Source organism: Malaclemys terrapin, chromosome 1 (assembly GCF_027887155.1).
Source record: "Malaclemys terrapin pileata isolate rMalTer1 chromosome 1, rMalTer1.hap1, whole genome shotgun sequence".
Taxonomy (NCBI): Eukaryota; Metazoa; Chordata; order Testudines; family Emydidae; genus Malaclemys; species Malaclemys terrapin.
The window spans coordinates 98,535,657-98,679,835 of record NC_071505.1 but is presented as its reverse complement, the minus strand read 5'-3'; the positions used below and the strand labels follow the sequence as shown (position 1 = coordinate 98,679,835).

General features: G+C 43.3%; 1 protein-coding gene across 1 annotated transcript; it reads right to left on the bottom strand.

The window, feature by feature from the left end:
- Positions 1 to 82,511: 82,511 nt before the first annotated feature.
- NUAK1 (NUAK family kinase 1) lies at positions 82,512 to 143,309 on the bottom strand. The gene is made up of 7 exons (XM_054032899.1): positions 142,836 to 143,309; positions 111,679 to 111,799; positions 98,606 to 98,757; positions 96,926 to 96,991; positions 88,202 to 88,321; positions 87,734 to 87,866; positions 82,512 to 86,595 (listed from the first exon to the last, which is right to left on the bottom strand). The coding sequence occupies exons 1-7, from the start codon at positions 143,190 to 143,192 to the stop codon at positions 85,442 to 85,444; spliced, it is 2,103 nt and encodes a 700-aa protein (XP_053888874.1). The 5' UTR covers positions 143,193 to 143,309; the 3' UTR covers positions 82,512 to 85,441.
- Between the last annotated feature and the right edge of the window lie 870 nt (positions 143,310 to 144,179).

The following is a 144,179-nucleotide window of genomic DNA, read 5'->3' as shown; positions in this document are numbered from 1 at the left end:
TCCAAGTTGCACAGAGAGATCTGGCAGGCAGGGCTGGCATCTAAGTATTCTTTCATTTAGTCCTGTCTCCAGTTTGATGATTAAAATTATAAAGGACTTCAAATGCTATTTTGAATGCTGTATCTACAGTACGTACCTCCCTGACAAGCAATTGCAGATTACTTTCCAAGGGAGGTAGTTCTGGCATCTGCAGATCACCAGTGTGGAAGAGGAAGTGGTTAGGTCACTAGCCTAGGTCTAGGGAAACTTGGGATCAAGTCCCTGCTCCGCACACAGGCTTCCTGTGTGACCATGGGCAAGTCAATTAGCCTCCCTGTGCCTCAGTTTCCCATCTGAAAGTGGGGATATTCACACATCTGCCCAGGGGTGTTGTGATGATAAATACACTAAAAGATTGTGAGGTGTTCAGCTGTTATGGTAATGAGAGCCATATAAGTGCCTACGATAGAGATGTGCTTATTGTATACATCTTGTTTGATAATTTCTTTGCAGTCATAACATTTGAAGACTATGTCCAGAAGGAAGACATGGTTGAAGGTCCAAGACACCTAAAACCCCTTTAGATCATTCTTAATATTTTACCACAAAACATGAGATATGCATCACATTTTACTGCTTGGTAAAGGAAATTCAGTCACCTCAATTAAGTATAAAAATATTGATCATACCACTGCATGAACATCGTCAGAGTCTTTTCATCCAGTGAACTGCTAATGCAATGGGGACCATATAATAAATGGATTGCTTTCTGCCTCTATCTTGAACAGCTTACATTTTTCTGTAAAGTCACCATCAACTACATACTGTAAGTAATAGTTGAATAACTTATAAGTTGTATTTATCTATGTAATTAAACTTAGAAGTAAACCTATTCAAGCCCTAGGTGTACACTTCCAAGTACTGTATATGTTCAAGCTAAGTGTTTTCCGTTTGTTTCACATCAGATTCCATGTGCCAACCCCTTCTCTGCTCTATTGTTTATATATTTTAGAAACAAATGCTTTTACTATCCCTGAGCAAACAGACTCATCACCTCTCGTTGGTAAGTTGTAATGGCCATTCTTGTCTCATTCATTAGCCTGTTCGTTTATAAGCCGACCCCCCAAGTTGGTTAGGTAAAAATAGCAAAAAGTGTATGACCCTTTCATAAGCCGACCCTATATTTCAGGGATGGGCAAACTTTGGCTCCTGGCCCGTTAGGGTAAGCCTCTAGCAGGCCTGGACGTTTTGTTTACCTGGAGCGTTCACAGGCACAGAGCCCCTCAGCTCCCAGTGTCCGCGGTTTGCCATTCCCAGCTGGGAACAGCGAAATGCGGCCACAGGGAGCACAGGGGCTCCATGCCTGCAGATGCTCCAGGTAAACAAAACGACAATGCATTATATATTCAATTCAATGATTCCATAGAGTTTAAAATCATCAAATTTTGGTGTTGACCCGTTTATAAGCCGACCCCTGCTCTTTGATGCGTAACTTTTTAACCAAAAATATTTGGCTAATGAATGAGTATATACGGTATGTGTATGATGGCTAGTATGAATCATCTCCATTTTAGATTAATTTCCAAACTAGATATTTTTTTTAATTGTTTTCTTTGGATTTATACAAACTACTGATATAACATGTGCTCTAAGACCCCTTGACATATCTTAAAAATACAACAGTACGGATACCCAAACATAATGAAAGTACAGCAGTGCTACACAATAAATCCCGAACACTGCCAGCAAACCAGGCAACTCAACAGCTTAAATCCCTCCCCTCTAATGGCTGTCCATCATATCTGACAATGATGTCATGGCATCACGTGTGTTCTCATGGGGCTGTATAGTTCAATGCACGCAGAGCAAGATTGCCAACAGATAGCACAAAGGGATGTGCAGGCTGCCACTGAAGACTTGGCATGACGCTTGGCCCTTTTTTGATCAGTGTTTTGTATCTTACAACCTTTATTGATAATTGCTCTTTGTTAAAATCTGCCCTTGGCTAGGTCTTCAAGGTGAACAACACCTGCATGAGGTGAGATTCTGCTTAAGGGTGTCTTTGAAGCATTTTCATTGACCATCCCTCCTACACGTTTCCAGTTTCAGTTCACCACAGAAAACTATTTTTTGGGAGTCTATCATTGCCTGTTCTGATAATATGACCTGTCAACCTAACCAGAGCTTTGAGGGTAATTGACTCGATGCTGGTTGTTTTTGCTTTTAAGGATGGTAATGTTTGAGACTTTGTCTCTCTAGTGGACATTCAGAATAGAGCAGAGACAGGTGCATGTGGATTTTTTCAAGTTGCTTAATGTGTCCATGGCAAAAGGTCCATGTTTCACACCCCCACTGTTTCAAATGCCTGGGAAAAAAGGATGAGCTTTGCAACATGCTCTGTAGTTCCCCATATTTGGGGTATTACAGATCAAAGGAGGTGCCCACAGAAAACACTTAACACAAACTTTCCTTTGTATAGATATATAGCTGATAAAGTAGCCTCTGCAGGAATCACTATACTTTTCTACTCTCATAGAGTTCACCTGTGCACAGCTCCTGATTTGTCTCATTTGGGTATTTTTCGAGGTCAAATTTAAACTTGTTCCATTTATTCTAGGTTGTTTAAACCATTTAAAATGAAATCCTCCCATTCAATATCTGGAAATTTGTACTACCTGAGGTAAGAAAACAAGCCCTTGCAAATCACATAGGGAGAGTAATTCCTCTTAAATCCTTAAGTAATCTTTAGTGTTTACTGTGCTGAAGCCTTGGAAACTTTCCTTTAATAGAGGATAAATCTCTGTTTTTATTTGGGCTTGTCCTGATCTAAATTGTCAGTTGATGAGAGCATTGTAAGATAGTGAGAACAGGTATGTCAATTTCCTGGTTAAATAATCTTTTAGAGTTTCCTGACCTAGCAAAATGGAAGTACTTGTTGCAGAGAAAATATACTTTGGGGATGACAGATAAAGCAATCTCCATACCTGCCCCAGACTCCTTTGTTACCAGGTTAATGTTGTTGTTGTCTGTGAATTTCAATCAACGTGAGTAGGTGATTATGGTCTTGATTCCAGAAAGTGCTGAGGTGCTCTCCTGAGTAGGGCTGCTTCCCTGAACTTGGGCCTATGTCATCTAGGACAGTAGTTCTCAACTGGGGGTCCATGGCTCCCTGGAGGGCCGCAAGCTGGTTTCAGGGGGTCCATCAAGCATGGCCGACATTAGACTGGCTGGGGCCCCACTGCCCCTTTGGGCAGAAGCCCCACCGCCCCACAGGGCTGACGCCTGGAGCCCTGAGTCCCCCCGCCCAGGGTTGAAGCCGAAGGCTGAGGAACTGAGCTGGGCTGTGGAGTTTTTATAGCATGTTTGGGGGGCCTCAGAAAGAAAAAGATTGAGAACCCTTGATCTAGGGCCTGATCCAGCTGCCATGGAAATTATGGAAAGCCTCACACTGACTTCATTGGATCAGATCTCTATTTAACAGGACTATAGAATCACTGTATAATACAACTGGTCCTTTGTCAACTGCATTCAGGGGCCAGATTCTGCTCTCTCTTTCATTTGGGATATATCCAAAGTAAATCCATTGACATCAGTGGAGTAATTTCATATTTTTTCCTGTGTAATTGAGAGGAATCTTTCCAACGAACTGGGTAGTAGAAATCAGTCAGCATTCCAGCTAGGAATACTCTACTTATTTGCCATGGTCAACATTGTGAGGTTTAAGAGCCAAAACATGACTGAAAATCTTTCTCCAGGTTTGAGGTATGAGATATTTAAATCTTAGAGATTATATTATTAAAGTCTTTTCAAAAATATACAGTATTCAGATGTGTGTCTTGGATAACAAGAGTGCAAGTGTGTCATGTCTCTGTATATTTCACATTTTGGGGATAACAATCTTTATCGCTCATATACAAAGGTATGTGTAATACATTGGCTAAGTGAGTCGTGCTCTTCTAGGGACTGGTTTACATAGAGGATATGAGTCTACTACTGCTGCCAATTGATGGAGTTACTCCTTAAGGTCAAGCTCATGAGGTCTGTGCTTTAGATGATGAAGGTTCTGGGCTGTAGTCTCATGACATGTAATCATAATTCTTACATATAAAAATATTTTTTAAATTATGTGCAAGAACAGAGCCACACACAATGCCAGAGGTGAATTCCCCCCTGGGCTTCTCAGCTCTGAGGAGTCTCTGAGAGACAGCCAATTATCTCAGGATAACTAGAATTTTGACTGTAGATCTTGCAGAAGGTATGGGAAGGAGAAGGGAGCTGGAAACTCAAGAAAAGTTTGTAGGAGAAAGAGGGACTGCTGGGACAAAAATGTTTTAGAACCTGACATAAAGGCTCCAAAATAGACCTGCAAATACTATAAAAGTATTATATCACATTAGAGCTATTTGGAGCCTTTCAAAGTATTATTTAAAAAACAGATATGGCTTGGAAGTAAGTCCTGCCCTGAGATACTATGTCAAGTACATAAAAGAACTCCAGACATAACACAGAGGTTTGATTGTCCAGTTATTTTAATCTAAGTATAAGAAAACAAGAGGTGGGACAAGAAAATGCATGTTTGCTGTTAAAGAAAAAATGCGTTGCAACCTAATGTATCAGGACGATATTGCTCAAGAACAAAATACTCTTATGTCCGGTAACATTGCCATCAAGAGTGAGACTGTGGCTTACCCAGTCTTCTGCTTAAGCAGTCAGTGGGACAGGGAAAACAGGGATAATTCCCAGAACCTGGGCAAAACAGCGTGTAGGTGTGAATGAGAGAGAATTGCATGAAACACTAGGCAAGGGACCCTTTAGATGATGTATTCTTTGGAGTGGGCATTAAGAATTCCCACTTCATAGTTTGTCCATGAGACCCTGGAGAAACAGTAGTTCTCACAGACATTGCCAGGTGTGGCATCGCAGCAGGGAGTAGAAGGTTGCTCCAAACCATTGCTAAAAGTGACTCCGGCACTCTTATCAGCCCCAATGAAGAACTAAAGAAGTAGAACCTCTTTCACATCTGACACCCTGTGAGGAGCTCCATGTCCCAGATTTACATGCAAGAAGCCATTTGCATGGCACAACAACATGCTTTATTGGTCCGATAAAACACCAGGGACTGTGCAGAACCAAGGGCACTGTTATGACTGGATTGCGCCCATGTTTTACTCAGGGGACATAAGGCCCCATCTCCCAACCCTTTGTTCACACCACCTGTATCTTGGGACAGAGCCTGGTGTGGAGCACTGCCCCATGCTCCAAATACTCCTCTATAGTGAGCAAAGGGGCAGGGAGGGAGGTGGAAAAAAGCAGAGGTGGGAGGAGTTTTGGCTCCTCCTCCCCACTCATTGACCAGAGTAGCTGGTCGTGGAGAAGGGGAGGAGTAAACAACACTCTTTCAAGATTGTAATAACATTGTCCCTTTGGCCTGGCGGGGTTGTTTTTGTTGGGAAGAGACATCACGACACCAGTCATGTATATTGGGGTAATATTGTTGATTTACAAGCACTGTACACAAAGTCCTGTTTCCCTGATCACAGTCAAAACAAACAGGAACAGGCAGTTTCCTTGCTCAGAAATCCTCAAGTCTACCACTCCAGTTGGCTTTGTGCCCAAGAAGCCCTGTCCTCTGCTTCCTCTCAGAGTCAGACTCACAACTCCTCCTCCTTTCTCTCTCCAACATACTGCCTGCTATCAATACCCTATCCCCTGCATGGGCAACCAGGAAACTCCTATTAATCTACTTGGCCTGCCGCATGGCCTATGGCTTTGGTTAGGCTCCCCCATTGTCTATAGTTGTTTTTACTACATGAAGGGGCTTGATTGAGCCTGATAGTGATTGACACACCCATTGTGTCTAATGAGGTCTGTGATTTTTTTTGGATCCAAGACCCATCCAGTAATAGCCATTAGCACTTTTACCCTTTTTTCCATGTTTCTCTCTGCCTCATTTTGTCTGTGTATATTCCCCCAAAGCAGTTCAGTATCTAGATGTAAGTCCTAAATTCCAGGTAGCTAAGGATACCAGTTGTGCATAAATTACACAGAGGAGTCATGTTCCTGCATATCTTATCTGTAGTTCATGGAAATCAGCTATGTAGAGAGTCCAAGAGAGCACCATTTCCATAATCCCATCAAACAGCTCCATTTCACCTAAAAGAGAAGTCCATGAATTTCTTACTTAGATTTATTAGTGTTTACACTAGTTACTAAAAAGTCATGGTCAGCAGTTCTAGCCAAACAGTTTTCTGGTATTTCTGGGGCCAATGTTTCTCGCTAGTAAGTGCTGTTTTGCTTCAATGCCAAGTGTTTCTTCAAGTCTCATAGTTTGTTCATAGCCCCTCTTAAAACAATTTGAGGAAGTCACACTTTGGTATATGCTGATAATTCTTTGGCTTATTGTTGAATGTATCAAAACTGTCAGCAATAGTGCTCTACAGTTTAACGTAACTTGTTTGTATGGGGGAGAAAGAAGCGCACAGTCACCAATGGGATGAGAAGACTGGAGTTTATTATATAATATACTTTATATCCAAGGATGGCGAGAGATGAATTGATTAAGCCTTGCAACATCTCTGTGATGTGCAATAGTGGAGTATTTAATGTCTTCTCATTTTGGGTAACCAAAGACACATTGGACTTGATTTTCAGAGGTGCTGATCACCTACCGATTTCATTGACTTCCTCTGGAGTTGAGGGTCCTCAGCACTTGTGAAAATCATGCCCGAGGTGTTTCAAGCTAAGGCCAAAAACTGAGGTAACCCAACTACGGAGGCCACTATTTAAAATTTTGGAATAATTTAATTGCCCAAGATCCTATGGCAAGTCAATGATGGAGCTGGAATTGAACCCAGCTTAACTCACTTCCAGTCCCCAGATAATGCTTCCTCTCTAGGGGTATTGAAGCATATTGTCAATGTGTTTCTCTTCCAGTACATTCTCTTCCTGCCTAAATGCCTGTTCTTTCTTATTGAAACTTCAGTGACACATTGTTCATATTATAGCCAAGCATCAAGAAGTCAACCCTACTTTTATTTTAAAAGTACAAGGCTTGATTGTCCACTCTTACATCAGTCTGATGCTGGTGCAACTTCATCCACTTGCTTAAAACTGATGTCACCGAGTAGGGAATCAAGCCCCAGTTTCCAGTTCTCTTTGTCTTCTTTCCTTTGCATTACCTACAGGTTCTATCTTGAGGGTCAGTAGATTCCAGGAGTACATGTGCTGTTTCCATCCTTTCCTTGTGATACTGGCATTTTTCTCTGGAATGTAATTGCCCATTTCAATAATGGAAGGATTCACAAATGGCTTGGGAAGGGAGGGGAGATGCTCTTTGTTTAATCTCTGACTAATATCAAACCATGCATAATAGATGTAGAACATACTGTACTGCCTGGCTTTACTCTGCACAGTGTCAGTAGAGGTACTAGAGCAAATATCTACAACACTGCATCCTGGTAAATTTGAGATTTAACCTCTAAACAGAAAGTTACATAACCTCCCACTTCCAAATCCAATCAAAACAGGCTCTCTGAAAGACTGTAACTGTCAATTTATCCACTGTGGTATCCTCTGGGGTTTTGGTTAAGTATATCACAGTTACCATGATAAATGTGTACAGAGGTTTTCAGTGGGGACCTGTATTCTCCTATTTATCTAATGAGAGGATTTATTTTCACACTTTGGGTAGAAACAGGCACACATTTTGTGTGTGCCGGAATTGTGCACTGTGTTTATGTGATAGAAGGGGCCAGTTGCTCTCCCTCGGAAGTGTTGTGCTGCAGCAAGACTGTTTTTTCTTGCCAGTGACACCACCATTTGACGTCCTGACCTTGTTTTCTAAACTCTGAGTTAATTCAGTGCTCTATTAGCACAATCACAGAAAACACCCAGCCCCCCAAACCTTGTGGGCTTAGTTTGTCTTCCCTCATCCAAGAAGAGTTATCAAAAACCTGATTTCCAAGTAACAGGTCTCCTACCCATTCCCATGCTTCCTCCACTAGCACACCCCTGCTCGGCCCCACCCAGAATTCCATCCAAGTGCAGTCATGCTCTCCCTTTAAGCAATAAGCACTCAGCTGCTATATTCACAACTGCCTAGTCTACATGCAGAAGCTGACCCAGTTTAACTGAACATGCAACATGACACAGGGTTGGTGACATTGAGTTGGTGAAACTTTGTGGGTGGACACTCTTACATTAGTTTAGCTTGTCCAAATAAGGGCAACCCTCAACAATGAAAGCCAGGCTTAAGGCCAGTGTACCCAGAAAGTTGCACCAGTTTAACTGAATTGGTTCAACATCATAACTGTCTGGCAATTTCTGTGTGTAGACCGGTGCAGCAATGCTCAGGCTGACATGCTGGAGAAAAAGTAAAAAAACCAAAACAAAAAACCACCAAACCAGAGTGACAGTAAAACATATGACAATTGGACTAAATTATCTGCTCGTCAGTGGAGATGTTGATTTAAAGCAGCAGAACCCAGGGTGCTTTAGTTCTATAGAGGAGGAGGAGAGGGGAGAAAGACTGTGGCATAGAGGACAGAGCACAGGACTGGGACTCAGGAATGTGTGTGTAGCAACTAACGCTTTGGTTCATTATAATGTACTCACTGTGGGTGTATTGTCATATCAGCCAGTAGCAAGTTAGCTTGTAGAGGTGTGGCCTAGTGGGTATAGTACAGCCAGGGACTCAAGAGACTTGAGATCTCTTCCTGGCTTTGCCCCTAGCATGCTGGGTATCCATCGGTAAGTCATGTGGTTGCTCTGTGCCTCAGTTTCCCCACCTGTAAAGTGAGGATAGTGACATTGATCTCCTTTGCAACGCATTTTGAGATCTGCTCATGAAAAAGTGCCATGTAACAGCTATGTCTGATTATTATTGTCAGTCTCTCCACTTAAACAAGAGTTTCTTTAAGAAGTATGGGAGCAGCTTGGGTTTTTGGAGCAAAAGGACGAGAGTTCTAATCTCACCGGTGTAAGGGGGAAGTGTGCGCACTCGTGAGCACATGCCTTCATGTAGTAAATGGGCCAGAGGCTCAGTCCCTCCAGCAGCACCCAGGGGACTTCAAGCAGCAGCTGAGGATTTGCCTGGCATGGGGGAACACTCAGCTGCTGTAGGACTAGCGTAGGGTGGGCTGGGGGCTGGGCAGGGGTGGAAGGCTGATACAGCACCCCATGATGAGGGAACCAGAAGCTATCTAAGCTCCTCCTCGCCCCTGGGTTCACCGCACACAGCTGTAGTTCAGTGTGTCTATTGTCTGCAACATGTGGATTTATAACACTAAGTGCACCAGATAGTGGCATCCTCGTTAGAGCTGTGTGAAATTTGGTAACGAAACCTGAAACCAGGTTTCACCTGCCTTCAGGTCCTGTTACAAAACTGCATGGTGGCCAGGTTCACTAAAAGTAGCTGGCCTTTGGGCATGTCTTCACTGCATACTAAGCCCAGGCTCTGACTCAGGGTCGAGCCCAAGCCCTGCTTCTGTCCACACCCAAATCAGTCTGACTTGAGTCAGCAAGCACTCAGTACTGGGTCCTAAGACACGGCTGGAGAGTGAGTCAGAGCCCAAGTCTGCTGGGACTTGGGTCCAAACTCTGTCATTTTCCAGTGTGGACACAGGTCAAGCCACAGATCCAAGTTGGAAGATCTGCATAGTATGGTATGATGGTAGCCCAGCTGTGAAACCCAGGTTTACAATGCAGTGTGGCCACTCAGTTACTGTGGGCTTGGAAACTCCACGCCCACAAACCTAGGTCCCAAAGACCTGAGCTTAGTGTGCTGTGTAGGCATTCCCTGGGAGAGCCTGCGCCAAATGTCCAGCAGACCTGAGTCCATGTATCATATTATGTGGAATCCAAGTTTTTCATCAGTGATTTTTCAGTTTCTACCTGAAAGCAGGCAAAACTCTGCAGCTCTGGCTGAATTTCATTTTGAAATTTTGGTTTGTTCCATTCCAAGACTCGAAGCAAAACTCAGGGGGTCTAACAAACAATAAGAGAGTGGATTTGTGTGATCTTGGCTTAATGTGTGTTTTTGGACTTAAATGTGGATGTTTTTTAATAGTGTAACTACTACTCACCCAGCCAGACCTTAAAGGGGTTTTGCTTGTGATATAAGGCCTTGTCTAGCTTATAAAATTAATATAATAAGCCTGGATTCTCTCTTACACTTAGGCCCCTTTACAATGATCTGGGGCTTTAAGAACATAAGAATGGCTGTACTGGGTCAGACCAAAGGTCCGTCTAGCCCAGTATCCTGTCTACCGACAGTGGCCAATGCCAGGTGCCCCAGAGGGAATGAACCCAACAGGCAATGATCAAGTGATCTCTCTCCTGCCATCCATCTCCACCCTCTGACAAACAGAGGCTAGGGACACCCTTCCTTACCCATCCTGGTTAATATCCATTAACGGACTTAACCTCCATGAATTTATCCAGTTCTCTTTTAAACGCTGTTATAGTCCTAGCCTTCACAACCTCCTCAGGCAAGGAGTTCCACAAGTTGACTGTGTGCTGTGTGAAAAAGAACTTCCTTTTATTTGTTTTAAACCTGCTGCCCAATAATTTCATTTGGTGGCCCCTAGTTCTTGTATTATGGGAACAAGTAAATAAATTTTCCTTATTTACTTTCTCTACATCACTCATGATTTTATATACCTCTATCATATCCCCCCCTAGTCTCCTCTTTTCCAAGCTGAAAAGTCCTAGCCTCTTTAATCTCTCCTCATATGGGACCCGTTCCAAATCCCTAATCATTTTAGTTGCCCTTCTCTGAACCTTTTCTAATGCCAGTATATCAGGATGTAAATGTAACTCACTCCCACTTTGAGACCCTTTTATGCTGTTAGAGCAGCATAAAGTGGCCTAAGTATCAATGAGACTCAGGTTCAATGTCTTTTGTTGGGCACACATCACCAAAACGAATTATAGCTGATTTTCCTATTAAAAAAAACTACTGATAAATGCTGAAAAACTGTCCTCCTCTCTCAGAACATTTCTTACCAGGATGTGGTTAGAGCTAACCAATACCTAATCTGTAAAGTGCCAGATCTTGTGTGCTACACTGTCAAGGGATCAGTTTACTGGGCCAGTCATCATGCTAGTTTGGGAAGAATTACACATGCTTTCAATGATTAATTTCTCTTTCTGATTGGTATTCAGTTGCACTTAGAGGATTAAGTTCCTTCCGTGACTGTTCTCCCACCTACGCACATCATTCTAATGCAGCACTTATTGTATTGACGGTTGTGCATTTATTTCATGGTGATATCCTATGTTTCTGAATTAAACAGAATGGGGCAAATTTATCTCTGAGGTAAGTTAATTGAAGACAGTGAATTTACACCAGGAGGAAATTTGCTCTGTGGTATTAAAGAAATAGTGAGACAAAATCCACAAGATGAACCAGCGGTGTATGTGTATGCTAAGCAGTATGCATGCCTCAAAGAGCATTCTTTAATCTTTGGAGGAATTAAATAGTCTACCCTTTTTTAACTGTGCCAAGAATCAGGGCTCAGGTTAGCATGGATCAAATCCTTCTTTGTTACCCCAGCACTACTGTAATAAACCCACTACTTTATTAGCCTTTATTAACAAGCCTGCCAGCCTGACATTGCTGTTTGTTTGAATATAAGTATCAAAACACTCCTTATTATAATATACGTGATCTGAAATAGAAGAGTCTTAGTATATGTTTGCCTTTACACTTCAGTGAGGAAAGAATAGAAGTATGTTACTCTGCAGATGCATGTGTGTATATATACATTCTATGTAACATATGCAATGTGTAAATGCACATGCAGAGTGATACATTAATTGCAGATGGCGTACAATATGCCCCAGTCTCCTGGGAATTAGTCAGTAATATGCAACAACAACAACAACAACAACACAATCTCTGGGCTCTGCACACACCACACACACTCAACAAAACTAAAGGCTTCTTAAATCGTTATGCCAAATTGTAATGCAAACAGTGTACAGAAGGATGAACAAAGAAAATAATTGACATTTCCATCCTGAGGCTTCTCTCCAGATTAGAGAGGCCCCAGGGCTGGAATGTTATTTTCTTTGTTCTTCATCCTTTTGCTGGTTGTTTGCATTACATTTTGGCATAAGATGATTTAAGGCGCCCTTAATTTTGATGGATGCAGGTGGCGTGTGCACAGCTCTTCAGTAAATAATGTTACCAATATGGATTGCTTTAAATGGCTCTGCTACGGCTTTAAAGAACGCTATAGCTTAATTTGAAAATGCATTTAGGAGATTAAATAATGTCTCGGTGCTGGATTATTATGTCTTCTCTGATTTGAATATTGTTCTAATTAAGACCCAGAACTCATAATTATTTAAAACATAACTGTAAGTAACCGGTTCTTTTTATTGTTAGCAATTAATACATGGTGAGGGAATTAACCCAAAACACACATACACAAAGGGAAAGAGTAACCTGGCAAGCAGTAATACTGGAACAGCCCTTGGGATAATAGACAGCAAATCAGATGTGACATTGTAATATTATATGACTGCAGAAGAAGCCAGTGCAGTTTTGGGGATACATACACAAAGGGGTCCCAGGGAAGGGAGGTAATAATCTCTTGCAGTACAGCTCTGGCACAAAAGCAGCTGGAATACTGTATCAGTGCTAGATGTTGTGTACTAGAAAGATATTGGCAAACTGTTGAGGGGGGTTCAGAGAAGAGAAACACAAATTATCAGGGGGCTTGGGGTTTAAGAGGAAAGATTCAAAGAATTGGCTGAGTGACAACTGGATATATTTGCAGCCTGGGGCCTAACATCCAGCAGAGAGAGGGTAGAACAATCTTCTTCTAGCCGTAGTCCCATATATATGGGTTCGGCTTTTCAAGTCCTTCTTCTCCATTCCATTCTGTCTTGAAGGAGTTCCTCAGAAATTCCTCAGTTAAATCTTTTTGTATGACATCCATCCATTGAGTTTTGGGTCTTCCAACTCTTCTCTTACCCTCATTTCTAAATTTAACATATTGTTTCCTATATATTCTTCAGATCTTCTTGACACATGCCCAAAGCATCTAAGCCTGGACTCTCTCAACTGTTCTATGATTGGTACCACTTTCACACATCCCCTAATTCATTCATTCCAAGCCTGTTCCATCCTTGTAACTCCAAGCATCCATCTTAATATTTTCATTTCCACTGTATTCAAGATCTACTCCTATCTCTTCCTCAGTGCCCATACAAAAGTGCAAGCCTGATTACTGTCTTGTAGACCTTACTTTTCAGTTTGATAGTCATTCTCCTATCACAGGTCACTGCGCTCACTTCTCTCTATTTAGCACGTGTCTCTCAGGTTCTGCTTATAAATTCGTTGCTGAGTACACTATTTTCCTGTACTAATGAATCTACATACTTGAACTTCTGTACCTTTGGTAGTGGCTGGCCCTCCAAACTTCATCTTGTTGTTTTCCTGCAGAGTTCTACAGAATCTACAGACCATCTACAGTTTGTTTTATTCCTGCTGATTTTCATGTCATTTCTTTCAAGTACACACCTCCATCTCTCTAAATCTTCTTCCACTTCCTCTCCGCTCTCCTCCGCAAGCTCTATATTACTTGCAAAAAGCCACTCTGAATGTTTTCTGTAAGTGCGTCTGTGACAGACAGACAATTTCCTGCAATATCCTGAATGAACTTTATTGAGTTAAGTTAAACCTTATTGAATTAGGGGATACATATACAAAGGGGTCACAGGGAAGGGAGGTAACAATCTCTTGTAGTACAGCTCTGGGGCAACGGCATCTGGAATACTGTGCCCAGTACTCTGGGGACCCCTTTGGGGTCTATTGTATTAAAAATGCAGTTGTGTTTGTGTTATTGAGGAATTACATGTATTTCCCTGGGAAGGGTAAATAGGAGAACAGCAGGGGCTGATTAGGCAAATTCACTCTGATTGTAACATCCCCAGAGAAGCCATCCCCTGGTGACTCATATAAACTAGTTCAATCTGGATTCTCCAGGGACCGACAAACAAAGAAAGGGTTTTTGGATAAATAGCCTGGTTTTAAAGTGACTCAGGGTCACCTTCCTGATCCAGCAAACAGACAAGGCCCCAATCCTTATGGAAGAGTTGAAAGAACTGGGCCTACTGAGGCTTCATAAGACTGGGTACTTGTTCTGAGCCGAAGATGGGCTGAACTTGTAACCACAAGGCATTCCCCCTTGCTAAAGCCCATGTTAGGGACAGAGTTAACTCTGGTAAGCTTATTAGTATGTATGTCGGTTCTTTTATTGTTTTTAATGTTTTCTCGGTAGTGTTTGTTACCATAAGAATAAAGTAGCCTTGCATAGAAAGTGCTGTGTGGTACCTTCTAACTGTAACAATTACACCTGTTAACCATCTCTGAATGAAGAGAAAGCAAGCAGGTGTCTTTGGGCAGCCTGTCTGTGCTGGGAATCACACAGTGAAGACAGGGAGCTGTGCAGCCTGGAAATACCCCAGTCAGAAGGGAGGGAAACCTAGTTCTCTACCCAAGTCAGGTTACAGCTGGGGAGCTGGGAGCCTGTGAGTGGATGCCCTGGCTGGACCACTGAGAGGCAATACTGGCACAATTGCCCTGAGCTGTGAGAGATTCAGTCACCAGGGTGAACAGAAAAGGGCTTAGTGCTGACTCTTGATGTACTCCGATGGACTAGAAACTGTTCAGTTTCGCCACCTGGCCTTCTGACTGTGGTAGCAGCATCCTCGTACATGTCCTGGACAAGTCTGATACAGTCTTCAGGGATCTGTTTTTCGTTCTCACACATCACCAGATGACCAGCAAAGAGAGGAATTACTAAGCTATACCTAGGAGTTATAGGAAGAAACTAAGACAGGGAAAAATGTTCAGTTAATGAGATATATTCAGCTATGGAACAGTATCCCAGGGCAGGCGGTGGAAGCAGGAGCCGTGCTGGTAGGCAGAGGAGGGTTAGCAGAGACAGCCCCTATCCCTGCAGGATGGTCCCTGGCTCTGTAAGGAAGGGGGTTCTCTCCCCAGTCGTCTGCAATATTGGGAGAAGGTGTGAACTTGCATGTTCTAGTGCCCCCTAGCACCTCTCATCAGAGAGAAAGCATAGGGAGAACTCTGCAGGGGGAAATCTTACTGAGTTTTCTTCACTCCTGCAGGTTTTTCCGCATTAAATGGGCGATCTGGTCCTATATCACACAGCCCTTTAAAATACAGCTACCTCAGGGGTGGATGGTAGCAACCAATCAGAGCAGATCACAGTACACACCAGGGAGTGGAAAAGGAAAATTCTGGCCAAGGATGTCGGGGAAAACTTTCTTTTACAGGAAGTACATTTGGGTCTTTAAAAACAACAACGAGGAGTCTGGTGGCACCTTAAAGACTAACAGATTTATTTGGGCTTAAGCTTTTGTGGGTAAAAAAACCCACTTCTTCAGCTGCATGGAGACAGGCTTAGATGCTTCAGAATCAAGGTCTTTGTCCTTCAGAGCAGACAGGACTTTGGCTTTAAATGTCTCAGCGAGGAGTGAGTGTGAGAGAGAGAGATGCACATAGATGTACACATACACACACACGGTACATTGCTTGGAACTACAGCTTATTTAAGTGAAAGTCTGGCACATTCTGAAAACATAGCCCCTAGAAAGTGCAGGTGTGTTAGATGTTTTTTCTCATACCACTAACCTGTCCTTTCCAGACAGTATGTTAAAAAATCTATCAAGTTGCGTAAAAGGGAATCATACCGATTACAAGCAAAAGACTTGGTTCTCCCAGTCGACTAGTTTTACACTAGTGTAATTCCATGGGTTTTGCTGGAAAATACTTCCAATTTACACCCAACCATAAATGAAAGAAGAATTGGACCCAAAATGTTTACACAAAAACAAATATTTCAAGGCATCAGAATCAAATAGAGAAAAGAAATGAGAGGCTGTGAACAAGGGTGCAGTGCCTTCTGATGAGCCCTTGGTTACTTTTCACAAGCATCAGGAACAGTATCTTGGGGCATTGTCCAAATCCTGCCATTGTGGGACCCAGACACAGTTTCAGGATCTAAAGGCAGATGATTGACATGAACATTATTGATCAGTCAATAGGGTGATGGTTAAAATGGAAAATCCACTGATTTCTAAAGGAACAGTCTAAGTTCGGGAAATTGCAAAGACATTTATATATTATTCAAAATCTGCTTTGCTTTTTAAGTTCTAGCTTAAAAGGGCAAGATTTGTTTTTAAAAGCATTGTTTCATGAGAAACTGTTGAACACATACCATCATGATCTCTGTCGTTCAGGTCCCTAACCAGGGTGCCATCTTTGACTCCTCCCTCTCCATCACCTCTCACTTCCAAGCCAAGTCCAAATGCTGCTGTTTCTAGCTAATCTGTATCTTTGTATATTGGTGCCCATCACCATAGTAGCTAAGAGCCTTGTAAGAGTAAAAACATCCACAAATCTCTACCTTTCTTCATTCCCTCCCACAGAGAGGCCAGTTTAAGATTTTCTCCTGTGTGTATTTAAAGGGACACCGTCTAACTTTCGGGACAAATTTGACAAAGTTGTGATGTGGGCAATCATGAATTTTAAATGGCCGTTTTGCATAGTGACTTAGGCTTTATCCAGGCAGTAGCTGCACATTTACTCATTGACTCATAGACTCATAGACTTTGATGTCAGAAGGGACCATTATGATCATCTGGTCTGACCCCCTGCATGATGCAGGCCATAAAACCGTCCCTACCCCTTCCCTGGACTCTGCTGTTGAAGTCCCCAATCCTGTTTTTAGTGACTTCAATCGGCAGAGACCCTCCTGCTAGAGATCCCTGCCCCATGCTGCGGAGGAAGGCGAAAAACCTCCAGAGGCTCAGCCAATCTGCCCTGGAGGAAAATTCCTTCCCGACCCCAAATATGGCGATCAGTAAGACCCCGAGCATATAGGCAAGAGTCTCCAGCCTGACCCCTGTCAGCCATTATACTATTTACCTACCATTGCTTGGTTTTCCTTGACTACTATGTTTTACCATTAAACCATTCCCTCCATAAACTTATCTAACTTAATCTTAAAACCAGACAGGTCCGTCGCCCCCACCGTTTCCCTCGGAAGGCCGTTCCAATATTTCACCCCTCTGACGGTCAGAAACCTACGTCTAATTTCAAGCCTGAACTTCCCCACGGCCAGTTTATATCCATTCGTTCTCGTGTCCACATTAGTACTAAGCTGGAATAATTCATCCCATGTTTCCTTTTAGGAAAAGCATTTCTGCCTTTAGATCTTCATGCCCCTCTGCTGAGCAGCAGCAGATTGTTGGAGGTTCATGGGATTTGGAGCAGGAATTGGTGACACAAAGTCAGGATATTTTCTTTGTCTAATTCGTTTATTTACAAACCACAGGAGTCCTCTTCTCGGAAGCAAGGGTGGTAAGGAGAAGCACACGGACAGCAGACAGAAACACCAGGCCTAGCATCTCTGCTCTCTCTCAAGAAATGTCTCTGTCTCTCTCACACAGATCCACAAGCCCAAACCATCTGCTTCTGTTTCTCTACAACTTCTACTATTCACTTCAGCTGCTTACGCACACATGGAGTCAGCCTCAACTTCTGTTGTGGCTGCATGGCTGGGAGTACCTGAGCCAAAGCCTCTCAGTACTCTCTTAGCATCCCTCTGGCTACCATTCTATAGAGCAGCAGTTTTCAAACTGGGGGTACACGTATCACTAGGGGTACACGAGCTCTTGTCAGGGGGCACGCGAGCAAAATCCGTAATGGCAAACAACACATTTTATTTAGTCAGACTTGGCAATCTAATCACAGGTATGTTATGACCCTATCTCAGATGGGGATATGCGGTAGACTACATTATTTGGAAAAGGGTACGCAGCCTAAAAAGTTTGAAAACCACTGCTCTAGGGAATTCCTCCTACCTCAGTGACTTAATGGTGGGCCATGACAACACATTATATTTTATAATGATGTCATGCACTGGTGCAGAAAGAAGGCTAGTGGTCAGTCTTAGATCATCTAGCAGTGTGGTCTTCCTCCACATCTGTAAGAACAATAAATTTAGAGCCAAATTCTCTGCTGGTGTAAATCGGTATAATTCATGACGCTTCTCATCCATAAATCTTAACTATTTCTGTCTATCCAGATTTCTTTTTGTCTTGATTCCTCTTCTCTGACAACCACATCATCCCTTCAGACCATTCAACATGGCGTTGATAAAATCATTTTCCTTGTTCATTAATCAATCTGATCATGTCAGCATCCCCTCCTTTGAATCGCTTCACTGCCTCCCTTTCTCCAATACACCAAGGTCAAACTACATGTCCTCGCCTTCCGTGCCCTCCATAAATACACCCCTCCACTTACCTGAGCTTGTAAGCGGAGGGTGGAAAAGGGTGTCTTAACTCCCACCCACTGTGACTAAGCAGCAGCTACTAGTTGACTGCAGAGCTGTGTGAACCATTTATAACCGCACCCCAAACCATCGAGAAATCACCTACCAACTGCAGCCCAAGTTTGCCAAAAGAATCTTTATGGTCTGTGAATCTGGGCACATTTTCACAAAAACTCTGGCAAACTTTCTCTAGGAGAAGGCAGTGTCCTGGAGAGATGGATGGGTTCTGGTGAAAAACATAGCAAACTGTGGTCTGGTCTACACTACGGGGTTAGGTTGAATTTAGCCATGTTAGGTCGATTTAAAAATGACTGCATCCACACAACCAACCCCGTTCCGTCGACCTAAAGAGCTCTTAAAATCGACTTCTGTACTCCTTCCCGGTGAGGGGAGTAGCACTAAAATCGACCTTGCTGGGTCAAATTTAGGTAGTGCTGATGCAAATCAACGGTATTGGCCTCCAGGAGCTATCCCAGAGTGCTCCATTGTGACTGCTCTGGACAGCATTTTGAACTCCGATGACTAGCCACGTACACAGGAAAAGCCCCGGGAACTTTTGAATTTCATTTCCTGTTTAGTCAGCATGGCGAACTCAGCAGCACAGGAGACCATGCAGTCCCCCCAGAATCGTAGAGCGTAGAATGTTTCTATGCTCCTCCTATCATCTCCGTCCCTGAGGTTATCGCAGATTAAAAGGCGAAAAAAAAGCACTCGCAATTACATGTTTTCCGAGCTCCTGGAGTCCTCCCACACTGATAGGGCACAGCTTAATGCATGGAGGCATTCAGTGGCAGAGGCCAAGAAAGAATTAAGTGAGCGTGAAGAGCGGAGGCAGGACACAATGCTGAGGCTAATGGGGGAGCAAACGGACATGATGAAGCATCTGTTGTAGCTGCAGGAAAGCCAACAAGAGCACAGACCCCCGCTGCATCCACTGTATAACTGCCTACCCTCCTCCCCATGTTCCATAGCCTCCTCACCCAGACGCCCAAGAACGCAGGCGGGGAGGCTCCGGGCACCCAGACACTCCACTGCAGAGGATGGCCCAAACAACAGAAGGCTGTCATTCAAACAGTTTGATTTTTACTGTGGCTACAATAAGCAATGTGGCCTTGTCCTTCCCTCCTCCCCCACCCCACATGGGCTACCTTGTCTGTTATCTCATTTTTGTTTAATTAATAAAGAAAGAATGCATGGTTTCAAAACAATAGTTACTCTATTTCGAAGGGGGGAGGGAATTAAAATCAACAAAGGAGGTGGGTTTGCATCAAGGAGAAACACACACAACTGTCACACCAAAGCCTGGCCAGTCATGAAACTGGTTTTCAAAGCCTCTCTGATGCTCCTTGCTGTGCTCTTCTAATCGCCCTGGTATCTGGCTGCTCAAAACCGGACGCCAGGCAATTTGTCTCAACCTCCCACCCCGCCATAAACATCTCCCCCTTACTCTCACAGATATTATGGAGCACACAGCAAGCTCAATAACAATGGGAATGTTGGTTGCGCTGAGATCTGACCAACAGTGCCAGCGAGCTTTTAAATGTCCAAAGGCATATTCTCCCACCATTCTGCATTTGCTCAGCCTATAGTTGAATTGCTCCTTACTACCATCCAGGCTTCATGAATGGATCCCCCGAGCAGGAGAGCACAATTGCAGCGGAAGTGGTGGACGAGGACGGTTAGCAGTTCTACTGCACCGTCTGCTGCCAGCAGCACCCAGGAGGACCAGAACGGATCCCCTGAGCTCGTCACTGGGGAGCAGGAGAGCAGAGTTGCAGGAGAGCAGAGTTGCAGAGGAAGCGTGGGAGCCATACACCATGCCCTGGAGGTTGCTAGGAGCTGGGCAGGGAAGATGTTCCCAGAACCCCCGGCCAAGCTACATGTCCGACAAGGACGGGTACCAGTCCTACTGTACTGTCTGCTGCGAAGGCAAGGAGCTGCTGCTGTGTAGCAATGCCAGCGGCTGCAGGTGCTTCTGTGTCGAATGCTTGGAGGCCCAGGTGGGGCAAGGTACCTCGGCCAAGGCAAAAGAGCAAGAGCCCGGGAGCTGTTACATGTGTCAACCACAGAAGTGCTATGGTGTGTTACAGCACCGACCAGATTGGAATGTACGGCTGCAAGACTTCTTCATCAGAGACAAAGGACAGGAATATGATGCACCTAAAATCTAAAAAGGCCCGCACATTTCCCAGAGTTACTACCCTTGATAACAGAACGTCAATGACTGCATTGGCTACTTGGATCACAGCAGCCCCCACAGTAGACTTGCCCACAACAACAGCAGTGATGGTGAGCTGAGCGGGCTCCTTGCTTGCCGTGGTATAGCGTCTGCACGGTAACCCAGGAAAAAAGACGCAAACAATTGTCTGCCATTGCTTTCACAGAGGGAGGGGCGACTGACGACATGTACCCAAAACCACCCGCGACAATGTTTTTGCCCCATCAGGCATTGGGAGCTTAACCCAGAATTCCAATGGGCGGTGAAGACTGCGGGAACTGTGGGATAGCTACCCACAGTGCACCGCTCCGTAAGTCGATGCTAGCCATGGTAGTGAGGACGCACTCCTCTGACTTAATGTGCTTAGGGTGGACATACGCAATCGACTGCATAAAATCGATTTCTAAAAATCGACTTCTATAAATTTGACCTAATTTTATAGTGTAGACATACCCTGTGTGTTTTCAGTTGCATTTCCCTTTTGAACGTAAAACTCACTAGATCTGAATTAACATATACTAAAAACAAGAAACGGGTTTTACCATAACCTCAGTGAACCCAAACTGCTATGTGCATTTAGGCATTAGGTGCTCTGCGGCTCCTAACTCTCATTGGGGGTTCAACGGGTGTTAAGCACCTAAATATCTTTGAGGCTCTGGGGTCAGATGACTTGCCCAAGCTCACACAGGAAGTCTGTGGCAGAGCAGGGTCTCCCAAGTCTGAGGCGAATACCTTAACCACTGGACCATCCTTCCTCTCAAGACAAAGGACATGTGCTCATTGACATCAGCTGATGATCTGATGCAGCATTTTGCTAAGGTGCCACCAAATGAGGTAGATCTAGGGCCATGCACTCTGCTGTCTTTGCTATTCACAACCCAGCGCTTCTTGCAAAACCACTGCTAAATGATGTGACCCTATTCGTGCCATGGAAAAAGGTTCTCACTGGATTAATAGTTGTTGGGGAAAATATGAACTGATTATACTTTAGACACCTAACCTAGATGAGTTTTAGCATTTTAAAAAAGAAATTTAATCTGAAGAGTGACAGCATATGCAAAGAATAAAACCAAAAGCTTACTAGCTAAATACTGAACTCATGAAGCACTACACTGCCCTGTGTGATTAGCAAGGTGCCAAAACTGATAGCAAACTGGATTATCTTCTTCACAACGTGGCCTGGTTAGCACAAAGATAAATGACAACTTTTAACAATGCAGGTTGCAATTGCAGTGAATCATAGAATCATAGGACTGGAAGGGACCTCAAGAGGTCATCTAGTCCAGTCCCCTGCACTCATGGCAGGACTAAGTATTATCTAGACCATCCCTGACAAGTGTTAGTCTAACCTGCTCTTAAAAATCTCCAATGACGGAGATTCCACCACCTCCCTAGACAATTTATTCTGGTGCTTAACCACCCTGACAGTTAGGAAGTTTACAGTGAAGCAATATAGAGATCACAGGCAGTTATTAATGGAATTACTTTGGGATATGAAGCTACAGTTAACATTCTCCAGCTGGACGTGTTACCTCTGGTTCTTCTTATCCAAATGGTCTATTAATAAATCGTTATGAAAAACACAAAGGCCTGATTCAGCAGTGCATTACTCCCGGTTGACAGCACTGTAACTCCCCGTTGACGTCAATGGAATAACACTCGGGAGGAACTGGAGTAACCCAGCAATGAATCAGGAGCATAGTCTCTAGCTATGCTCATCACCATGGCTTCTCACTGCAGTGGTATTTCTATCAGACTTCCTACCCAAATCCTCCAGCAGAATATCACTGAAGTCAAAAATCTGATGCTTTCATATTGGACTGCAGGCAGCTTACAGCTCCGATACACACACACAAGTATTGTTACAGCTGATGACTTATCTTGAATTGGCTGCTATGTATTGTTTTGCAAAGCCACTGCTTCATGTCTGATTTGACAGCTTTGATGTGACATTTCTCGGATTTAGTCTGGTTTGTGTGTGTGTGACAGCCTACTTTAACCTCATGTGTCTGCCAGATCTTATACTGTAACTATAATTATACAGCTTTACCCATATTAGGCTAACTAAGCCTATCCCACCTTATGCACTATATTCCAAACAGTGACAAGTTTACTGAAAGGAGATTAAAGGCCTGGCATACTCACCAGAGACGCTGGGATCCATAGCAAAGGAATCAGCTGGATACTGTAGCAAGTAGTGTTTTTAAAAAGTGTGTGTTGGGGGTGGGGTGAGTTGAAATGGTTTTTATATATCTTAAGTCTGATCCTCTGAGGTTACATCACGCAAGGTCCTGAGTGCCTTCAGCTCCTATTGGGGCAGATTCATCCCTGTACCAGTAGTGATGGACAGAGATGAGGTGGTCTGCGTCTCCCCTATTCAGAGGCTGCAAGGGACCAGTTCATTCACCCAAGCACCCTTGTTGCAATAGCTCCTCTGGGCCATTGCAGAAGTGCAGAATCACCACTGTGAGTGAAGGACTCCTCTGGCCACGTCCCTTCCTTTCTCCCACCCTGCCTGCTCCCTCCCCAGAATTGCTCCAGGACTACTGTGGAGATGATGCAGAGGTGGCAGAGTTGACTCTGCATCTGGGGTAGGGCTCCCATGCACAAGAGATGTTCCTCATGGCCAGGCTTAAACCTGCTTTGTTGGTGCTAAGGGACCCTAGGGCAACAATGGACCTTGCCCAGTGGCTTGAGTGATTGTTGAGAACTTTAAGGCACAAGGGTTTTGCTTTGTTCTTGCAGCTTGGCACTTAATTACTCCTTGAGTGACACTGTCGGGTCATGAATCCTTATCCATGAATAAGGGCTGACGGTAGTGACTAAACCAACGCTGTGTTAGAGAAGAGCCTCATGATGCAATAGCACACATACAGTGGCTGTGCAGCTAAAATTGCTCTATCCACTAGGCGCTGTCAGTGGTACAACACAGGCCCACGCAGTAACTAAAGAGGTGAGGAATTCAGTGTTGTTTTTCTTCCCAAGGGAAACCCTTTCCAGTAAATAACCAGCTTTCTGTGAAGACCATAAACGATGCCGGTGGATTTACACTTTTAGGGAAACCAAATCTATGTTTTTCCCCGTGCACTTTGTGGGAAAGGCCAGACAGGCCTGTGCATGTAGGGCGGGCCATATGTTTGACTAACTTTTTGGCCTTTCAGCGGAGACAAAGTTCGCACGTAGGTGCTGTTTGTGTCAAGGAATCAGACTTTACATAGCATTGTACAGCTTTCTCTGGTGTAAGTGCTGATGGTGGCCTTGCCAAACACCCTCCATGGTGACAAGGCCGGCTTGGCGTGTGTGTGTGTGTGTGTGTGTGTGAATTTTGCGCATGCACACGCAAAGGAGTTATTGCTGCACGTTCGAGTTTAGCCAAATGGCTATGGAGTATGTTCTAGTCACAAAAGAGCATTTGCCCACCAGGTTGGCGGTGTTCTGTTATTTACACAGCTGAGGTAAAAGTTGTTCAAGAGGAAGGGTGGTGTCATGGGTAAGGATTTAGAGTGGGACTCCAGCTTCAATTCCTGGCTCAGCCACAGATTCCTATATGATTTTGGGCAAGTCACTTAATCTCTCTGTGCCTCAGCTCACCATTTGTTACACAGGGATGATAATAATACTTCCTGCCCCCTCCCCCTTTGTCTGTCTTGCTGATTTAAATTGTAAGCTCTCCAGAGCAGGCCCTCAAGCAATGGGGCCTGAGCTGGGTTGGGCCTTCTGGGCGCTACCTTAATACAAATAAATAATCCACAAAGCTACTTAGGCATCTAAACCCAGCTGTAGGTACCTAAGTCCTCCACTGTGATCCACAAAAATCCCATCGAACCCAGGAGGCACCTAAACTCACTTGGCCACCTATGTTTTTCGAAGTAAGAGTTCCCTAGGTATCCGCCTCTGAGCATGTGCACTATTGCCTCACTCTAGCCATCCAGATGCCTGTCTCCCATGTAGGCCTCAGAGCAATCCACAAACCGGGGGAAGACAGGCGTTCAGCCGCCTAACTTGCCCACAGGACCTGATCCAGTAGGCACCTGCTGAGCATGCTGACTGGGTTGGGCCCCATTTGAAAGCACAGTGATGACGCCACTCTTATTTCTTCTCCTACAGTGGTTAAAGTGCTTAGCTGGGTGGTGGGCAACACAGGTTCAGTTCCCTCCCTTTTCAGCCTGAGGGGGAGAAAGGATGTGAACAAGGGTCTCCTACCTCTCAGGAAAGTGCGCTAACCACTGAGCTGTTCTACTGTAGGGCTCCTGCCATCTCACCTGTGGAAGCTGTTCCCCTGTGATTGGAGTAGGGGGATGGGCCCAGGGTCACCCACCTCCCAAGTGGGTGCCCTAACCACTGGACTACAGAGTCATTCCCATGCCCTTTTTTTCTGGCCCCATTGATTAAGTGTTGAGCCACAGTGGAACAGCTTCAACAGGAGAGACTGAGGGAGCCCACCTCAGAATAGCCCAGAGCTCAGTGGTTACAGCGCTCTGCTGGGAGGTGTGAAACTCCTGTTCAAATCCTTCTGGCAGAGAGGGGAGAACTGAACCTGGGTCACTGACATCCCAGGTGAGTGCTCTAACCACTGGGCTAAAAGCTATGAGGTGGGCAGTAACACCACTTCCTCCTCTGGCCATTTTGTGTGGAGTGAGGCAGGTGCTTAACTCACACCAACCAGAAATGATGTAGGCGCCTAAGCCAGATGAGAGGTTCCTGTCCATGGATCACTAGTGGAGCTAGGTGCCTCCCTGCTGCCTGAACTTAGGTGCCTATCTCTGAGAAAGGGGCAGGGCTTAGCACATTGGCATCTCCCCTGGGCTAGCTTAGGTGGCTCCCTGCCTAGCACTCTGGCTTTTGTGGATCATGTTTTAGGGCACCTATCTCTTCCCATTCATTGTATAGGGAGACTAGGCACTTTACTCAAGCTTTGTAGATCACAGTGTTTCTATGCAGAGCCGTTGGCCATTATCTTTGAAAACTCATGGTGATTGGGGGAGGTCCCGGATGACTGGAAAAAGGCTAATGTAGTGCCCATCTTTTAAAAAGGGAAGGAGAAGGATCCGGAGAACTGCAGGCCAGTCAGCCTCACCTCAGTCCCTGGAAAAATCATGGAGTGGGTCCTCAAGGAATCAATTTTGAAGCACTTTAAGCAGAGGAAAGTGATCAGGAACAGTCAGCATAGATTCACCAAGGGCAAGTCATGCCTGACTAACCTAATTGCCTTCTATGAGGAGATAACTGGCTCTGTGGATGAGGGGAAAGCAGTGGATGTGTTATTCCTTGACTTTAGCAAAGCTTTTGATACAGTCTCCCACAGTATTCTTGCCAGCGAGTTAAAGAAGTATGGGCTGGATGAATGGACTATAAGGTGGATAGAAAGCTGGCTAGATCATCGGGCTCAACGGGTAGTGATCAATGGCTCCATGTCTAGCTGGCAGCCGGTATCAAGCGGAGTGCCCCAAGGGTCGGTCCTGGAGCCAATTTTGTTCAATATCTTCATTAATGATCTGGACGATAGCGTGGATTGCACTCTCAGCAAGTTTGAAGATGACACTAAACTGGGAGGAGTGGTAGATACGCTGGAGGGTAAGGATAGGATACTGAGGGACCCAGACAAATTAGAGAATTGGGCCAAAAGAAATCTGATGAGGTTCAACAAGGACAAGTGCAGAGTCCTGCACTTAGGACGGAAGAATCCCATGCACTGCTACAGACTAGGGACTGAGTGGCTAGGCAGCAGTTCTGTAGAAAAGGACCTTGGGGTTACAGTGCACGAGAAGCTGGATATGAGTCAACAGTTTGCCCTTGTTGCAAAGAAGGCTAACGGCATTTTGGGCTGTATAAATAGGAACATTGCTAGCAGATCAAAGGACGTGATCATTCCCTTCTATTCGGCATTGGTGAGGCCTCATCTGGAGTACTGTGTCCAGTTTTGGGCCCCACACTACAAGAAGGATGTGGAAAAATTGGAAAGAATCCAGCAGAGGGCAACAAAAATGATTAGGGGGCTGGAGCACATGACTTATGAGGCGAGGCTGAGGGAACTGGGATTATTTAGTCTGCAGAAGAGAAGAATGAGGCGGGATTTGATAGCTGCTTTCAACTACCTAAAAGGGGGTTCCAAAGAGGATGGATCTAGATTGTTCTCAGTGGTAGCAGATGACAAAACAAGGAGTAATGGTCTCAAGTTGCAGTGGGGGAGGTTTAGGTTGGATATTAGGAAAAACTTTTTCACTAGGAGGATGGTGAAGCACTGGAATGGGTTACCTAGGGAGGTGGTGGAATCTCCTTCCTTAGAGGTTTTTAAGGTCAGGCTTGACAAAGCCCTGGCTGGGATGATTTAGTTGGGATTAGGTCCTGCTTTGAGCAGGGGGTTGGACTAGATGACCTCCTGAGGTCCCTTCCAACCCTGATATTCTATGATTCTATGATTTTTCTAGGCACCTAGAAGTTAGGCGTTGCAATGCTGAGCATCACAGTGCCTAAGTCTCTTAATAGATTCCACCATAAGTGACCATCTGGGGTCATATCTGGACTTTCTCTGCCTTGTGCTGATTGGCTGTTTGCTCCAACCCTTCCCATCACCTCCCTTGCAGTCTTGACGTCTCAGATTCACTCTACTACTGCTCCTCTTCTCCCCAGCCCTGCCCTCCACACTTTCATTGCCTTCCCTTTTCTTTCCATGAGCTGATGCCTTCCTAAACAAAACCCACCCACCCTCCAAAAAATCATGAAACTAACAAGACATTTACTGCCATCACACTGTTCACTCTGTCTGTGTGTTCTACCCTCCCCCTCTCTCCCCGCATCTGTCTCACCAGTTTAGACAGTAGCTCTTCAAGGCAGGGACTGTCTACTACTCTGTGTTTGTACAGTACCTAGCACAGTGGGGTCCCATTTTTTGGTTGGCCCTCAGGCACTACTGTAATAAACATGATTGTTGTTAATAATAATGTAATTATTTTGGGTGGGATCAAAAATTGTTTTAGCAAAGGGATTCTCTGCTTTGCCTCTGGTAGAATTTCACTGGAGCAGAAATACCTTTAATAAAGTATTGCCAAAATAGGAAGCATTGCAATACATCAATTGGCCCCATTAAGGCATCAGCATTCACCCCTAGGTTATTACACAATGGTTTCCAAGTTATGGCAGTATCTCCCTAGATTTGGTATAGGGAATAACCATGGTGTCGCAGATGGCTGTTCAGGTAAATACTGACTTTTTAATAGAGACCACTTAACAAATTTGGCATATTTAATATATAAGAGATCCAATGCAGTTTTGTGTTTATAATGCCTCCTACTCACTTGTCCTGTGCACCAGCTAAATTCCATTTAAGACCTACATGTTGCTGTACCCAGAGGAATTTCACCTTAAGATGTGGTATCTGTATACTGATTTGGCTGGAAGCTTTCCAATTTGAGGCCTTAATTCAGTAAGGTACTAAGCATGTGTCTAAATTTAAGCACTTGACTAGTCTTGTTGAAGTCTGAAAATGCTGAATGAGGGCCTGACTTCACAGAGGTTTATTTGCCCCTTTTCAGTTGTTTTCCTCCTCCTCCTTCAATACAGTCTTATCCATATGGATAACTAAGGCTTCTATTTATTTTTGTCAAGCCTGTCCGCAGTTTGCTATCACAAAACGAACACCCCTGTCCTTATGGCACATACACATGACAGTTTAGCTAAAGAGATGCTGTCCTGCTGTGCCCCCACTCCCAGAAGGAAGAATTACTGCAGTAGCTCACAAATGTAAAGAGCTGAAACATGGAGCTAAATAACAAGAGAGTACAGTTAGATTCGGATTCACTTCCAAGCTATTATACAGCACTGTAGCGTGCTTTACTACTAGACAATTTCCCCCTGGGACATTAACAGTGTTACATACTAGAGTGGAGGCCTGTAGATTTTTAATGTCAGATGCTAATAGTATGATGGCTGCCATCTTGGCTGAGACACTGGGCATTAAACCAGGGACCTCGAGCTAAAAGCAGTGAGGTAAAGCTCTCTAGGTAGTACTGTAATGCATTCAGATCCTCTGCAGATCAGCACAGGGCCTGGAGGAGCTGCGCCGTTTTGGATGGCGCATAAAAAAACCTGCACCCCAAACAGTATCCGCTTATAAGTTCATAACTAATGTGTTGAATGGATGTTAATTCTCTGTTGACACCAGCAGGGAGGATCATTGCACAAAGGGGGCACCGAGAAAAGTTTCTAAAGAGGGAGTGAGTCAAAGTTTTGTATTTTGTAGTGCAGAGCTGACTTGTGTTTTCTGCTACATAGACTGGGGAGAGGGAAATTAAGGATTTACCCGACATATTTGAGCTGGAGGAATCGCAGCCAGGAGCTGAAGCAAATGCCTCGATTGTGACATCCTGGCAAGAAACTTGTTCTAACAAGTATCTATTTTGAGAAGAGAAAAAAGACAAATGTTGGCAAGAGTCACTCACAGCTCTGCACTTTACACAGCTATTTCCTTATGCTCTCCAGGCCACAGGGACCTTACCATGCTTCTCTGACTACAGTTTTGTGTGCTCCACTGGAGCCTCCCTCTTGATCTTCAAGGCCCTCCTGAACACCCATAGCCCTCTCTCTAGCTTTGTGCCTTTGCCTTTCAACATTCTTTTGTGCTCAGTTTTCCTCCAGCCTTTGGCACTCCCCTATTCTGCTTTTTGTGGTATGGTTACGTTTGACTCTACTTCTCCAGTTGCAGCTGCCTCAAATCTCCTCTGAACTGTCTTTTCAACTCACATTATTGCCAAAGTGTGTTTCCTCAGGTATCTGAGCTGTCAGGTAATACTGACTTTCAGTCACTACTAACCAGATTCACCCTAGGGCCTGATTCTCATCTGCCTGGGCCCTTGTGGTCATTGAGACCTGGGCAAAGTGAATGCAACGTGTCTGTAATATGCTACCAAACTAAAACTGTGGCATTTAACACTCACCATGGACCACTGTAAATCGCAACATAAGGCCCATTTGTCACCATTATCAGTCCCTTGAATAATATTGCCTCCAAATATTTGCAAATATTTCATGCATTTCAGTTATTTCTATTTTCTCATGAATAAAGGCTCTGGCCTAATTCTGCTCTTACTTACATCACTCCTGAATTGAGCTATTGCCAAACACCGTTATTCCTGACTCCCCCAGTAGGAGAAGGAAATCATGTCATGTGTTTGCATTTATATAGTTATCCTAAATATCTGCTATTCTAAGGGTAGGTCTACACTTACCTCCGGGTCCGGCGGTAAGCAATCGATCTTCTGGGATTGATTTATCGCGTCTTGTCTAGATGCGATAAATCAATCCCGGATCGATCCCGGAAGTGCTCGCCGTCGACGCCGGTACTCCAGCTCGGCGAGAGGAGTACGCGGCATCGACGGGGGAGCCTGCCTGCCGCATCTGGACCCGCGGTAAGTTCGAACTAAGGTACTTCAAATTCAGCTATGTTATTAACGTAGCTGAATTTGCGTACCTTAGTTCGAAGTGGGGGGTTAGTATGGACCAGGCCTAGATGTACTAAATAGCATCCTAATCTAATCTGGTATTAATGACATTTTATAAACCAGCCTAGAAAACAGACCATGTTTAATCTTGAATTTTTCAGGAAGATTATACTCAATGTGACGATGTTTTTCACTTAATCTCTTAATGCTATCTAACATCAATGGAAATACTTGATGGCATTATCCCGAATCAAGGCTACGTGACTGGGGGAACTGAGGAAAATGCAAAGCAATTTAGCCTGCAGGAGTCGTGGTGCCTCTTGTCACTAGTTGCAGGTTTACTAAGGATTTGTCTTCACTACCGGGGAGATGGATGCTGCTGCAATTGATGCAGTGGGTGTCGATTTAGCGGGCCTAGTGAAGACCCACTAAATCGACGGCACGGCACTCTCCGGTCACCCCGGTGCTCCCCGAGAGGAGTAAGGGAAGTCGACTGGAGAGTGTCTCCTATCAACGCAGCGCAGTGGGGTAAGTCGACCTAAACTACGTCGACTCCAGCTGCGTTATTCATGTAGCTGGAGTAGCGTAACTTAGGTCGATTTACCCCGGTAGTGAAGACGAGCGTCACATTCTGGTTCGACCTGGCAACACATTTCCAAATGAAATAACTAATATGGGTGGTTTAGCACTGATAAATTGACATTGATAATGTTTATACAGAAGACTTTTGACAGGCAAGAATCAGTTAGCACTGTTACAAATCCCTGGTTTGTTGGTGGGATCATGCAGAAAAAAGTGACCTTCTCTCCCAAGGTCATATAGCATACATTTAAAGTAGAACTGGATCTGGCCTAATTAAAATTCCCTCAGAGATCCCTAGACAACAGAATATAAATGGGAGGAGGGAGAAAAAGTAGGTAATTGTTTCCTCAGATAAAGGGCTTCAGACTGAGGAAGCCAGACAAACACTGAATTGCAGTGACCCAGAGCCAGCTATGTAGCGACACAGAGAACATCAAGTTCTAACAATGCAGCGCAGCCACATCTATGAAAGGAATCAGAAACTCAAACATCAGGCACTTGGCAAAACAGTATTAAGGAAGCTGCCAGAATATGTCCTAGTAGGTGCCACCAAAAATGCTAACTCACAAAACTGGATACCAGCCCATCAATACTGATGGACATTGACGTAAACAAGGGCAAGTTATAGTCCTGTGGAAAAACACATAGCCAGAGAGTTAGGCTCACCAGCTAAACAGATAAGTGATTCTGATTTTCCTCATGTAGTGGCAACTGGCCAATTATTCACAATAGGAAAAAAAACAAAATAAACCAGGTTAACTTCAATCAAATGTTATGCCCATCACAATAAGGGGGATCCGGATGTGCTGAGGAGAACTCCCTGATGAGCCCAGACAGGAAAGAAACAAAATAATCACTCAGTGCTGTAGATCCGCTGTGGAAAGAGGCTCCTGGAGCCTTGCTAAATAAAGAACAGCAAAGTTCAGTCCGACAGGTCTGGAGTTATTAGATGGATGACCACTGATTCTGATTCTTGTAATTATAATGATTCCTTTTCCCACTGGAAGGGGTTAACAGGTCATTAGAGCTTTGCAACTGGTAGAAGATGATGACTTTACAGAACAGGGATGATTCTAGCAAAATATTTTTCTGGTTCACCACTCAAAGTGTACTCTAGAAATTCAAGAATATCCAAATATCCTATCCAATCCTGGCTCTTTGGTATGCCTCTACCCCTGTTTTGCTATAAATAATGGCAGCAATCATAGGGCCTGTGTCAAATAATATTCCCAAGTAATTCACTCAGACATTCAGCCCAGAAATTGCCTCTACCTTCTTCCCTATAGGCACCCTGAAATTTTGGTCTGGTCCACACTAACAAGTTAAGTCGATCCAGCTACTTCACTCAGGAGTGTGAAAAATCCACACCCTTGAGCAACATAGTTAAGCTGACCAAACCCCCAGCATAGACAAAGCTAGGTTGATAGAAGAATTCTTCTGTCTCTCGGAGAGGTGGATTACTTATGCTGACGGGAGAACCCCTCCAGTGGGGGAAAGTAGTGTCTAGACTGAAGCGCTACAGCAGGGCAGCTGTGCTGCTGTCGCGTTACAAGCATGTCGCGTTACAAGCCATGCATAGATTAGATAGACTGTGGCACTTATGCCACTGCCCTCATGAGGAATGAGGAGCATTGGGGAAGTTATGCCTCAGGCAGACACAATCTCTTTTGGGCCTCTGCTTGGTGCAGTGAGGTGAGCAGTTCCATAGAGCACCAGCCTTCCTCCAGCCACTGCAGAAGGGGCAGGGGCTGTGCTATATGATCTCCTCTCCTCTCCTCCTCATCCTTCCCTGCCCCTCTCGCCTCTCTCCCAGTGTCTTGCATCCCAGGGGGAGCAGAAGTGAGCAGTGCCTGTGCTCCCTAGTGTACAGAGGTGGCTGTTGTGCAGAGCTTCCTGCACCTTCTGAGCACCCTCAGAAAGGCCACTTGGAATGTGGACTATAAGGTGTCAGATTTTGATCTCACTCAGACCTGTGTAAAACCAGAATAAGTCCATGGATGACAATAGACCCTAGACCAGGTGTCGGCAATGTTTGGCACACGGCTTGACAGGGTAAACACCCTAGCGGGCCGGCCCAGTTTATTTACCTGCTGACAGGGCAGGTTCGGCCAATCGCGGCCCCCACTGGCCGCGGTTCACCATCCCGGGCCAATGGGGGCGGCGGGAAGTGGCGCGGGCGAGGGATGTGCTGGCTGCGGCTTCCCGCCGCCCCCATTGGCCCGGGATGGCAAACCGCGGTGAGTGGGGGCCGTGATTGGCTGAACATGCCCCGTCAGCAGGTAAATAAACTGGCCCGGCCCACTAGGGTGCTTACCCTGGCGAGCCGCATGCTGAACGTTGCCGACCCCTGCCCTAGACAGTTACCCTAGAATCAGCTTGGCCTTAAACTCAATGAATCTATTACACCTGTGTGATACAGAGCACAATCTGGCCCAAAGAAACCCCACTGTCAGATGCAGCTAACTTTCCATTCCTATAAATACGGATTCCCAACTGCTCATAGATTCAGAGAGTTGAAAGCCAGAAAGGGACCTTAGATCATCTAGTCTGACCTGTTGTAGATCACAGGCCATAGAATTTCACCCAGTTTCCCTTGTGCCCAATAATTTGTGTTGGGCTAAAGTCTATCTTCCAGAAGGGCATCCAATCTTGATCAGGAGACATCAAGAGATGGAGAATCTATCTTTTCTCTCAGTAATTTGTTCCAATGGTTACTGTTAAAAATGTGTGCCATGTTTTCCATTTGACTTTGTCTGACTGTAATTTCCAGCTATTGATTCTTATTATGCCTGTCCCCACTAGATTAAAGAGCCATTTAGTACCTGCTGTTTTCTCCCCATGAAGGTCCTTACACACTGTAATCAAGTCACCTATTGCTATTCTTTCTGATAAACTAAGCAGATTGAGCGTCTTCAGTCTCTCCCCATAAGGCATATGTTCCACCCTTAAATCATGTTTGTGGCTCTTTTATGCACTCGCTCCGATTTTTTTCAATATCCTTTTTAAAATATGAACACCAGAAACTGGACACAATGGTTCAGCATCCTGCTCTCAGGAAAGGTGAAGACTGGAGAAGATGAAGTGTCATCTGGAGGGGCCATGGCTCCTTTGCTGAATTTGGTTGGCTCTTGGCATAACAAGGATCCAAGAGCAGAATTTGGACCATAAAGAGTAACTAAATACTCCTAGTGCAACTGCATCATAATTACATGCTTCTGCTGAATACAGTGCTTAGTAATTACACACAGCAGGCCCAAAAATATCATTTAACACGTATGCAGGTTTTTAAGGCAAAAATAATGATGAATTTACTTGGTGATTATATAGTACTTACCACATACATATTATGCCAATGCATGATACTCATCATGTCATTAAATGGTCAATAGTTGCTCTGGAAGTAAAGAATACTTGTAAAATTGTTTCCTGTAAAAGAAAGCATCGTTAAAAAATCATTAACATCTTCCCCATGACATTTTTCCTAGGGATAAATATGCAAGTCTTCTAGTTTGACTTTAGGCAGCCAACCGTCCGCTGGAGACATGTTTTGTTTTTATTGTGGAAGCGTATCAAGATGTTGCTTTCAAACTCTCTATCTTAGCTTTCTGTGATGCTTCCTTCCATTCCTTCCCCTCTCTTGGCCTCTTATTCCCCTGACCCTAAAAATATAAAATAGAGACTGATTGTAAATTTTAGCCAAACCTAGAAAAAAATGACTCTGCTCCAGTTGCAGGCAATGGACATGGCAAAGTTTCCATTGACTTCAGTGGGCAAATTCTGCCAAGTTACACCTGTGAAAATGTGGTGTAACTCCACTGAAGTGACTAGCGTGGGTGGATATGGGTGGGTGTAAATGACAGCTGAATATGGTCATAGTGGCAGCAGGATCTACTCCTCTTTTTTTAAGCCAAGGCACATACCAAAAAAGACTGGGGTTCATAATCTATTAGGTTTCTCTTTAGCTTTGCTGACAGGTTATGTGAGCTGATTGGACTGCGGTGTTATTAAGATACAAGGGGGCGAGGGGGTTACAATGAGGGGACACTAGGAACAATACAAATTCTTCAGATGATGTGGCTCTTCCAGTGCTTAATCTGTGCCAGGGCTTGCCAGGGTTGAGCCCTGCCATCTTTAGGCTTGGCAGTTCATAGCCCTGGCTTGGCTTGCTGCATCAGTTCTGAATGTAAAATAATTGCTTGAACCCCAGCACCTCTTTCATGACAAATTAAGCACTGGACTCTTCTCGTGATTTCTCAGATGGCCAAATTCAGCTCTCACTTACATTGATGTCCATCTAGATTAATTCCACTGAAGTCAGTGGACCATAAGAATTAAGGAGAAAGCTCCATCAGTCGCCATTGCTAGAAATGACAATCAGGGCTTGTGGTGTGATATAGAGACATTTAATTGGAAGTACAGGAAATTTGGAGTTCTAAATGTTTAGCTCTTCTTTTGTTTTGTTTTGCAGTTTGTTTGTTTGGGTTGTTTGGCATTTTGGAAGTAGACTGACAAGGAAAACTGGGAAAAAAAAGATGTATGCTCATGTGGCACAAGTTAAGCTACAAGAGTGGAAATGACCCATCTGCAGAGGAGCAGCAGAAGGCGCATGCATCACTTAAGTCCTCAAAATAGGGCTTTGTGCTGGTCTCCTGCACAGGGTTGTATTTCACTCTAATTCTTTTATATATCAAGGCCCCATCATGGGAATATCGAGGACAAAAAATAACCAACATTAAACTATTAATGGTCTGATCCAACATCCATTGTAGTCAGTGGAAAGACACTGACTTCAATGGGGCTTGGATCAGGTCCAAGAGTATAAATGAAACCTGTCAGTTTGAGATGGCTCCTTCTGTATCATATTCTGAGGTCAGAGTAAGAAGATGAATGACCTTTGAGAAGTGCAGAGAGCTCAGTGAACAGTATGGGAGGAAAAAGAAGATGCAAACACAGCACCTTCAACCACAGGATTACTTGCTGACTGGCAGGTGCAACAAGTATTTTAATAGCTACAGGGCTGAACCACATGAAATATTTCAAGTAACAAATGCCAGACCTCAAAATATTGTGTGGATTGCATTCTTTCTTTAATAATAATAAGGTTTGCCTCCTTTGAAAGCCACACATTTTCATTAGCCATGGCTCTGAGGAAAACCACCCTTTTTCAGATGTTTCTCAGCTGATGGATTGCTTTGGGGGCGTGTCTTCTGAGGATCCTAGGGACATGGCTTCATCTTCCTTGCATGTCTCATTAGGCTATGCATACCTGTGTCTGAAGATGAATTAAAGAAATGGAGTCATTTAAAGTAGCCATGTCTGTAAAAAATACATCTCAATTGTAAGACAATGCATATAGTTCAGGGATTTGAATACAATCATTCTTCACGGGATTTTTTTTGTTCCGGTGGATGTAATACATTAAACTAGCTTCCTTGGAACCTCTATTTTTATATCTACATGACACATGCAGTTTTTCTGGAGCCAAATAAGGCTGCAGAATTATGCTTACTTGTATTCTGTTATCCAGCTGAGGAAAACCTAGTCTTTCTGGCCTGCTATACTTTTAATAGAACTAGTACCTAAAAATATTCTGCTGACCTGTTGGTTTAAGATGATTTCCCTATCATAACATCCTGGTCCTTTCTGCTCTCCTGAAGAGATCAAAGGCTATCTATTTTAAAATGGTAAAAAGGCCAAAAAAGAACCACTCCGATCTAGGTGCAAGCAAAGGAGGTAGGTCTGCTCTAAAAACAGGAGCAGCAAGAGAGATGGATGGTGACTCAAGGCTTGATTCTGCTCTCAATTATACTGTGTAAATCAAGAGTAATTCCCTTGAGCCAGTGACATTGCCACCAGTTTTAAATGGTGCTCCTTCTTGATCAGTTCGAGGCTTGTCTGCCTTCCATCCAGAAGGATGGAAATTCTAGTGTGCTCTAGAGAGTCGCACACTAACTGGCCTGTGTGGACTGTGCCAGTGTGCGCTAGAAGTTCCCTAATGCACTGTAGAGGGGTTTTGTTAGGGTCGCCCCCCTCTGGGGCAGCTGGGAGCCAGGCCGCCTCACTACTGAGGTCCGCTGAGTCAGGGAACTAGCCGGGTGAGACAGGAAATAGTCAAGGGCTCAGGCCCTTAGGCAGGGGCTGAGCAAATAGTTCAATATCAGACCCCAGGCCAGGGCGGGGCAATACACAATCTGGAGCTCAGGCCCTCAGGCAGGGGCTGAGCAAAATAGTTCAATATCAGGCCCAGGCCCTGGGTCAGGGCGGGGCAGCAAACAAACAGGGGCTCAGACCCTCAGGCAGGGGCTGAGCAAATAGTTCAGGAATAAGCCCAGGCCCTGGGTCAGGGCGGGGCAACACACAGTCTGGAGCTCAGGCCCTCATGCAGGGGCTGAGCAAACTAGTTCAGTATCAAAAACCCAGACTCTTGGTTCTAAGCATCTGGGGCGAGGGGGGGACTGCTACCCGTAAGTGGGGTGGCAGGGGGGATGCAGGCCCGCCCACTCCACTGCATCCCAGCCCAGGGCCCTAACAGCAGCAGGCAGCCTGCTGCTATGTCAGTGGGGATCCTGGCCACAACACACTGACATCGGCTCTGGGTGTGCCGCAGCCAGACTAGGGTCGGCTGCCCCCGGGCTGCTTCCTACCTCCCCCTCTAGCGGTACATGCATCTGGTCAGTGTCCTCCAGGGAATCAAGAACCATGGGCTCCTCAGGGTACTCGGCGAGCAGTAGGCTTGGCAGCTCCTCTGGGTCACTTCTCTCCGTAGGGTGGACAGCTTCTCCGGGGTCTGGTCATCATCAGGCCTTGACTGGTATGGCCAGTCCTTGAGTCGGTCACAGGCTGCAGGAGTCTCCCCAGCGGGAGCTAGGCCCCCAGCATCTGGCTTCTCCGGCAGCCAGGCAGCTTCTGAGACCTGGGATGCGGCTTTTATACTTCCGGTTCTGTGCTTTGACCTTTGAGGGGTGGGCGCAGGCTCCAGTGGCTCCGCCCACTTTGGCAACCAGAGGGGCTCGTCCCTCTCTGGGGCGGCTGGGAGCCAGGCCACCTCACTACATGCACATTAATGTAGTCCTGTATGAAATGGGACTGCATTAATGCACATTAGGGAACTTTTAGTGTGCACCACAGGTCAGTTACTGCATAACTCCTAGTACCCACCTGAATTTACACCACTCTAGTGTGGACTAATGCACATTGTAGATTAGCCCTAGACTAGCCTATGTGGGATCAATATGATTCAGTCATGACAATGGATTAGTTTTTCATCTGGTGTGAATCAGATTTAAAACAGGTGGGGATCTGGCTCAGTATATAGAAAGAGAATTGATAGAGACCAACAATATAAACAAGTTTGGATTTAGTTTGGGGATAAATCAAGAGTAATGAATTATATTTCTGTGGCACACAGTACATGCTGTATATTGGCTACAAAAATTAAGAAACACTGAGCACTAGAGTTGGTTGACTCTAGTAAAAATGGGGGTGGGGAGTTGTTGTCAACAATTTTTTTGTGGAAAATCTTTGATGAAAATGAGCATTTTTTCCATTTACACCAAACATTTTCAATGAGGGAAAAAGTTGTTTCCCAACCAGTTCTCCTGAGTTCTCTCAGTTCCCAGTGCACAGGCGCTGACTCACCAGAGCCTTTAGGGTCTTCCAGGAGTAAACCCTGGAAAAGAGAGATATTGCTTGAAAATCACACAAGGAGCCTTGGCAACAGAACTCTCCCTAGTGGAAATCTTTAAAAGGGTCTAAACAATGTGCAAATTGTTGGGATCTATGCTGTAGTTAAAACAGTATAAAGCCATAGGAGATATTCTGCTGACTCTGTACTGTACTTTGTTCTGGCTAGACCCCCCACTTAGAATACTGGGCCACCTCATTGCAAAGCAGAGGTGTGATCAGACATCACTTATTGTCCACCGAGGAGTGGAAATGAAAACAGTTTAACATCTGCTACTCCTCACAGCAACAGAACAACTCAAGTGTGCAACTCAACTATCTAGCTTTTATACAAACAATATATCACATCAGCATTTACAATATTATAAATCAAGGTTACAACCCCGAATGATGTTAGTCACACTATAAATAAAGATAGGTAAATCAGAAAAAACATCTAAGCTAAAAAAAACCCATGTCTATTGAAATTTATGCTGCTGCTAAAACAAAAGGGATGGGATTCAATGGGAACAGATGTTCCTTGCATGCTGTTGCCTCCACCCATGCATTTTAAACAATATTCAGATTAAATTGAGCATTCATAATGATATTTTTTTTCCTAATGCTTTTGTAAGGTCTGGCTCTTTCCCCCACGCCCCCATTCCCTGACATTTTTATCTCCCAGCTGCTAATTTCATAGATACTTCAGACTGTATCACTCACAGGCGGTCTAAAGTCTTGACTCCTCTTTTGGATTCTGTAGACATTAAAGCTGATACGGCCGACGCTTAGCTGGTTGGTTGTACTATGTCTTGAAAATTAAATCTTTAAACAGGCCGAGTTGGACTGTGCCTTTGAGAACAGAGCTAAGCAATAGCTGAGTCCAGAAGTTTCAATACACCCTCCTCTTCCCCCCCACCCACACACATACAAAGAGTGGCCCAGGAAGGCACTGTGGCTCAGACACACAATTCAATGATTCTCAGGAATAATTCTCTCTCTGCTTCTGTCTTGCTCCTTGGTGTATGTGTGCAGTAATTTGCTGCCAGCGGAAAATTAGGACACACACCCAACAGCTGCATTGGCTAGTGCATTGGGGGGCCAGAGCCAATGTTCCACCCACCCCCTGTGCTTTGGGGTTGGGAGTAGCATTCCCCCACTTACTCCTACAGTCCTGGACCAGAGGCATGGTAGCCCATGCAGGGATACAAGGGATGGCCCTACTACTGCTGACTCCACTGTTTGGCTGTGCAGTCCAAGTCACAGTACAGCCCTTAGAGAATATCATTCAACAAGTAAGAAGGAGGACACATAAGGTTTCATGGGCCAAAGCAGCGTAAAGAGGCCTTGGGATAAATGACAATCAGGTCCTCATTTGCATAATAACTTTCATTACTACTATTCTATTATACACAGGTTCTTCTTATACTACCCTCATCACTGTAATAGCTAAACACCTTCCAACAGGGTATTCAGCAACATACTGACAAAGTGGGGATTTAAGGTAATAGGAACACCCTATTCTATACAGGTTCTTTTGCTGCACTCGACACCATAGTGCAGAGGCCCCAGACTGTGGAAGTGCCCCCTGGGAAGGCGCAGAGGAACATTCCGGGGGGGCACAGTGGGGCCCAGGCCAGCCCCCACAGGGGGCGAGGAGGGAGCAGCACCAAGCCCCGCTCTGCTCTGCTATGGCCATGTCCCCAGCTCCAAGCCCCATGCCCAGTCCTACCCCCAGCCTCAGTCCTCGACCAGGGCCCGGCCACGGCTCCACACCCAGCCCTCTCCTGGCACTGGCCCCGCCCCCAGCCTCAGCACCTGGCCACAGCTCCGTTCCCAGACCTGCCCCCAGCCTCAGTCCCATTACCCCTGTCTGCAGGGGGTGAGGGGCGCAGAGCTGAACAGTTTGGGGACCACTGCCATAGTGTCTGACAACCTTCCAGTAATTCATCAAGTAACATGACTAACATCTGCCACGAGTTTGTCCAAGGAAAAAATACTTTGACTTTTTAAAATGTGTTTTAAAATAAAAATGCAGATGTTTTCGAAGGTGTAGAATCAAAAGGAAATGTGTGACTATATCTGGTTAGATGGCATAGTTACCAAGGGACCACATTTTCTATGGCATTTATATCCTGACAATCCCGTTACCTGCAATGCAGATGCATGTGTGAAACTGGGTGCAGAATTTGGGGGTGCCTGGGTGTAACTGTGGGGAGAATTTGCCCCAGTGATTTCCTCTGAACTTCATTGTTCACTGCTAAACTGCAATTGCCACTGAGTTCTCCTTCATTTTGAACTACCCCAAACAGTTACAGACATCGGCATGGGACTAGGCACCTGACAAGGGGTATTTTTTAAACTCCCTTTTTAAGAAGACAAAAGAATGTAGCAAGGGTTTGAATTGGGTTGGGTTTTCTGGATCTAATTATGCACCAAAGTCTGTAAAGTGCTTAGTATCTCCTGGGTTGTGCTGTGCAGCCTCCACTCCCATTCACTTCCGTGGGATTGAGGCCTCTCTTTGCTCCTTGTAGGATGTGGTCAGAACCTAGAGGCTAAGGGCCTATGGTTCTGATTCAGGAAAGCATTTAAGCATATACTTAACTGTAAGCATATCAAGTAATCCCATCCCTAGTCAGCAAAGCTTTTAAATCCTTGCTTAACTTGAAGGATGTGCTTAAGTCCTATTGATTTCAATGAGATGTAAGCATATACGTAAGCCCTTTGTTTAATCAAAGCCTATATGGTTAAACAATCCTAAATGTAAAAGATTTTTTCTTTATTTTACATTTCCAGTATCCCGTTCTAGTAACACAATTTGCCAGATATTTGTTTGGATTTGTTATTTTCAAGGCACAATTTTGTGCACTTTTCCCTTTGTCATTAAAGCAACAAGCCAAGCAAATAAATAAACAGCAATAGTTCTAGTGTTCTATACAGATTAGTGGTGCAGCTGGAGTGAAATTCTTTTTTGTTGTTCACCATGTCAGTGAATTGTTCTTCTCCAGATGTTTTTTCTGATAATTAGTGCTCCACAAAATTCATTGTGGCATTTAAAGCTGGAGCAGGGAGAGGATCCAGTTTTGTTGTGTGTAACAGAAGGAGTTTTGTGAACTAAGTTCATTTTCAGTTTTCCCAGATAAACACAAATCTTACGATTTAACTGTGGTCCTCATCCTGCAGTGCTGTATTCCTTCTTCACTCAAATATCCCACTGAAGTCTATGGGACTAATTGACTAAGAAAAGATTGCACAGTTGGACTCTATATATGTAACCTGCATTAAAAAATCAGTTTATGAAAATCCAAGCAAAAATCAAAACTTGCACCCAATCCTGCACCTTTTAAGTCAATAGAAGTTTTGCCACATAGTTTTGCCTCATACTGGGTCAGACCAATGGTCCATCTAGCCAATATCTTATTTTCTGACACTGGCCAGTACCAGATGTTCCAGAAGGAAAGAACAGAACAGGGCAATGTTGAGTGCTCCATCCTGTGTCGTGCAGTCCCAGTTTCTGACAGTTGGAGGCTTAAGGACACCTGGAGCACGGGATTGCATCCCTGACCATCTTGACTAATAGCCGTTCATGTACCTGTCCTCCATGAATTTATCTAATTCTTTTGTTTTTAACCTAGTTACACTTCCGCCATCACAACATCACCTGGCAACAACTGTCATGGGTTGACTGTGCACTGTGTAAAGTATTTCCTGTTGTTTGTTTTAAACCTGCTGGCTATTAATTTCATCAGGTGACCCCTGGTTCTTGTGTTCTGTGAAGGAGTAAATAACACTTCCCTATTCACTTTCTCCACACCAGTCATGATTTTATAGACTTCTATTATAACCTTCCCTTAAGTCATCTTTTTTCCAAGCTGAACAGTCCCAGTCTTTTCCAAGCTGAACAGTCCCAGTCTTCTCATATGGAAGCTGTTCCATACCACTAATCATTTTCATTGCCTTTCTCTGTACCTTTTCCAATTCCAATATATCATTTTTGAGGTGGGGCAACCAGAATTGCACACATTATTCAAGGTGTGGGCATACCATGGATTTTTCAAAGTGGTATTCTGATATTTTCGGTTTTATTATCTATCCCTTTCTATTAGCGTTTTTGACTGCCACTGCACACTGAGGGTATGTTTTCAGAAAACTATCCACAATGACTCGATCATCTCTTTCTTGAGTGATAACAGCTAATTTGGACCCCATCTTTTTGTATGTATAGTTAGGATTATTTTTCCATTGTGCATTATTATTTCATCTGCCATTTTGTCACCCAGTTTTGTCCGATCCCTGTGTAATTCTTCAGTCATTTTTGAATTTAACTATGTAGAGTAATTTTGTATCATCTGCAAATTTTGCCACCTTACTCTTCACACCCTTTTCCATATCATTTATGGATGTGTTGAACAGCACAGGACTCAGTACAGATCCTTGTGAGGAGAGCTATTTAACTCTCTATTGTGAAAACTGACCATTTATTCCTACCCTTTGCTTCCTATCTTTTAACCAGTTACTGATGCATGAGAAGTCCTTCCCTCTTATCCCACAACTACGTAGTTTGCTTAAGAGCCTTTGATGAAGGACCTTGTCAAAGGCTTTCCGAAAGTCCGAGTACACTATATTGACTGCTTATTGACTCGCTCAAAGAATTCTAATAGATTGGTGAGGCTTGATTTCCCTTTACAAAAACCATGTTGTCTCTTCCTCAACAGACTGTGTTCATCTATGTATTTGATAAGTTTGTTGTTTACTATAGTTTCAACCAATTTGCCTGGTTCTGAAGTTAGGCTTGCTGGCCTATAATTGCCAGGATCGCCTCTAGGGCCTTTAAAAAAAATAGGCATTACATCAGCTACCCTCCAGTCATCTGAAACTGAGGCTGATTGAAGCAATAGGTTACATTGCACAGTTAGTAGTTCTACAATTTCATATATGAGTCCCTTCAGAACTCTTGGGTGAATACCATCTGGTCCTGGTGACTTATTACTGTTTAATTGATCAGTTAGTTCCAAAGTTTTCTACTGACACCTCAATCTGGGACAGTTCCTCAGATTTGTCACCTAAAAATAATGCCTCAGGTGTGGGGCTCTCCACCATATCCTTGAAGACCAATACAAAACATTCATTTAGCTTCTCCACAACTGCCTTGTTTTCCTTGACTACTGCTTTAGCACCTTGATTATCCAGTGGCTCCACTGACAGTTTGCCAGGCTTCCTGTTTCTGATGTACTTAAGAAAAATTGCTTTTAGTTTTTGTGTCCTTAGCTAGATGTTCTTCAAATTTTTTCTTGGCCTGTCTTATTATTTGTTTACCCTTGACTTGCCAGAGTTTATGCTCCTTTCTATTTTCCTCACTAGGATTTGATTTCCAATTTTCAAATCATGCTTTTTTTTTTTTTTACCTCTAGCCACCTCTTTTACTAGGCTTTTTAGCCAGGCTTGCATTCTTTGGTTCTCTTGCTGACTTTTTATTATTATTTGGGTTATACATTTAATTTGAACCTTTATGGTGGTGTTTTTAAATAGTTTCTGTGAAGTTTGTAGGCATTTAAGCCCTGTGACTGTTCCTTTTAATTTCTGTTTAACTCATTTCCTCATCGTTGTGTAGTTCCCCTTTTTGAAGTTAAATGCTATTGTGGTGGGTTTCTCTGGCATTTCCCTCCACACAAATACACACCCCACATGGATGCAAAATGTCATTGCATTATGATCACTATTACCAAGCGATTCAGCTATATTCACCTCTTGGACCAGATCCTGTGCTCCACTTAGGACTGAATCAAGAATTGCCTCTCCTCTTGTGGGTTCCAGGACCAGCTGCTCCAAGAAGCGGTCATTAATGGTGTCTAAAAATGTTATCTCTGCATCCTGTCCTGAAGTGACATGTACCCAGTCAAATATGAAGATAGTGAAAGAAAGCATAGTCAAATAAAGCAAAAATCTTAAATCAAACTGTACCACGGATGGATGATATGGAAAGAAATTCCATGCTTGAACAATAAAAATATAGCAGTAGGAATATACTGCTGACCACGTGACCAGGATGGTGACAGTGATTGTGAAATGCTCAGGCAGATTAGAGAGGCTACAAAGGCAAGAAATACAATAATAATGGGGGATAGTGCCACTCCTCCACCAGTGCAATCTACTCTATCATTCCTATATACACTTCTACCTCGATATAACGCTGTCCTCGAGAGCCAAAAAATCTTACCGCGTTATAGGTGAAACCGCGTTATATCGAACTTGCTTTGATCCGCCGGAGTGTGCAGCCCCGCCCTCCCCTCCCCCCCCCGAGCACTGCTTTACCACATTATATTTGAATTCGTGTTATATTGGGTCGCGTTATATCGCGGTAGAGGTGTATTATGTACCCAGGTATCATCATGACCCATTGATTATCTTCATTCCATCAAGTTTCAGCAATGCCTATGATATCAATGTCTTCAGGCACTCTAGTTAACCCATCTTAGTATTTAGACTTCTAACATTTGGATATAAGCACTTGTATATATTGTCAATATTCCATTGTTTGCCTTCATGTGTGTGATGGGTGTGATCACAGAAACCCCCTTGGGCTGCCAACTGATGTGCCAAGACTGCCCCTGCTTTCCTTGCCAGCTTGGGACTCCAGAATTCATCCCTAAGGGATGTCTCCACTTGAACTGAGAGCTCCTCCACACCTGTCGGTTCCCCAAGCCCTAAGTTTAAAAACTCCTCTCCAACCTTTTTAATTATAAGTGCCAGCAAGCTGGTTCCATTTTGGTTTAGGGGGAGCCCATCCTTATAGGCTCCTCCTTTCCCAAAAGGTTCCCCAGTTCCCAATAAGTCTATATGTCTCCTCCCTACACAATTGTCTCATCCATGCCTTGATACCCAGCAGTTCTGCCTGTCTAACTGGCCCTTCATGTGGAACTGGAAGCATTTCAGAGAATGCCTCTATGGAGGTCCTGGACTTTAATCTCTCACCTAACAGCATACATTTGGCCACCAGGACCTCTCTCTTACTTTCCCTATGTCATTGGTACCTACATGTATCATAATCACTGGCTCTTCCCAGATCTGCAACCATCTGGCAGGCAATTTACCATGTAGTTCTCCTGGCCATCACAAACCCAGTTGTCTATATTTCTGTTAATCAGATCCCCCATTACTATTATCTGGCTTTTCCTAGTAATTGGGGTTCCCTCCCGAGAAGGGTTGTCCTCAATGCGAGGACATCATCTGGAAGGAAGATCCCGAGTATGCGATTCTTTCCCTGTGCTCCAGCTTGATGCTCTCTTTCCCTGAGACTTTCGGCCTCCTTAACAGCATAGAGGCTGTCAGACAGGGAGTGGGATCTGCTCTATTGTGTCCCTGAAAGTCTCCTCTGTGTACCTCTCTGTCTCCCTTAGCTCCTCCAGTTCAGTCACTCTGGCCTCAACAGCCTGAACCATATCTCTCAGGGCCAAGAGCTGCTTGCACTGAATGCATACATACGGCACCTGCCCGCAAGGCAGGTAATTGTACACGCTGCATTGAGTGTGCTAAACTGGATAGCCCCTACTCTGCTGCAGGACTTTTGTCTGCATTATTTTTACTCTTGAAGGTTTGTTTGCTTGTTTTGGGGGGATGGATTTATTGGCCTAAGTTTACAGTGTGTATGTTCGGTGTATCTGCCTCTCACACTCCCTCTCTAAAGTCCCTTGCAAAACTCCCCTGTTGGCTAGATCCTCTGGTCGTTTAGGAGCTGACTTTTTAAACCACTGTTCAACCTGAGTTAGCCCTGCCCCCTTGTCAATATAAGCAGAATCAGGGCCTAAATCAGATGGCAAAATGCTTGACTGCTGTGCTGTCCATTGTGTGCAGCATATAACTTCAACAAACAGTAAGACTGCTTCATAATCATAATCATAAAATTTCAATTGGCCCAAATAAAATGAAATGAAAGCTAGAGAAGGCTGTTATTGCCTAGTTTTGAAGAAATTAGTAGACTAGCACCTGAAAAACACAGGGAAGAACTTTAGGTTCAACTCATAAAACAAGTTTTGGGCTGCAGAATTCTTGCACAGCGGAAAGCATACAGATGTCCAGCTTATGCACCAGTTCTGTATGTAAGTGTTTCATTACTTACATATTGGGGAGGGATAGCTCAGTGGTTTGAGCACTGGCCTGCTAAACCCAGGGTTGTGAGTTCAATCCTTGAGGGGGCCACTCAGGGATCTGGGGCAAAATCAGTACTTGGTCCTGCTAGTGAAGGCAGGGGGCTGGACTTGATGACCTTTCAAGGTCCCTTCCAGTTCTAGGAGATGGGATATCTCCATTAATTTAATTTAATTTAATTTAATTTAATTAGCCCTGCCCTTATTAATCCTCTGTTGTCTGTGCCCCTTTAGTAGAAACAACCTTATATTGAGAATTAGCCACATGAAAAAGGTGGGAAATGCATCCTAATTTCTCATTCATAAAAATGAATGGCTCCATTTATAAAAACGTAGGATGATGTTGAAATTACAGGGAAACCAGAGTACCATGACAAGCTCAGTGAGTTCAGCACTTACGGTGCTTACTCCATTGTCTTTTGTGAGCAGAGCAATCATAGAATCATAGAATCATAGAATATCAGAGTTGGAAGGGACCTCAAGAGGTCATCTAGTCCAACCCCCTGCTCAAAGCAGGACCAATTCCCAGCTAAATCATCCCAGCCAGGGCTTTGTCAAGCCGGGCCTTAAAAACCTCCAAGGAAGGAGACTCCACCACCTCCCTAGGTAACGCATTCCAGTGTTTCACCACCCTCCTAGTGAAATAGTTTTTCCTGATATCCAACCTGGACCTCCCCCACCGCAACTTGAGACCATTGCTCCTTGTTCTGTCATCTGCCACCACTGAGAACAGCCGAGCTCCATCCTCTTTGGAACCCCCCTTCAGGTAGTTGAAGGCTGCTATCAAATCCCCCCTCATTCTTCTCTTCTGGAGACTAAACAATCCCAGTTCTCTCAGCCTCTCCTCGTAAGTCATGTGCTCCAGACCCCTAATCATTTTTGTTGCCCTCCGCTGGACTCTTTCCAATTTTTCCACATCCTTCTTGTAGTGTGGGGCCCAAAACTGGACACAGTATTCCAGATGAGGCCTCACCAATGTCGAATAAAGGGGAACGATCACGTTCCTCGATCTGCTGGCAATGCCCCTACTTATACAGCCCAAAATGCCGTTAGCCTTCTTGGCAACAAGAGCACACTGTTGACTCATATCCAGCTTCTCGTCCACTGTGACCCCTAGGTCCTTTTCAGCAGAACTGCTACCTAGCCATTCGGTCCCTAGTCTGTAGCAGTGCATGGGATTCTTCCGTCCTAAGTGCAGGACTCTGCACTTGTCCTTGTTGAACCTCATCAGGTTTTTTTCTGCCCAATCCTCTAATTTGTCTAGGTCCCTCTGTATCCGATCCCTACCCTCTAGTGTATCTACCACGCCTCCTAGTTTAGTGTCATCTGCAAACTTGCTGAGAGTGCAGTCCACACCATCCTCCAGATCATTAATAAAGATATTAAACAAAACCGGCCCCAGGACCGACCCTTGGGGCACTCCACTTGAAACCGGCTGCCAACTAGACATGGAGCCATTGATCACTACCCGTTGAGCCCGACGATCTAGCCAGCTTTCTATCCACCTTACAGTCCATTCATCCAGCCCATACTTCTTTAACTTGGTGGCAAGAATACTGTGGGAGACAGTATCAAAAGCTTTGCTAAAGTCAAGAAATAACACATCCACTGCTTTCCCCTCATCCACAGAGCCAGTTATCTCATCATAGAAGGCAATTAGGTTAGTCAGGCACGACTTCCCCTTCGTGAATCCATGCTGACTGTTCCTGATCACTTTCCTTTCCTCTAAATGTTTCATAATTGATTCCTTGAGGACCTGCTCCATAATTTTTCCAGGGACTGAGGTGAGGCTGACTGGCCTGTAGTTCCCCGGATCCTCCTTCTTCCCTTTTTTAAAGATGGGCACTACATTAGCCTTTTTCCAGTCATCTGGGACCTCCCCCGATCGCCATGAGTTTTCAAAAATAATGGCTAATGGCTCTGCAATCTCACCCGCCAACTCCTTTAGCACCCTCGGATGCAGCGCATCCGGCCCCATGGACTTGTGCACGTCCAGTTTTTCTAAATAGTCCCGAACCACTTTTTTTCCACAGAGGGCTGGTCACCTTCTCCCCATGCTGTACTGCCCAGTGCAGCAATCTGGGAGCTGACCTTGTGTGTGAAGACAGAGGCAAAAAAATCATTGAGTACATTAGCTTTTTCCACATCCTCGGTCACTAGGTTGCCTCCCTCGTTCAGTAAGGGGCCCACACTTTCCTTGATTTTCTTCTTGTTGCTAACATACCTGAAGAAACCCTTCTTGTTACTCTTAACATCTCTTGCTAACTGCAACTCCAAGTGTGATTTGGCCTTCCTGATTTCACTCCTGCATGCCTGAGCAATATTTTTATACTCCTCCCTGGTCATTTGTCCAATCTTCCACTTCTTATAAGCCTCTTTTTTGCGTTTAAGATCAGCAAGGATTTCACTGTTTAGCCAAGCTGGTCGCCTGCCATATTTACTATTCTTTCTACACATCGGGATGGTTTGTTCCTGCAACCTCAATAAGGATTCTTTAAAATACAGCCAGCTCTCCTGGACCCCTTTGCCCTTCATGTTATTCTCCCAGGGGATCCTGCCCATCTGTTCCCTGAGGGAGTCAAAGTCTGCTTTTCTGAAGTCCAGGGTCCATATTCTGCTGCTCTCCTTTCTTCCTTGTGTCAGGATCCTGAACTCGACCATCTCATGGTCACTGCCTCCCAGGTTCCCATCCACTTTTGCTTCCCCTACTAGTTCTTCTCTGTTTGTGAGCAGCAGGTCAAGAAAAGCTTTGCCCCTAGTTGGTTCCTCCAGCACTTGCATCAGGAAATTGTCCCCTACGCTTTCCAAAACTTTCCTGGATTGCCTGTGCACCGCTGTATTGCTCTCCCAGCAGATATCAGGGTGATTAAAGTCTCCCATGAGAACCAGGGCCTGCGATCTAGCAACTTCTGCTAGTTGCCAGAAGAAAGCCTCGTCCACCTCATCCCCCTGGTCTGGTGGTCTATAGCTGACTCCAACCACGACATCACCCTTGTTGCTCCCACTTCTCAACTTTATCCAGAGACTCTCAGGTTTTTCTGCAGTATCATACCGGAGCTCTGAGCAGTCATACTCCTCTCTTACATACAACGCAACTCCCCCACCTTTTCTGCCCTGCCTGTCCTTCCTGAACAGTTTATATCCATCCATGACAGTACTCCAGTCATGTGAGTTATCCCACCAAGTCTCTGTTATTCCAATCACATCATAGTTCCCTGACTGTGCCAGGACTTCCAGTTCTCCCTGCTTGTTTCCCAGGCTTCTTGCATTTGTGTATAGGCACTTAAGATAACTCAATGATCGTCCCTCTTTCTCAGCATGAGACAGGAGTCCTCCCCTCTTGCGCTCTCCTGCTTGTGCTTCCTCCCAGGATCCCATTTCCCCACTTACCTCAGGGCTTTGGTCTCCTTCCCCCGGTGAACCTAGTTTAAAGCCCTCCTCACTAGGTTAGCCAGCCTGCTGGCGAAGATGCTCTTCCCTCTCTTCGTTAGGTGGAGCCCGTCTCTGCCTAGCACTCCTCCTTCTTGGAACACCATCCCATGGTCGAAGAATCCAAAGCCTTCTCTCCGACACCACCTGCGTAGCCATTCGTTGACTTCCACGATTCGACGGTCTCTACCCCGGCCTTTTCCTTGCACAGGGAGGATGGACGAGAACACCACTTGCGCCTCAAACTCCTTTATCCTTCTTCCCAGAGCCACGTAGTCTGCAGTGATCTGCTCAAGGTCATTCTTGGCAGTATCATTGGTGCCCACGTGGAGAAGCAGGAAGGGGTAGCGATCCGAGGGCTTGATGAGTCTCGGCAGTCTCTCCGTCACATCGTGTATCCTAGCTCCTGGCAAGCAGCAGACCTCTCGGTTTTCCCGGTCAGGGCGGCAGATAGATGACTCAGTCCCCCTGAGGAGGGAGTCCCCAACCACCACCACCCTCCTCCTCCTCTTGGGAGTGGTGGTCGTGGAACCCCCATCCCTAGGACAGTGCATCTTTTGCCTTCCAATCGGTGGAGTCTCCTTCTGCTCCCTTCCCTCAGATGGGCCATCTAGTCCACTCTCCGCATTAGCACCTGTAGAGAGAACATGGAAACGATTGCTCACCTGTATCTCCATTGCTGGTGCATGGACGCTCCTCTTTCTTCTTCTGGAGGTCACATGCTGCCAAACCTCCTCACAATCCTTCTGTCCCTGCTGCGCCTGCTCTGAATCTTCAGAACATTGTGGCCGTAGAAGCATCTCCTGACGTCTGTCCAGGAAATCTTCATTTTCCCTTATGCAACGCAGAGTCGATACTTGTTTCTCCAGCCCTCGAACCTTCTCCTCCAATATGGAGACCAGCTTGCACTTTGTACAGACAAAGTCACTTCTGTCCTGCGGAAGAAAGACAAACATGGCACAACCTGTGCAGGTTACAACAGCTGATCGCTCACCTTCCATATCACCGTCCTCTTAGGAGCTTCCTCAACTGTTGCAGGAACTACTCGGAGAAACCTGCAGATGAAAGCCTTAGTGCGCTCTCCCCACGCGAACTCCCAGGCAAACTCCTGCTGTTAGCCTCTGCTGTTTGTTCGCCGCTCAGCTGGTTCGCTGCTGACTGCCCTTATATACCAGTCAGGCCCACTCAAGGCCCACCTGGAACAAAGCACTCCCAATTCACACTTTTCAAACAAACAAGCAAGCAATCAAGCACACGGTCAAACTGACCAACTGTCCCAGCAGCAGGCACTCAGATACTCACCAACACAGCCCCCCTAATGCAGCACTTAGCGTACCTCCTCTTGGACAGCTCCCAGGCAAACTCCTGCTGTTAGCCTCTGCTGTTTGTTCGCCGCTCAGCTGGTTCGCTGCTGACTGCCCTTATATACCAGTCAGGCCCACTCAAGGCCCACCTGGAACAAAGCACTCCCAATTCACACTTTTCAAACAAACAAGCAAGCAATCAAGCACACGGTCAAACTGACCAACTGTCCCAGCAGCAGGCACTCAGATACTCACCAACACAGCCCCCCTAATGCAGCACTTAGCGTACCTCCTCTTGGACAGCTCCCAGGCAAACTCCTGCTGTTAGCCAATGTCATGAATTAAGTCCTGGTACTGAGAGTTTTAAAGGGGAAGGGTGTGCCTCATCAGAAGTGCAAGTTTAAGAGGAGATGAGAGCATTCTGAAGAATAAAGCCAAGAGAAGAGAGAAAGATGCACCAGGAACAAGAAACATTAAACCAGATTTGGACTAGAGAAATTTAGTCCACCACAAGAGTGAAAATGAGATGGATTTAGGCTTGGTGATCTTGAGGCAGTGGGATCAATTTGTACAGAAGAATAGAGGAAAACACACATAACTTACCACCAGGTGCTTCTTCCGGGAGTGCCTCTTGGAAGAGAGCACTCAGATACTTTAGAAATCAGCACATTATAAATGGATGGATGTGGATAGAAAGAGAGATCAGGCAGAAGAGAAGAGAAAAGTTTCCTTTTGGCTTGAGAGGATTTCTCTCTCTCTCTCTCTCCATGTAGTTGGTCAGCAACACAAAGCAACCTCTACAAGAGGAAGGATAGACTTGAGGTTAGGCTCTGGGTTTGGACTCAGGAGATCTGAATTCCATTCCTGGCTTGGCCACAGACTTTCTGTGTGACCTTAGATAAAACAATCTCACTGTGCCTCAGATCCCTATCTATGTAACGGGATAGTTCTTTTTTCTCCTCTCTGTCTTGTCTATTTTGACTGTGAACTCTCCAGAGTACAAGCAGGGGCAGCTCCAGACACCAGTGCAGCAAGCGCGTGCCTGGAGTGGCAAGCCGCGGGGGGCAGCCTGCTGGTCCCTGTGAGGGTGGTAGTCAGGCTGCCTTTGGCGGCATGCCTGCGGGAGATTCGCCGGGCCCGTGGATTCGGTGGCAATTCGGCAGCAGGTACGCCAAAGCCGCGGGACCAACAGACCTCCCGCAGAAACGCCGCTGAATCGGCGTGACCAGCGGACTGCCCGCAGGCACGCTGCCGAAAGCCGCCTGACTGCTGTGCTTGGGGCGGCAAAAGACATAGAGCAGCCCCTGGGTGCAAGCACTGTCCCTCTATATATATGGACAGCACCTCCCTGATCTCAGGTAGGGGATCTCTAGCTGTGTCTGCTCCTGCAATATAAATAACAATACTGTCTCTGAAATCATTGAGAGTTTTCCTTTTGGCTTGGATGGGAATAGGACCAGACACCAGTTATATTTATGATAATACAAGTGATATCATTTAGAGCAAAATTTTCAAAGGGCCTCTAGAATTTGCTTGCAGTATTTGAAAACTCATCTGTTGCCACAAAAATACTCACACTTGCCCACCTTGCACAACGGATTATTATGCAGGACAGGTATTACGTTTGCAAACAAGAGCAGCTGCAAAAATTGAGGACACATTACCAGACACCCCAACCAACCTGTGTTTGTTTAGAGGCACTTTGAAAATATGGAACTTGAAATACCTTTAGCGATGCCTCACTGTGTAATCCACATTAGTTATTAGGAGTGTGCTACTATTTTTGAACATACTAAAATCTGACATCATGTCCATGAGGAGTCCATGAAATTCATTTTAAACAATAGCAAAAAAAAAAGAGCTGAAAACTTCAAATCGTGAGTGAAAGTGGATGCCAGGTTTTTTGCGTGCCAAACGTACAGAAAATGCAATTCACTATTTTCATAGGCATGGGTTTTCCTGAGTGGAATTTCCATGAAAACAGTTATTCCAAATTATACTCCGGGCATTTTTTACAGAAAGATCCACTTTCCTTGCAGTCATCTTTTTTTTAATACCAAACTCAACCACAAAGCAAACCATCCATCCCCACAGCCTAAACTACCTGAGTTTAATATTTATTTAAGATGCTGAAATCTGCTAAGCCACTTCCCCCTGTCAACCTCACCTGCTACAGGTGTGTTTCGTTCCTCTCATCTGCTGAAGTAACAATGTCACCCAAACGCTGGGTTTTGTTGGGTGGCGGGTTTGGCTTTTAAAACAAGAACAAAAATGCAGCTTCTAAAATCAACTAGCATGTATATGGAAAAGCTTAAGAATGAGATTTTAATATTTCTGAACAGTTAACACAGATATGTTAACCAGTTTTTCCCCTCCCTAAACACGAAGATCCAGCATTTTTTATATTCACTCCTTTGTGGGGGGGAACGGGGGAATCCTTCAGCTCCATGTGTTTTCACAAATGAGACATATTATCCTCTCCCTGCCTTCCAGGAAGAGGAGGGAGTGACTGGTGTGAGAACAGCTCACTTTTCAAGTGTACTGTAGTGTTAACACATATACAGCAGTGTTGTCTAGTGATCTGATCACACACCTGGGAACCAAGCACTCCTGCATATTAACCCCAGCTCTGCCACTTACTTCCTTTGTTACCTTGAATGAGTCACTTGCAGGGCCTAATTTTCAGAAATGCTGAACACCCTCAAATCCTGTTGAAGTATGTGGGAGCACCTCCAAAAATCAGGCACCTTAACTTTTCTGTCATATCTGTAAAATGTGGCTGATGACACTTCCCTTCTTCACAGAATTGTTGTGACTGGATTATGTAGTGCTCATGAAGTGTGAGGTAAAGCCCTAAGTAGTAGTATTACTATTAACAGAGGACAGTTTTTACGCAATTTCCCAAGGCAGAACACATTAATGTCTGCAAATGAGTCACTCAAACACGTGTGGCCATGAAATATACTGATGGTTTACACAGGACTGTGCTGGCACTTGATGACGGAACTTCAGTGTGCATCAGAGACACAACTATAAATAAACCTCCATACCATACTGCAGAACCAGCTTTCATTCTCACCTGGGTCCTTCCGAGGACCCAGGAGTAACAAGCTTTTGGGATTGTACTTCTACGTCCGAGTCACTTTCTACTGCAGTTGGCGGTTCCATTTCACCTCTGGTGAGCTGAGAACATCCTTAACTGTGCACCAAACCTTGCAGCGGTCGTTAGCACGTCTCCTGTTTTAATAATCCACATTCAATAGCCTGACATTCTGCACAGCTTACAGCATGTCTCAGAAGCAGCTGACTTCCTTAAGTACTGAAGCAGGGTACCTTACATAACCTTGGTGAAGGAAACACCAACATTTCCCCCTCACCGCCTTTGTTTTCGGTTGCTAATCTAGGAAACACACGTCCTTTCTATTTACTGAGAAAATAATTAATACGAACCTCGTTGTGCCTGGATCCCACTGCTCCTCGCTATTAAAATGGAAACCCTTGTGCTGCAGACATGGCTAGGCTGCTAGAGCACTTAAGCAACACACCGTGAGTTGCAACCATTTACTACGTGCAATTGTTTCTATGAGACCTAATAGTTCTACCATTGTTATTATAACACTGTGCACTAATATAAATGAGCCTGTAAATGGGGAGGCAGATAAACTAAAACCATTATAATCACAGCCTGGGTTGTAAATCACAGGCCAGCGTGTTGTGCTGTGGTTTGACTGAGAGCCAGGCAATAGTCAAATAATCAAACTGCAGATGTCGGGATAGCAAATTTAAACAGTGGCAAAGAGCCAAGCAAGGGTGGGGGGTGGCGGGGGGAGGCAGGGCTTTGCAAAATGCAGGAATTTCCCCTTCCCCCTTTGTTGTTAACTGGGGTCTATGAAATAACCAGACATGTTAACCAATAATAGCATTGTTCCTTGGAAGCGTGTGTGCCAGCAGGGGCTCATGGGCTCAGCCAACCTCATTCAGCGCAGCACTAAATATCTGCAATAGTACTAATAATTAGCAGGAGTTTCCTGGCTTCTGAAGTTCCCCCCTCCCTCCCTCTGCAAATGGTGAGTTAGAGCTTCGGCCCTGAGTGAGAGGAATCCAGGTGTTTCAAAGAGTTTGAAAATGCCGGCCGAATTCCGATGTCCTTAACATGGGCGTAAATCCAAAGGAACTTCACGGATTTCGGTGCAGTCACCCCCAAATGTATGCTCGTGTCACTGACATCAGAATCAGGCCCTCGACTTTGAACAAAACACCCTCCTGTGTTGTTCTAACCTTCTTGCTCTGATTTTCCCTTTGCCCCATTGCTTATTTCTGTCTCTGTGCTCTTATTAATGACCACAACAATCCTGAGTAATCTAAAGTCTCTAACCACACAGCCCGGAACACAGCTACAATTCAGCGCCTAAGGCTACCCACTAATAGCCTTGTGACAATTAATTAGTGCCTTATGCTGAGGGTGGTGCCAAGCTGCACGGTCCCGCTCCCCTCCCCTCTCTGCACCCTGCCCCCAACAAGCATCAGGGGGTACTGTGCCTCAGAGAGCCCTGAGTCCTACTGGCTCTTTTTGGGATGGCAATTAGCAGGGAGAAGGCCCTGTCTGTGAGTGCTCAGAGGCTGCACTTGTATTTGGTCCCTGAGCAGTTGACACCAAGGAGGGAAGGTTCCTTGCACCCACATTCTCACAGCTGGCACATTTCTGTGCAGAAGCCAGCTAGAATCTGGCCTGAATTGTGTTGTCCATTGAGAGAATAGTGATTGTTGTTGCATTGGTGTGGAGTTAGGCAGTGAGAACCCTGAGAGAAAGGAAGTGAAGGACCAGAAGTGGCACTGCAGGAATTATAAGCTGCATGTTCAGACAGTAAATGTGTTTAGCTGAGGACATGAGGGGGAAATTCACCCTGTGCAAAGGACCAGCACAAGGCCTATGCAAAATTTAAGCCCAATAGGGCTTTGTGCTGGATACAATAAATATCACTTTAACTTTTTTCATCACCTGGCAAACCTGAGAACTCACGCGCTACGTGAACCTAGCCGTTACCCTCGATAACGGTCTCAGAATGTAAACGGGGATGAGGAGTCCAAAAAAACAAACAAATGGAGGCTGAGATGACCAGAAGTATGAATGAAATCCATAACAAGGGGGGGACCAGACTGGAAAAGTAGGCTTGAAAGGCAGGGCAGGGGAGCTACCTCCTTAGCAGGTGTCGATCGTCTTAGCACCACTAAAAGTCAGTGCATTTGAGCTGAGAATTCTTGCAATGATTGTGACTGTGGTAACAATGACAGGACACTCCTGAATGCTCGGTCTGTGTTCACTGTTTCCACAGTTGTGAGAGATGCAATGTGGTTGCTTTTCACTTCCAGTCAGAAGCCAGACTCTGTATCAGTAGTATATAAACAAAGGAAGTATGTTTTCATTTGGCGAATATACAAGCCCAAGCCACTGCCCCATGACATTTGAAGTGATATTATAAGCTTCTTTTAGGAAAGTACATTTCCATTTGTTTCTCTGACAACCCAAGGCAAACAAAATGGCTGGATTTCAGTTTTCTATTTAATACACATCAGCACGCTGTCATGGGAGGTGACAGGAGGGCAGTAAAATATGAGAGCCTCCTTCATGTTATTTTAAAATGACCATGGAGGAATTTTTGTAACTGTTTTGTTTTTTTCCAAATGTAACATTTTTAAGGCTGTTCAGCGAGTGGTAAGAGCAGTCGCTCATCAGGCACCATGGAAATGTTTTGCTGAAGCAAGTAGCAGGTACTATCGTGCAGGAGATAAAAGAGTGGCCTGGCTGGAGATAGTCATGACCTGAGTTTGCCAGCTGTAGATGAAGAGTTGATGGATAACAAATTGGTTTATAATTATACTCTAGAACTCTCTCCTTCCCCAGACCGTGACGCTGACACAGCAGCAGTGAATGGTACTGTCATTTCCCTGAAATTCAGAGATTCATGCCACCAGCAGGACAGTTTCCCCTTCCTGCTCTGGAAGTGTTTGCAGCTGAAGTGTCCTGAAGGTTATGTGAACTCTCCCTCCTCCAGCTCCAAGCACAAGGACCATAGGCATTGGGTGGCTAGGGCCAGACGGGGGCACTGCTCCCCCCACCCCACATTTATGTCTGCTGCAAAAGTGCAGTGCTCCCGGAGTGGTCCGGAGCATTGCTCCTGCATCTGCAATACAGGACAGAGCTACACTCCAGCACTTCATAAATACCCACAGCGAGTTTCTTGCCTGCCAGCTCTGCTCTGCTCCCAGCCTCCCCTCCGCCCCCCACACACAAACACCTGACAACTCTGTCTGGGACTTGTAGTCCAGCTGGGGGGCTGGGCTCCCTGTCTCTGTGCCACTGGCTCTGGGCTCTGCACACTACAGCTCCCACAAGGCCAGGAGGGAGGCTAGGGCAATGCACTGGAGAAGCAGCGATGTGTGCAAGCCAGGCCTGCTGTGTCAATATCAACAGCAGCTGCCGGAGTTTCAAGGGTATCGGCTTGGCCCAGTTGGTATCAATACCTTTGCAAATTGCTCCCTCCTTCCAACAGGCTCCTTCTGGACACCCAGGACTACCCCTGCCCCTCCCACGCTCTGCTAAATCACAGGGAATTATTTATCCCATCCCACTCCTCAAAATAAATGCCTTATCTGCCACTCCTTTTATATGCACAATGTACTTCGTTTGGTTTGGCACTAAATGAACTACCTAGCCCTAACCTTGGCTCTAAGAAAGAAGAATGGCTCCAACCAAATACATGGAGGTTAGCTGAAGAGAGGAAAGAGTTAAAGAAGAGACTTCTTCGAGAAGGAGACAGCAGTAAAAGAGATATTCTCAAACAAAAATATGTGGGCAAAGACAAGGAAGTTAAAAAATTATCCAGAAGAGATAAGAGAGAATGGACAGAAAATAAAGCAAGGGAAGCTGAGGAGATGTACAAGAGAGGGGAATTCCAAAAAGCTCTTTCAAATATCTAAACAGCTGACATCACAATTCTCAACTGTTGTGGCATTATGAAGGCTCAGGATGGTACAGTTTTAACCACAGAGGAGGACAGAAATCCCAGTTGGATGGAACATTTTCAGGCGGTGCTCAGCCAGTCAGAACACTAACACACATTGAGAGATGTGAAGCATTGGCTGACTTTATCCCTAGAAGTAATAGCCTTTGCTGAAGTAGCTAAGACCATAAACCAACTGAAGAGTGGAAAAGCAGCAGGCTATGATAAGATCGATGCTGAAATGTTAAAAGCTGGAGAGGAAGTGATGGTCAATTACATAGGCAGGTTGTACAGGTTGGTTGGTGGAAAGGAGAGCTGTCCTAAAGATTGGAGAAGAGGTGTTACCTGCAAAATTCCTAAAAAGAGGAGCCATTTCTATCTGTACCTGGAAAAGGGTTTTGCACTATCATTTTGAATAGGATGAAAACTACTGTTGATAAAGGACTCCGAGAAGAACAGGCTGGATTTCAAGCTGGTAGGTCATGTTCAGACCAGATTTTCACTCTGAGAAGACTTATTGTGAGAGGCTCAAAATACCAGTGGAAGATGAAGATAACATAAGAATGACCATACTGGGTCAGACAAAGGTCCATCTAGCCCAATATCCTGTCTATGGACAGTGGCCAATGCCAGGTGCCCCAGAGGGAGTGAACCCAACAGACAATGATCAAGTGATCTCTCTCCTGCCATCCATCTCCACCCTCTGACAAACAGAGGCTAGGGACACCCTTCCTTACCCATCCTGGCTAATATCCATTAATGGACTTAACCTCCATGAATTTATCCAATTCTCTTTTAAACACTGTTATAGTCCTAGCCTTCACAACCTCCTCAAGCAAGGAGTTCCACAAGTTGACTGTGTGCTGTGTGAAGAAGAACTTCCTTTTATTTGTTTTAAACCTGCTGCCCGTTAATTTCATTTGGTGGCCCCTGGTTCTTGTATTATGAGAATAAGTAAATAACTTTTCCTTATTTACTTTCTCTACATCATTCATGATTTTATATACCTCTATCATATCCCTCCTTAGTGTCCTCTTTTCCAAGCTGAAAAGTCCTAGCCTCTTTAATCTCTCCTCATATGGGACCCGTTCCAAACCCCAAATCATTTTAGTTGCCCTTCTCTGAACCTTTTCTAATGCCAGTATATCTTTTTTGAGATGAGGAGACCACATCTGTATGCAGTATTCAAGATGTGGGCATACCATGGATTTATACAAGGGCAATAAGATACTCTCCATCTTATTTTCTATCCCCTTTTTAATGATTCCTAAAATCCTGTTTGCTTTTTTGACCACCGCTGCACACTGTGTGGACGTCTTCAGAGAACTATCCACGATGACTCCAAGATCTTTTTCCTGATTTGTTGTAGCTAAATTAGCCCCCATCATATTGTATGTATAGTTGGGGTTATTTCTTCCAGTGTGCATTACTTTACATTTATCCTTTAAATTTCATTTGCCATTTTGTTGCCCAATCACTTAGTTTTGTGAGATCTTTTTGAAGTTCTTCACAGTCTGCTTTGGTCTTAACTATCTTTAGCAGTTTAGTATCATCTGCAAACTTTGCCACCTCACTTTTTGCCCCTTTCTCCAGATCATTTATGAATAAGTTGACTAGTTGATCGCTTTTAACTTGCTTGATTTTATGAAAGTGTTTGATAGCGTCCACAGAGAAGCCCCCTGGAAGCTCCTGGGACACTATGGAATTCCAGCAAAGACTGCTAATTTGATAAAAATGTGTATGATGAGTCTGCATGCTGCATCAGGACAGGGAGTGGACAGCCAGAGTGGTTTAAGATTTAAGATACCGGTGCAAGGCAATGTTGTGTGCTATCCCCACTTCTCCTCCACATTGTCATAGGTTTCCTGATGAGAAGAGTGATGGTTGTTGTCAAGGACATTGGTTCTGTGTGGGCTGCAAGACTTAGATTTTGCAGATGATATAGTTATATTGGATACCAGCTTGGATGGAATGAAAAGACTCTTTATGAGCAGAAACTGCTAAAGTGGAACTTTGTATCAATACGCAGAAGACCAAGACCAGGGAGGTAGGAGAGAAGGCTGTCAACACAGGTAGACATGTGATTGATGGAGAAGAGCACAAACAAGTTGATAACTTCATCTCTCTTGGAAGTACAATATCTGCTAGTGGTCAGCTCACTAATGAAGCGAAGGCAAGAATCAGTAAAGCCAGTGGATCATTTTACTGTTTGTCAAACATCTGGAAGAATAAGAAGAGGCATCTACACACTTAAATGAGAATGTTCAACACTATTGTCCACCTCACTCTACTATATGACTCAGAAATGTCACAGATAGTGAATGTATACAACAGGAAGCTGAATGCATTCAACCACTGCTCGTTAAGAAGAATATTGGGAATTCATTGGACAGAATGTGGAACCAATGTGGAAGCACTGCACTGCAGGTGTCAGCAGACTGTGGACTCAGTAATTAGACACTGATGGCTACAGTGGTCTGGCCATGTCATCAGACTACCTTGTGGCAGAAGCACAAAGTACATCTTAGGCTGGATTCCACCTGGAGGGAAAAGAGGGCATGGAAGACAAATGAATGACCTATCACAGGATAAGCAAAAAGGATGCTACCATCATAGAGAGAACTTATGATGGAGCCAAACATCTTGCTCTGGACAGACAGCAGTGAGGAAAATGGGTTGCCTCAGGTGCCACTAGGCAGAGCTGATTCTAAGTAAAGAAATCTCGGTCCAGCCCCTTGGGACAAAAGCCGCCACTGTGGGGGTGAGTGCAGGTTGGGTTCGCTTTCCAATGCCCCACCCCCTGCGGCCTGCCCTCCATACCGGGCCTGGATAGAGACAACAACCCCCCACATACACTGGGGGAGTAGGGCCTGATACCCCCAAAGAGTGAGCTCTTCCCGCACACACACAGGGGTGGGGACCTACCCCCACTCTGTGCACCTAGCAACCCCCATGAAGATAATTTTCCTCAGCTGCCTCGGGTGAGGATACTGGCAAGGTGTTGTTTTAAAAAACTCATTAGCAGATTGAAACCCCTTTCCGGATTGCTCTCACCATAGGAGGGGGCTGAAAGCCTCCTCCGTTCTGCCCTTTCTCCTTCTTCCTTTCTTTAAAAAAAATGTGTCTCTGAGACAGAGAGCTGATTCCGCCTGAAATTCCTGCTACAGCAAATACAACGTGAGAGCAGGAAACTGTGCCACTCAGAGCACTTCCTGTAAATGACGACTTTGATTTACACTGACTATAGATCCTCTCTCCTGGATTCCAAATTCCATGGGCCTTTCCTGCCTTTTCAGTCCAGCATACCATTTTTAAAACTGCCATTCTTTTGATCTCAGGCTTACCGTAAACCAGTGTTGCTCAGAGGAAACTTGTAGAGAAAATTCTACGTCCTCTCATGCATTCCTGCACTGCTTACTTGGTGAACAGAATTTTTTCTGGTATGTGATTCAGCCAAGCTTCCTCTGGTTGTCATCCAAAAGATAAAAACAACGCAACCTTGCATCGCTGATACATTGTGCTGTGTGTGATATGAAAGACCTATTATTCTTTTGCTACATATAGGTGCTTTGCTGTAATGTACATAGATTAAATCAGTTCTGAAGGTCACAATGAACATTAAAAAATCATTAAAAAATTGCAAGATTGTAACAAGCAACTTGGTGAATAATCAGATCATCCTGCTGGGAATGCTGATGACTGTACATAAAGGAAAGTTCACCGTGTGGCTTATAAATTTAGTTGACTAAATTAAGAACAAAAATACTAGACAGACTCAGCTTGATTCACCACGGTGTCACTCCAATTTATTAACACAATAGAGTTACGCCAGCATAAAAGTGGGGTAGCGCACTGGTAAATCAGGTCCATTTTGTTTTTAAAGGCTCAAGACTTGTTGCCATTGACTTCAGTAAGAACAAGGATTAGGTTGTACGTATACCCACCGGTGCCATACTCTAGCTGTGCAAAAGGTGAATATGGTAGCTGATGCACCTTGAAAAATTATATGCTTGCATTTCTGGTATACAAGTTGCACCCACTTATAGTGAACTCAGATTGAGTGACGGTCCGCAGATGAACTGGAATAAAAGTCCAATATTGTTTTAGTGTGTGGCAGTGCAGTCATTTCAAGTCCATATATAGTGAAACTCTTCTTATTAGTTCAATTATTCTGTGAAAAGAGTGACTTCATCGCAGGAGAGGTCTTCTGTACTTGCTGCTATGAAAGCTGAGCTCTAAAGCTTCTGTAATAAAAATATCACTGAGAAGACTGTTTAAGATCCCATGCTATTGACAGTACCATAAACATTAGAGAAGGAAATGACCTGGTAGGTTATCTGTCCCATCACCCTGTTGATGCAGAGTTACTCTCTGTGGTGTATTGTTGTGGGTGTTGGCTAGTCTACTGCTAAATAGGGTGTCTACCAATTTCCTTGGGAAATTATTCTGTGGTTTGATTAGACCTTCCCAGGATTCTTTTCCTAATACCCAGCCTAAATTTTCCTTTACTCAGCTTCATCCTAAACCATTCCTCTCCCCACTTGGTGTGATTTGCATCCTTCAGATACTTCTAGACAGTTATTATACCCACCCCCCTTCAATTGTCATTTAGCCAAGTTAAACATAGTCAGCTCTTTTAATCTTTCTTCATAAATCCAATTTGAAATAGAAGGGGATTAGATTTCAAGAAAGCAATGTGCTGTCCACCCATTCCTGGGAATGAAGAAGTCAAATACTTTATGGTTAATTCCATCAGCTATCCCCACTACTGACAGGAAGGAATCATTGTGAGGTTGTGAAGCAGATCCGGGGTAGCTTCTATTCTGGTTGAATCCCCTGCTCTCTGGATCATGACCATGGCCTCAATGACCATCAAATTTTGGGATCTCTTTGAAGGTTAAAGTCATTGGAAATTTCTGAAGCTGAAACCCTATGCATCACTTTGCAAACTAACTCTGGAGGGTAACAAATTAGCCATTTTAATTCTTATTTTATATTCTGTGATATATAATAATAATATCTAGTTCTTAAATGTCAAAGCACTTTACAAACAAGGTTGGTGTCATTATCTCCACTTTGTAGAGGGGGAAACTGAGGCACTTCCCAAAGTCACCTAGCAGGCCAATGGCAAAACCAGGAATGGAGTTCAGATCTCCCGAGTCCCAGTCCAGTGATCTGTTCCCTTGGACACATTATCTCAAAGACAGCAGTGTAACCAACATAGAGTACACTTGAGTGTTTTTTCACTTGCCTGCTGTGAAGGTATGTTAACATATAGGGTAAAATTTGACTTTCAAATGGGACTAGGATCTTAAGTGACTTAGGAGCTTATGAAAATGTTACCTACATTGTGATTGGTTTTCAATGAGTGACGCAAGCACCAATGTGGGACAGAACTTGTTCACATAGCTGGAAGAACATTTGTTATGCTTTCCCAGCACCAAATTTCGTATAGCCTAAGGGCAGGCCTGTGTAAATAAGAAGCAAACATCCACTCCTGTGTGTTGTCAGCCACTCGGGGTCAGGGGTTTGTTAAACTACATTTTTGCACCAAGCTAAGAGGTGTGTCAAGGAACATCCCTTTACTTATCTAGTTGTTGTTCATAGAGTTAACATATGTCACCAGATCATCAGATGGCATAAACTGGGAGAGGAAGGATGGCCTACAACTTGAGAGACTTGAGTGCAAGAATCTGATCTGCTACAAACTCCCTGTGTTACTTTGGGCAAGTCATTTAGCCTCTCAGAGACTCAGGTGAAGATAACACTCCCCTACCTCACAGGGATAATGTTTGGCTAAATATACAAAGGCACAGTACACTGAGACACTCTGATAGTGTGGCCAAAATAGATATGTACCTAAAATAGATAGATAAACTGGTGTAACTTTATTGACATCAGTCATGGGAGCTGGCTCATGACCTTTATGTAGATCATTGGAGGATACTAGAGCCAGAGGTGGCAGAGAAGGTATACCAACCCTGCTACTGACCTCTTGGTGAGATCTTGGGCAAGTCACTTAACCCCCTCTTTGTGCTTGGCTTTCCATGTGTAGAAGGGCACAGTGATGCTTCTCTGCCTTTGTAAAGCATTTTGGAATTCTTAGATGAGAGAGGCAATATAAATCCAACTATTCTAATCACCAAACCTGTTTGTAAATTTCTCCTCAAGCTACAACAACTTTGTGGTACCGATAATGCTTTCCACCTCAGACCTGTTCCATAGGCGCTTTATTGTACAGATAAGGGAACACATTTAGGCGGAGATTTTCAAAACTGCCTTAGAGATTTGGATACTCAGTCTTCAAGGTATCTCTGAATAGATCAGCTTCGTATACTGGTGATAAACCATTGAAACAACTTACTAAAGGATGTGGTGGAGTCGCCATCCATTGGAAGCTTTAAATCCAGAGCAGATGACTTTGTAAAAGAGTTGCTGGAGCTCAACCAGAAGTTGATTCAGGAATCACTTGATAACATTCTATGTCTTGTGTTAGACAGGAGGGGCAGACTAGAGGTTCTTCCTTTCTGCCCTTAAAAGTATTTTAATAACCCAGAGTAATGGGGTTTACAAACCCCTCCCTAAGTCTGAGGCAGGGGATGTGCTGGAGCAGGACTGGGCCAGGAAAGTTCTGCCCTTCAGGCACAGCCGAGCATATTCCTGGGGCAAGGAGCAGTATTAAAAGAGCTCCAGCCACCCAGGCAGGGGGAGGAGAGAAGACATTTCCAGGAGGAGCACTGTCCTGAGACAGGAGGAGAAGAAGGAGCTCTTACCAAGACTGTGAGTCTTCCCTCTGTTCCTTTGAGACATCATCCCAGAGGGAGGGAGAACCACATGTGGGCCACCAGAAGGTCATGTGCATCAGCCCCGAGGTTCTGGGGGTTTGAAGCAAAGCACTATAATCGAACAGCAGCCACTTCCCAGACTGAGACACTGGGAGGGGTAGGAGGTGGGCCAAACACAGGCCAGCCCATGCTGTCATATTGTCAGAGCCCTGAGCCTGGACACCACACACACACCCATATTCCCCTACCCCAGCCCTGGAATGGGCAAGACGAGCTGTTTCCAGTCAAGAAAGCTGACCCAGCTGCTCCCTGTTGAGGGGGTCCGTGACACACTGAACTGAAAGAGACTCTAGAGCAGCAGCCCCTGACCAGTAAACCTGCTGACTGAACAATCTTGCTACACCCACTTACATAACTGTATGTGGATAGTTTTCATATATTTTACGTTGGATGTTGGCCTCATTCAAGTGCAACACCTAAGAGAAAATGTCTAGAGAAGAACCAGGCTAGTTAGAACAGCTCTTGGGGAAAGCTGCAAATAATGAGGGAAAATCCCCAGTGCACATGATCTGAGTATACACCTTTTCCCATTTTTATTTCCTCGGGCCAGCATTTTTTGTTCATCTAGTATTTATTTACATGTTGCTGAATCTCCATCTAACTGCAGTTGCAGAGTGAGTGATCAGGAGAGCTGGTTGAAGGTTTTTGAAATTTTAGATGACATTTTTTCATGAAAAAATTCAAAAAAACTGTGAAAAATGTTTTCCGTTTTTCGACCAGCTCTGGTGATTGTATTGTTTTAATGGCATGTTTGATAAGGATGGGGAAAATACCTAATTTTGATCCATTCTTTTCTTTTTGCAAAAGCACTGATAGTGACGGCATTCCAAGCTGCTTGTGTTGGGTTCTTACACAAATGACATAATGGGCAGTCAGGTGATTCCATGATGATCCATCATGTTCTATCTACCAAGTACTGTGGCTGGTCTGTGAGTATTCATAGTCAACTAGACAGGCATTCCTATTGTGAGGACCTCCCGCAGGTTGCTTGGCTTAGAACAAAATGAGCTCATAAGGATACACATGCGCAGCTGTTGGGGTAAGATCACAGTCCCAAGTTAATGGAAATACAATGGAGGGAACATTCTCTATATCTATCACAGTCCCAAATATCTCAAACAGCTGGGGGAAACAAAATTCTATCAGATTTCTAACTCTTTCTCTGGTCATATCTTTCCTATGAGATCTGGCCTACACTGTACCCTCTAGTCACCAAGAGAAACCTACAAGTCTACAGGAGATGTCTGGAGTAGTGACCAGTGACTTCAGTTAGAATTGTGCTTGGGGACTGCAGAGTTTGCCTCATTATTATTTAGACAGTGTCATAAGTGTACATGATGTTTCACAACCAAGCACAATATCAGGTCCCTACCCCAAGGAGTCTAAAATCTATATGATATTTTACATAGCCGGGAATGACAAGCAAACTAAGAAAACGTGGTCTAGATTAAATTACTATAAGGTGGGTGCACAACTGATTGAAAAAATGTACCTGAAGAGTAGTTATGAATGGTTTGCTGTCAAACTGGGAGGACAGATCTAGTGGGGTCCAGCAGGGGTCAGTTGTGGGTCTGGTACTATTCAACATTTTCATTAATGACTAGGATTATAAAGTGGAGAGTATTACAAAATTTGCAGATGACACTAAACTGGGAGGGGTTGCAAGCACTTTGGGGGACAGGATTAGAATTCAAAATAACTTTGACAAATTGGGGAAATAGGTCTGAATACGACAAGATGAAATTCAGTGCATTGTACTTCATTTAGGAGGGAAAAAAATCAAATGCACAAATACAAAATGGGGAATAACTGGCTAGGTGGCAGTACTGCAGAAAAGGATTTGGAGATTATAGTGGACCACAAATTGAATATGAGTCAACAGTGTGATTCAGTCGTCCCCCCCCAAAAAATATATATCTATTCTGGGGTGTATTAACAGGAGTGCCATATGTAAGACATGGTAAGTAATTGTCCTGCTATACTTGGCACTGGTGAAGCCTCAACTGGAGTATTGTGTCCAGTTCTGGGTGCCACACTTTAAGAAAGATGTGAACAAATTTCAGAGTCCAGAGGAGAGCAACAAAAATGATAAGTTTTAGAAAACCTGTCATACGAGGAAAGGTTAAAAATCAGTGGGCATTTTTAGTCTTGACAAAAGAAGACTGAGGGGGACCTGATCACAGTCTTCAAATATGTTAAGGCCTGTTATACAGAGGACGAGGATCAACTAGTCTCAATGTCTACTGAAGATAGGACAAGAAGTAATGGGCTTAATCTGCAAAAATGGAGATGTAGGTTAGATATTAGGAAAAACTTTCTAACTATAAGGGTAGTTAAACTCTGGAATAGCTTCCAAGGGAGGTTGTAGAATCCCCATCATTGGACGTTTTTAAAAACAGGTTGGACAAACTCCTGCCATGGATGGGCTAGGTTTACTTGGTCCAGCCACAGCACAGGGGGCTGGATGTGATGACCTCTTGAGGTACTTTCCAGCCCTACATTTCTGTGATTCTATGACAAAAAACATGAGAGGCCAGGGGGTCTGGGAAAGTGCAGCTCTCAACAGTGAATATCAAGTACATCATATTATGGATTCATTTTGTTAGCTCATCTTTGCCTTTGGGGAAAAAATGTAGTGTCACATTACAAGGGTTTGTGGATGGAGAGAAGGCCAGGCTGAAATGGAAGGTTGACTGAAAAAGTGAGTCTTCAGGACGAATTTGTGGGTGAGAGAAGCAACACAGATTCTAGGGAGTGGAGGAGGGGCACACTGGCTGTGGAGGCTACTGCTGGTCTTTCTCCAAAAGTGGCCACCAAGTGGCTTGTCTGTTGCTGCTCTGTGACCTGGAGAAGGGAGATACATCTCCTTGGCCATGAGGAAATCCTCATTCCACAACCCAGCAACTTTGACTGCTCCTGGATTCCAGTGTTTGGCCTCCTGACTTCAAAGAAAGTTGCATGCTTCTAGCCAAGGGCAAAATTTGCCCTATGTTAGGGGAGCCAAGGTGTACAAACCAATGGATTTGATGACCAACTAAAGCCAGATTCTGACCCAATTATCGCCTGTGCATCCCTGTTAATTAAGTTGACTTCAGTGGGATTAAGCTGGAAGTTAGTGAGGAAAGAACTTGGTCCGAAAGTAAGAGCCATCAATTAGACAATGAAAAGCAGCAGGCAAGCCCTTAATAACAAGAACAAAATTAAGGAACTAGTGTTACAAAGAAACCACAAAATGGATACCAGTAGCTATGAAGTACAACAGGTGTAAACAAAAGCCTACCGAAGGGACAAAGCAGCAAAAAAAAAAAAAAAAATCTGTGAGGCTACTGTGTGTGCAGAGATCCTGAGTGGGGAGCGAGGTTGGAAAAGAGCATTCTCCTAGAAGTGGACTGACACAGGCTGATAATTTTGACAAAGCTCCTAACATCTGATGAAATGTGACAGTGGCTGATGGGCACAGCGACACCCTCAGGAATGTAGAAGCTGAGAAAAAAGTAATCGGTAAAACTAACCATTTTTATTTGCCCTCTAGCTTTATGTCCTTTCTTTTCGGTTTGCTTTGCTTGGGCACTTTAAAAAAAAACGAAACAGATTAAAGGTCACCTTACATTTTTCTAAAGTTTAAACTATGAGCAGAGGAGATTTTCTGTGTCACTTAGGAAAGAAAAATCTTCATGTAAAACCTGATTTGACGGCCCATTTTGAGTTGCAGCTGCAATCATACTGGATAACATGCAAATGAAAACACGCACAGTAGTTAATTCTGGGTAAGAGCCAAACAACAATAGCAGCTTTGATATTGGTATTGTTCATATTGTCTCTAAACATACCTATACCATACTTCTAAGATACAGTTATAATTAAAATGTCCTTATTTTGCAGTTTCCAAGGAAGGCAGTGGTGTATTTTCTGCATGCAATAAGCCCCATGTAGCACACCTCACACATTTTCATCAGTCTGAATTTAAGACAAAGACTTGACTTTTGAAGTCTTAACAGGGAAACTCCTCCAAAAATCGGGGAAGAGGTGGATTTTCCTAAGCACTGCTCTCTCTGTCAGCGCTAGAGCACCAACTGTGGATGCACTCCACTGACACAAGGAGTGTTGTGTGAACATGCACAAGCGATATAATTACAGTGGTTTATGAATGTCAACGTCAGTTAAATTGACTTAACTATAGTGTGGATATGGCCTAAGGTTCCTAAATACCTTTGAGGATCTGCCCCTTACACTGCTCTCATCAAGGTCAATGGAAGCTTTACCACTGACTTCAGAAGAAGCAATTAGACCACTGCTGGGTACTTTTGAAAATCCCTCCTTTGGTTTATCTATTAATAGCACAATCATTGGTAGGATTGACCTCCTGAGGGCCATTCCTCCACTGAAAGAAATATTCAAAATAGAACATAGCAAGGCAAAACTACATTAGCTCTTGTTTTTCCTGGATGTTTGGGATTTGCTGAAAGACAGATCTGTAGTATTCCTCGGTCAGTTCCAGAAAGCCACTTCTAAACAGTGTTTGCCAGACTCTTCGTTTATGTTTAAAAAAAGTGAAACTCTTCTCTCGCTCTTCCTATTTTAATCTTTGATATATCTTATGAATAGCATTTAGTTGTAAGCTAGAAAACATGGCCCAGATTTAGCAAGGTACTTAAGCCTGTGCCTAACTTTAATCAGGTGAAGAGTCCCACTGGCTTTGAAGAGGATCTACTTGTGTTAAAGTTAGGCACCCGCTTAAGTACCTCGCTGAATAAGGGCCCACCTGAGAAAGAGAAGATGGAGACTTCATAAGAAGCCTGACATAGTGAAAAGATCTGTAGCTGTTGAGTTTGGAACTTTAAATGCAGTCACATTTTTTCCTTTTTTTTTAAAGGACACATCAGCTCTGGGTCAGCAACAGAACTCTACTTTATAAAGTAGTGGTTCTGCAGAGAGACAGACTAAACTTGGCACCTACCTTCCCAGTGTTCTTATAATAGACCTAAGTTATGATACATTATTTATTCTAGACAAAGCCACACAAAATAGCAGTCTTTAACGGAGGGCAGCCTTAATTTTGTAGGTGCTAGAAAATAAAATATACCCTGAAAGGAATCTACCATGGCCAAGATGTACAAAAGCAACTAGTGCTTTAGGGGCCTTTGATTTTTGGATGTCCAACATAAGACACCTTAAAGGGATCCCGATTTTCAGAAAGTACTGAGTCACTCACTCTCTGAAAATCAAGCCCCTTATAGGTTTCTCAATTGGACATCCAAGAATTGCGGCATGTAAAAATCAGTAGCCATTTTTGAAAGTCTTGGCTCATACCTATAAAGACTCTATTTTACTAATGAATAGGTCTGTAACAAAAACATGTTTGTCCTGCTGAAAGACCGTGTCTGTGATCACCTCTAAGAAGCCCACATTTCGTTATTTTTTGTCATTCTTCCCCACTCCTCAAAGCAAACTGATATGACCTTTTAACACTAGTTTATTTCTTCTCTGCTTGGTCTGAACAAAGGCTTTCTATTTCACATGGATCTGAATGCGAAGTGGATATTTTTGTGATGAAAGGTCAAACCTTTCTTTTGAACTTTGCAGTGCATGAGCTAATTGTAGCATCACTGCGGATTTTAATGTCATTTCAGAAATCAACCAATGAAACGTTATACTAGGGGTGTGTACCCAAGTAGAGCTGAGAGAATAATTTAGCGTGGGTAATTTACTGAATTAATGTAGCCTCTTTGTCTGCTTTCAGGATGTTGGGGATCCAAATGCAATTTCCTCCAGTTTATTTGTGTTTTGGAATTGCTTGACAGTTTTTCTGTGGATTTTTTATACTATGAATTGATCATGAACAATTCGCTACTAACTATTCACTACTCAAAATTTGAGCTGCTTGGAAAAGTTGTGATTGCCCACATTAGTCACATGGTATTGTTTCAGTTCCCCAATAGGATGAGCATAACTTCAATAACTTTAGTGGCCTTGAAGCAGCTATTGACTGGGGCTTTGAATCTCTCTGGGAAAAGGAGCAGTTTAAGAAGTGGAGGCAGATGAACAGGATTAGGGCGTGTTAAGACATTGTTAACCCTTTTCCTTCTGCAGCCCCACAGGCCTTGTCCAAGGTATTACTCCTAAGAAAATCAAACTCTTGTAAGATTTAATGGCTGGGTGCAGAGTTTTAATTTAATGTTGTCTCATCCACATTCATTAAATGTAATCAATTATGTATGTGCAGTTCTACTTACACAGGATGAGGTCAGACCCTTGGCTGCCTCTATGCAAGGATACTGGTGAGGGGTATTGTGGCTCCCTGCTGGGTTAATAAGCAGCGTCCCATCCCATTTAAAATAGACTAAGTGCTTTATTGCATTTACTTGTCTGTAATTTTATGTCAGCACCACAAAGATCAGCAGAAAGTAATTGCATGTGCGTGCATGGTCCTAATTGTGAAGAGTGCAAGTCGCATCAGTGATGTGCTGCCAATACTTTAACAGGGAGCTCCCACAAAAATGTTCCTTCCCCCCTACTCCCCAGCTCAGCTTGTGCTATACCTTGCGTACCAGGAATATTTCCTTTCCCAGGAAAATTGTTTTAGCATTTCTACCATTTCAAGCAATTTGGTCCATTCCAGAGGCAAACATGCTCTTCAAAAGTATTTTTAGACTATCTCTGGCAAGGGTGACTTAGGAGAATTTCGAGAGGGGAGGAAGGCTGCCAAAGAGCAAAATCATCCAAACCATCCCTTCATTTGAGTGGCAGAATTTTAACAAGAGGCTCCCTGGAGTCTCCAAGAGCCCCTTTCAGCACACTACTGCTTCCAAGCCCTGTCTCACTTGGGCCAAGGTTCTGGTGAGGGACTTGGAGAACCCAGCCTGCTTCTGCTCTGAGCAGTGTCCCACATCCTGTATACTATTGCACTTCCGCTGCCAATAGCCCAAGTGTGTGAATGAGGAGGACCCAGGTGAATGCTCTCAAACTTTAGAATGGGAAACTTGGCAGGGAAAGCCCATGGCCCTGGGAAAGCCCCCTTCCATTCCTCCAAGGAGCTGAAGATATAGGCCTCCATTCTGTGAACACATATCTCACTTCATGCACTGTGAGCCATCCCAGTGACTTCAGTAGTGGTTCCTGTTGCTCTCAGTGCATGATCAATGGCAGTGTGGGCATAAGTATTTGCAGGATTAGGGCATTAATTTGATATGTTTCAAAAACTGCATTTTGTACTGGTGCAGTCTTGTTTTGCAGTCAACGTTTCGCTGAGCAGATACAGCATAGGTAGAAGTGTCGTGAGTTTCCCCCAGCTCTGGCCTATAGGGACCATCTCTACGCATGGGAAAGTAGTCTCAAGACCATCTAAGCCTGAGTGCCTCCACTGAAATCACCAGGAGGGGTTCTGATTGGGGGGGAGGTTATCATATGGATTCTTGTCCACTAGGAACTTAGCTGAGGCCACCAGTTCATTCCTACAGAACACCGAACAGTCTTGGAATGATGACTTTGGACCGCTAGCAATCTGGCAATCATTTGAACTGGAATTGCAGAGGTGAAAGGCTCTGCATCCCATTACCAGTACCCTCAGCCACCCAGTCCTGCTACTTGAAAGATATTTATCATGATTTTTCTTATGCACCTGAAAAATTACTTAACTATCCAAAATCTTGGTGGAGGGAACTTATATAACCTACTGGAGCTCTCCTCCACTCTACTGTATAAATAATGTGAAGTGTTCTGCGAAGGATTGCTGAGCAGAGATGAGGTCTGTGACGCTGGCAGACCAGGTGCCAGCTCATGCCAAGGCCCTAGGCCTCCCTGAACACTGACAAATGCATATCTGGAAACCAGTCTGGCTCACCTATGGGTTAGTATAGTTAAAATGAATATTAGTGTTATAAGAATGTGTTTAGTTTGTAGACTTTATGGAATGCCTGTAGGATACTGCATGTATTAATCCTACTTATATCTGTATCCCATGCTATAAGGTAATACTTAAGTGTTTGCTCTATAACTGTAAAATGTTTGTTATGAAACTCTACAATTCACAAAACAGGAAAAAATACACCTAATGCAAAATTCTGGATTGCTACAGAAGGTGTTATCTCCTGCCCCTCAGGAAGGACTATTGAATCCAAATGGGCCTTTGTGGAACAAAGACTTTGTTGATTGCTCCCCCTACCCATCCACAGTGAGGTTATGTGTGGAAGTGCTCATCCCATCAGCTTGGACTCTAGGGAGGGGAGGAATAAAAAATCTCTGACCAGAAGGAAATAGGGTCTTTTTATGCTGTTTGGACTCTATGGGACAAAGTTTCCGAAATATAAGCAGGAGATCCCCAAGATTAACCTGACTTTGCCCTCATGGACATATAGAGCTGGCATATTTCAGCTGCTCTGTCACCATCTGAAACCTAAGACTGCAACTTATTTGTGTGTATGTGTGTGTTTATCTGTTTTAACCTTGTAAATAACTCTCACTTCTCTTTCCTAGTTAATACACCTTTAGTTAGTTTATTACATGATTGGCTACAAGTGTTGTCTTTGGGGTGAGAACTAAGGTGCAAATTGACCTGGGGTAAGTGACAGGACCTCTGGGACTGGGAATAACCTGAATATTTTGTGATCTGTGGTGTCAAGTGACCATCTATCACAGAGTCAAGCTTGCCTGGATGGCAAACTAGATTGGAATGCCCAAGGGGACTGTCTGTGACTCCATCTTAAGCCTGTATAGTGCCTGAGGAGTTTACACTTGGTTGGTGAAATCTAATTATAGAACTCACAACCAGTTGGGATTTGTGCCCTCTTCTTAAGAGTCTGCTCTGAGGCTAGTATTCATGTATCACTCGACAGTGTGACCGAGTCCACCTTTCAAGGAAGAGGAAGAGTATCTTTGGATGCAGACTGGCTAACCTAGCAAGGCAGGCTTTAAACTAGGTTTGATGAAGGCAGGAGACAAAAGCCCACAGGTATGTCCAAAATATGGACACCTGGGTGAAGGGTCAGAATCTGGGGCGGAACATGGGCATTCGCAGCAAAAACAAAGGAGAAACAAAGAGGTAATATAGGAGCGAAATCTAATGAACATCTTAGATGTCTGTATAATAATGCAAGAAGTATGGGGAATAAACAGGAAGAACTAAAAAGTAGTGAATGATCACAATTATGACGTAACTGTCATCACAGAAACTTGGTGGGATAGTTTACATGACTGGAATATTGATATAGAAGGGTACAGCTTGTTCAGAAGGACAGGCAGGAAAAAAAGGGAGGAGGTCTTGCTTTGTATATCAAAGATGTATACACTTGCACTGAAGCTGAGATAAAAGTGGGAGGCAGACCTGTTGAAAGTCTCTGGGTAAGGATAATAGGGGTAAAAAACAAGATTGATGTCATGGTAGGTGTCTACTATAGACCAGCTAACCAGGAAGAAGAGGTGGAGGTGGCTTTTTTTTAAACTAACAATATCATCCAAAGCATGGGACGTGGTGGTCATGGGGGACTTCAACTACCCAGAGGTCTGTTGGGAAAATAATACAGCAGGGCACAGATTATCCAAATTCTTTAATTGTATAGGAGACTTTTTATTACAGAAGGTGGAGAAAGGGAGTAGGGGAGAGGCTGTCCTCGATTTGATTCTGACAAAAAGGGAGGAACTGGTTGAGAATCTGAAGATGGAAGGCAGCTTGGGTGACAATGAAATGACGAGTTCGCGATGCTAAGGAATGGTAGGAGGGAAAACAGTAGAATAAAGACAATGGACTTCAAGAAGGCAGACTTCACCAAACTCAGAGAATCAGTAGGTAAGATCCCATGGGAAGCAAGTCTAAGGGAAAAGGAGTTCAGGAGAGTTGTCTCTTTAAAAACCTGCCCTTATTAAGAGAACAAGGGCAAATTATCCCAGTGCATAGGCAAGATAGAAGGTATAGTAAGAGATCACCCTCGCTTAACCAGGAGATCTTCAACAATCTGAAACTCAAAAAAGTCATATAAGTAGTGGAAACTAGGTCAGATTATGAAGGAAGAATATTAAAAACAAAAACCACAAACGTCTAGGGACAAGATTAGAAAGGTCAACACAAAAAATGAGATTAAACTAGCTAGGGACATAAAGGGTAACAAGAAAACATATTACAAGTACATTTGAAGAAAGAGGAAGACCAAGGACAGGGTCGGCACATTATTCAATGAGGAGGGAAAGCCAATAACAGATAATGCAGCAATGGCAGGTGTGTTAAATGCCTTTTTATTTTCAGTTTTTACCAAAAAAGCAATGATTGGATGACTAACATAATGAACATCAGTATAAATAGAGTAGGAACCAAGGCTGAAATAGGAAAAGAACAAGTTAAGAATTACTTGGACAAGTTAGATGTCTTCAAGTCTGCAAGGCCTGATAAAATATATCCTACAATACATAAGGAACTGGCTGAAGAGATCTCCGAGCCATTAGTGGATATCTTTGAGAACTTGTGGAGGATGGGCGAGATCTCAGAGGACTGGAAAATGGCAAATATAGTCACTGTCTATAAAAAGGGAAACAAGGGCAACACAGGGAATTATAACTAATCAGCTTAATGCCGGTACTTGGAAAGATAATGGGAGCAAATAATTAATTTGTAAGCATCTAGAAGAAAATAAGATAAGTGACAGTCAACATGGATTTGTCAAGAACAAATGTCAACCCAGCCTAACATCCTTTCTCTGCCAGGGTAACCAGTCTTGTGAATGGGGGGGAAGCAGTTGATGTGGTATACCTTGACTTTAGTAAGGCTTTTGATACCAAAAAACTAGAGAAATATAGCCACCTAGACAATCCTACTATAAGGTGGGCGTGCAACTGATTGGAAAAGTGTACTAAGAGTAGTCATCAGTGGGTCACAATCCAGCTGGAAGGGCATATCAAGTGGGATCCCTCAGGGATCTGTCCTGGGTCTGATTCTATTCAATATCTTGATAATTGAATCAAGATTCAATTGATTTTGATAATGGCATAGAGAGTACACATATAAAGTTTGCGGAAGATACCAAGCTGGGAGGGGTTGCGGGTGCTTTGGAGGATAGGATTAGAATTCAAAATGATCTGGACAAACTGGAGAAATGGTCTGAAGTAAATAGGATGAAATTCAAATGCAAAGTACTCCACTTAGGAAGGAACAATCAATTGCACAAATACAAAATGGGAAATAACTGCCTAGGAAGGAATGCTGCAGAAAAGGATCTGGGGGTCATAGTGGATCACAAGCTAAATATGAATCAACAATGATACTTTTGCAAAAAAAGTGATCATCATTCTGGGATGTATTAGCAGGAGTGTTGTAAGCAAGACACAAGAAGTAATGCTTCCACTCTACTCAGCATTGATAAGGGTTCAACTGTAGTGTCTCCAGTTCTGGGACCCACACTTTGGGAAAGATGTGGCCAAATTGGCAGAGGACAGCAACAAAAATGATTAAAGGTCTAGAATGCATGGCCTCAGAGGAAAGTCCTGCACTTAGGATGGAAGAATCCCATTCACTGTTACAGACTAGGGACCGAATGGCTAGGCAGCAGTTCTGCAGAAAAGGACCTAGGGGTTACAGTGCACGAGAAGCTGGATATGAGTCAACAGTGTGCCCTTGTTGCCAAGAAGGCTAACGACATTTTCGGCTGTATAAGTAGGGGCATTGCCAGCAGATCGAGGGAGGTGATTATTCCCCTCTATTCGACATTGGTGAGGCCTCATCTGGAATACTGTGTCCAGTTTTGGACCCCACACTACAAGAAGGATGTGGAAAAATTGGAAAGAGTCCAGCAGAGGGCAATAAAAATGATTAGGGTGCTGGAGTACATGACTTATGAGGAGAGGCTGAGGGAACTGGGATTGTTTAGTCTGCAGAAGAGAAGAATGAGGGGGGATTTGATAGCTGCTTTCAACTACCTGAAAGGGGGTTCCAAAGAGGATGGATCTACACTGTTCTCAGTGGTACCAGATGACAAAACAAGGAGTAATGGTCTCAGGTTGCAGTGGAGGAGGTTTAGGTTGGATATTAGGAAATACTTTTTCACTAAGAGGGTGGTGAAGCACTGGAATGGGTTACCTAGGGAGGTGGTGGAATCTCCTTCATTAGAGGTTTTTAAGGTCAGGCTTGACAAAGTCCTGGCTAGGGTGATTTAGTTGGGAATTGGTCCTGCTTTGAGCAGGGGGTTGGACTAGATGACCTCCTTAGGTCCCTTCCAACCCTGATATTCTATTATTAGGAAAATTGTTTCCGTTTAGTCTGGAGAAGAGAAGACTTAGGGGCGGACATGATAGTCTTCAAGTAAATAGAAGGCTCTTATAAAGAGGAGGGTGATAAACTGTTCTCCTTAACCACTGAGGCCAGGACAAGAAGCAATGGGCTTAAATTGCAGCAAGGGAGGTTTAGGTTAAACATTAGGAAGAACTTCCTAACTAAAAGGGTAGTTAAGCACTGGAACAAATTACCTAGGGAGGTTGTGGAATCTCCATCATTGGAGGATTTTAAGAACAGCTAAAATATCACATGCAGGGCCGGCACTTCCATTTAGGCGACCTAGGCGGTTGCCTAGGGCGCCAGGATTTGGGGGAGGGCGGCATTTTGCCACCCTCGATGGCAATTCTGTGGCGGGAGGGTCCTTCCGCGCTCCGGGTCTTCGGCAGCAATTCAGCGGCAGATCCTTCACTCACTCCGGGACCTGCTGCCGAAGTGCCCCAAAGACCGGGAGCACGGAAGGACACCCCCCCTCCCACCGCAGTATTGCCGATGACGACCGGGAGCGCGGAAGGACCCCCGCCTAGGGTGCCAAAAACCCTGGTGCCGCTCCTGATCACGTCAGGGATCTTCTAGATAGTCCTACCTCAGTGCAGGGGACTGGACTAGCTGATCTATTGAGGTACTGTCCAGTGCTACATTTTTATGAGTCAGTGAAATTAAGGCCAACATTTCTCAAAGTGGTCACTGAGTTTGGGTACCTCAGTTTTGGCTGTCCTGTCCGACACACTTGGGACTTGATTTTCAGAGGTGCTGAGCCCTGCAGCTCTGACTGAAATCAAGAGGACCAGAAGGTGTTCAACACTCTGAAAATCAGGTCCAAGTTGTCTCAAACTGGACACCCAGAAACGGAGGTACCCAAAACAAGTGATCACTTGTGAAAATTTCGACCTATAGATGGGAATTTGCCAACCAACTCTTAGGGCATGCCCTGCTCCCATTCAACCCAAAAGACTTTTTACAATAGTATAATTATTATTGATATTTTAGGGCCAGATCCTCAGCTTGTGCAAATCAGCATAGCTCTATTGATGTCAATGGAGTGATGCCAATTTACCTCAGCTGGGGCACTCAATCACTAACCATTGCATTTACCACTGTGACATAAATTGCTCCTGGAAGTACAGGTGGAAGCTTCATACTATTGTATGGTTGGAGTAAGCCTGCAAACTACATGCAGCACCAGGTTATATTGGAACTTTGCAAACCACCTCCTCCCAGTGAGGCAGCAAGTTCTGCTGAAGAAGACTTCTGATTTACCTAGCAAGATCTGGTGCATGTCACTAAAGGAAACAGGGAACATAAAAAAAATTCAGCCTATCCAGGCTTCTTTCTTTGGTAAATTCCAGTGCACACAGAATGCTGTCATATGGCTAGTTCCAGCAAGCTTTCCCAGCAGGCCTTTACATGCAGTTACGGCATCTTGCAAACAAACAAACAAAAATTTCCTGGCATCTGGTTTGAATTTGTTCTCCTTTTGTTTCTATTTACAGTATGCCTTGTCCTATTATCTCTGAGGCTGAAAGTTGGAATGGGGGTGTGGGAGGTTAATAAACTGTATCATTGCAGTGCAATAGAATAAACTGTCTCCAGTCGCTCCTGCTTTCACTTACTAGCCAGTTCTGTTCTGGCAGCTCCTTGCTCAACTTTCTGTATTTTCCAAATGCAACAGTTTTGTCCCTATGTATGAAAAGAACATAGTTTTTCTAAGTGGACTCCTGCTGAGGATTGTAGAATCTCATAATAACTTCTGCAGAATTAGATTGTTGGTCTGTCTATCATAGCTGTCTAGCTTTTTAATTGCTCCTCCACGTGGTCTCATTTTTGGTAGAGAACAAGCCACTATTAGTGCAAGGTGTCTTCCAATTGTCCTTCCTAAGTTCAACATCCAGAAAGAAAAATTACCTGATACTGGCCACCAGAAATTGAGCCAAACTTGGCAGAGCAGAACCCTGCCATAGGCTAATGGTCTAAAGAGATGCCAGTTACTGAATCAATACCACAGCCATGCTGAGTACCCAAAAAGAATGTAGTTAGTAAAAGCCAGCCCAACATATGACAGGTGTCACTGAGTCCATGTTGGAAAACTAAAGGCTATAACAAGCTAGGTTTAAATCGAGAGGGAATGCCATTACTTGTGTAAATTATATAGTGTAATACACAGGGGAGAGAGTCAAAAGAGAAGGGCAGCTAATGCCAAATTTTTCAAATAGCCTCTGCTATTGGATGCTTTAGTTTTGGATGTTCAACGTGGGCATGAACTTCAGAGGGGCAGAGCACCTAGTGCTGCTATTGGATGCTCCGTGGAATGAGCAGGGGGTTCAGTCTCATTATCCATGTAACCAATCCCCAGAGGCACTCAGCTATTAGCAACGAGACCGATAGAAGTACCTAGAGAGAGCTGGCGTTCGTGAAGGCTCCATCCTGTATTGGATAAAATGGCACCTTTAAATGTCAGCTCACGGAGCATGTATATGCATATGCAAATAGGAATGAGTATAATGTCCTTTATGCCAACGATATGCAGGATTATGTATGCCCTGCTGATATGTATGTCAACTATTGTATGTACTGAGGGAAAGTCCATAAAATGTTTTAAAAAGGAGAATAGATCCTGATGGCCAGAAATAGAGCTAGGGAGGGAATCCAGAAAAGCTCTGGCCCAACCCAAGTTCAACTAGTTAGTTATTCATGACAAAGTTGTCTTGATTTGAGGCAGAAGCAGACAGCCCCTCATGGAGTACTAGAGCCAATACATAGCTAGATAGTGAATGTCATTGTTCAAGGGAAGTAGTATCAGTAATTCTTCTATGTAACACCCTGAAATGGGGACTGCTGAAGATGTCAGGGGAGCCTGGGATGACACAATCAAACACATAGTTGTTCAAGAATTGTCATCCATCTGTAGTGATGGACCTGCACTTTTGCAACATTGCCTACAGAAACTATCTTTGCACATTAAAGAAGCACATTTGAACCACCAAGATATGTGTCTGCCTAAACTGAGTAGTCTTGCTATATATGTAGCCCAGGCCTTATTTGCCCCCACGCTCTTTGGGGTGTGTTACATCCTCACTTGTGGGTCCATCATTTAGGCCCTGATCCTGAAAAAGCTTAGACACATGTTTACACTTTACTCATGTGAGTTGTCCTCTAGATGTTAGTAAGTAGTGACACTGAAATCATTGGGACTACACACATGAGCAGAGTTATGCACTCACTTTTGAGGCTCAGGGTGTTAGACTCTAAATTCCTCAGGGCAAGGACCTGTGCATACTAGGACACTCCAAGCATGGCTATGGACTCTATAAAATAAACAATAATCATGGGCACTTTGCCTGTGTGCTACGTATCTCCCAGGGCAGTAATGCCCTTCTCCCATCTTATCCACTCAATGAAATGCCAATAGTTATTTGGAAGCAATCTGATCCAGTAGATGAGGACTGGGACGAGATGACCTGGGTTTTTATTCCTGGCTAAATCACAGATTTGCTGCATGACCTTCAGCAAGTCACTCATCTTTTGTGACTCCGTTTCCCCAGTTTTAAAATGGGGCTAAAATACCCATCTTTGTGAAGTGCACATGCTTGGAGATCTATAAACACACTTGCAATTAGTACTAAATGCTCTTCGCTTCCTTGCCCCAAGGCCAAGCTGTTTAGATTTTGTCTTCCAAATGTCAATAATTTAAAAAAAAAGTTGCCTAAACTTCCCTTTTTTTTAGTGTGTGTGTGGCAGGGGGGACGGGGAAGGGAGGGAATCCGGACAAGGCTTCCCAAGTGCTGTCACAGCATAGTCCGCTTTCCTCTCATCATAACCACCTCCCCCACCACTTTATCGGTAAGGAGGCTCCAAGGCATGCCCTCTCCCTCACCACACAATTTAGTCCTTATCAGCATCAGGTACATTAATGTTATGACTGACTCTGAATATGCACTTAATACTTTCCTGTGTCAATTACTGTAAAGCTGGCTTAATTGCTTCCTTTGTAGTGTAGTAATGTATGTTTGCTTTGGTGTTCTATTGGTTTGTGGTCACTATTACCCTGCTCTGTCGGGTAGTGTTGTGTTACTTAAGTCCTGCACTGAAATTCCTGAGTTCTAACAAGATCAGGGTAGAATTAATTAGAGAATGAATTCACATGGCACCCAAACCTCCTGTAAGTAAAAAACAAAAAAGGCACCTGGACTGACTAATTCAAGCAAGAGGTTTATGCAGCCTCAGTCAGAGCCAATGGCAGGCCATTACCACCATTCCCTTTATTGAAATAGGTCCTTGACACCAATGGGAGACCCAGTCTCCGGCTTCCCTCACTGTGACCCCATATTGCCAAGACAAAACACCAAGATTTAATCTCTTAGCATCAAAAGCCTCCAATTTTCAAGTGGGCTCCAACCAATTAAATCAAAAGGAAACTCCCTTTTTGTCTTCCACCAGCTGACTGCTCGGGTTCGGCCTGCTGAAAGCCGTATGACTAAAACCACAGCACATCTGATAGCAACACATGGCTGATAACCTTTTGTCCAAACAGGCCTTCGATTACATCAGCAGGAAGATTTAAAATAATAATACATTTCCTTCCCTGACCAGGGAGGGGAAGGGACTAGTGTTGGGGGTGTTGCTTGGCATAAATAAATTTGCTGTTGCCTGGCTGTGAGACAGCCTGTTCTGCCCTCACCTGCAACATACCTGGCTCATGGATCTCAATCTCGAAGAATGGAGATCCCAGTTAGCTATTCTTCTCTGTGCTATTTTAATACAGATGAAAACCATGGCTTGTTCATGCCAAATCTCTCTTAGGGTATGTCTACACTACCTGCCAGATCGGCAGGTGGCGCTCGATCCAGCGGGGATCAATTTATCACATCTAGTCTAGATACGATAAATCAACCCCCAAGCGCTCTCCCGTCGACTCCTGTACTCCAGCGCTGCGAGAGGCGCAGGCAGAGTCAACGGGGGAGCGGCAGCAGTCGACTCACCGCGGTGAAGACACCACGGTAAGTCAATCTAAGTACGTCAACTTCAGCTATGTTATTCACATAGCTGAAGTTGTGTAACTTAGATCAATGCCCCCCCTCCCCACCCCTCAATGTAGACCAGGGCTCAGCATGCAAGTCTCAGTGGCCACCCATATTCTCTTCAAATACACAAATAAGCCAAAAGCTTTGAGTAAACAACTCAGTACAGTTTGCTGGAGATCCTGCTGTATTTTTGCATGAGAAGTTCATTGGTATTTGGCCACAGTTGATCTACATTTATTTAAAGAGAAAAAAAAATCTTACATTCAGTTCATTTTATTTTTATTTAATAAAAAACAGTATCAGGTTAAAAATACAAACACTTTGGGTGATTATCCAGCGTTTTCCCTGTGTGCCTTCTAAAGCCAACCAATGAGTGGAAAACAAAACAAAACCATTTTGGCTGCAGCTGTAAAATAATGTTGCACCAATTAAATTACACCAAATATATTATTATACCTTTTTGAAATGGCTTTCAGACCAATAAATAAAAAAAGACAAATTCAAATAAAAAAAAAGTCAACTTTGTATTACAAAAAAATTAAATAAAAATCACAACACTAATAATAATGTGCAGTCAAGTTTTTTTTTTTCTATTCTTCTAGGAATGATAACATGCCAGTAAATCCCTACATGACATTTCCAGTTTGGCAGCAAGCAGTCAATCATTCATTCACATTTGTACACAAGATGGCAGGCCTGGGCAAAAATCTAAGGAGATCTGAGCCTTTGGGGTGCTTCTCAGTTCCTCACAACAGCAAGCTGAGGTCCATCTCCTTCATCTTGAAACCTGTATAAATCATTTACCCATTTAGAGCCAGATTCAAAGCTGGTATCAGTCAGTGTAGGTCTACTGAAGTCAAACGCCATTAGGTCAAGGGAAGTAGGCTGATTTACACCAGCTCAGGGTCTGGCATCTTAAACTCTAGGGCATATAGTTAAAAGAACATCATTTGCCCAAAGCTGCAAAGCTCACCTGAATTGCTGAACCCATGTGGTCTCTAGTTCACATTTCCCTAAAATGGAATATGACAAACCTGTCAACTTTGCACCCCTCAAAATAGTACATGGATTTTTGAAGAGGCAGAAACAACACATGTAAACCCTTGGGAGGACAGGCTGCCTCACTATCATACTGAAACCCCCCTTCTTAAGAGAACAGTGAGCATTTGCTTTGTGTGAGAACACCACCACGGATGCCTTTTACACCTGGGCTGAATTTTGGCCAAGTGTCTCCTGGAGGAAAAAACCTCTCCATTGAAACAGAGAAGGCGATTCAGGAAATTAAAACTCACCCACCTTTATGCCTGTTAATCCTGCTGATTTTAAGGAGGAGCTGACGGAGTGAAGTACTGTGACACACAAAATAAGGAATTTGCAAGCTGGGAAGCAATGAGCAATAAAGCAGCTCTTTGTTCGATCTTAAATCTATTCACATTGCTATTCTGGATTCTCCGCTAATGCAAATGGAACTTGGTACTATTTCTCTATGGCTTTTAGGATTTTAGAACATGCCCAGAGAGAGTGGGCCAAATTCTGCTCCCAGCTGAAGTCTTGGGGTAAAGATGAGAGCAGAATTTGGCCCATTAACCTCCAGTTGTTTGTGTGTTTGGACTGTTAGGGCTGTAGCCAATTTGACCTCACAGGCCAAATTCTGCCCCCAGTCACACCAGTGCAGCCCCAATGAAGCCCAGGGCCATATGTTCATGTAAATGAGATCTGAAACTGGCCATATGACTCCAGTTTGCCCAGGCCTGTCAAACGCATAGTGCCTTGCTAACTGAGGCTTACATTCAGGTAATCCAGTAGACCCAAGTGGTACCTTTATGGGAGTTGAAGCCTTAAGTCTGGATATTTAGATATATCCAAGGAAACATATACATTTTTCTCCTTTTCAGACTACCACTGCTCATGCAGTACCAATTACAAATACAGATAGATATCTGCATTTTTACAACAAATCCCTTGTCGAGTCTACTGTTCTCATTCCAGCACTCATAGTCAAATTCCTTCTGTTCCACTACTACCTACTTCAAAACATTCTTATTTGGAAAAAGGCACATTCTCACTGATTCTCAGTCCTCTGTCCATTTACTACATGCTACAACCTTTTCTTAAGCTAACATTCTAGAAGCAAACTATTCTCCACTCTCAGATACATGCTAATAAGCAAGGTGGCACCATTTGCTGACAGTGAAAGTGACTGAAATCTGGATTTTGTGTTTAATTAACCCTTGAGAGAATGTGATAAACACACCCCCTTCCTAGGCATTTGTTTGGCTGGCAATCTGGAAAATGTCACAAACCTAGTAAATATGTTGGGGGTGGGGAGCAGAAATCAACTAGCCATTTGCAATGTACAACTTTTTCTAGCTCATACTATGGTTTCAGTTCTTGTATTTTTTCACTATTAGTACTGATAGTCAGATACGAATCTGTGCTCCTTGCTAGTGAGGAGAATGACATGGTAGCTGGAAAATGTGAATCTGTAGCCACATGCCTCAAATTTTCTAGGCACACCACACTAAGAGTGACTATTTAAAACCACCCTTCCTATAGCACATTCAGAGATATTTAAAGCCAAAAGGGACCATTGTGAACATCTACTCTGGCCTCCAGCATAACACAGGCCATAGATATTTCACCCCGTAATTTCTGCGTCAAGTCAAATAACTTCAGGATGAACTAGAGTATATCTTTTAGAAAGACATCCAATATTGAGAAAGATTTAAGTGATGAAGAATCCACCACCTCCCTTGGTAAAGTTGCTCTACTAGTTAACTACCCTCACTATTAAAAATACCTGCCTTATTTCCAATTTGAATTTGTCTACGTTATGCCTTTGTCTGCCAGATCCTGGTGGTGGTGGTATTATTTATTTCTTTGTACCATCGCAGCACTTAGAAATTCTAATCATGGACCAGGATCCCACTGTGCTAGGCACTGTATGTTTGCATCCCATATGAATATTTTCTTTGGGCAACTAGGTAATACTTTAATAAAGCAAACTAAAAGAGTTTGCATAATGCTCAAAAGAAGACTTTGGGGGTTTTACATATGTCATGATTTTCAGCTGAGAATGCGCATTCAACCCATTTTGATGATCCTACCACTGTCAGCAAATTGGTAACCAGGCTAACTCCATCATAAAGGTACACATGACAACTCCCTTCCCTTTCCACCCTCTCCACTGTGCTAGTTGAGCTTGTTGCAGATCTCCAGAGCTTTCTTGTAGACCTGAGTCACATCATCCATGTCCGTGAGAAGGGAAAAACTGCTGTCCCCCAGCCGATTTCGATAACGTTTCAAATGCTGTGGGCGTGGGCGGTTCTGGAGTCCTTCAAAATCTTGGATCTGGAGGAAGTTTTCAGCAGAGACACAGCTCCGTATCCTTTGCCTGTTTGGCCTGCTCTCTTGCAAATCTAGCAAGTCAAAGGAGTCACTGGACAAAATACTGTCATCACTAATCACACTAGAAGGGCGACTGTAACTTCGAGATAATCTATCCCCAGGCAGGACCCCTTCTTCCATGGCTTCCACCATCGGTGTTTCAGGACTGACCAAAGCAGAGTCAATGCTGCTGGTGGAATACTTGCTGTTGTGTTTTAAGATGCCCTTACGTCTATAGGAATGGCTATGAGACCCAATTCTTGATGTTTCAGTGATGCCTGGGGAAGTGTCACTGTTTTCTGTCTCATCCTTATTGTCCAACAATTCAGAAGATTCACTTCGTTCTGGAGAAGAGTAGTAGCCAGACTCTCTCTGCTGAGTCTTCTTTAAGATTCCTTTTTTTGGCATGAGGGAAGACGCTTTAGTGCCGTATTTGCTTGCTATTTCTCCCTCCATGGCACTCTTAATGACAACACCAGTCCTACACAGTTCTTGCTCTATCTTAAAAGCGGAGGGTAAGGCTGGGTTGACCACTCCCTCAATGAATCCTGCACTGTGAGACCGATGCTCACTGTTGCTCCTTTTCTTCAAGATTCCTTTGGGCCTCTTGGAGGTTGGTTTGGATGCATTCTCAGCTCCTCCTTCCTGGATCGATTGCACAATGTCATTTTCCTTCTTTGATTTTTTCAGGGACCTCTGTCGCTCCAGCGTAACTTCGGAACCTTTGGGTTTGGAAAGGCACTTCATTTTGGTATCAGTCTCTGGCTGGAGACCCGTCGAACGGTGATGCCAATCAATAAACCTAGCCAGCAGCGGGGACTCTGATTCTCTCAAGGCATCACAGTCACAAACGCTGCTCTTGTAGCCCCAATTAACCCACCAGTGATTGGCTATGTCTTCGATGGTTGCTCGGCGCTCAGGATTCACCATCAGCATCCACCTGATCAGACCACGAGCATCTACGGTCAAAGAATGACATTTAAAATAGTCAAAATATAGACATTTGTTTTTTCATTTTAAAATGGAAATATGGGCAAGACAGATTAATAGAAATTATGCTTCTCAAAACAGGTGAAGTGAACGTGCTATGTGGGAAGACTTTGACCATCAATTCAACTTCAGGAAATGAAATTAAGTGCTATTTCATATCTGAAGCCACATAATACACCCAAGCAAATGTAACACTGGCTTTTCAAGTAGATGAGTGTTTTTCCTTATTAGTGAAGGAATCCAGTGTAGACACTGAACTTTACATCAACCCAGATTAGTATAAGCCTTAGAGGAAACCAAAAGGGCACTCAGGTATTTCAAATTATGTATATTATTAATTTTGTATCTTTGGTTTTTTTAAGAAAAGAAGGGGAGAGAAAGTAAAATGCAATTATAATATAGTCTTTTATGTATTTTTAAAGATAAATTTCCACAAAGCAAATTAGGTAGGAATAACCAAGAGGGAGAATATGAAAAATGGTGGCAAACAAATGATGAAAAATAAATGCCTAGTGAAATTTATTGATAGATTCATAGATTTCATGGTCAGGGACCATTATGATTATGTAGCTGGACTAGAATGTTTTGGTGCCTTTCTATCAGGGTTCTAATCATGGTGGCACTCCCTTGTGTAATATTAATTGTGAACATATTGGTATTAAATTCAGACTTCAGAATGGGTTTTTGGGCCAAGTGGTTGCTTCCCTTATTCAACTTCTCTCTGCTTTTGATATATATCACACAATGTAGTTAGACTAGAAGACTGATCTGTATCAGGACCTTGTATCAGTTTACAGCTTGTCTGAACAATTTCGCTTGCAATAGCTAACAGACTTTCCACTGTCATAGATCTAGTTAAAAGACCCTGTTAAAGCTTCCATAAGGCAATAAAATCTATCTGCTGTAAAACTTTCATTTCAAAAGGGCTTTTGGTAAGGGCTCTATCCAGATGGGAACTGATGGCAGATGATCTTTTGAGAGGGGATGGGAGATCCTTTTACTTGTCATTCTAAAGTGACACACCAGAAAATGCTGGTAGAGGCCAAGTCAGCCAGCCATTCTGAACTCCTGTCATCTCACTGCTTTACACCAGCTCTTTTTTTATACCTGAGGGCTGTGTTGGCTCACGATATTCTCCGCTGCTGATCTGCCTGATCAGATTTTTGTGATCAAAGCCATCAAAGGGCATCGTTCCATAAACCAGAGTGTAAAGCAATACACCAAGGGCCCAGCTGTCGACCTAAAAATACATAGACAAGAAGCGTAAAGGCTACAAAAGCTGATCCCTGCAGTCTTCCAGAGCATTAGCACCACAAAAGCAACGGAACATCCAGCTGTGCTTGGTTACCAGCATGCAGGTATTTAACAGCTGACAAAGTGTAAGCAAAGCAAATGAAAGTAGCAGAAGGCAGCTTGAATACTTCCAACCTAGGAGAAGCCCAACATAGTCTATGTGTGAGATACTATCAGGACAGAACTAATGTTCTTGCTCATTATTACCAAATACAGATCGTATATGTGCCACCAACACAAGATTAATTTTAATTTCACTTTCCTTCTCCCGTGCCCCCTTACCTCTGGGCCTCGATAGGGTCTTCCATTAACAATTTCTGGGGAAGCATACAGTGGGCTCCCACAAAAGGTCTGCAGAAACTTGTCTTTGTGATAGAGGTTGGAAAGACCAAAGTCTGCAATCTGTAAAGACAAAAGGGGTCTGTAGTACTGACATTTACCTTATGAAAAGATAGGGATGGAGTGAGATCTACTGCTTAAATCTTCAGGATTAGGCACCAGGACTCTTGGTTTCTATTCACAGCTCAATCACTGGTTCCCTGGACGGCCATCAGTAAGTCATTTAATCCTGGATACCTCACATATCTTTGCAAGGATAACTGGAAGAACCTGGACCTTACTATCCGCTGGTTGCCCTGCACCATGTGTAGTCATTGACACCAGTGCAAAGTGAGCATAAAGTGCTACCATTCTGATGTGGCTGCACTGGTCTAAAAGCCTACACAAGGTGCAGGCAAACTGAGAGTCAGGCCCTTAGAACTCAACAGGAGAAGTGAGGCAGTGGTGTCCTGGGGACCCGGGGATAAGATTACAGAAGGAAGTGGCATCTGAAGTCATTTGGAGCCAATTATAGTAGGGGGAGAAAGAGCAACACATTGTCTAACCTTTCCAGGTTCAATAGGCTTTGATCAATTACGCCATTATGGATTTGAATGGTCAACCAAACCAGTGTGCCCTCTGTAAGGCAATAAACAGAAGTCCATTCTGAATTGGAAACAATGGACCCAAATCCTGCATTCCTAAAAATGCCCCTTGAGATTGTTGGGACATTTATTTATTTCTTCTAGTCCAGCAGCTCTCAACGAGGGGTCCGGGGCCCCCTGGGGGGCCACAAGCAGGTTTCAGGGGGTCCACCAAGCAGGACCAGTGTTAGACTCACTGAAGCCCAGGGCAGAAAGCCAAAGCCTTGATGTGCAGAGCTGAAGCCCAGGGCCCTGAGCTCTGCTACCTGGGGCTGAAGTTGAAGCCTGAGCAAATGAGCTTTGTGGGGCCCCCTATGGCATGGGGCCCCAGGCAATTGCCCTGCTTGCTATCCTCTAGTGCCAGCCCTGGCTTTTATATGCAGAAAATCAGTGGTGGTGGCACAGGCGAGCCATGGAGTTTTTATAGCTTATTTGGGGGGGGGAGGGGGCTCAGAAAGAAAAAGGTTGAGAACCCCTGGTCTAGTCTCTGCTCTTGTTCTTATCAAACAAAAGTTGAGATTGTGAGACTGTGGCATAAAAACTCTCACATCCCTTACATTTTCATTGTTTCCCCAGCACAAGGCAACATAGCTCAGTTTCATCTTGTTTTTGACCCAAATGTCTGTGTCATAGAGATCCACATTTTTATTAATGTACACTATTGACACAAAAATGATGGCTCACAAAACTTAGAATTGGTAATATTCACAGTAGCTTTCTGTGCAGTTACCCCAGAAGCCACACTGCAGCTGCAGGCACAGTCAAGCTGTCCCTTCACGGGACAAATCCTGCTCACCATACTATCGTGGCTTCAATGGGACTATCATGTGAGTCGGGGTGTGGCTTCCTTTGAGATCCTGGGGGGAGAGTAGCTTGCCAACCCATATGAGGTTCTGTAGAGGGGGTGGATGATCATCTAGGATTATGTTACTAGGAATTACATTGCTGGGGCTTTGCTGGGTTTAAATGCCTTGATAGACATTTTTTCTTATTTAGTTGTTATTTAAATTACATTATAAAAATTAATCCAACACAGTAGCAGGGTAGCAGAAGCTGCTTCCTCTTCCCCTTCTGCAAATCTCTGGGAAAAGGCTGAGCCTCCCACCATAGTAGAAAAACAGTGTAGCAAAAAATGGGGCAGAGGGTTGGGCCCATAAAATGCAAAAGACTATTCAGCCAGCAGAAGATGGTTTAGGGGTGCAGTGGAGTGGAGCTGATAAACACACACAATAATGGCTGCCAGGGATGCAAGAAGGGTAGAAAGCATGCAGAGAATACATGAGACAAGTATGACAACTTGTAACATGGTTCCTGCCATGATAATAGATGGCCTAAACAATAAACAATACAAAAAACAAATAAACAGAACAATAAATTGGGTCTGCCCCTGTTTTTGCATCTTTATGATGTATAAAGGAAGCTTCAAAAGTATTTTTCAGACCAAAAAGAAAAATACTAAAAAGGAAGGAGTTTTCTATTGAGGTTTTTTTTTTTTTCCACCTTATAAATGCGGGCCTTTTCTACCATGAAGAACTAGTGATATTATGACATCATAAAAGACAAAAAAGCAAAAGCAGAATACTGTAATCAGAAGGCAAAGAGGATTTTTTTTCAGCATTTAAAACTTTTTGTCGTTGTTTGCTCTTGCTAACATCTACATAACTGCAATGTCTAATCAGCATTTAAGAAAAAAGAGGTTCTTGTTAAACTTTTTTGATACCCCTCACTCTTTTGCCTTTCTCTGGGACACCCCCCACCTCCAATGTTCTGCCGCAAAACTAGGGAATGCCAGACTAAAAATCAAAAATAAGCAGCAGAGTGGAGGAGAACTTCCAGGTTTTCTTTATATCATAAAGAAAAAAATGGGGGCCATGTCCATTTTTTGCTTAAATCCTTGGTCACCTTTAAAATCCTATTTATCCCATTTCAAGCTCCCACCTCTAATATTTTGCTGGGGTGCATGTGTGTGTGAGAGTCCTGCAGATATTTGCAGCTCCTAAAGTAGACCTGAAGGAGTAGCTGATTTCTTTTCATTAATCGTACTTTATCCCATTCCAGTATAATTATAATAATTTGAATTTATTCAATATCCCAACTAGTGCATTATCAATCTGTTGTAGCAAATTCAACCCTTAAATAAGTATGTTTTGTAAAATCTTCATTGGATGGCTGGAATACCATTGAATGGGGTGTACTACTGCAATCTGCAGACATATTCTCATGGCTCAAATTGCACTTAATTGCCCTAAATTCCACTTTCTTATCAAGTCACTCTGACTGGCTTGCAGGAAGTTGGTTTTAAGTCTTATGAAGTGTGTCCTGTCAATCAGAAGAAGAGTGGAACCAATTCAGTGTTAAAACTTTCCTGCTAGTCCCTGAGCTTTGGTTTAGTTCAGGATACAGCTAAGACAGGGGCAGACACTGCACAGTATGCTTCCTTAAGAAAATACATTCCCTTAAGGCCATGGAATGTATAAAATGTGTGTATATGTGCATTGACATATATAGGGCTACACATACCACTCTTCACACCAAGGAACTCCTAGACTTGGACATTCATGTTTTCATTTTGGCCATTCAGGAAAAGGGTATTTATATTACAATCCACTCCCATACTCACAGACTGATATTTATCAGATTTTCCCGTAAAAACTGTCGTGCCCCCCAAAACAAGATTAATAGAAGCCAAGATTACTTCATGTTCTTGGCACTTAAATGGAGCTAAAGCATTAAGTCAAAAAACCTTCAAAATTGGGAAGTGCTGGCAGCAGGCTTTTCTTCCCTTAGCTTTAGGAGGTGCATGTTACATGTTTACTGTTAACTACAATAACCTAGATGTAATTTATTGGTTGGTTATAAGTATGGATTGTAAATTCCATGAAGTGTGCATTCATTTAAAGAACTTGGGCCAGGTCTTCAGTAGGTATAAATTAGCTTGGCTCCACTGACTTCAATGGAGCTATTCTGATTTACATCACATGAGGATCTGGCTCTTTGTATTTCAATGCAGACTAAAAATATATTTGGTCCATTAAAGCAGATGAATGACTGAAGAATTTACATGCTAGGGGTGAAATTTTCAAGAATTACATGTATCTACTGTGAACAAACTGCCTGTTCTGCATATATGTAATCCCCATGGGTTACCAGCACTTATTCTGGCTTGTTTCCATTTTAAGGCCCAACCGAAGGTGCAGTTAGCAGCTTCTTGTCACTACTACTTACATTTTTCTCTCCTGCTGTCACTCTGTATTATTTTAAGTTTATCATATCAACAGGAGTTTTGGTCTTTTGGTGCTGCCTTAGCTCTACTGTCTTTCTAGCCATTGATTGCACAGGCAAGTATGGGGGATGATTGTGAAAGAGGGTGACCCCCTTCCTCTTGGTACAAAAGGCATTGGTGGGAGACTGCAATTCAGTTGAGCTGAGGGGAGCAGCATAAGGGGTAGCTGATTGGGAGGATCTATGTATGCAGTGTTGTTGCAGCCATGTTGGTCCCAAGATATTAGAGAGACAAAGTGGGTGAGGATCTATTGTTTATTGGATCAACTTTTGAGCTAGACAGAGCTAAAGAAGACCTCTGTGTAATTCAAAAGTTTATCTGACTCCTCAACAGAAGTTGATCCAATAAAAGATAGATCCTCACAAGGTGGGTGAGGTCATTCGACATACAGAGACTCTTAGTTTCCAGCATTCCACACAATGTTTCAAATTAATGAGAGCTGGAGGAGCAGCAGTGAGAGGGAGGAAGCTCTTATTTGGACCAAGGTCGGAAGCCCAAAGTAGTAATAAATTCATTTTAAAGTAAATTGTATTGCTAGCAGCTGGGAAGTGAGTCAGGACAGGGAGAGGCTAATATTTGTTGCACGATCCCACGCTTCATTACCACATAACTTAAACTGACTATTGCTTTATGTATATTGCACGGTATACAATGCAATAAAGATTGTAATATTTTTTCAACATAGCAGACTGTGCTGACTTGGGGAATCCTGGGAGGGATCAACTCATGAGATTCCACCCCATTTTTCTGCTCCAGGATAAAGATAGTCAATATCCTGGGAGAACCATTTTTGAGCATGGACCCGTGACTCTGTTCCAGAGGCAGGGAAGTTCAGTGGTCAATCTGCTAGTAACACAAATCAGACAGGTTTCATCATTATCAGTTTCCTTTCTTAGTTTAAAAAATGTTTTTTCTTTCCTGACATAAGACTGTCCATATTTGTTATAATCATTTACTGGAACTGATGTAGTGTCTAAGAGCCTCATTCATGGATCTGGACTACCGCTGTGCTAGGTGATGTCAGCACCATTACTGACATGCAGAATAGTAACACTCTGGGTCCAAATAACACCATGGTTCAGTTCAGAGGTCTTAGCATCATCATACTTCGCAGAGTTATATGATTTATCCATTGAGATTCTGTGCTAAGGCACAATTTACCAAGAAACTGATTATGCAGCCATTTGCTCCAAAAATGCAACATAATACTGACGGCTTAGGACATTAAGTACTAAGCTATAGGACTGCAATGGTCAGTTCTAAGCCAAAACTAGTATGGTTGTTTTTCTTTACTTCCAAAGGATCTGAGCACACAATCCTTCTCATGAGTGACTGAAACAAGACATTATTTATGATTTAATATATAACAGCTCCTCCCATTTCAGGGAGTGTTCAAGAAATGGTTTTCAGGGAACACCACCACCATAGAAAGTCCTTTGGTAATCTAACCATGTAACTTAGACTAGAGGCCCCTACGCACTCTGATCTGTGGAACAGTGGGGATCTTCCCAACTGTCTGGATTCCAATGATGCTACATTTGTCAATCTTCAAACATTGATTCTTCCTGTTTGTTGTACTTCAGTCCATGACTCTTTCAAGTTTCCAGAGACTTTACTGGCTAATTTAACTCGAAAACCCAATTATCTCTATGCACACTGTTCATCTGCCTCATGACTTAAATTTAATCAGATCAAATTTAAGGATGGCTCCAAAGTTGGCAGGATATCAAATAGAAATAAAATGACTAAGTGAATCCTTGAGCTCAGAGGGTAATTTCTAATAGATGAAATGTTCTTCACTTCCCGTCCTAAAAGCACTATAGAGTGCTACTCTACATTGTTCTGATTTCTTATAATGACATTTATTAGATGTTAGCTGTTAACATAGTGGATGAATAGTACAATTGTGTAATCTGTACTATATGTGTCACTAGTTATTTGAAAAGTTTATACTTTGCAACCCAGTGAACAAAGTGGTTCCTTTTTATATACATTTCTTACAACCGATCAGTAAAATTTGTGAAGGGCTTTGGGATCTACTGGCAAAATAAAAAATATAAATATTAGTTCATGAGGATGGGCATTTTAGAAAGACAGAAAACTATAAGTCTCATCCCATTTTAGTAGATGTGTTTCCACTGAGCATTCAAAACCAGCCACCCCTTCCTAAAGCCCCAAACTGCACATTTCTTTCTTTCTGCATAAAGCATGTATAAATATTTTCAGAATCAGGGCCTGTTAGAGTTACTCAACTGAAAATAAATAATTTACAGCTCCAGATGTGTTTCCTTGCCAACAAACACTGTTTATGAAACAGGAAAAAAAGGGGGAAATAAAACCCTGTGTCACTAACATAGAAACCACAATAACAAATTCTAACCCCAAAGTATCAAGGCAAATAGCAGCAGTCTGTTTAATATCAAGTACTGGAAGTAGTTCTCAATGTGGTAGGTAAGGTACAAAAAACCCTCCCTCAGAGGAATCCAAATTCAAACACCATTGATAGTGGGATTGTGAAATATAAACCGTTTCCAAATCCCAATCCTTAAACCTCAAGAGCTTCTTTGTTTAAATATAGGCATCATGAGAAAGCAAGACAGCTTATAGCCACCTGTGTGTATATCATGCCCATGCACATTTGCACATATAGAGATGTGCATTACTTTTAGCAAAGGAATGAGTGAGGAAGAACTGAAAATATGCAAAAGGCACACACACGGTAGGCTAAGCAGAATTTAATCCAACAAAGGGGGGTCCTTGAGAAAACAGTCTATGAATACCCCAAGTTGTTCTTTACTGGGAGCTGTAGGAAATGTGTAATTATTAAAAGATTCATCAGCTACCAATATTTCTTCAGGTATTCTATGAACACAAGATTTATGTTAAAGTACCACTGCAGTATTTGACATGTCTAGAGCCCCAGGGTGAAATCCCAGCCACAAGTTTTTCCACTGACGCTAGTGGGGCTAGGATTTCACCCCCATCCTGCAAACCCTTGCTCACAAGAGCAGTCCTGGCTCATACCCATCAAAGTCAACAGGATGCTTCATGTGGGTGAGGACTTGCAGGATCAGGCCCCTAGTTACTTTCTGACTAGCATCTTCCAAAAATAGCACCAACCACTGTAGTATCTGAGAAAAAAAGTCTGTGATTTTGAAGTGCTTTGATCACGCTGAGTTTGGGTATTATTCACCTCTCACTGGGGTTTAAATCAGGATTCAGTCCCTTGAAATCAGAAGAGTTGAAGTGGTATAAAACAGACATAAAGAGGGAATCAGGCCTTTTGTCTTGATGCAATTTCCTACAGGCTTGAGAAAATGACTGGTTTGCATGTGATGAACGCAGCCCATTCCATTTAACAAATTCCCCAAATTCTTCTTCTCTCTCTCAAGAAATCTGTGATGAGCTGGGAAGATAGTTTGGTACGTAATGCCGAAAGAGAGGCCATCCTGCATGCAGAAGCCTGGACTACATACAATGTCCTAGAAAGGCTATTTTTTGTTTTCAGTGCTATTAAAAGGCGCAGTGGGGCTGCCAGCATTGGTGACACTGTTGGCGCATAATGGGAGAGATTGACTCTAGCACTACAACCCTAACGTTAACAACAAACATTCAAGTGTCGCATAGGACGTGCCCTCTGTAAAATGCTATTTTTAGAAATGGCATATTTATGTGTCTTTAATCCACCCGTTGAGCCAACGTAGCTTCTGTCATCAGTTTTACACAGATGGTACCTACCATATGCTATTGTCTATTTCCATTTCCATTGTGCATACATTTAAAATGAATAGGATCTCTTAGTATGATGCACAAAAGACAGAGCAGGGAGCACGGTGGCTATCAGTGGAGAGACAGGACAGAGAACTGACAAAGACAGAACTTGAGCTGTTGGGATAGTTGGCTGTGTAGATGGTTTCCTGATTGCTTCATTTTCTTAATTAAGCCATAAGGCACAACAGCCAGTGGGTAGTATCTATCATCTGCCTCTCTGTTTGTCCATAGATCTATACACCTAACCAATCTATGCTGCATCAGGAGGGGACAGTGACTGTATGCCTCATGAATGTGAACTGACACCAAGCTGAAGGTGAAACAGATTCACCATCTAGGAACTTCACTAACCTCCCAAGTAATGTGCGTTACTTATCTTGTCTTATGGCTATTATTAAAAAAAAAGAAGAAGAAGAAGAAGAAGAAAGGAAAGAAGGTCATTCCCATGCTTTCACTGGGGATTACTGACATGGATATGACATCACTGATCACCAGTCAGAAAGCTACATTTGTGTCTAGAGTTCTAAGGCCATTTCCTAATGAAGCACATGTGCTTTTCTAGGTTTATTTTGAAACTCTATTTGCTTATTTTCCAGACGTGATCAAAAGGACATTCGGAGTGTTCTGTAGGAGGCACTTGAACCCTCTAGGCTAAGAAAGTTTTTTCGAGCCTTAGCAGCAGCCAGCAATAATACCATTTGTAATGTAAACTGTACCGCTTGAAACACTCTGCTGTCTTCCACTGGCAAATTAATATTGCTTTGGGAACTGAGCCCCTTGGGTGGCGAGAAGGGTTTCCCCCCAGAATTATCCAAAACTCCATTTAGCACTTCAAACTAACCATACACAGTACTCTTTCTCCTCAACTTCCCACCCGCTCAGTTACTTGCCAGTTGCTGTTGCTATAATACTGGATCCAATCACACCTTGGCTAAAAATTGCTATGGAACTTGCAAAGCCATTCAGAGAAGAGGACAGAAAGAACCTTACCTTAATGTTAAAATTATCGTCAAGAAGGATGTTTTCCAGTTTTAAATCCCTATGGACAACACCATTCTAAAATGAAAAACAAAAGGGCGGGGGGGGATATTGGACAGGTTAAAGAACTGAACCATCAGGGTGGTCTTTGTATCTACATTTCAAGGCTGAGTTTGCTGTCATAACACTCACGGCCCAGTGACTAGTGACAGGAGATGTATTAGTCACTTGCTGTGTGGTTAAGAGAAGAATGACTGGAATCTGTCCTCCCACAAAGCCTGTAAAACAGCAGGGGGATTCTTTTCGGAACTTAATTCCAACTCCTATCCTACCCCCACTGTGTGAAAGCAATATATTCTTCCCAGGCACCAGAAAACAGAATCTGTCAATGACATTAGTCCTTAGAAAAGCTCTAATTCCTCCAGTGTGCAGCTGTTTGGGCAAGGGGAGTTATAACCCTAAAAGACAGCTACTGCCTGCAAATGTTAGGGATGGAAATTAACAAGAAGGATTTAAGTCTTAGCATCTTATTCCTAAAGTTCTGAAAACTAACCCTGCACAAAAGACTGTGATGGATTTTCTGTGCTGGGCACTGAGGACTTTGCAAACCTCCCTTACTTAGCAGAATTTAAAGGGAGATTAAAATGTTTTAAAATTCTAACAAAAAGGCTGCACTAGCTGCTTATTGGCTTTAGTCTGGTGCAAATTTTAGCTCTATACCCCCATGGCCCATAGGAGGAAGGATAGCCCAATGGTTGGGGCACTCGCCTAGGAGACCCAAGTTCAATTCCTTGTTCTGCTACAGACCTCCTGTGTGACGTTGGGCAAGTCACTTAACCTCTCTGTACCTCAGTTCCCCATCTGTAAAAATGGGGGTGATAATGCTTCCCTGCCTCAATAGGTTCCGGAGAGGAGATGGGCACTGCTGAGATAAAAGCAACACCCATTGAAATGTCATGAATGTAACATCTCTACGACTGCATCAGTCACAGGGTATGTGGACAACCAGGGCCCGTAAGGGAGGATGAAGGGCCCATGAAGTTAATCAGCCTGAAGCTTGTTTTTCATGACTTAAATTGTCCTTCAGAAGCATGCCAAGAAGGATAAAGACAACAACAAGGGGAATCCTTCTGCTGCTCCTATTATATCTGGAGGAGTTACTTTTGGATAACTTAAATGACTCCATGACAGGTATTCTCACTTTCTTCCCCTCTCAAAAGAGTTCCCTTGTTCTGAAGTAGTATATTTACACCTCTACTCTGCTTTTTTTTATTGTATATACTGTACCTTATTCTCCTGTCAAAAATTGTTCTGAATTCAAATTACAGGAAAACTGTCAATCCTTTTCTATTGACTGTGTCACTAACAGTGGTCTTTCTTCTACAGAAAGCTAGTGGAGAATTCGGTCACATAAGGAGAAAATTTTCAAAGGCTCAAATGGGAGTTAGGCTTGGTGTAAGGGACTTAGCTGGTGGAAATGGGCCCAGGTGAGGATATGGCCTTTAGTCTCTAAACATGAATGGTGAACTAGTGAAATATTTGCACTTGTGATATCTTGCTGTACACATAAAATACTGCACCTGGACCCTCCCACTTCTGCAGCTGAACATTTTTACCTCACTGGTTCTTTTATGCATGAGAGTCACTGTTAAAGCCTCAAATAGTTAGGTTAACACCAAATGCTGTGCTCACCTTGTGACAGTAATGTACAGCGGAGACAATCTGCCGGAAGAAGTGTCTCGTCTCCCTCTCGCTCAGCCTCCGCCTCTCGCTGATGTAATCATACAACTCCCCTTTGCTTGCATACTCCATGATTATCACAATCTTATCTTTATTTTCAAACACTGCAGAGGCAATAAAAAAAAGATAATAAACTGTTCATTTGATAGATTTAAAATTGACACTTAAAAGGGGGAAGAGACTAAAAGTGATTTGGGGTATGTGATGCACCATCACAGGAGCATGGAGAGGTTTCCAATATACTGCCACCAACATGCTTGGCAAAGGTATGGGCTACTCAAGTGCATTGGTTCTAAACTTGAAAGTCACAACCCTAAGGGGATCATGAACAGGTCAAGGGAAGAAGGGTTGTAACTACCCTCACCGTCTCTACAGCTAGATGGGAGGGGGATCCTGACACTGTAATATGGGGTATGAATAAGACCACTAGGCTTTACCAGTCTGAGCAAAGTACTAGCGCCATGAACTCCTGAGTTCTAATCCCAGGTCTGACAATGACATCCTATATCCTTGTGAAACACACTTAGCCAGTCTGCAAGATTGGTATTGCACATCTTTTGAAGAACCTAAATTATCTGGCATGCTAGAGAAACAAGGCAGAACTGAAATGCAAGTGATGAGCCCACAGAACTACCTTCATGCCCAGACATCTTCCGTGATCCATTACTGCACCAGATTCAATCCTTGCCTAAAGTTATCTTTTCAAATGCTTATCCAAACAAATCATGTAACTCCAGGAGCTGCCTAGGGAGAGAGGCTGGTTCACAGGGCTAGGAGTTCGGAATTCCTGGCATTAGAGTCCCAGCTCTGACCCTAAGTTTCATTGTGGCCTTGATCTTTTGCTTAGGGACAAATTCTCAACTCATGGGCACTGATGTAAATCCCAGAATAACTCCAGTAAAGACAGAAGCAATATCCATCTCAGAGGGGTGTCATAAAGATTAGTTACTGCTTGTAGAGGCACAGTGTAAAGCACTCATCATTACTATGATTATTCAAAAATACAGATAACTTAAGATACATAAATTAAGTATTAGTTAAACAACAATAAAGAATAGGTCTGAGCTCTTTGCTGCAGGCATAATTAAAGGACCTGTGATAAAGGCAAAGGAGCTTAATGTTCTACACTTGTTCATATTATAAATCATTACTGCTACTAGGTATCATTTTGGTCAGTTAAAGCAAGCTTTTCCCCTACTTTTACTATTGTGTACTCACAGTGCCATTGAACAGCCATTAAGATAAAAGGGCCTGATTCTGTTTCCCTGCACCATGTGTCATCAATTACAGCAATGCAAAATGAGTGTAAAGCCATTCTGGTTTGTCAATGAAGAATCAGGCCCAAAAAGTTCTAGGAGTCAGATCTTTAACCAGAGTTCTGCAAACAGGTTTCTATTTATTTCCAGTAGTAATACAGTCCAGACCCCTCTGTCACACTATTAATCTGTTGCCTTCCTGGTCTGAAAGAAGTCTTTTGTAACTATGACTCATAATATGCTTAGAGACTGTTGGATATGTGATTTTATAAATCAAACAATACATAAATAACCAGTTAGGTCTTAAATGTGTCAAATTCATGAAAAATTATTTTACTGCCTATATTTACCATCAATATTTCATATGTTTGATGTTTTTCATTAGAATTGAAAACAGCCACGCTAGCACACATTTAAAGGCCACTTCAAAGGGGTTTTGAAGTTATACTGTTAACTTTTATTAGAGACATTACAGTAGTGAGCCAGGGCCCCATTGCACTAGGTGCTGTACAAACACAGACAGACAAAGACCTGGCTCTTGTCCTAAGGAACACACCCTCCTCCACTTGTTTAAATTGGTGAAATCAATGGAACAATGCCAGATTCCATCAGCTGAAGCTCTGGCCTTAAGGGTTTATGTATACTGTACAAATACTTTAATTTAACAATTGTATTACATATTTAGCATACAAGGGGAGTCTGGGATGTCTGCAGCAGGGTTCATTTCCTTACTGTTGCCTGTCCTTCTCCCAGGAAGAGGCTATGCCTGTGACTGACTTTTACTATCACAATTCTAGGTATTATTAATTATTACTTAATTGTGTGAGCGCACTATTCTGAACTTCAGTGGAAGGGCTGGCTGCTCAGCACCTACAGGCCTCCCCACAACAGCTCTCACACATACCGTGTGCGTATGTGTGTGTGTGGGGGGGGAAGGATTGGCTATCAAATATTTGTGACTATTCAACTTTCTGTAAAGGCAAATGCACGGCCACTGATAAGAACTCCAGAAAGCTTATCTTCATGGACATAAAAGTTTACCAAGGACTAGATTGTGCCTTTAGTGATCAGCTCTATATTGGGTGTGAGTTAGGAGCTGCCACTCAGCCCTGGGAGTTACCAGAGGGATTCTGGCTGACTCAGCTAGGACTCCTCCTGGGGCCTTGGGAAAGGTGAAAACAGGAGCTCTGCCATCCTTCAAAAGTGTCCCGTGTGTGCTTCTCTCTAGGCACATCCAGCTCCTTTGGCTGGTACAGAACAGGCACATGGCCATGGTTCTGCTTTCACCCATTCTTCCCTGCCTCCTCTGGGTGAACGCCACTGATGCTAGCCTCAAGCAATGCCTGTGCTCACTATCCTACAAGTGCGGGTTTGTGCCACCTTTGTCTCTTGTGCACCTGTGTAGGGCCAACTGCAGTCTGGCCCACAGTGTGTACTATCACACCTGTATGTTCACTGTAGTACGTGACATGACTGCTCCTTCAGAACTCAATCCTGCCAGGTCCTGTGCTGTGTGCCATCGACTGCCACTAACTCCACTGGGAGTTCATGAAAAATAAACATTTAAACTAACAAAACAGGTCGTGACCAGTTTCAAATTGCCACACTACTTTGGCTGATACATAAAATTTCCTCTGACTCTGACAATGTACTGTACAGACAGGAAACATGGTACCTGGCCTAGATAACCACAGTTCACTTTAGAATGTATTGAATTTCCTTTTATTTCATACTATAGAGGCAACTTCCTGAGGCAAGACCATGCTGGCAGTGAAACTTCCGCCAAAGTAACGAGGTTACAGGGAGTCTTCCAAACCAGTGCTTTTCTGGACCCGCACAACTGGAATGTTGTCTTCCAACATGGCCATTAGTGTTTTAAGGAACATACTTCAGCTTTTGCAGCTCCGTGTGAAGCTGCAGCTCCCAACACACAGATAGTTTTTATTCTTGGGCTTTGTCTCTTGTCCCCTCACACCTTGTCATTAAATTCTACAAGCCAAAGCCTCTCTGCAGTTCTTTCTAAATCCCCCTAAGCTTCAGCAAAATGGCTCTGATAAAAGGGAAAGGGAACTGCCAGATAAAATTGGCCACTGACTTGTCTGCTGGCCTTACAGTACCCTGAAGCATAGACTCCTGCCAGTGATTACATCCTACATGCATCCTCATTAACAATAACCTTCGGAAACTGGAAGAGCTGTCTCTGGATGGATTATACTACAATATCCTCTCCAAGAATGATAGACTGATAGTCTCTGGAAAGGACTCAACATAATATGTGTTCTATACAAAAGCGTTCTGACGTGTTATTGATACAGCATTAATGAGTGCACCCATATCTCTAAGCACAGAGACAGTTGCTAACTAATCACTATTCAGCCCAGGAAGGGGGAAAGGAATAATTCTTTACGCTTAGATAATACACTAAAAATACATGAATTCGACATTTTGAATCAGAAGTGAAGTCAGTTCACAAACAGCTATTGAAAAGTGTACCAGGCTTTATTGTGTACTCTATGTACAATTAAACTGGCCAAATTCACCACTGGTATAACTGGGCCAAGCTCCACTGATCTCCATGGAGTTTCACTCACAACAAAAGTGAATTCTGCCCATGTATGTGCAAGGATACAATGGGGCTTAATTAATCCCAATGGGTTTGCAACTTTTTTCTGACTAATAATATTGACTCTAACAGATTGTTTTGCATATATGCTGCTTGAGGGCTAGCAGCTCTGAGTAGGGGGTGGTTTGTAGCTGCACTGCCTCCAGAAAGCATTGTGGGCTTAGGATTAGGATTTGTGAGCAGCCAGCTAGCATGTGTCTGAGGGCCATGCACAGGGCGATGGCCCCTCTTCCACTCTGCTGTTCTTGGGGTGGCTTGCACTCCCAAGGGGAGTTAGCAGACAGAATGCTGAGCCCAGGAGAATGTTAACCGTGTCATGGGGCACAAGTGGAAAGACTCCTTTTGCCTTTGGACAACCCTCCACTCATGACTGAGGATGTCACAAAAGCTGTTTGATGCCACTAAACATGGTAACTTCCTGGTGTCCCATGACTGATGATAGTATTCTTTTGATACATGGATTTATTGAAGTTGTGCCTTAGCAACTCAACCATTTAAGTTTTGTCAAATTTTCCTTTATATTTAGAAATTTCTAATTCCATGACCAAATTTCCCTCGCGGCTAAAATTTGACATCCAGTTTGAGTCTTGGTCCAAGAATATTTACCTACAATTACATAGAAGCATATACAGACAGTCTTTGGTTTGAGAAAGGCACGTTATTATTTATATAACATTTTAAGTGCTTTCTATTCTCCTCTAACAAGCAGAGCTTATATTTTAAAAGCTAAATTTAGAAAATACTAAATCTCTACTATGAATTTTTGCCTTTGGGGAGAAAAATATATTGGATCCAATCAATATATGAGTATTTCAATACCTAGCATCCTGGATTCACTACACTGTCTTCTGAAGGATGCATTGATGCGTATTATTTATCTCCATGAAGGAGACTTTTCATAGGGACATTACCCTTTGACTTACATTGAAACTGTAGAAGCTCTCTCAACATAACCAAAACTGAATGAGCACAGAATAGGCAGAAGTACATCTCTGCACTGTGGCATCAGTACAACAAGGAGTCCCCACTACAACACAGAGGAAACCCTTCAAGCACAGATTCCTTGGCATACAGACCTTTCCATCCCACCTGGGACATCCCTGCATTCATCCTTGGCCCCATACCCTCCACCTCTTTACTCACACCTCGGCCCCTCACATCTTTATTCTCTCCCTGCATGCTGATGCAGATTTCAATGCTCTAATGTCTACATAAAAAATAATACCAGTTTTAGAACAATCACCAACACATATTACCCATTTGCATAAGTTCTCCTGAACGTTACAGAAAAGCTTGGCACCTCCTTGGCCCCATACCCCATTTGCAGCCTGCCACTGTATTTTATTGCTTACATACACCAATACACAGTCCTGTACAGTGTAATGAAAGCCACACCTACCCTACATTAATCACCAAAACACCTGAGCACATACCCAATAAACAGGGGTGTACAATGGTTGCTCAGGATGAGGGTGGAGATGGTGGTAAAAAGGACATAGCTAGATTGAGAAGGGAAAGTAATGAGCGGAATGGAAATGCATGGCTTTGTTGCTTATTTCCTGACTTTCTGGGGTTCATATGAGTGGGATATGCAAACTGAACTCAGAGATAAAGAGTCCAACATTAAACATTCACTGAAAGTAGTGTTTGTATGGGAATATCTATCTATCTATTTACATGTATCCTCAAACATGATATAACTTACTGTGTGTGTGTGTGTGTGTGTGCACATATGCACCAAATGTAGTTTTAGAAATATATGCCCCAAGTTGGGGGAAGGGAGGAGGGCATTAACTAAATGCTGGATTTATTTACTGCAAATAATAATGAGGTAATAAATATGCTACCCTGTTAACACCTGGGCTGTGACTTGCAAGCTGATGATGGACTGATTGCCTCTGCATAACTCCTGTGAATGTTTGGTGCACATTGTGTTTTCACTGTGTTTGATTTATTATCTGCCATCCTCTGCCATTCTGAAGCTCACTCCACTTCTGAAGTACTTCTGCTGCAGCTGGCAATTTCAAGGAAGTAGGTTTAGCCAGGAAAGATTACTCCAGGAACTCTCCATGGCTTGCTAATGAGGAGGCCAGTTCATGAAAGGCTGCCCTGGACTGCTCCTCAACTGCTGATGTGGGTCACGGAGCATGAAAGGTTATTTATGCATAACAGCAGTGGGACAGCTACGCATAAGTCCCTGAGGGAAACAATGCAAGCAGGGCAAGTTAATCAAGAGCAAGAAATGGAGAGTGGTCAATATCAACACTTGTTATAGGACAGAAAGAAGAAATACTTGTTAGAACCTGTTTATCATTTTTATTTTTGAGCCACTGACTTTGCATATATTTAGTTCCAACACCTTGTAGGCTGGGTGATGTTGGGAGAGATGTAGCAAGGCCCCAGGAAGTGTTGGAGGGAGCGCCACAGTAGGTGGGGGAAAGGGCCACGGTAATGTATCAGGAGGTGGAGGGAGCACTGCAGTAATGTATCACAAGGTGAGGAGAATTATTTTTCACTGAGCTATAAATTTGTTTCAGTCTTCCCACTCCAAAGAGCCTTTCCTAAAAGTAAGAGCAGAATTGTGCACAACCAGCAAAAGGTGCTTACGTTCAAATACTCAAATATGTGTTGCAGCTTCTCGTTCTCTCTTTTTTAATTTTCCTGTTAATTCTAAGGAAAAGGTGTTTGTTAGTTAAGAAGAAAGCTCCAGATAATTGAAACCAAATCCCTTGGCTTGGGAGCTCATTGAAGAATACAAACGTAAAACTGGACATATACTTCACTTCTCACTACCAAAGATATATTTGAGCCGAAGTACATTTTGTAACATCAACAATCGTTCTCCATCACACTCTGTGCTACTATAGCAATAATTCCTGGATGTAATCTTTCTACTTAACTATATTTAGAGGGCTTGAAATGATGAACTCAGCTTCTATTCAGAGCTTTACAACTCCCAGATAGGACTGGCAGTGCAGAGACCGCTCTCTGCTCAGAGCACTGGGAGTCTATTACACCCAAAGTGAGCAATATTCCCCTCTAGGAACACAAGAGTTACACTTCCACAGAAACCGTATGGGCTAAATTCTGCTATTGGATGAACACACTTCACTATCCATTTAAAGAAATGGGAGTTACACAAAAGTGTACCTGAGGCCTTGGCTACACTGGCAATTCACAGCGCTGCACTTGCTGCGCTCAGGGGTGTGAAAAAACACCCCCCCTGAGCGCAGGTCTGTAAAGTGCCAGTATAATCAGCGCCTGCAGCGCTGCAAGCTATTCCCCTCGGAGAGGTGGAGTACTTGCAGCGCTGCGAGAGAGCTCTCGCAGTGCTGGTGGTGTGACTACACTCGCGCTTCACAGCGCTGCCACGGCAGCGCTGTGAATCCGCGAGTGTAGCCAAGGTCTGAGGGTAGAATATAGCCCTAGATATGTGAAACACATATGAATATGTCTTTGCAAAGACTGGTCAAAAGGATTCAGTGATGTTGTGGACATCTTTTTATTAGGATAGTTTGCCTTGGACTTGTTTGACACCTAATTTCAAAAAATACCCGGATCCCTTTGTTTCTGTGTTTACAGAATGCTAATTCAGATTGGGCAGGAGTTTGTTTGTTTGTTTGTTTGTTTGTTTGTTTGTTTTAAATGGACTACCTCCTCATGGGCTGATTCCTTTTGTTTTATATGTAACCCTGGAGTAAGAATTTTAGTTTGTTGGTTTAAGAGGGGCAGCCAATCTCCCTTCCACTGGAACCATTTGAATTCTCCTCATGCCTTTGCTCTCTATCAGAGCAATCTCCTAAATTAGTTCCAGTATGTTGACATTCCTTCCATCTGGTGTCTTTCCATTCCGCGGTATTTTTATTACTCTCCTAACAGCCGCAGACAGAAGTACCTTTCCTCTGCTACAAAGTGTTCTTTTATTAAAGGTCAGCCAAATCAAAAGAACAGGCAAGTTTATCTTTAATTTTAGGCACACGGGCTGGAATAACCTTTTCATTCAATAAAATCATTTAAAGCCCAATTAGCACACTCATGTTATAAAGGACAAATTATTCCTCAGAAAGACACTTGAATAATGGGAAATAACTTCTTCCTAAGGATTATAGCCTAACATATCTCATCAGTTCATGACTCTTTGGAAAAACAATGTGTAGCTCTTTGTTCTAAAGCCCCAAATCAGTATCTTCAAGATGTTATTTACTAGTTTATTGTTATATAATTTTTAAAAATAAAGTACATCGTGGGCTTGAGTAGCCTTCCTCTTTCAGGGTCCAATTCAGCAAAGAATTTATGCACATGTTTAACTTTAAACATAAGCTTAATTACCATTGAAGTCAATGGGATTTAAAGCATATGCTTTAAAGTTAAGCATGTTCTAAACTGCTTTCCTAAATCACAGCTGCATACAGTGGAAATGCAATGCATTTCTTCTTAAATTAAAGGAATGTAGTTAAGATCCTGTGATAATCGTTTTAAATCAGTCTGTGGGTTAAAAATTAATCCCCACTGAGTGGATTAAATCAAAATGAGAACCATACTCCTTGCTGATATCCATTTTCTGTATACATGGATGAGGAAACATAGAATTTGATGTTTCACCATTTAAAAAGAAGCTGAGAAAAATGTGAGAATCACTAAATCAGCCATAACGTTTAATCTCTCTGTTACACTATTTTATCCCAATTTTGCCCGAGTAAAGAACAGACTTGCTAATTACATTTTTAAATTATGATTACTTTGTAACCTCAGACAAGCAAGCTTATGCCATGAGGTGGCAGTTAGAAATTGTTTTTATTTTTTAAACATAATGTAGCTTGAGATTATGTCAGAATGTGATTTGAAATTGCCAGTGTTCTCAGGAACCTGAGGGTTCATCTCACAAGTGGTGTTGTTTAGGTGTTAAACCATACTGAATGCAAGGAAATTCATGTGGGTGGAGTATGATAACCTAGGAGTTAAGTTTGTTTATACTTGTTTCATTACTAATCACTAGACTATAGAAAAATTGCTTTATATTCTTGGATGTTATCAAAAGAAAACAATGGAAATAATATACTTGAAGGTCAAAAAGCTATATAAATAGAGGAAGCCAATTAGCAATGTGGTTAAATGGTGTCACCATTGAAATACTTTCCCTTGGTTAAATTAAAAAAAAAAATCTCAGTTTTCTAGTTTTTATCATTCATGTTAAGCACCCAATCCCGCATGTGCTTCACACTACAGGACACCTATTGACTTTACTGAGTTCTCCACACAGAGGCTCACATGATCAGGCATTCGGGTCCATTTTGAGTCTGTCTGTAAAAATGCAGGGTGGAATTGACTGACAATGACTGAAAAGTAACCCATCATTTTCTGTTACTGTTGCAGAAGCACAATACGAAATGTTAGATTTAACATGTATTTGTAAATAAAACAACTATTATAACTAGGCAAAATACACCGTCTTTGTAAATATATGTTGGATTTAAAAGGTTTTACATTGAAGTTAAAAGGTTTAAAAGAACTAAACTAATTTCCTGATTAGCAAAGGTAGGAAACTTAATTCAAGTCAGTTTACATTTGTAATTTACACTTTGTGGAGATGTGTGAAGAATCTTTTTATTCTCTTTTTTATTAATCAATAAAATGCAATTGCAAAGACCTAAGGAAATCTGTTTTTTAAGGAAAATGCAATTTTAGTACTGTGATGTTTTAAAGGAGCTTGACCCTTCAAGGTGCTGAGTGCCTTGGCTCCAACCCAGCAAAGCACTTAATACATGTTTTACTTTATGTACAGGAGTAATAATGCTATTGACTTCAATAGGCTTTGTATTGGGCTCATAATATTATATTTCAATAGGGAAAATCTTTATTAAATCATTTCCACAGTGTTTGCAAACAATGTGTTTACTTTTCTTAAAGTAACTTGTCCTTTCCATAAATGGAGGAACTTCTCTGTTTGTATTTACTGAAACCTGGGACAACACCCGGGACACGCAATGTAAACTCTTACACAAACACTGTACTTCACCACATAGAGACCCATGGGCCTGATCCCGTGCATCCATGTGTATAACTTTACACCCATGAACAGTTTTACACATGTGTAAGTGTTTACAGGATTGGGCCCTATACGCTCCCCATGTTTTAACTTTTATAAAGTAAAGTATTGCCAGATGGGATGTTTTTTGCAGTCAGGCTACCCAGGGAATAATATGTTTACTCTCGAAGGCTTTAGCTACCAAGTCCGGGAGTTTGCAAGGCGGGGGGGGAAGAAGGGGGAGGGCTTTGCTTTCTGAGTTAAAATTTATGCCCTGAAATCAGAACACTTCTGGCAAAGTCAGCTTCATCTATTCAGTCCTTTTCAAGGAATTTAAAGTCACTCGAAAGAACACTTCCCTTCCAGCTGCACTCTAAAGATTGCCAATTACAGTCTTGCTTGAGAGGATGGAATTTCTTCTGACTCAGAACTGGAGGTCTACCTCTTGCAAATAGTGCATGAGATAAATTCATTTTGATTTGGGTACAAAAAGTATTATTAAACCAGAAAGCCTGTTTATATGCATTTGGATTTGCTTAGCATTAAAAACCAATGGCTTACGTTTACACTGAGTTGACAAATTCAGAGGTTAATCACCTTTAGCCAACAAGGTCAAGAGGATACCAAAACATAGATCCCATTTCAGGAAAACACGTGTTTGTAAGTACAATTCAAATATCTTTTAAAGATCTTCCAGACAGAGAGAGCAGTACTCATTCTAGCCAGACTCAGTGCAGTCCTGCACCTCTGCTTATGGATTTTAGGGAGTTTGATGGCAGTTCAAATCTCTTCTTGAATACCCACAGCAAAAGATAAATTATAAATAGACAACAGAGAACTAAAAATAATCTTTATATATAACAATATAACTATAATCATGTTTATGGCTCATTCATGAAGATGGCTTTGTAATCTAGGCTCTGATGCAGCAAGCTACAGTACCTGCCTAATCTCAAACATGGAAGTAGTCCCATTAACTTCTTTGGAACTACCTCTTATTCTTAAAGTGAGGCACATGAAGAGCTATCTTTCTGAATTGGGATCCTAATAATTCTGCAGTATGTAACTATTCCCCTGGTGAATATGGCTCTGTCTCAGCTGGTTTGCCCTGCACTTCAATACCCATGGTATGATGTTGGCTGTTGGAGAATATTTCTTTTGGCCTCCTGGAGTTGGTGAAGCTACAGCTCCCATGTCTCTGTTCCCAGTGCTACATGATTGATTTTATAATGGATAGGATCACACTGTCCATCTGAATTCCCATTGCCCATCTCCACAGGCCATGACTGAAATACCGAGGATCATGCCAGACTGCTCTAGCTTCTAGATAATTATTTTGTTTCAATAACAGAGTAGCTATTTCACCAGGGATAGAAGCAAACAGTAATGTAATGAACACCCTGAAAACCTCTAAAGACCAGAGGAAAGCTGTCTCCAGCTTCCGTGTAGAAAAGCATCACTCATGCTTAAGGAATCACAACAGAATAAACAGCACGGGATCTCACTGAAGGTAACACTGTCATGTGCCATATGCACTTTCACTGGGGAGGAAGGGGTGAAAAACCCTGAACTAAAAACCTGTCTTGGTTCTGCTGCGGGAAGGGATCATCTTCAGCTAGAGTCAAGGAACTGAGGGTTGTGGGGGAAGGTTTTGCTTCAAGGTAACTTTAAGTTATTTTCTACTTTTCTTAAATCTTTCTAACTCTTTAAAATATTTTAACTCAGTAAAATTATTTAAAGCAGAGCAGGGGACATAAGAAGGCCACTTGGTCAAAGCACTGTAGCATACCTAATTTTTTTTAGTTCCAGTGCACACTGGAAATAACTTTTGCTCCATTTGCAACCCACATGCTGACACAGCATCCCTCCCCTTTTCTGTTCCCAGACCCTGTTATGCGTTTATTCCATAAAAAGACAGATGAATTCATCTCCTTTCAAGTAAAAGAACATGCTTTTGAATAACTCAATATGTGATATTGTAACATTATTCCAAGCCAGACCTTGTTTTAATCAGTCAGATCAACTCTCAGAATGGAGTTGCCATATACCTATCATCACCTAGCGTGTACAGTGGGTGTGTAGAGTTAATACTTAGGGCCAAATTCAGGTGCCTCTTCCCAATATAAGCATGTGAGAAAAGAAGAGTGACTAACTGGGGCAAAGCTCCCTCAACACCTTTGGAGTTTGCACTCTACAGGTCCTCTGTGGCTCCATTCCTACTCAGGACCAGAGAGCATGTACACTTCCTAACCTGTTCAGGTCTGGCCAGGACGTCACAGCCTAAGGACGGAAGAAGGAGGAGCTTCCACTAGAGGCCACTATTCTATTTTAAAAAAGGCTCCCCAGAGTCAGTAGCAGCCCTGGAGCCAGGAACTATCAGCTGGAGAAAGCGACTAGCCCCACTGCCATATGCTGCAGGGAAGGGCGCAAGGGAGCAGGAATGCAGAGCACAAGGGAAGGAGTTGGGACTGGACTGGGAGACAGGAGTGATGAGCTAGTGACTGGGTTGGGAGCAAGGGTTGAGAAGTCAGTGGGAAGCTGAACCTTGGATTCAGGGAGAAACGGGGCCTGGGAAGACAGCCAGCAAGAGGGGCTGGCAGCAATGAAGGAAACAGGGTGTAGGGAGACTGAGCCTGACCAGGTGGGCTCCAGGGAAGTTAAAGCAATGAACTATGTGGGGAATGTTTGGGGGTTTCAAAGAGTTTAAGACCAGAAGGGATGATCAGATCATCTAGTTTGACTTCCCTATGTGGTTGAGGGGCATGAACTGAAATTGATTTTATATTGGTGGAGGGAGGAAATGAATTGGAATGGGAGGGGGGAAATGAAATTGATTTTCTGGTTTGGGACAGGGAGGATTGGATGGTTTGTGTGACAGCTCTCCTCACACTCAGACAGAAGCATTTCAGCCACACATTAACAACTTCCCCCATGCAAGGAATTCCTGTGGTTGCTAGAGAGGTGGTGTACATTTGCGAAGTAGAGTATGATTTGAAGGGGAATTGGTGCACAAAACTGTCTCTCTACTAAGAGATGGTATAAGACCTAATCTAAAAGCATATGAAAACTAGGTCTGAGAAAACAAATAGTACAGATGGTGAAAAGAATCACAGTCACTAACCTTCAAATATAGTGATGATATGAGGATGGCTGAGGGATGACATGATTTCAATCTCCCGTCTGATGTGAACCATATCTTGTTCATCCTTAATTTTGTCCTTACGAATGGATTTTATTGCAACCTATAAATTCAGGAAATCAAGCATTACTCTTAGAACTGAACAGATGCAAATAATCTATTAGGAGAGTTCAGAAAATAAATACAGATGTCAGATGCTGGCAGAATGTGGAATGACCAAAACAAAGTTTTAAAATACATACCCCATGCCCCCTCCACTTCATTACAACACTGCACATACACTCTCATTACCGTAGTAAATCACATTAAGTTTTGAGACTTTTATTTGTACGGCCTTATCCTTCAAAAAAAGGATGGGTGTTTTCAAAAGGACTCAGCGTTGGCCTAAATCTGAGGTCAATGGTAAAGCCCCCCATTGATTTCAATGAGAACCGCATTTGGCCAGAGTTGATTGTTTTTGACAATCTCGCACAAAAGCTTTAGCCCATTCCCATTAGAAATCCTATTAGTTTTTCAGAGAAAGATGCTGAAATTTTAGGGTACTGATAACAAAATATATTGGGCCAAGCTAACACAATGAGCATGATATTAATACAACTTATTACATGATGAGCTACAATACAAGTCCTAAGTCCTGAGCAGGCCTAAGTAAAAAATAAAGAAATCCTTAATATTTGCAGCCACTACCTTGAAAATTGCTCTTGTATAAATCCTGTACTTTCATGTCCTATACAGCACTTATGCAATCACTCCAAAACCATATCCTTCCTGCATCCTTCCTCAATCAGCCACCTTTCACAAGCACATCGTGTGACTGGGTATCTTTCCAAAAAGCAGGGTGGGAACAGAGGAAGTGATAGGCAAACTTGCAGCACAATTTCAGATTCAAAAAGCCCTTGCAAGTGTGTGAGTTGCCTGTGAAAGAGAGGATTTATATGAGCAAGCTCATAAATAATTGCTGAGGTCAGATCATGCTACAAAAGAAAAGCATAAATCAACAATGGGAAGACCCTGATAGGGGGAATGTGCAATTTGAATTATAGCAAATGGCAACACTGACTTTATGATCACAGATCCTTGTGTCCTGGTTTTAAAAAAAAAGCCATTTGGGGTAAGTAATAAATTACCAGCTAGTTTAAAATCAAACATTAGCCTTTTGTCTAACATCATCATCCTCCAGTGCTCCTCCAATGACCTTGTTCCTACTACGGAGACCACCCTTTTGTGGGTGAATAACACTTTTGTTATTCCACAAGCTTATTATAACATGGAACTTTCCTGAGAAAACATTTTGTCTTGTGAAAAAGTATTTGGGTTTACAGTGCTCCAGTCTATTGTGAAACACTGTTTGCGTGCATCAATAATTGGAAATGGCATTATTGGTGCCTTTTTAATTATTATAATGTATAGCATCAAGGACATTGGCAGGAAAGGGAAAAATATAAAAGAATATTAACATGAACTGTGCTTAAATGGGAACTACGGAGTCCCCAAATTGGGAAGGCATCCCTATTCGGCAAAAACTTAAGCACATGCTTAACTTTAAGCATGAACCTAACTCCCTCTGAAGTCAATAGGACTTAAACTCATGCTTAACTTTAAGCATGTGCTTAAATGCTATCCTGATACAAGGCCTGAGTGAACAACAGAACACAGCAGGCAGTAAAGGATGACTGAAGTCATATATCTAAAAGCTAAACAATTCTTTTCTGCTTCTTGGCCCAAACATTTGGGATAGAAGTTTAAAAAGTAACAGTGCAAAGCAATGTTTTCATATAGGATTCACACCTTTCTAGTAAAGGTAACAAGAAGAAGTCCTCATCAGAGGAATTCTAAGCAGAGGGATAAAGTCTGCTAGTGTTAGCTGCAACACATGATTTTTCTCTCTTTCCATTTTTCTGCACTTGGATAGGCTGTAAGTGCATACCTTGTTTACAAGGAGGATGTGGGTGGCTCTTGGAGCAGCACATGCATTCCTGAAAGTAAATTTAGACATGGGTAAAAACATGCCTTTTATTATAAGACAGCCTTGCACTTGGCTCTCAAGAAGAATTTAAGAAGGATTTTATTGTCAAGCATATAACAGGTAGCAAATTCTTCACCATCCGGGGTCTGGAAAGGAATAATGGCATCCAGGAGAGCATGACAGCCTGCCAGCATCCTAACTCTATACTTGACAAACAGGAAAATTAGCTCTCATAAGTAGTTTCTATTTTAAACATGGAAGTATATGCTTTTTATATGAAAAATACATAACAGTGATTCACATAGAATCATAGGACTGGAAGGGACCTCGAGAGGTCATCTAGTCCAGTCCCCTGCATTCATGGCAGGACTAAGGGTATGTTTTCACTACCGGCTGGATCAGCGGGCAGCGATTGAGCCAGTGGGGATTGATTTATCATGTCTAGTCTAGACACGATAAATCGATCCCCGAGTGCTTTCCCGTCGATTCCTGTACTCCAGCTCGGCGAGAGGCGCAGACAGAGTCGATGGGGGAGCGGCAGCAGTCAACTCACCGTAGTGAAGACACCGCGGTAAGTAGATCTAAGTATGTAGACTTCAACTACGTTATTCACGTAGCTGAAGTTGAGTAACTTAGATCGATCCCTCCCCAGTGTAGACCAAGCCTAAGTATTATGGTTGCATATAGACATTAAAATGTATCTTTGAACTTGCCTTGGAATACAGTCTTTGAACTTGCCTTGGAGATGTGTTGCCTGTGGCTAAATTTTTCATAAGCACCTAAGTGACTTAGAAGCCTAAATCCAATTTCCAAAGGAGTCTTAGGCACGTAGAAGCCTGTCTCGTTGAATATCACTTTCTTTCTTTCCTAAGTGCTTGTCACTTTTGAAAATGGGAATGGATAGACTCAACATCACAAAGACTAGCAATCGTGTCGGCAATCTCATCTTAAAGACCAAGTATTGACTGGGCCTGGATACTGATCTTTCCCCCACAGAGGCGGTACCCAAGTCTAGACTGCACACTTCAGACTTACAGTGTTCAGAAGCTTATATTGGAATCCATGGTGTTGCTTTTTTGTGGATAGAGGAAACTTCACTCTCCAAAGCTGTCACTTTCACCAGTACCAAATTCACACAGATAGGGTCAGATTGTCAGCTGGTATGAACTGGCACAGTTCCATTGACTTGAAAGAATCAACACAGATGAGGATCTGGCCCAACATCTTTCAGTTCTATTGTTTTTGAAGTATTTTATTGAAACATGTTCAATGGTTTCTCTTAAGTGCCATGAGGGCATTTTAGGAAATTATTGTACATGTCACTGTTTTGGTCTCCGTGAACAAAACAAGATCTCTATCTGCTTGTTATAGTATCAAAATGTAAAACAAGTCTCTTCTAAGCACTCTAAATGCTGCTAATGGATTTCTGTTTGACATTTATTTTATACAAAAATACGTTCAGGAAAAAAGCAGCCTTTCTAAAATGTGTTTACTCTTTTAGCACTAGAGGTATTGAAGGCTTCATTTATCAGAATCTTAATTATGAGACTGATGCCAGAGACTGTACATGAGGAACCTGAACAATTTAGACCTAAGAAGTTATCTTAATTGAAAAATACATTTTAAAAAGCACTAAATTTGTTCATCCTGCAGGTGCCCTTCTTTGAAAGCAACAGATCTGTTCTGTTCATCATCACAACATATTAAGTGTCAAAGTACATGAAATTTGGTAAGATAAAATACAATATGCATTTTATGCCAACCTTATCAACAGCTCATGACAACCCAGTTCCAGATCTGACTGCAGAGGAAGTGTGATTAGCCCTTATGGTAATCCCAGAAAACAGTACATGATTCTTACCGCACTTTCTCTTTGTGTTTTGCTGATTTTAAAACACCTCTAGCTTTATATCTCAGAATATGAAATTATGGTATTTTTGGTAACTTTACTAGCAGAGCAGTTTAGTTTTTCCCAGCCTCCTGAACTGATGAGATGTGTCGGGTAACTAAGAACCCTAGTTGTAGACAGAATAACATACCTGGTTCATAATAGAGAGATATAAAGTCTTTCATTCCTGTGTTACAGGTTCAAGATCAATAGAGACAAAGGCCCTGAACTTGCAAACACTTAAGCATATGGTATGGGCTATCCCTAAGGGAGTGCGGGGTCTGGGGCAGAAGTGACGAATCTGTCACTTCCGGGACCGACTGCACCAGCCCATGGGGCTCCCCCAAACCATGGGGCCAGAGCAGTCGCCCCCAATTCGCCATACCCAAGCGCCGGCTCTGCATATGGTTAACTTGATGCACGTGGAACTACTCACATGTGCAAAGTTAAGCCATGTGCATTTTCAGAACTGGGTCCAAAAGTAGTTGCCACAAGATGGCTTCTTTGGGGACCACAATAGGATTTGAGGACCACAATAGTTCATTTCCTCGAGGACAGGTGTCCATTGCACATGTGCACACAAAAGGATCACAAGTAGCACTAACTAGAATCTTTGTCAGTCACATACTGAGGCCAAGGATTATATGGGCATAGAATGTGAACTTCCCTTTCAGCCCTACAATTGGTCAGGATTGAGTTCATTCGTGGAGAGGAGCTGGGAAAATCTCCACTCCCCTCTTCCGAGGATAGCCAGAAGTAAACAGAGTAAATCCTGCACTCTTCAGAAACACAAAGTAATAACAGAGACAAAAACATCTAACCAACAGTGAACCTTTTTTCAGGGAAGTAGCTAACTCCGGTCTTAAGAGTTAATAATTTGCCCACTCTCTGCTGATCTACTGACAGGAAAAGAAAATGTACCTAAAAGTATAACTTTAAAGTAGAAACTTCTGCACTGTGGAGGTCTAAAGTAGAAACTTCTGCACTGTGGAGGTCACCCACTTTGACTCAGTTCAGTGATGTGCAATGTTAAGAGTTAAGCAGCGTGGGTGAGGTGCATTTGGAAATGAAGCTTTCAATTAAAAAACCCCACAACACCACACTTTACTGTTTAAACATTTTGGGTTATATTGTCACTAACCCTCACATGGCCCTGCAGGGCAATATGGTCTCCTCAACAGTCTGGTGCAATTGTGCCACCGGTGATCACATCATGACACTGGGTCCTGTCACCCATTGTTCCCTCTCCAATAAACACACAGGCAAAGATGGGGCAAAGCCGTGGAGGCACTCCTCCATGCAATGGCTAGCAGAGTTGGATGGGCATGAAGTACGGGGAAGTAAGTTAGTCCCTTTGCAGGGCTACAATAAATTACCTGTCTGACTTTGCTGGAAAGAGGATTTATACTCGCTCTCTGGGCCTGCCTGGGGGATGGTGGAGAATTTCCCAAGTATGTTTCATACTTATTTGGCTTTTGTTTGTTGCAAATACTTTGTATCAAGTTATATTTCATAGATGGTTCGTGACAGTTACAAAGGTTTCTGTACGTTCAGTGCTATCTTCATGAGAAATGTTTCACTTCTTCCAGACTTCTGGGCAAAGCAAAATGGTTGGAATTTTCCATAAAGATACAGTAAAAGCGTTGTGCACAGCAAAATATGACATATTATAAACACTTGGTAAAGTGTACAAGTAGGTAGTAGGTGTCCACCTCCTGGGCACTCATTCAGTTCCCAGTAGATATGTATGTTTGTGGGACCAATCTGGCCATCAGCTTATTGGCAGGTGAGGGTGGAGATTAAGCCGTACAGACTTAATCTTGAACAATAAAGCAATATTTTCATGAAAGAATAAAACAGTTCCTTTTGTCTGTTTCTAACTGATTTTTAAAGACAATGTGCCAAATTCTGACTCATTTCCCCCGGGATTGCACGAATGTAAACAAAGACACAATTTGCTCTATGGCATAGATTTATAGATTTTTAAGGCCAGAAGGAGCCATTATGATTATCTAGCCAGTCCTCCTGCATAACAGGCCATAGAACCTCCCCCAGTAATTTCTGTATACAATATGTTCAGTTTGGCTGAAAGTTTTCTTATCTTCTATTCTGTAGAATATTTTTGTGTTTGAAAAATAAACAAAGAAAGATCCATCTGTGTGCTCACAAGCTGTTCCATTTCACTGTGGAGGCTGGGAATTTTAAGCTGATTCAACCTTAGACGTACCAGTTAGGCTGTGGAGCAAATTCCAATTTGTTACTGCAACAGCATTCTAAGAGTGCAGGGAAAATGACATCAGGAGAGAATGCAGTCCCCTGAGGGAGGAAGACCAACTACTGTCACTAGGAAATATGTTAAAAATGCAGCTTAAAAAAGTGATTTAAAGCAGAATAGGGTTTGCTTCTTTTTTTGGGTCTGTGTGTGGAGGGGTGGGGGGTGTTTTAAAGCATACACAGGCCACCACTTCCTCAAATCTTTGACTAGAGGGGATCATCACTGTGTGATGGGAAGTAGTCAGGTCCAGCCAGGTCTGTGGTTCTGTTTCCCCTCCTCTGGACTTCATGGAAGATGTAGGTCAAGAGCCAGTGCTGACTGCCAGATGCTGGGACTGGATGACAGGGGATGGATCACTTGATGATTGCCCTGTTCTGTTCACTCCCTTGGAAGCCCCTGGCATTAGCCACTGTCAGATGACAGGATACTGGGCTAGTTTACTCTTGGGGGAATTCTGTTCTACTGTGTGTGCTATGCATATTTTTATTTTTTTGCATAGAAAAAAGCTTCTGTTGAAATGTTGCTGCAGTTCTGCCTTTTTTCCACCAGAGGGCACTGTGGTGATAGAACACAGCAGCAGCTTCCAGCCAGCTAGGGAAGAGAAAAAGTCTGCCCTATTTGCAGCTCCTGTCAGGCCAGGTCAGGAGACAGGGGCTATGGGGAGACAGACAGCCTGGGACTGCTGGGGGGGGGTCAGACAGGGACTCATAAGGGCTAGTAGGGGAGGACAGACTGGGACAGGAGCTGAAAGGGAGTGAAGGCACAGAGCCACTGGGGGAGGGAGGTGCAGGGCCACATGGTGATTGGGGAAAAGGGTGCAGAACTACATAGGGACAGAAGGTGTCTGAGTGGTGGCACAGAAACACATGGGGACGGGGGAAGGGGTACAGGGACACATAGGGACAGGGCAGTGGCTGGGTGGGGGCACAGAGGCACATGGGGGATGAGGAGGGGGCACAGGGACACATGGGGGTGGGGTGGCTGAATGGGAGCACAAAGACACATGGGGACTGGGGGAGGGGTGCAGGGCCACATGGGGATGGGGGGAGTAGGTATCTGAGTGGGGGTGGAGGGCACATGGGGACAGGGGTGCAAGGACAGATGGGGGTGCAGGGACACATGGGGACAGGGGTGAAGAAGAAGTGCCTGACTGAATGGGAGAGGCTAGGGATCAGCCAGGGTCTGCATGGGGGAAGCTCCCTAACAATCCCTCCCTGCCCCGCCCCAAACTTATTCCATACTTTTTCCACCCATACCCAACAGCCCTCCAAGTTCACACCTAGGCTCCTTCCCAGCAATTTACTTCCCTCTCCCTGGGCTCCTCTGTTACCCCTGACTCCCCCAAGCCTTTGCACTGCTTCTGAGGGGCGTGGGAAATACGGTTCTGTATTGTAGTTTAAATGTATTCTTACTCAGAGTTCTGTATTAATATGCCTATTAAGGAATCTATTTGTCAAAAAACATTTCCTGAATCTTTTTTGTTGTCTGTATTGTTATAGACATACTTGCAGACAGGTATTTTGAAATAAATGACCAAAAATAGTTGAAACTGGTGTTGAAATAATTGAAATTATATTGTGTTATTTTGACAAAGAAAATATGCAGAATTTTGCAGAATCTGAAAATATTGTGTGCATAATTTTTAATTTTTTGTTGCAGAATTTTTAACTTTTTGGCACAGAATCCTTCCAGGAGTACTAGGTTGGACCACTGGTCTGACCCAGTATGGCTGTTCTTGTGTTCTATGTGTGGAGTTATAGATTGGGTGGACCAAATGCAAGGAGTGGCAGGATGAGGTAGACCAGGAGTAGAGCCAGTGTTTGTTGGAGGGGGAGGGAGCAGGAGACATGTTCCTCCCTCAGTCCTATGGAGCATAGCCAGAAAAAATAATAAAGGTTGGGACTGTATTATATTTTTCATGGAGCCTCCCCTCCTTCCCCGGGCAGTCACGGGGCAGCTGCAGTCGATTGGGGTGGAAGGGGCCCTTGCAAGTGTGATTCCATTGGAGTTGCTCTGCCAGGGTCCAGGGAGGCACCAGGGATCAGAGCTAGGTAAAGGGCTCTTTTAGATCTGCTAGGTTTGGGGGCAGATCCCATGGGTTATTCCATGGGGAAGGTGAACAATCAGGAAAGAACTCCACAAGGGCATCCTTGTGGAGATTTCCTCTCCTAGAGCCCCCTCCTGTGTGTCTTTCCATACTCCTGGGCCATACTCCTGCTCTTAGCCGGAGATGGAGAAGTACAGCTCTCTTAGCAATCTGATTTCAAGCTATATTCAATATAAACGGAAAACTGTTTACAAGAGGCTTCTGCAGAGACATAGAAAACATTTCATGTGCTGAGTGGAAAGTCAAATAAAAAGGCATTATATGAGTTGCTGTAAAATTAGTGCCTGGCCTTGTACGTTGGACTAATACATCTCAGAGTGTTCTCCTTTTGCAGGGCAGAGAGAGTGAGGTCATCACAATACCATCATCTTGGAGAATGTTACTTTTCAGATCCTGCAAGCTAAATCATCTCCATGGAGATACTGCCTGGGAGACAATCATGCGGCAAATTCCTAATTAATTATTTATAAACTACCCAACTCTATTGTTTAGTAGATTGGCAAACTGTGTCATAATCAGGGAAGTTGCTTAAATGCTTTCCTCTAAGCAAGCAATGGTGCAATCTGTACCCAATGGAACCCTGCTGATTTAAACCTCAGGGATTTTGCTTTTTTTTTTTTTATTTGCGTGTTTGTTCATGTCATTACATGGATGTTTCCAAAGACGAATACTGCTGTTTGAGAGCCAGCAGCTGCATCAACAAGCACATGGCAAGCATGCACGTGCCAACCAAAGGTTATGTAGGCACCTTTGATTTCTCTCTCTTAAAAGGCGAGGTAACTTTTACAGCAAACTCATTCAGTATGGTAAAAACAGAACATCTGTAACCATCTGCTTCAATCTTTTACATCCCAATGTGTCATATAAAAAAGATTCTATTTTCCAAATCTGAAGCTGATTTACTGCTACCATATCTCTGCCTGTCGAGAAACTCTCTCCTGCTCAGGCACTGGAAGTCCTGGGTCTAGATGATAAATGTCAAATCAAAATTTGGTTTGCATAAGATGAGACATTGTGTGCCTGTGCCTTTAGAGAGAGCCAGGATACTTTTATCTGTGTTTTACTTCTTCGTTTCCAATTTTGTTGGCTGTAAATGCCATTATCATATCATGAGTGGTGACTCAGCAATAGAAGAGGAGTTAGTGATTCAGAAATATTAGGTTGATTTTCATTGCCTTTAGCATGCCTCCTTTATTCACAGACTCAGAAAACTGCCTGTGTAACCAGGTATGAGCACTAGAAGCAATCAGAACAAGAGATTTATGCTGTACATATACAAAGTGGGTGACAGGAGGCATATTGTGCAACACCCTTCCTCCCCTTCTGCCCTCATCCTTGTCCATGGTATATGTTAACAGGATTTATGTGCGTATTTCCTGAGTAATGCCCTGCTGGAAAATTTACATCCCTTCATTGTTTGGTACCTGTTGTCCTCAGTCTGCTGTGTAAATGCAGCTTGGCATATTTTTACTGTGCATCCTCTAATAAAATTCTCTGGGCAGACCCATTCTTTTGGCATTCGGAAGGAGCTCAGCCTTGTCTTTTCATTATTTCCAACTGGAAATGACAGCTCTGCATCAACCATTTCAAGATTGATTTACCCTCAGAAATAAAAGGCAATTCATCTGGTCTGGCATAAATCTTCTTCCCAACAGGACTTAAAATATGGGTTAGCAATTTGGTTACTCATGTTCCATCTCTGTGCAGTGGATCTTGGAAAGGGGCAACTGGAGGGCTCAGGCAATGAGCAATAAAACCTTCTATTTCTAGATTATTGCTTGTTCAAATCCAGCCTAAATCAGTTACCATCTGATAGCTCTTAAATTTGGTAGTCTCAATCCAGTTGCCACAGAAGCTTTCACATCCCAAAACCAACATATAAATTGATGGACCTTACAACTCTAAAGAAAGCCACCTTCCCCATTTAAATATGGCAATAATACAATTCCATATTGCAGTAGTTATGTTCAAAAGAAGAATAAATAGATCATAAACATTCTTAGGACTTAAGTGTTATCCAATTTTTCAAACACTGGATCAACATTAATCCATCCTCTTGATATCCACCCACGTTATATCAGTTATAATATACCACTGCAGTTCCAGAAACACTCCACTCTGGCACAATCAACAGTGAAGCAAGTTTACCATGGTATCTACAGAATACACAGTTCCAGTCATTTTCCTTTTTTCCCTTGAACTCTGTAATGTCCATCCCACCTCATTCACAAAGACTCCATCTCCCCAGGAAGGAGTGGTGGAGAGCAATGATAGTTCAGGAACTAGGGAAGAAGATTGCTGTTACTTTCTCGAAGTGGAATTGCGTGGGGAGCTACTGAAGAGTACAGATCCACAGGTCCATAATTGGAATTAAAATAAAAACTGTCTTACAACCTTAACTACACAGTCACTCTTCCTTAAGAAATGTTAACCAATACTGAATGCCATTTTCATTGAAAGGATAAAAACTGCATTTATATTAACTTCTAGTGAAGTTGCCAAGCAGATGTTTATTTTTGGCTTCCACATTTACTAAAGCCAAATGCAACAAGGAATTGGGATTCCACAATGTCTAACTGCTTTCCTTCCAGGTTACAATTTTGTTTGAACCAAAAAAAAAGCTGACTTTACTTATAAGCAGGAAAAAAACCTAGTAGCATCTGTTTCAATGTCTGTTTATATCATAGTTTGAATAAGGTTACAATTGTGAAATCTTTGTTACTGATCAGCTTCCAAACACAGCACAGCACCATCCAGAACATGTGCAAGGGAGGAAAACTTACTGCAAGTGTCTCATGTGCCAGTCCTTTAAGGTCTGCGAGTCCACGTGCAGAATGTTTATTACTAATTTAAAATACTGGCAAATCAGGGAAAAGGGGAGTGAAATAATTCACAAGTCCCATGATTACTGTGCTTGGTTTTGCATGGTTACTAAAGATTCCTCCTCCAAATCCTGGAAGACAGTTTTCAAAATTAATTTTGCGGCTTGATTTCTCAGCTGCCATAGCCAATGATACAATGAAAAATGCCAAACTGAAGCAGTAGAAAGGATCTTTAGTGATTCAGTAGGCAACATCTTCATTGTGAATCGGTCTTGAAACATAGTGTTACAGGGCACACTGCCTTTGGAGGTGCTGATTTGGGATGAAATGTAAAAGCAAGATGCTGGTCACTTGTGGTCATCTAAAAAATCCCTTACACTTTTCTCAATCATAAGGGTCCTAGCCTTGGTGTTGTGACAAAACTCCAGTTTGAATATATTCTCCTTGTCTAATATTCCCCCCTCCCCAAATTTAAACTGGTAAATATTATTCACATCCTCTTAGAAACTTGCATCCTGTTGTTGTGTGTGTTAAACAGTTGCAACAATGTACTTCATCAGTTAGAAAAGTTTGTAACATATTGGCATATGTTTAGGTGAAAGGTGATATGAACAAGTCATGGGGACCCACGCTCTGGGAGAGATGAGTGAGAATGGAGAGAGATTTGTGGATTTGTGTGCACTTAACAACCTGGTCATACGAGGTAGCATCTTTCCTCACAAGCGGATCCACAAGAGTACCTGGGTATCGCCAGCAGGCACGATAGAAAACCAGATCGATCATATCTGTATTAGTAAGAAGTTCAGAAGATCTTTGCAGGACGTTAGAGTTAGAAGAGGAGCAGACGTAGCGTCCGACCATCACTTAGCGGTGGCCAGATTGAAGCTGAAGAAGAACTGGATAGACGCGTCAGATAGAAGAGCGAAGTACAACGTCAGCCTTTTGAAGGACCATAACATCAAGGAAGATTTTGGACTGACGCTGAAGAATAAGTTTTCAGTACTACAGGATCGGTCTGAGGAAGAGGAAGACAGTGTATCTAACAGATGGCAGAAAGTGAGAGAGACACTTAGGTCAGCATGCCAGGAAGTGCTTGGAATCAAGAAATACCAGCAGAAAGAGTGGATCACAGCTGAGACCTTGACTAAGATAGAAGATAGAAAGAAGAAGAAGGCAGTAGTTAATAACAGCAGGACTAGTGCAGCAAAGGCTAAAGCGCAAGAAGAGTATGCTGAAGCCCATAAAGTAGTGAAGAGGAATATTAGGAAGGATAAGAGAGATTATGTGGATGGACTGGCAGCAGAAGCGGAACAGGCAGCATACAATGGTAATATGAAACAGCTGTATGACATCACAAAGCGACTGTCTGGAAAGTTCAGCAAGCCAGAACGTCCTGTCAAAGACAAGCAGGGAAAGTCTATAACAGAAATAGAACAACAGATGAATAGATGGGCGGAGCACTTTGAGGAACTCCTAAATAGATCAGCTCCACTAAATCCACCAGACATTGACCCAGCCAACGAAGACCTTCCAATCAATTGTGATAGACCTACCAGAGATGAGATCAGAAAAGCCATCACTATGATGAAGAACAGGAAGGCGGCTGGACCTGACAATATTCCAGCAGAGGCCCTGAAAGTAGATCTGGATGCTTCAGTGGAAATGCTGTACCCCCTTTTTGAGAAGATATGGGAAGAAGAAGTGATTCCGGCAGACTGGAAAGAGGGATACCTTATTAAAATCCCCAAGAAAGGAGACCTCAGCAATTGTGCCAACTACAGAGGAATTACACTTCTGTCGGTGCCAGGGAAGGTCTTCAACCGAGTTCTCTTAGAGAGAATAAAGGATGCCGTCGATCCACAGCTACGAGATGAGCAGGCAGATTTCCGGCAAAATAGATCATGCACGGACCAGATAGCAACGCTCCGCATCATAGTCGAGCAGTCTATGGAATGGAACTCCTCGTTGTACATCAACTTTGTTGACTATGAGAAAGCATTCGATAGCGTGGATCGAGAGACTCTCTGGAAGCTCCTTCGGCACTATGGCATCCCAGCAAAGGCGGTTAACTTGATTAAGAACTTATATGACGGCATACACTGTAGAGTGATCCATGGAGGGCAGCTTACAAACAGCTTCCAGGTGCAAACCGGAGTCGGACAAGGATGTTTTGTTGTCACCATTTCTCTTTCTCCTTGTCATTGATTGGATTATGAAGACATCCACTTATGGGCACAGGAACGGAATCCAGTGGACGTTGTGGACCCAGCTTGATGACCTGGACTTTGCCGACAACCTTGCACTCTTTTCGCATAGCAAACAGCAGATGCAAGAGAAGACCAATGTAGTGGCAGCCACGTCATCACAGGTTGGCCTCAACATCCACAAGGACAAGACCAAGATCCTCAAGATTAACTCCATCAGTAATGACCCAGTCACACTGAATGGAAGCCCTCTGGAAGAAGTGCAGTCCTTCACCTACCTAGGCAGCATCATCGACCAACAGGGTGGCACAAATGCAGACATCAAAGCAAGGATCGGTAAGGCAAGAGCAGCTTTCTTACAGCTCAAGAACATCTGGAGCTCCAGAGAGCTGTCTTTGGCAACAAAGATTAGACTGTTCAAGTCCAATGTGAAATCAGTCTTATTGTATGGAGCTGAAACCTGGAGGACAACTAAAACAACCACCAGGAAGATCCAGACCTTCATAAATAGTTGCCTTAGAAGGATTCTCCAGATCCGCTGGCCAGACACCATCAGCAACATCTACGGAGAGGACCCGTCAACTTCCAGCAGAGGAAGAAATTAGAAGGAGAAGGTGGGGCTGGATAGGACACACGCTACACAAGTAGCCAACCAACATCACTAGACAGGCATTGCGGTGGAACCCCCAAGGCAAGCGGAAAAAAGGCCATCCAAGAAACACCTGGTGACGCGACCTTCAGGCTGATAGCATAAAAATGGGCTATACTTGGAACCAACTAGAGCAAATGGCCCAGGATAGAGGACTCTGGAGATCTGTGTTTGGCGGCTCATACCCCGATTGGGGTGACGGGCGTGAATGAGTGAGTGAGTGAGGTGAAAGACGCTAGATAAATGACACACATAAAACAAGAGAAAGGTTTTGGATGATTTTAAAACTCTTTCTTACAATTAACTAGAATTTTCCAAGGACCTACTTGCAGGTACATTTTCCTTTCAAACATAAGGTCCAGTTGATGATGATATGGATTGACAAGTTTAACACTGCCTACATTAAGGGAACTCTTCACCCTATTTTCTCTCTCTACTGTATATTGCCACTAAGATAATTAAACTGATCTTAATAATAAGGCCCATTACATGGGCACGTGCATGCTAATAAAAATACTTGGCTTTCTCTGACAGAGCTCTAACAAAGGAGTAATCTGCAAAGCATTCTCTCAAAATAAAGACAGTAGGGGAGAAGCACTGCATGCTTCTCTAAACAATCAAAATCTAGCTCCCATTGAAGCAGTAGGAGTTTTGCCCTTGACTTCAATGGGAGCAGGACCAACCCACTCCCTGAAGACACTACTGAGGGAAGAGGTCTGCCATCCTCCCCTCAGTATGTCACAGAGAGGGGGAAATGTCTATTGGCCACACCCCTAATGCACTAAAGATGGCCTGCAGCAGCCTAAGGTTTGCCATAAGGCCCCACAGCAGGTAGAGTGGTGTGAGAAGATAATGGACCAAAGGCCTGTCATGGGGTGTATAGACCCCATGCTGGCTTGGCAACCAATGAGTTAATGCAGGAACTACCAGCCAACACTGATTGGCAGCCTCACAGCAGCTGGGAGAATAAAAGAGCTGAGAAGCACAGGGGTGAGGTGGCTGCCAGAGGAAGAAGCAGACGAGAGAAAGTAGGTCCTGCCAGCAAGCTGGTGAGAAGCTGTCCCAGAAGGGCAACACCCCAGAGAAGGGATGACCAGCACCACAGGCTGCAGAAACCAATAGAACTAAGGGAGGTAGGATGGAGCTCAGGGTACAGCAGAAGAATTGTTGAGGGTTGATTCTGCCTGCCAGGGTTGAGGGCCCTGAGCTGGAACCACAATTGATGGGTGGGCTTGGGTTCTCCAACCTATCCCTTAACAGAAACTAAAGAACCAAAGGGGGTTCCAGACCTCTTGAGGACAAGGTACAGCTAACCCCTGCCAAACATAAGGAGAAGCCCATATACTCCAGTGAGAGAGAATTTAATGTCATTGCCTGCAGAGTAGGACTACAGAGATTCAGACAAGAAGGGGGGACTGACTGCCCTGCTGAACTGAACAGACTCTGTGCAACAATCTGTCTGACCAAAGGGAGGTGCTGACACAATAGGGCATCAGCTCATAGGGCCTCTATAGATTCAGAGAAGCATCAGGACTGCTGTTTGCTCATCAAACCACAGACTTTTGGGGGTTCTCCTCTCCATCATTAATGAGAGGTAATTTTATAGTATAAATGTGGGGAGGGGAAGAGGGGTTATGTGCTCATGCATACACTTTAACAATGCTCATCCTGGGTTTTATGTGGATTTTGTTTTATTCCACCAGCACTGTTGGTCTTAGAAGCAGGATGAGAGTTAATTAAAAGGGAAAAGAGATTATTATTTCAGTCTGAGCACCACAGCATGAAGAGGTTTTCTTTGCAAAGTTTATTTTTAAAGAATCCATATTCCTGGGTTATGACTGTGCTAATCAAGGCCCAGACCTGTATTTCTTGAGCATCTAAAATTTCCAGTTAGGTCAATGGGAGTTTTGGGTGTGTAGGAAATTCAGGCTTTAGGTTTGCCAATTGTGGGCAGCAATTATGATACAAGGGGTGGTGTACTATACAGGGAATATGATATAATGTGCACAAAGGTATGTAATGAAGAGGGAGGGGCAGGGGCTTCAGTTTATCACACAGGAGTATCAACTCTGAGGCCCTGATGGCTAAATTATAATAATTTTCTAAAATGGACCAGTCTGCAAATACAATCCTCTATTGGGGGCCTAGTAACCCACAGTCCCCCATCCTGTTTGGAGAACTGACCCTGGAAAATATTTTCAAATGTTGGCAACTTTGTCAGTTAAACCTCACCCAGTTTCCTTTTGTTCTAGGTCTGCAGATCATTCTGTAATACTAAACTCTCCTCTCGTTTTTGTAATAATTGTACTTTGGTTTCATCTTGTTTAGCCTGAATGGTATTAATTTAATTGCCCTTTTTGGTTATGGACCATCCTGGAAATTATTACAGAGTTCCATGGAATTATTACAGAGGGAAGAAGGGAATTGCTAACATTATTTTTCCATCCGTCTCTGATTTCTGAGAAATATCTGTATCCCTGAAAGCAGAGGGACCTGCTGCTGCTCCTTTCTATTTATCAAAAGTAAATGAGAGGGGCCAACCTAATGGCTCGGTGGAAAGGGTAATACAGAAACAACCATGCTCAGGGTCTCCTGGGCCAGTAGTGCTGGAGTGGACAAAGATGTGATAGGGAGAGTGAAGAATGAATTGTCCTATCACAAGATCTAGCAGCTAGTTACCAAGCAATTTTGCAGCCACAGAGAAGGGTACCTATTCTCCCTGTTCAGAAATCAAGGTGGTTGTTCTGAACAGTTGGGGGAGAATTAAATTTGAAAAAGAGGCAACCCAGAACAAAGGAATGGGTAAAAAAACCTTTGGCAATGAACTCACTCGGACTGTGTAATTTCACTCAGACTGTAGCCCCCACCCCCATCACACGCACACCCCCTTTTCCTGGCAGCTGCCTTAGCCAGAGTCAATTGAACAAGGGAGAGTCAGTGCTCAGATTTCTGGGATCCTTTTGCCAAAAAATTAGGTAGAGCACCAGCAGCAACACAGGCTTCCCACTTCACCCTGCCAGTGACCTTAACACAGACTTGGATGTACCACCGTCCCCAGAGTGGAGAACAATTCCCTCTCATGCTACTTGGTCCAGAATTTCATCCCAGCAAATACCACAAATCATGTCATACTGCGTAGAACTATTTAAGTGGTGCTGTGCAATGTGAATTGCTGTCCATGAGGGACTGAGCTAGCGACTGCCTAAGCCATTTTATTTAACTTTTTACTTAAACTACCCTGAAGGAGGAGGTTGCATTGCTACTCTGGAACTTAGAACCACTTTCATCTCATTTGAGCCAGGCATTCCTTTGCTAAGTGGCAGAAATAATTTAATTTTTAAAACAAATCCTAAATAAAAACATTTGTGACATTTTCTACATAAATTATTGGCTCCATGTCCTAGAAATAGACTAATCCTGACTTAGCTAAAATAAAACCAAATACATTCAGTGGAATTACACCAGCAATTAAGTCCTTTTTTTTAGCCTCTGGATAAAACCATGCATTGTATTAAATTATGTGTTTTCCTGGTTTTGCATTTTTACATTCCTAAAAAAACAAGAATGCGCATGGCTACCACTAGAATACTGATAACTTCCAGCTCAATCCTATATTAATTTGTGCAAGCACTGCATTAACCTCTCAATTGCATCAGATAATCCATGACAAGGATTAACAGAGCTGCCTTGTTGAAAATGAAGCAATCTTAGCCCTCCTTTTACTGTGACTGCTTTCTGAAGTGTGCTTTAATGTGCATGCCATAGCTCAGAATGAGCCAACATTTAAATTAGCTTATATAATAGGCTGTTAAAGTGTCATAGAGGGCTTTGTTGGGCAGATAATGAGAAGAATTTAGGTGTACAGTGAAACAAAGACACAGCTGCCTGTGCCAAACATCCAGTTTATGGCAATACTTCATACAAATTATTCCCTATAACAACTGAACTGTCATATCCTACAACCACATCCCAGGCAACCTCCCAACTGAGCTCACTAAGGCTGCAGTCTGATGTGCTGTACACACAAACACCAGCAATACCCAGATGTTCTCTATGTAAAACATTTGGTTTGAAACACAGAGCACTTCTTTCCAAAAAGCCATTACATTTGTTTAATGGACTCATACAGTTCAACTAAAATATCCTGGAGCAGACATTTGACTGCAATTCTACTCTATGAGCCCCATCTGCAAAAAAGAGAAAAAGCAAATGAGAATGCTTTACATGATTTATGCTGCCTTTATGATCAGCCAGTTCATAAAACACAAGCTCTGTTCTACAGACAATAACACAGATTGCTTTCAAGTGTGTCGTTTAGCCCTTGCCTGCATTAAACAAATACATCAACTGAAACAAAGGGCCAAAATTCTTCAGCTTACAACAGAGCTAGTGTAACCAAGAGCAGAATTTGGCCCAAAGACGTCACAAGGAATGTGATTTTCTGTTTTACATTCGGGGAGAGTGAATAATGATCGCCAGTAACGTTCATGGCTACACAGTTTTCTTCGCATGTGAGGAAGGCTGGAAGGAGGGAGGTTAAAGTACATAATGAAATTCTTTTCTCTAATGAATTCTTCCATGGTAATATTCACTCCACAATGAAGCATTTCATGGTCCTGTTAGAACACATTTTTATAATGAAACGCTAGACAGGATGAACTGAGACTATACTTATTTCACTGAAATAAAGAGATGCATAGAAAACTCTTGGATTATACTCGGAATAAGACTGTTGCTGAAAAAGAGGGCCAGCCAATCACTTGGCTGCCAATATGTTGCACAATGTTTTGCTGAAGGCCCTTGTTCATTATAAGTCTTAACTACTTAAGCTGATAATGGGGTAGGGTCTGGCCATGAAGAAGAGGAGACAGTCCGTGGGTGGAAGAAAAGATAACATCTACAGTGCTCATGGGCTACAACTACAGCCTCAAAGGAAGATACTCACTTTACTTGTCACAGAGGAAGTGCAGCCTTTTCCTGGGATGTATGAAGCTGCCATATATAGTCAAGTAGAAGAAGGCTAGGCTTATGATTAAGGCACTGGAGTGACACTTGGGAGATTGGGCTTCTGTTTCTGGCTCTGCCACAAATTTCTTGTGTGACCTTGGGCAAGTCACTTAATCTCTCATTGCCTGAGGCCTTGTCTTCACTAGGAAGGGTTTGTCAGTATAGCTAAACCAGTATCGTTATACCATCAAACCCTCCTAATGGAGACACAGCTTATTCCAGAAAAAAAAAAAAAAAAACAAACAAAAAAACCTTGACAGGCTCAGTCCAGTTCCCTCAAATGAAATAAGCTATACCAGCAAATAGACTTTTTTTTGCCAGTATAACTGTGTTTACAGTAGGGCTTTTGCTGACATAAGCTGTGTTGGTTAAGGGTATGATTTTATTTTTTCATAATCCTAACTGATATAGCTCTGCTGGCAAAACTTTTCAGTATAAACCAGACCTCATTTCCCCTCTGTAACATGGGAGAAATAATTCTTCCTATCTCAAAGGGATAGCAAGGCTATGTCAATGGCTGTGGGGTGCTCCGACATTATGGTGATGACAAGCACCACAGAAAAAGCCGATAAATAAAAATGAATGAGGAAAAGTTGAGTTATATAAAGAAAAGGCCGCTCAGGATAAAGAAATGGATAAACATCCTATTACTCATATGTAGACAAGGTTCAAATATTCTTTGCTTGTGGGAGGGAGGTGAGTACCCCCCTCATGTACACCCTTATCTGGATTAATTAAGGCCAACTAAAGCTCATTCTCAGATGACTGGGACCAACGAACCATAAAAATAGACGTAACGTCAAACAAACAAATGTTTAGCTAACCACTGTTATCACAATAGAGTTATTAAATGTTTTTACCCATTGGTGTAGGTCCAGCTGTACTGCTTTCTAATGTATTTTAAATACTCTTGTGGTAAGGTAGTAGTACGGTATTTTAGCTGGTATTTTTACAGGCTATAATATTTCATATCGGTACGCAACTACTTCAAGCCTCAGGGAGTGCAGTGTTAGTCAACCTACCCTCCTGCTGAGCATTCAGCTACCAAGGAGGTTTCACTCTTCAGTATTCTCCCGATGGTCACTTTTTCCTATGCCAAAATGTTCCACTTGGAACAACAAACCACAGAACACTGCTAAGGTGATTATGAGGTAAGTCTTCATTTCAAATTTAACTACAGATGCAAGGGTTCTAAATTCCAGGACTACACTATTTAAAGCATGTCATTCCTTATGACAAACATAATTAAAAGCCCCAATATGGAACCAAAATGTATGATGACTTTATGTCGCAAAGCCCAGCAAAAACAAAACAAAAATTCCAAATGTGTATGATAGTGGGTTGTTTTTTTGAACAAATGATGCACAGTCATTTTTCTTTGTTAATCTTTTGCTTAAATATGGATAATCTTTTGTATCAATAATAAGCAAACCAGTTATTTTCAATTCAGATCATTAGCAAACACTGATCCTAAAGTTCATACTGCCTTGCAGAGATGTTTTTATCTAACCCTCATTGCTAGATTATGAAGCAGGTTCTACAAGGAAAATATTCAGATTCATTTTTAAATTAAACAAATCTCCTCCATAATATTCACTGTATTTGGAAGTGTCCTCTAGCATGTCCATCATTAGGATTGTGGCAAGATTGATAGTTATAGTAGGGATTAGATCCCTTTTCTGTGTATGGGAAATATATTCTGGAGGCATCAGTAGCAACTCCATTGTCAAAATTGCACTGTGATTTCCACCTAAAGCAGGACCAAAATCTCTCTGCTCTGTATCTTAATGACTGAATTTAGTCTCCAACTTTGGCAGAATAATCCTTCGTAGGACAAACAAATGTTCTATTTTTTTCAGTCAAGTATGTACAAATCATTATGTCTGTGCCAAGACATCGGTGCTTAAAAACACCCTGCCCCCTCCACCCCCATAAACACTGCTGACTCAGCTCTCCAACACACTGAAACACTCGCACCATGGGGAGTCTTTCAAGCACCAGTGCCTCAGCTCAGACACTTGGCTCCGCCAGTGCTCCTGCCTGAGCTCTCCAATATGCCAGCAGCAGTGCCAAGGTAACTAAGGGCCTCTATGCCAAAATACCAACACATTAAGGGCTTACCAAGTGCTGCTGACTTGGTCTACCAGATAGCCAAGGCAACAGGCCTGAAGGAGCCCCTTTAAGCACTGATGCCTCATCACAGAGACAGTGGGATCCCTAGTCACTCTCCTGCCCCCCATCAAATCTCCAATCACCATCAAGCTCCCCCACATCCCACCTCATGTCCTCCCTGGTTCCCCAGTGCACTATAAAACTGCCCCACTGGAAGTGAGGAGGTGGTGAATGGTCCATTTAAGGAGACCATGAAAGGCTGAGCAGGGATGTGGGAGAGAACATGGAAGGTGAACAAAATGTGGGGTGTGCAGTGGGCAACGGGGTTGTGGAGGGAAGAGTGCTGTGGTGCTGATGTTGCTGAAGTCATGTGGACAAGGAACAACTGTTGTAGGTTGTGAGAGATGACTGGGGAATTACTTAATGGAAGATTAACTCTTTATTAAAAAAAGCTTTTGGTCTTGGATAGAAGGATGATGGTCATGTGATCATTTTCGCCAAGGAATGGACTAGTGGCCATGAAATAAGCTACAACCCATGGAATGAACTGCATTTAATTTGCAATTTTGAGTTTACCTACAGTTGGCTCACGAATCTAATTCCACCAGGACTGCTCCTAACATTCCAATCCTGTCAAGCACTTTTCCCACATCAGCCATTTTTTTTAAATAAAAGGAACTAACCATAAAAATATTTTATTCCTTTCCTCCGTGTGTCAGAACAGGACTTGAAAAAAATCACACTCAAGCAAGATCCAGGACTAGTATTCAATCCTGGACCAGTGGCAGTTACAAGGTCTGATATCTTGGGAACAATCAAAGCTAGTAGCAGTGCTATTTGTCCTTGGAGAGCAGGGATATTACAAATATCAATAATCCATATTAGTTTAATGGCGTGACTTGGGGATTGTTAATTTGTACACATGGTGATAGGTATAAAAATTATATTTAGTTGCAATCAGAAATTAGACAGCACCACAGCAAGGGACGACTGCATTCAGGCATTTTTTCCCCATTTGAACATGTAGTTAAAGGTGATGGAAGGGCCTCTACATGAATTAAACATCTGGTATTTTTGGTGTGAGTCCAGGATGTTTGATCAGTATGGCCAGACGCTATACTCTCATGGAATACCTCACCCAGCCCCCTAGTGTTCAAAGGTCTAGGATCTTCTAATTTATACAATGTACAATGTTGTCTGTGCAGACATGGTGATAAATATAATCTATTTAAAAAGCAGATACTTCTCAAATCATAACTCACAGATGCTTAAAGGCTTTCATGTGGGTAAGACAAATGAGAGCCACAGTGCCTGATTCTATAGCCAGGGAGTACAGGAAGCAACAGCAGGAGAACACTATTGAAAGCCTGGATACACTTATGGCTTTAGTGAATTGGTCATCAAATATAACAACACACAGATGCAGTTTTTACCTTGCTCTGTAGTTTTTTCACTGTTGGCCATATATCTAGCAAAATGTGGAAACAGTTTTTGGTTTCGTTTGTTAAATAGACACACATGGTATCCCTGTCTGCTAAAAGATGCATCAACCAATATAATTTGCATATCTAGTATTACACTTCTGATTGGTCCATATATGGGGTACAGTTAGAGTTGCAAAGAAGTGTGTCTCAAACAAAGAAGTATAACAAGAATATTTTTTTAAAGAATCAGGTGCATGCCCTGATAATGTAGGGCCAAATTCTGCTTTCTGGGGGGGAAAGAACAAGAGAAAAATGTCAGGAGATCTGTGTGTGCTATAAGGGCACTAGAATGTTTCCCACATTCTCCCTCCTTTGATTTTCTTGGATCTGGCTGTAGCCAAGGTTTACCAAATACTGTCAGTGTTTTTTAACCCATGTATGCTTTCTCCTCTGGTATTTTGTGGCTACCACCTGCTACTTATTGGTTCTCCAATCCAGCAAAGACCTTCTAGTTATTTATTTACCAAAAAAAAAATTGACTCACATAGTAATTGTGATTAGAATTCTATAATGAATAAACAATATTTATCAGGAACTGTAAGTTCCAAATAGCTTTATCCAACACAGATGAGCTCAAACTAGAATATGTATGAAAGCACTCTCCACATGTCATACTGTAATTGTGATTCTTAGGCAAAGATAAAATCACACAAAGCCTAATACCATAATACATTTGATCAATATGTACCAAGAGATATTTTGTACAGTTTCCATTCTGTTGTGTTCTCACACACAACAGAAACCATTTGTAATAAAACTTAAAAAAAATACAACATTTTTTTAACTGAGAGCAGCTTTATAAACACTAGGACAAATTCTATCACGACTTTCACTTCAGTGAGATTGCATGGGGTGTAAATCAGGGCCGAATTTGGCCCATAAATTAACACAACTTCTCTGTGTGGCAAAGTAGCAGCATCCCTATTTTATAGATGGACAAGCTAAGGCACAGAGAAGTTAACTGAATTGCCCCAAATCACACAGCAAGTCAGTGGAAGAGCCAGAAATAGGATCCCAGAGCCTAGAAATCCATTCACTTGTTTATAGATCCAAAGTCCTCCAGTAAATGCCACCCACTCGATGTCCACCCAAGAATCAGAGTAAACATCTGGCTCCGACTGAGCTAAAAGATTTGTGAAAACTATCATATTCAGACAACTACGAGTCCTTACTGGCAACTCATTGATGCACTTTTACAGAATATTTATTTCACCAAATTAACTTGCTTCTACGTTTTTCAGCCATTAAGTTATTTTTAGCTAGGAGCACCCCTTTTGATCTAATCACTCTCTAGTTTGAGGATCTGGAGAGCTGTGCTTTAGGAAGGATGGCAGAATACAGGACAATCAATTTCTATTTCAATCCCTGAAACTCAACCTCTTCCTGCACATTTCAGATACTCAAGTATGTATGTGAGGGTTGGATGTAGCCACTTGACACTTACCTCATGATACTTCACTGTAATAAATTTGTGGTACTTTCTATGAAGGACTTTAAGTAAAAATAAATTATACACCATTGGATTTAATTAGGAAATATTTACACTACTGTTTTAGAACAAAGTTACATAATAAGTAGGGATGGAACAAAACAACAAAAATCAGTCCCCAAATCCAATTTGCTTAGGCTTATTATAGGCAGTGCAGGTAGCAATTCCCATAGTTAAGGTTGCCTGCCACTTTCTGTTATAAGGCTCTGTTTTCAGTTGCTTATATCTTTGACAAATTTTAATTGTTTGGACTGCCAATTTTCCATGCTGGGATCTGCCTCAGGATGAATATTGCTGGAAAGTTTTAGCGGTTCAGCCATTTCCAAGAAGGAGGTTATGAAAAATGTTGTTTTGCCCTTATTAAAAAAAAAAAAGTCTTATAACTTTTTCACTAAGCTCTAACGCCTCCATGCTTTGGAGCAGGAACTAGAAATTTAGCAGGGGGTCTCCCTGGTGTCAGGAAGTAGCTTCTCTCATCTCCATGGAAACTTGCCCAAATTTATCAAAAGTCATAAGCCGCTGAAAAATCTCAGTTTGCATATGCTCAATAGAGTGTTTTTAGAGTTTGAAGCTAAATTCGCCAAAGATTCCATCTGCACAGAGCATGCTGCAACCCTCTCACAGCTCCTGTGCGATGACTGGAGCATGTATGCACTGTCTTCACAGAAAGACTGAGCATGCTCCATCCTGACACTGCAGGAGCTCAGACCTTCCCTGCAATTGCTTCATGCAACTGTTAGGTCCCACTGTGGCACCAGGCACAGGAACTGAGAGCAGGAAGACTCTCTCTCCTGTACTCTCAATGATCCCCCAGCTTGTTCCCCGTCAGTACAGAAGAGAAGAGTGCAGCTTGACTGGAATGCAGATAGTGGGTTTTCACAACAAAATTTTTGGTGGTCTCTAAGTGCGGCCACCAACTCTTGCTGGTGGCCGTTCTGACAAATTTTCCTAAAATACTTAATTAACTTTAGGAAAAACAAATAAATATGCACATATACTTGTCCAAATCATTGTAATTTATTTATGCAGGGTTTTGGGGTTTTTTTCAGATTCAATAAGGTATAGTTGTATTTTGATGCTCTTGGCCCCCGCTGCCCCGCCCCCCATGGATGTCCCTGACCCCTGCCGCTTCCACCCCACCCACCCCACATTGCCCCAAGCTCCCTTCTGTGGCCTCACACTCCAGGCTCATCCCGCTCCTTGCCTCTTTACCATGGCGCCTGGTAAGATCAGCCTTGCTAAAGCCCAGAGCCAAGTGGGAGAAAGACTGCTCTAGGAACGAATCAGGGTTGAGTAGTAAAGGGGGTTGTCTGTGGGACCCCTGCCTCATTTGTTGCAGAAGTTAGAAGGTACGTAGTGAAAGAGGCAGGGAACTGCAAGAAAAGAAATGATGATCTCATGGCTAAGGCACTTGAATGCTGCCTTGGGGAACTGGATTCTATCCCTGCCTCTGCCACAGAGTTCCTGTGTGATGCTGGGCAAGTCAATTAAGACAAAAAAATTACAGGTGGCCACTGTGTGTTCCTCATTTTCTGGGTGCTTGACTTGAGGTGTTAGGGTTTGATTTGCAGAAGTCCTGAGCGCTCACAACAGCAACAGAAATCTGCAGGAGCTCTACTCTAAACATACAAAGTGCTATAAAATGCTAAGTACTCTGAAAAAGTCAGGTTCCAGCATCTCAAAGTGGGCATCCAAAGTATGTTGACACTTTTGGATTTAATCTCTGCTCCTCACTTCCCCATGCATAAAATGGGAATAATAATCATATCACTTCACATCACAGCAGTGTTCCAAAGACACATTAATGAATGTTTGTCATGAACTAAGTTACTACAATGAGAGCACTACAGAAAAATTATAAGGAAATTTATAATTCTGTATTTGGTTTGAATAATGTGTAGTAAATAATGCATGGGGCCACACATGAACAATGAGACTAAAAATAAATACCTCTAACCCGATATAACACGAATTCGGATATAACGTGGTAAAGCAGCACTCTGGGGGAGCGGGGGAGGCTGCGCACTCCGGCGGATCAAAGCAAGTTCAATATAACACAGTTTCACCTAGAACACGGTAAGATTTTTTGGCTCCCGAGGACAATGTTATATCGGGGTAGAGGTGTATTGAACAACCGTCCATTCACTGTATGAGGGAGGAGTCTTGTGGATAAAACAGGACGTGATCACATAATTAAAATAAAGCATACAAGAGAGTTGAATGAAGGTTCCACAGACAACTATACCCCTGACATTTCCTAACTTTTGAGTGCTTGACTTTTCAACATTAACTTGCTTTTAATGTATGGTTTTTTTCCCCTCTGGCTGTAATGGATTACTGATCTACCCCTAAAGGGCTCAATTATGGGTTGTCTGACAGACACTTTATATAATTTGCTGATGTAAAAGTTACATAAACTGGACCTGCCATAAAGTGGTTCCCCACTTGCCACAGAGCTCTACTGGAACTGCACTGCACCAGACCCGTCTCAGTTCCCCATGTATGGGGCATGCCGGAAGACAGAATGAAGAGTGGGTGCTGCTATTCTCAGTCTGCAGCCACTGCAACCAGAGCATATTGTCCGTTAGAGCAGCCCTATAGCCCTCAGGACTGGGCAGAATGTTGACTGGACCAAGAATACTAGAAGGCTTTAAAGTGGTGCACAACCCCGTTACTCCCACCCTTCTATTCCTACACTGAGATCAACTCAGCAGAATGGAGAATCGGGGCACTACTCCTTGTGATCTGAACAACTGCTCTTCTCTTGTTAATTGGGACATACTCCACTTAAAAATTTTTGTTGTAATCAAACAAATGTATGTCTTACAAATAAGACCCTAATTATTAAAATGACCAAACTTAAAAAAAAATCCCATTTACTTGTCACTACTACTATTATGTTTTCTACTTCCCTCTGTCAGGGCAATGACAGTCAATGAAGCCAGTTTCCCTTTGTTTACACTATTTCACTTTCAGGTTCTCAAAAGCAATGTTTGAGTTTCCAACACTACAGGGAAATGCTGATTTGTTTTGAAACAAGGTTTTTTCATTGGAATTTTTTCAACTGTGCCAATGTTTCTATTGATCTAAAATTTTGCAAGAGATTGCTTTTATACAATGTAAATTTGCAGCCAAATTGAATTTGGCATTGCTCCTATGACTGAGAGCTGCATGGTGCACTTCTATACAGAAAAGTAAATAAGATGTAAACACCTGTACCAATATGTATGAAATTCCTGTGTTTTATGTTGTGCTACAACTTGTCATCAGTTCTCAGAATAATATGCCTGTCTTAGGGGTAGGGAGAGAAGAATAATGTTGTTTGCCCTCTGTTGGCCAGGAGGAAGATAAAAGCCCTGACTCTCAGGAGAGGACCAGAGAAAAAAATTCCCTGCTGCTGCTCCCACTCCCCTAGCCCACTCTTGGGCACTGCAGAAAGAAAAATCTGTCAAGTGAGTTGAGGGGGACAGAGAGGGCAGAGACTGGGTGCTTGGAGAGTGAGCACGTGAAAAATTGTTACATATAATATACAGTGTTATTAAAAATTGGGATATTGGGGTATGGAGCGGGGACTGAATGATGACACAAGAGGGAACCCCTAAATAAGTGGACCCGCAGGGGCTCTGGATGTGCCTCCTTTAAAAAAAATCCAGTTCTGCTTTGCTTTGAGTGCATCATGCAATGTAACAGGCTTTCATCTGGATTCTTGCCAATTTTCACAATACTAAACCTTCTTTTGCCGATATTAACCAAAACATGCACCGTATCAACAGAATATCATTTACTGGCTTATATGTAATCCCAGAATAAAATTACATAAAGATTGAATTAAGGTTGAAAGGACCTATCAGCAATTTAGGATAATTATCCCAAAAGCAAGCATTTCCTAGCATGAGCATCTTGCAGCATTTCCTTTCATTATGCACCATGCACTGTACAGGCACATATGACCATTACCTAGCATGCCTTGCACTTATATGATTGTAACTATGGATTCCTTGGCTAACCAGTACTGATTATAGTACATGAGCAAAGTTTTGTTCTACTGCTTTCATGTGCAAGAGGACAAGTGGAGAAAACACCTACAGGAATTTCAATGTACATGCTATTTCACAGACTTTCTATATCCTCTTTTCACCCTTATACTTATTGGAACTTTCACTTAAGATATCATAAGGTGTGAATTTTATACCCAACCAGTACTAAATAAGGAAATCTTGTTTGGAAAACAGGGTGCCCCAAAATATCATATTGGGGTATTAATTTCTCTGTTTCATGCAACACACAACATTGTATGTAGTAACTAGTACACATTCAAATAAGTTGTTTTAAGCAACAAACTAAATATATCATACAATCCACCTAGCAGTTTTACTTTCAGAACACTTTGTGAAGATGTTTCAATGCAAAATGGTAAAAAAAAAAAAAAAAAGATAAACTAAATACACATAACCTGCTAAATCAAAGCCAAATACTATTCCTACTGAAGTCAATACAGACTTGCTGTTGACTTCAGTTGGGGCAGGATTGAGCCATTTATGTATATAGGACTCAATTCTCCTCTCATGCTGGTTTTGTACTGATGTTACTCCATTGCCTTCTGTGGTGATACTTCTCATTTACAGCAATGTGAGATCAGAATCAGACTCTTAGCCTTTCAAACCTGCCGAATGACTTTGTTGTTAAGTTGTTTATTACAGTTAGAAACAACTGAATGCAAAATTCAAAGGCTTATATTTTATATGAAAGTCTGGCTACTCATGCAATAATCTTTAGCAAAACGTTGTATAGCTAAATTGCTTGCTGGCTAATAAAAAATGTTAAAGGCCAAATATGTTAGCGCAGATCACTTGGATAGGGCTAATAACTGGGAATGTCATGTTGTTTCCAAGGTTCAGGTTTGCAATCTGTTGCCATACAGCTTGAACTATTTACATACTGCTGAGTGAAAAAAGACGATTGGAAGCAAACAGCCAGGTTAGAGAATGACCTTGGGACTCTTGAAACCTAGCTTCTGGTTATTGGACAATTTGTGCTTAAGACATAATGGAATGGTGCCTGCCACACTGCTCTCCGTGCATCCCCTGCTGGTCACAGTATGAATCTATTCAAGCCTTTTCAATGATGCCATAAATGCTGATGACTAATGAGAATAGAAGGGAAGAAAGAAAAGAGAATGAAAAAAAAGTTGAATGAAAACCCTGTGCCTCTCCTGACCCAGCCCCCTTTTGCTGCATTCTCCTCTTGTGGGTGAAGTGGTCTGTGAGAGAAATTACTGCTCGAAGTACGGGAGTCAGGGGGAAAACTGGGGGAAAAAAGGTCATTTCTATTAACTTCATGTCTGGTTGGGTTCAGGGCCACTAGCTCTAATTCTTTAGAACAGACAAAATGCAGATATTTTACATGTGCTCAAACAGGAGAGTTCAGGCAAAAACATTACATTGTAATTGAATGTATCTTAATTAATAAAAAATAAATGCCATGTGGCAAGGATTATGTTTTACAATATAAAATTAAGCTATAATATACTCCAGAAAGTATTCTAGATACCGGTAAATAGATTGTATGCAATATTTTTATTTCATTTAAGAATCCAGCTGTACTGTGATTTTCACCCTTTCTCCCTATTTCCCCAAGCTTTGCTACCTCAGCCACATAGATTCAATTCAGACTGAAATTTGAAAAACTGCATCTCTTTTCAGAAAAGTTTTCCCCTAAACAAATCGGATTAAAGCCCATTCAACATCTTTCTTTAAGTTATTCAAGTTTAAAAAATTGATGTTTGTTACTTTTTGCAACTAAAAACATCTCCATAATAGAGATCATTAGCTTCTGTTAGTCTGAAATTTTAGACCAGCCAAGACAGCAAACATTAAAAATCTTGTACTTGAAGTGAGCATGTGCAGAAATGTTCATCTCTGGTTTCTCTTTAGCCAGCCTCCAAATGAGCTAGTAAAATGAAAGAACACATAATGTAATTGTACAGCTTGGTTGAAACTCTCATTTTAACTGTTGACACACAGATCTAGTTGTAAAGTAAATGTCCCTTGTTAAAGCCATCTCACTGGCAGTTTCTGTTTCTTCCTTCGGGTATGTGCTAGGTTTGCAGACAACCAAAACAAAAACAGCAATTAAACAAAACTTGTATCTCACTAGGGCAATGTCTTGCTTTTGTACAAAGTCTGCTGAAAATCAGTCTACCTCAAATGAAATATATGTTAAGATGTCTTCAGAAAAGCATCAATGTCTCTGAGCAAGCAATCCCTAATGCACTCGCTGCATCTTGTACCATCACCCTACTACTGGAGATGTATTTCAATTGAAAAACAAATGGCAATGTGTGTGTTACTTCAGATGCATTACAAGAGCCCATCTGTATGATGCTGAAGGCGATGTTGGAGGACTTGCTGGACTCCAGTTATTACAGGGTGGCCTCAAGGCTGTGTTAGGTCTTGAGCCATCCCACAAAACTGAGCCATGAACTGGACTGTAAAAATCAATGGGGCTGAATTGCAGTCCCAGCATTTTTAGGTGTCAGCCAAGTTCAGATCACAAAAGTTAACTGCAAGAAATCACTGCAATGTATCACTTAAAAATAACAATTAATATTCTGACACCATTCTGAAGGTCACTTCAACACAGAAAGGGAACACAACAAGCTTCACTGCACTATAAATTTCCACCCTTAGAAATAAAGATAAGGTTATTGGTGATGATGGCCACATCTGTGAAGGCCAACACAAATACACATTTTCTTCCAATCATAAATATCATTTGGCACCAGGTAAATATGCCCAACTATATAAATACCCCACATGCTTCATCATAAGTATTTGGCTGGAGTCAAAACACTGGTTCCAAAGGCACTTGAAGACTATTCAGATCTAGTTTCAAACTCCATAACTAGCTGTATAATGTAGAACCCCAAAGAGCTGGGTTCATAGTCTCCCATACAATGGGGAAATTTCAGCTCGAAGCTTTGTGGCTTGGGCACCTCTTGAATGCCACATTTTCCTTTCTACCTCCTCTGAGTTAATGGTCAGGGGACTGGTCTCTAACGAGCTCCTGGGATGATGCACCCGAGGAGCGGTGTTCTCTCTGAGAAGCTATAAGAAAAATAGCTCAGGCTGCCTTACCACTCTGCCAGAAAACCTCTCGATGGCCCTCTTGACTTTGCCATAAGTGCCCTTGCCCAGGGTCTCCTGCAGCTCGTAGCGGTGCTTCAGGTTGTGCTTGTGGTGATGCCTCTTCACCCCTTGCTGTTTCCTCAGCTCCGGCGCCGCTGTCACCTCGGAGGATGGAGCCTCTTCCGCGGGCTCCTCCAGGGCCGCGGCTCCCTTGCCGGCGCCCGGCTGGGAGCTGCAGGAGGGGCAGCGCTGGGGAGAGGGGCCGCGGCCAGCATCCAGCTCAGCGCCCTCCATCTCCGGCGGCGGCGGCACGGCGCGGGGGGCACTCGCGGGAGCGCAGCTGCCGCCTCTCCGCTCTCCCCACATCTGCTGTGCACCAGCCCTTGCGCCACTGGGGTGGGGATCCGCAGCGCCCCCTCCCCCTCCTCCTCCTCCTCACCCCACTCTCCGGCTGCTGAGGCACATTTGGCACTCGGGGAACAGGCGCCGCTGCAGCCCCGCTTGGCAAGTCCCCCCACCCCACCCCACTCCGCCCCCCGGGAAGAAGCGACGCCCAGGAGCTCCCCCGCTCCGCCCCGGCAAGCCCCCGCTGGCGGGGATCCCCTGGCTGGAGCTGTTCTGGGCAGCCCCCTCCTGGCCGGTGGCCCCGGGCTGGGAAGCGGTTCTGGGGGTGGCGGGGAGACGAGTCCCGTCTTTGTGCTACAGCAGCGGCCGCCGCCGAGGAGACTACCCCGCCTGGCCCCTCACTCAGCCGGGCTGCCCGGCCGGGGGGTGTCGGTATTTACAGCCCGCGGGCCCGGCGCTGGCTGTCCCTGCCGCCCCGGCCCCGCCGCACATGTGCGACTGGAAGGTGCCCTTCTGCTCCGGGCTATATTTGGTGGCGGAGGGTGCCCGGGCTGGGGCTGGAGCCAGCGGCGGGGCTAGGCGGCCGAGCCGCTCTCTCCGTGCAGAGCAGGCGCCGGAGTCGCCTCCTCATGTTCCCTTCAGCCCGGCCCTGGCTGTGGCGAGCTGCCGCTTTGCCGTGGCCGTGAGCGGAAGCCACAGTCCCTCCTCCGCCCCAGCTCCGCACATGCCCCGGGCAGTCCGCCGCCTGCCTCGCTCGCCTCCCTGCGGGCTTGGCTTGGCTTGGGCAGGCAGCGCCTAGCGGATTTGCAGCCGGGAGCCGCCCCTCTCCAGTGCAGGCGCTGAACGGGGGGCGGGAAGCAGGCAGCCAGGGGTGGGGGGCGGTGGCCAGCTTCGCAGGTCACAAAGCGGGACTCACGCTGCTTGCAGGGTGCGGTTGGCAATGCCCAGCCAGCCACTCAGCTCACAGCCCAGCAGCCGGCATGAAGCGAGGCAAGGACAAAAGCATGG

Bases quoted from the DNA above. Each gene is read 5' to 3' on its own strand.
- NUAK1 (XM_054032899.1), bottom strand. From the start codon at position 143,192: ATGTGGGGAGAGCGGAGAGGCGGCAGCTGCGCTCCCGCGAGTGCCCCC. The intron at 98,758-111,678 runs GTTAGTGACTGT...TTGCCTCTGCAG, and splicing joins TATCATCACTATATTTGAAG to TGTTTGAAAATAAAGATAAG. The intron at 86,596-87,733 runs GTATAAAAAAAG...CTTTGACCGTAG, and splicing joins TGAGCCAACACAGCCCTCAG to ATGCTCGTGGTCTGATCAGG.